Genomic DNA, 124,433 nt, shown 5'->3' with positions numbered 1-124,433 from the left:
AGTTTAGGATAAAAGCTGACCTAAACATAAAACTTAACCAAGAAAACTGATTTTCTAAGTCCAAAAGGGGCAATAAATCTTGCAAAAAGCAAGATGGAGTTATGTTTCTTGATGTACAGGGTCTGCTTATGATGGTGAACAAGTATTTTAAGTTTCAAAGCAATAGCTTTGATAGTTTAGGAGAAAAGTTGACCTAAACATAAAACTTAACCAAGAAATCTGATATTTTCTAAGTACAAAAGGGGCCATAAATCTTGCAAAAAGCAAGATGGAGTTATGTTTCTTGCTGTACAGGGTCAGCTTATGATGGTGAACAAGTATTCCAAGTTTCAAAGCAATAGCTTTGATAGTTTAGGAGAAAAGCTGACCTAAACATAAAACTTAACCAGGCAACGCCGACGCCGACGCCGACAACCGCTCAAGTGATGACAATAACTCATCATTTTTTTTCAAAAAATCAGATGAGCTAAAAAGGAAAATCTTTTAAAAAGCACTTCTCTACATAAAAGACTCTTATCACACCCTTATTCATGTGATACGCAGACCGTATTCAGCTCTTTCTTTAATTTGATATATGTTGGTATTTGAACAGGTTTTTATCATATTTATTAAACTTACTTATCATTTTGAGATATATCAATATTCTTGCTAAATATACTGAGCCAAAGTTAGCTTTAAAACTGTGAACAGCGTCGTTTAGGATAAACGCTTTGTCTACATTTCACTCAGCGTAGCACAATCAACAGAGTGAAAGAAATTGACACTCTCGTCCAATCAGGCAGAGTGTTGCATAAATCTTCCATTTCGATAAATTATCTATAATGCATTATCAAGTAGTTTGATTTGCAAACTGAAGTCACGTGGCATAGGTAACGAAAACAAATTTAGATGGCGTTCGCCGAAAAAGTCACATAAACAGAACGGAATGAATGACATCAAACAGAAAGTACCGTTATGCAGTCACTTAACCATCATTTCGCGGGCACGGAAAGACGGACGGACGGACAACGCCAAAACTATATCCCTCCGACTTTCGTCGGGGGATAATGAAACAATGTTAGTCTAGATTAAAGTGTTCTAAAAACAAACAAAATTAGGATTTTCAACATGCAGGCAATTACAAAAATAGTTTATCTTATTTCATTTATTTTTTTATTATTTCATTCAATATGAAAAGACACTGCTGTAATACTCTCTATGGAAAACACAGATATGCAAGACTTATCTTCTGACAAATTGTAAAAGAAAAACGCAATCGTTTTCCATATCAAGGCAACCGTAATTTCGAGTTAATAAATAAAACGCACCTGGCACTATTAAATGCTCTTCCATATAGAACGGACGGGTATAGCATTTTTATTGTATTTTCAAAATGTATTGTTTTAACTAAGGTTCCAAAATTCATGAAAATGGACTTGTAGCTACATGGCCATTCGATAATGTTTAAAATACGAGCAGGGAAATTTGGTGACAACATTGTTCTAGGCTTTGCTAGTTTGGAGTATTTAAGATGTAGGAAACAGTGCATGCCTGCTTTTTTAATTTCGTCTTTTGACAGTGTCTGTGATATGCAGGCTCCATAAACTCAGATCCCCTTTCTAAATTCCAGTTTGTTTAGTTCTGCTCATTGTTTACTCGTTTAAGGCAAAACCATTTTAATTGGGACCATACGCCACTTTTCATGGAATTGCACGCTGTGTATAATCGAAGGTTCCATGTGCACTGCAATATGAATACATCTGCGGATGTAAATGTTGAGTTCTGCTCAATCCGGGCTTGAAGGCATGGAAGGTAGCATGCATTTCCACTGCCGTCCATGGACAGGCTTAATCAAACAGGGTCTGCAACATTTTCGTTTATGTCGTGCTGGGCGACCTGTGGTTGTCAACTTTTTCTATTTTGTATACTAGTAGTCACAGTTGTCACAGACATAGCGTGCTGCCCAACAAGCGTCAGTTAGTGACTTTTGTCAGGGGAACCAAACAGTTGAACAGTATTTTACATCGGAGTGGACATGTAGGCCTTTTTTCACAATTCTTTAAATTTGTTTTCTTTTTTTTTTTCTGGTGACGCATGGAAAATTTTGCTTTTGATGTATTATATTTGATATGAGAACGTATGGCAAAATATAAGTGTTCTTTTTCCTACTTATTCGCAGCACCTCACACTTACCAGGGTTAAATTCCACGAAACACTTCCAATTCCACTGTTCAAGAGGGACCATGCAGATCATAGTTTACTAATTAATTTATTTTTAATCTATATCGGTCACAGCTAACCAAGATAAGCATACAGGGGAAAACTTTACAGACTTTGATTTCTAATGAATTTCGAGTAAATATGTGATTGTTAAGGTAATTTCTCAAAAGACGTAATTACGAAACACAATACTTCATGCCAAGCTTCAAAATCAATATCTAAACGACTTCAGTACTTAGGACCTTGAATATGATTCAGAGTTTCTGAAATATTTAGAAATACAATGTAGAATCAATCATATACATGTCGCGACAAATACTGGGTACAGTGAAACTAATATTTGATTTCTGAAAAAAACTAAGATGATGTCTGTCATGGTCAGAATAAGTGTCAATATGTGGATGAATAACAAGATATTCTACAGTGTAAGGAGGTTCTGTTCAAATAACGTACTTGCCCAATCTAGTTGTTAGGAGCTGAACAGATAAAGAAGTGTGATGAGAAAACATGGAGTTTCTACACGAGTTTGAAAGAATTACTTGAACAATTATCATTGCGTCTATGGCACGCCAATTGTCCAATAATTACGCGAACCCAGGTTCACGGTCGAAAAACTAGGATTAATGTTCGAAAAACTAAATGACCTGGTTTCTTATCGTTAATCCTAGTTTTTCGACCGTGAACCTGAGTTTATGTAATTATTGGACAATTTGCGTGCCATATGCGTCCAATTCCATGACACCTAGATTTATAATTTATGATACTTAAAATAGAAAATATATGAACACCGGGGTTTAAAAAGATTCTACCAGCTAATATATAGTATCATTTAAGACCATGAGAAACGTTGATTGATAATTTTTTATTCATCTAAATTCTACTAAGTTCTACACTTAGCAGATATTCTAATCAGTCACACTAAAAGTACGATTTCATGACAACCACAGTTCTGATTGGTCTAAAAGTTTATATTCTAGTTCCATTCTAGGCATCATGAGAAGTTAGTTTACTATTAGATTTTGCCCCAATGCAAGATTTTTGTAGCTCGCGTCAGGTGGAACGGTATAGTTATTTTGTCATAAGCATGTGCATCTCGTGTGACAGTTAAGTCATGAGTACAACTATTTACTTCAAATCAACAAAGGTAGTGAGTTATGAGGAAAATCATAAAAATAGCGAGAATGTTTGTTCAAGTGCGTGCACGTGGAGTTGGAGTTGTTGCAGCAAATACTCTTAAGACACAGGTAGTAGCAGAAGTAATAATAATAAAACATGAAGTTAATTTAAAGATCTTCTTTCAGATTTTATTTGTTCAATGATTATAATTTGGAAATCTAAAAACATTCTTTGCCAAAGCTGTATTAAACATCTCTACAGTTCCAATACGCTTCTCTTGAATACAAACAACTTTTCTGTTTTAGGGGGCATGTTGGGGTCATGCCAGTTGTGATGGCTTCACGGCAGGCACAACCTCAAATAAATTGAAACAAAGGCTGAGAAAGAGTGAACGCTGTGGTCCAGTGGTAACACTGTCTGACTACGAAATATAGATACTTTTTATGCCCCCGAAGGGAGGCATATAGTTTTTGAACCGTCTGTCTGTCTGTCGGTCTGTCCGCAATTTTCGTGTCCGGTCCATATCTTTGTCATCGATGGATGGATTTTCAAATAACTTGGCATGAATGTGTACCACAGTAAGACGATGTGCAGTGCGCAAGACCCAGGTCCGTAGCTCAAAGGTCAAGGTCACACTTAGACGTTAAAGGATAGTGCATTGATGGGCATGTCCGGTCCATATCTTTGTCATCGATGGATGGATTTTCAAATTACTTGGCATAAATGTGTACCACAGTGAGACGATGTGTCGCGTGCAAGACCCAGCTCCGTAGGTCAAAGGTCCTAAACTCTAACATCGGCCATAACTATTCATTCAAAGTGCCATCGGGGGCATGTGTCATCCTAAGGAGACAGCTCTTGTTTTGTTTATCTTTAAAAAAACATTTCTTATCAGTTCAAAACATTTTTTTTCTATTAAACAGCTCACACTTGCATCTTTATTTTCAGTTTCTTAATTAAAATTGTTTTAACTGCTTTTAACCATTGTACTAAGGAATGCAATGTAATCTCTTAAATTTAGCATATGTTGTAAATATGTATCACTTGTAAATTCTCCTGTATCATCTCCTGATATTTAGCAGCATCAGTTATGCATTGTGCTGTACAAAACATCTTTTAGTACGTTGAATCAGTCTTTTTCTGGCTCAACATCTTAGCTTTTAGTTATAAAATATGTGCTTTTCTCATGTTTCTTATCCAGTATAGATCGATTGTTTGAATTTTTACAGGATAAGTGATGTTTTGTTTGAAAGTAGCTTATATTAACTAATGTTTACATTGTTTGATAAAATCCACGTCATTAATATCTCTGTTTTTTGTTGTTTTTTTTTTTTTTTTTGCCGTCTTCAGCCTAAGTAGGGTGCGTAATCATAATTCTCACAGTGTACTATTTAAATAAAGTGCCGTAATCATGGCTGACCAGGGAAGGGAAAATGACAGAAATTCGACGAATAATAAAGAAATCGATGAAAACAAGTACAGAAGTGTTCATGCAGAGAATAACACAACAACTTCAACGTTATATTCACAATATCCATCCAACGTGTACGGTCAAGGACTTCAGCATAATGAATTACAGTACAGAAATGCTAGGGAATATGCACAGGTTTTGCATTGCTGGCTGTGGCAGTACAGAATGGCGGCTGCATTTAGTACAATTCAGTCGCAAATGCTTTCATCAGTAGCACAAAATGCATCAGCTACTCAGAACATTAGGGGACCACAAGTTAACCGAGTTGCAAATGGTCAGATACATCCTGGTATTCCGCAAGATACAGAACACACTGGTCCAGGTCAGTGATATTATGAGAATCACATTTTAATATGAATGTCTGAATGAAAAACTTGTCATGTGTAGTATTGAAACAAATTGTTCAGCCCTTTTAGTTTAGTCTAGATAATTAACAGGGCTTCAATTTAAAGGCACTTGTCGACGAGATATCCAGAACATTCAACAAAAAACATTGGAAGTGGCTAGGGATCGGGTGTGTATGCTTCAGGGCTCCAGATAAGATTTGTATTAGCGTAAATTACGCTTTGAAATACAAGATAAATAATCCAATACACTATACGTATGTCTCAAAATTTTTAAGCGTATAAAAACGTATATGAATTTAATTACAGAAATGCACGCAATGACTTTTTTCTAGCGTAAACAAAATCTGAATCATCTGGATGCTTTACGTAACAGAGCAAGGTTGGCATTAATTCTCCCACATTGAACGTAAACACTCATTGAATGGTACTCTACAAACCTAGGTTAAACTATATTATACACTCAATGCGTGCGTAAATCAAATAGTTGTGAATTAATATTGATGGTACGGTAGTGTATTTTAAAGCGGTGTCGATTTAAAATATCAACTTCTGGTGCGGAGTAAACAACAGAAATGTCTCTTTAAGAATGTAAAAAGTGAACAAACACTCTACTCCTTAAACCAACAAAAATGATCTCCAAAACATAGTTAAATGTATATTGAATATTCTGTTGGATTCGGTAGGGAGTGTAAAGCCATTTAGCAAGCCAAGGGAGAAAAAAGAAGCAAAAACTTGACTGAACTGCAAACAAATTCATGGGTGTTACACCCAATAAATTATTAATGTTATAAAACTGATTTCTGTCTTTTTTCACATTTACAAATTTTCAGGAGTAGAATTACGCGTAGTCAGTTTCAGATTTTACCGTTTTACTCATTCACAAAAATTATGATGAGTAAATACTCTTAGGCCAAAAAAATTATCTGGAGCCCTGATGCTTATTGAGTTCTGCTCATCCCGGGGCTAGAGGGTGTGGATGGTAGCTTGCATTTCCACTACCGTCCATGAACAGGCTGGATCAAACAGAGCCAGCAACATTTTCGTTTATGTTGTGTTGGGGCGACCTGTGGTTTTCCACTTTTTTATTTTGTACTCGACTGTTATATACCTTGTTAAAAGTGTGTACGATAATTGCTGGGGAAGAGCTATAATTTGTTGTCATAAAGTTAACTGTTGCCTTTATTCCTTTTTTTGTAATTTTGTAAATAGATCTTAATCTGGTTGGAGACTAGTCCAACTAATTGTACGTGAGTCGCGATATTGTGATAATTTTTGCACAGGTCAATATCTCTCCTCCATGTACAACATAGGAAGGACCTTTTTTGTGGTGAACTTTCCACGGCGATTTTTAAATCTCATTTTAACTATTAAAAAACAAAAATACTAGTGAAATTTTAGGATACCAATAATAGAAAGAATATCCATTTTTTCCTTCCATTCAATTGATGTTTTTGTGAATAAATGTCTAAAAGTGAGTTTGTCACTGTTTTAAACAATGCACCCTGAAGTTTATACTGCTCCTGTTCGTGTAACGTGATCGATAACCGCAGTCAGCATCAAGAGTGAAATGGCGGACATGTAAAAACAGCGAGGTAGCCAAATAAAACATATAGTGTTTATGCTTTATTAACATCTTTTACTATTAGTGTTTATTAAAAACATAAAATGATTCAGTTTTATTTTGTTTTACAATTTCATCGTTTAAGTATACAAATGTATTGCCTGATCTTGTTTTTACCTAAATGTTTTCACCACAGAAAAGGTCTTTACTGGTTTGAACGTAAAGAGAAGGATTCTGCTCTATTGTGAAAATATCTCAGAATCAGTTCTAACTTCAGATTATTTGGACTAGTTGGAGACATACCGAATATGAAATTTTATTGTCGAAACAAGCAATGCGTAAGCGACCGTAACACTTCCCCTATTCAAAGGAGTCATCATTAATGATGATGTATGCCATTTTGGCATAGAAAGTCCATTTCGCCAAAAAGTCCCCTGGCCCATCATACATGTACAACTCGAAGAGCGTATCAGAAATTGTAGAGGATAGAATTTTATGACGAAAAATCACAAGTTCCTGAGGTGGAATTCTAACCTGGGTTGCACAGGTGGAAGGGCAGTGCTGTAACCACTGACATAATGAGTCACTTCCCTGACTCAGTTGCCAGAGATTGTCACTGTTTCAAAAGAAAAAATAGAAGAAAAAAAACTGCTTGCTGATTAATTAGAAAAGATCAATTTAGATGCAGTTTTATTCCTTATAAACTGTATTAAGTATGAAAACATTAGTTTCTATGGAACATGTTTATATCTTGCTTGCAGGAACACAGTACAAGGTACCGATGTTATGGAGAAGGGTGACAGCAGAATTCCTTGACTTTATACTTCTCTTTTACACCAAGATACTTGTCACTGTAGCAGTTCTCAGGCAGATGGGATATATGTAAGAGCAAGTTCAGTTGTCTACATGTATGAAATTTTATTTAGAATGCGATGTAATAACTTGAATAAATTGAAGAAATAATTTGGAATGTATAAGTAATATATATGAGAATTGAGTAAATTGGTGGAATTTGAAAAGTCCACTCTTAAGATTGACAACAAACATAATTTAATGATATACAGTGAAGTTGTTCAAATAGCAATTATACATAATTACATTATTAGAAAAGCACTTCTTTAAATGTTGTACATATACAGTGTGAGCCATAAAGGGAGGTAATAAAAAACAGTGGATTCAGGACTACTTTCTACTATAATGCTGTACAAGGGTGGGAGGGGAGAACAACATGCCCAAACACCAGAAAAGTTTAAGACTGTTATTTGATTTAACTACCGGTTTCGGTATTTAGAATACCTTCATCAGGTTACTATAATGATCAAATATTTCTGCCTTTGACAAATATTTGACATCAGTTACAGAAAATATGTGATTAACTTGAATAATAAGTCTCTTAATGAACAAAATGCATTTAAAAAAAAATATATTTATATAAAATTAAGGCATTAGAAATATGATATTGTTTAATTGCTCACTAAACCTACACGTGCATGTATGTAACATTATGTCATAATTCATACTTGTGGGGACGGGGTTGAGAGAATCCATGAAATTAAATCTCACAGAACAAATAAAACTCCCTGGTCTTTCTGTATTCAAAATTTGAAATCCATGAATAAGTATTGCTATTAAATAGTCATTTTGGTCAAAACCACAGAATTTTCTGCCCAAGAAATTATATGATTTTACAGCAGACAGGCTTTATTCTGTTTCAGGAATGAGGACATTTTGGACATAGATGCCCAGTTTCCATTTATTTCTGACATCGGAGAGCTGGATTATGATAAAATGTTCAGTTTGACTTCAGAGTTGATAGCTCTTGAAATTGTAAACAGATTGTGTATAACCCTGGTGGAGGTAGGTTCATGTAAATAGTGAAAACACAGTAGTGAATATCAACATCTAAAGATGACTGTTACAGTTCATCATACCCTCTCCCCCACCCAACACACAGAAGTATGTAATCTGGATTATCTGAAGAATGCCACCAGTCGGGTGATTGTGTGCACAGCTGTGTTTAATTTTATGCCTTCTCAAAACTGATGGTGATGTAGACGTATACATGTTCATCAGCACTTCTTGTGTGTGAAAATCTTGTATGTCAAACTCCTTACTGGGGTCATTTGTTGAATATTTCACAGAAGATCACCCACTATGTGTAAATTTACCTGAAAAAAAAGTATTTTTAAGGGGCAGTAATGTTTTTGAGAGATAGTACTTAATCATCTCATTAAGATGTCAACCCCCTTGTACACCAGTGTTCATTTTAGGTGGCTAGTTTCTAGATTAATTTAACAATAACATTGGACTTGACTTGGCAAATTTTTAGTGATAGTTATTATTATAAAATTACCAGTTTTAAAACTTACTATATTAACTTAAAAAGGAGTTAAAACTATTACGGTTCAGTAGTTTTATGTTTTTCTACAAATTTAACTTGAAGTTCAAACTTACATGGAATCATTCTTTTCAGACAATGTGTTTGAGACAGGGCTATGCTGGGTCCATAGGTGGTGCCACCCCTGGCAAGAAGATCATGCAGTTACGTGTTGTTTCGTTTTCTGAAATTAGAAACATAAGAAATGGACATATTTTAGTTGTTGGTGCAACAGATCCAGGATTTTTCAAGTAAGCGCCACATGTTAAATTATTTTTAGAAAATAAAAAGAAAAAAAATTCAGCTTTGCTTTCAAGCTCTAAATTTTGCACACCTTTCCTTTTCAGTAGATTTGAAAATAGTGGACACTGATTAAAGTTTTATTGTGCGTTTTAATCGACCTGGTGGGGCGGGGTTTCGCGACGGTCCACTGCATTATTGTGCAGGATATGTAGTATATTCGGCAGCCTGATTTCTTATTCAGTGGCCATCTACTTAACATTGTAACCAATGTAACGTTGAATTTTAGTTATTGGTTACGGAATTAAACAATTATATTGCTCTACCTATTTTGCTCGTTTTATGAGATTACCATTATTTGCATAAGTCAGAGATTAACTCAGCCCCGCCAGGTCGAATAACACGCACAATAGTTCTCTTTAAAACTGTTGTACTGAGAATTCTGTGAGAACGGTTCTTAATAGTCAAGAATATATAGCTTTTAGCGCTAGGATTGTTGGATGTCCGTCTTCTGTTGTCTGTCTGTCATCCAGAATTTCTTTAAAAAACATGTCCTCCTAAACCACAATGCCAGTGACAACCAAATTTACAGAAACGTTTTCTTGGGTGGTCCCCTTTCAAATTTCTTTAAATCTAGGTCATCCATGCAGAATTTTGTTTGCCATGGCAACTGAAAGGCAAAACTTTAAAAATCATCTTCTCAGAAACTGATAGCTCAATTTTGAAATAATATTGCAAAAATGTTCCTTGGGCGACCCTCTACCAAGTTCTTTCAAATCATTCTGTCTCTTAAAAAAGAAGGGCATTGTTTTCCCAGTATAGCTATATGGAAAGCTTTAAAATCTTCTTCTCTATAACTGCTTGCCTAATTTCAAAATGATCTCAGTGATGTTCTTTAAGAGACCCTCTACCAAATTCCTTCAAACAATTCTTTTTGTTGAAGAAAATTGGCCACCGTGGGTGGTGCTAGTTTCCCCTGTATGGCTATATAGAAAACTCAGAAAAACCTCTTCTCTGAAAGTGCTGGCTTGATTTGAAAATGATCTTTGGGTGACCCTCTACTAAATTCCTCCAACTCTTTGTTTTGTGGAAAAAAATGGCCACCTGGGGCCAGAGCAAATTTTCCCTACATAACTATATACAAAACTTCTATCTTCTTCCCGCAAACCCCTGATTCCATTTCAAAATAATTTGACCTACTGCTAGTTCATTGGATGACTCTTTACCAAATTCTTTCAAGCCATTTTGGTAAGTTAAAAACTTGGCAGCCTAAGGGTGGGGCTAATTTCCTGTATATGGTTGTATGGAAAATTTAAAAATACATTCTTCTCTGAAGACTATATTTAGCTCAGGCATAAAAAAAAATTGTTTGTTTCCGGTATCCCGACCTACCCTAAATTTTTGGCCCGACCCTAAATGATTTTATGGCCTCGGAGAATATTTTTTTCATCTTTTTAACAAAAAGTTGCAAAACTTCACTTTTTATGCTTTAAACATGTTCGGTGATGTTAGAAATCATCTTACTGATGCTCTAAAAGCATAACCCCCTTATTTGTATTCATTTTTTGACATAAAAATAATTTCCGAAAAGTCTCACTTAATAAAAAAAAAATCCCCCAAAAAAATTTTTCCGACCTACCTACCCTATTTTTTTTAAGCATGTTACCGGAAACATAGAATTTTTTTTTAGGCCTCACCTGTCATATAGTGACAGGATGAGCTTTGTGATCACCCTTCGTCTGTCGTCTGTCCATTCACAATTTTCTTGTGAACACGATAGAGACCACATTTTGTATTTGATTTTAATCAAACTTGCACACAGCTTGTATGGGCATCTCGGTTCCTTTCAAAAACTGGCCAGATTCAATCATGGGTTCCAGAGTTATGGCCCCTTAAAGGGCCAAAATTTACCATTTTTGGCTTGTGAACATGAAAGAGACCACATTTTGCAATCAACTGTTATAAAACTTGCACATGACTTGTATTGGCATAATATCATGGTTCCTTTTGAAAACTGGCCAGATCCCGTCTTGGGTTCCAGAGTTATCGCCCCTTAAAGGACCAAAATTTGCTGTTTTTGGCTTGTGAACACGATAGATACAACATTTTGCAATCAACTTTAATCAAACTTGCACACAACTTGTATTGGCATAATATCTCGGTTCCCTTCGAATACTGGCCAGATCCCATCAAGGGTTCCAGAGTTATTGCCCCTTAAAGGGCCAAAATTTCCTATTTTTGGCTTGTGAACACGATAGAGACAACATTTTGCAATCAACTTTAATTAAACTTGCACACAACTTGTATTGGCATAATATCTCAGTTCCTTTCAAAAACTGGCCAGATCCCATCATGTGTTCCAGAGTTATGGCCCCTTAAAGGTCCAAAATTTGCTGTTTTGGCTTTTGCAGCCATATAGAGACTTCATTTATGGTTTGATTTGATACAAACTTGCAAAATATCTTCAACAACAATAAATCTTGGATTCCATGATGAATCTGTCAGAACCAACAAAGGTTCCGGAGTTATTTTATACCTAATTACCTCCTCTGATTTTAATCAAAATGGATTTATATCAGTAAGTACTTATAGGACTCATTTGAAATTCCATTATTGTCATTAGTTGGACTGAGACAATCAGGGTAGATAACTATGGACTGATTTTATGTCAAATTACCTCTCTTTATTTCAAATTAAAATGGGTATATCTCCGTAACTAATAAAGATACTGATCTGAAATTTCATTTATGCCATCAGATTGACTTGGACAATCAGTGAAGATACATACAAAAATGTATTGACTGAATTTGTGATAAATTACCTCCCTTTTCTTCTTATGAGGTTGGTTTGAAATGTTATTTATGTCTTCCATGGTAAGAAATAGTCATGTTAGATAACTCTTGATTGAACTTATATCGATATGAATACTTTTCTAATATATTGTTGTTACTCTGTATCTTCTACGTGCATATGCCAGTGCATGATTACCTCCCATGATTTTATTAAAAATGGATTTATCTCGGTAAGTATTTATAGGACTCATTTGAAATTCCATTATTGTCATTAGTTGGACTGAGAAAATCAGGGTAGATAACTATGGACTGATTTTATGTCAAATTACCTCCTTTGTTTCAAATTAAAATGGATGTATCTCACTAACCAGTGAAGATACTGATTTGAAATGTCATTTATGCTATCAGATGGACTTGGACAATCAGGGTAAATAACTTTTGATTGAATTTATGACAAATAACCTCCCTTTATTTTATGTAAATGAATATACCTCAGCAGCATCTAATGAGATTGGTTTAACCGTTTTAAATATTATTTAAGTCTTCCAGGGTAAGGAATAGTCATGCTAGTACAAAATGCAGCATTTGAGCCTAGGACCCTCAAACTTGGTATGGAGATTGGCCCTGACTAGTATGTGACCCATAGGTCAAAAGGGACTGTTACAAGAAAATATTTATCCTGGTGATATTTAATGTGTATGCCTATGTGATCTTTGTCAAACCTTGATCTTATCATTAAGAGCAATGGTACCCAGGTGAGCGATATAGGGCCATTGTGGCCCTCTTGTTTGATATTGCCTCTAAGTATTCTATGTCATCATTCCCTCACGCCAACACATTACCCACACGTATTTATGTAGCTAAAACTTTTAAAATCTTCATGTTAGAAAACACTGACCTTATTATGTCTTCCACACCACTGTGGTTGGAAACATATTGATTTACTCCTGTCTGTGTGTCAGTCAGTCTGTCACAAATCTTGTCCACACTCTTAAGTCAAACATTTCTCATCCGATCTTCACCAAACTTAAACAAAATGTGTTTGCCAATAAGTCCTCGGCCAGGTTTGATAACTAGCCAAATCGGCCCAAGCACTTCGGAATTATGGCCCTTGAATTACCAAAAACTGCTGCCAGTATCCACACTTTAAGTCATTGGTGCATGGTTGACTCAGATACATAACTATTCAGATGATTAGGCAGTTGTGGGAGAAATGCGCTTTTCTCAAAAGCAGCTCTAGTTTCAAAATAATTAAAGATATTTTTACTTGCATGATCCTCTACTAAAATGGCCAAGCAAGCTCAGAAACACAGATGAGCAATATAAGGCTGTCATGGCCCTCTTAGTTTAATGTCTGATAAAAAATGATAAATGTAAAATTATAAAAGAACAGGGTAGTACAATAGAATGTCACATAAAACCTTTACAAGAGTTGTTGCCCATTACTAACATGTCAGCTTCAGTATAAAGACAAATGTTTAGTTCATTTTCAATTTACTTTTTAAAAGCTTTCTCTTCTTACATTTATCTTATTTCTAAATGAATCTTATCCATAAATATTTAGTTTATCAAAATGTAAAGCAAAACAAAAGATGATGAAATGAAAAAAATGATATTAATTGGTGAATATCCTTTGTTTGAAATACTTTCTTGAAAATGAAGGCAGAAATTAGCTTTCAAAAGAAAATTTACACATACATACAATACTGTAATAATATTGTTTTATGTATTTCAGTGCACTAATAAGGTCCATAATAAAGAACTTCAGTATGGCTTTTTTCTTTCCTGCATGTCTCACTGTTTTCTTCTTTCGATACAACCGTGCAGCTTATGATGTGTTAGCACAAACTGTGGTGGTAGAGGTGGAAAACAGACGTCACGAGCAGGCTCACTGATGATCTGATATATTTATATAGATACTCTAGAGAAACTGGCAGATGTTGAATGAAAAAAGGCACATAGCTGATGTTTAAGTGGTGTGTTTTATGAAAGCATGGTTATGGTGTAGAAGAATGCAGTTGTGTAAATCTTGTGAAATATAAAATTGAAAATCAGATGATACCTTAGACATAAGACAGCTAGGTTACTTACTAATGTCTAATATTTCTACTCATTTCCAGTGATAATTACAGACTATTTGCTTTTTTTTTCATCATTTGCATGTAGAAATATGATTGTTGTGAGATTATTTTTAAGTAACAAAATTTGATTGTAAGATGATCAGTGTTTGATATCATTACTCTTGAGATTGGGTAATGGTATATCTATAAGAAGTACTAGACTTTTGCAGAGATGTTCAGTATAAATGAAATTTCAAAACTGTTCATTTTTTACAGTATGAAGGATAATTGTGTAAATATTGTTTCATAATAAACAATTCTGTTTGGAAAGGAACAGCTTTAATTTATTATCTATTTCTCATTACAGTATTTTATGGTGTTTTTTTTTAATCTTTTTTACTTGTTTATATCTGAACAATTATCATAATAGTGAGTGTTTTAATAGTTTTTACTTTCAGTGTGTCAGAAAAGTTTGTTAAGAATAAAGAAAAAACTTCTACCATACCATTAGTAAAATCAGAAGTAGACCCCTGTGTCACAGTTATGTGTAAAGAGATTGTTATTATCTGACAGGAGGTTTTAAAGAACTCTGTAAAAGATGTAAGGAAAGAATATTTGTGACGGAATATATTGATATTTGATTCTGTGTATGATGGGTAAATTGTTGTGAAGTTGTATTCCACTAAGCCTAATATACTTTTGATGTTAATTGTTTTCGTTGTAAAGCTATTATTGTGATCCCTCAATTTTTATTAATGAATTATCACATTTTTGCTCTAGTCAGAATGTAGTATTGTTGTTTTGTTAACATTTCAACAAATGCGGTGGAACAAGCAGATATTCGTGTATGTTTTACCAGTAACTATGTCTGGTCTTACGGAGTTACATTGAAAAAAATATTAGAATAAAATAACTAAAAATAGGCACATAACATTCCATAAAATTTTCACATTGGTTCTACTTATACAGCCACAAAATGATGAAAAATATACCAGTTCATGTTTAAGGTATTAGACCCCTAATAGTAATGTTTAAAAAATGACATTTGCTTGGTATATTCTTCAAGTTGACCGTTGCAATTTTTGAACAACTTTTACTGTGCCGTTTTTTCTAAATTTTGTATAATTTATGGTGTTTCCTCGAGCTCAAGTAGAGACAAATTTCAAAGTGGTGGCCGCTGTTCAAAACGTTTGCAGAGAATTCATTATACCATTAATTTTGATAAAAGAAACATTAAACTGTTGGTAAACAATTATAAAACACAATTATATTAAAATGCCGTTATCATTTTTTCTAGGGTGCCTCAAGTAAACGGATTTAATGAGACAGAATTCTAACTCCAACATTGAAAAATTAAGGTCGAGTCCTGTGGGACTGTTTTAAATTTTGCTCACTTCATTAAAAAATAATCCTAGGGCAGAAGTAAAACCTACCTATATTTCTTCAACAATATGTAATCTAAAGAGTAAAGGCAAAATAGAGAACTTTTACCGCATGTAACTCAGTATTTTTAGAGATGTCTAAGTCTGCCCCCTTCAGTTGCAGAGGTAAATTCACTTTGAACAGTAAGAAATCGCTTATCAAATGAAAAAAAAAATCCACTTTTGTATAATAAATCAATAATAGGTCCTGAAAAAAGTAAAAACTTGCTAGAAAAAAGGAAAATAAAAATGGTCCCAAGTAAGGCTTGAACCTACATCCCCCTGAAAAATTTCAGTCAAAGCCGGTTTATGGTAGGAATTGAATACTCTCAAAAGGAGGTACTCTGTTAGGGTTTAATACCTTAAAGAAAAATAATAATACATCGTAATTAACTGGATTCTTGTATCAATGTACAGAAATGTAAAATAGAAAACTGTTGTTTCAAGGTCCATCTTTTTAGACCAGTTCAAGAAGTAGTTAACTTTTAGCCTGCTAGCGGCGAGTGATTCTGCTCTTGCGACCAGTGCACATCAAGATCATGGTCCAAATTGAATGATGGACCAGTTCATTTTAGAAATTTAGCAGGATAAAGGTTAAGAATGCTACTTCTATTACAGTTCAGAAAGAGGATAGTAACTGTTTAATTTAGTCCTACCTTGATTAGTAAAACATTGATTTATAATGACTTGTTACAATTCGCAACATAGATGTTACTTTGCTTTTGAATATTGAAATATATATGTGATAAAATTGAACACACAACCACAAATAATTTTTGATGTAAAGTAAATGTACAATGGAAATTGTATTTGTGTATATATATATATATATATATATCTACAGATAGAGGAAACCCATTGGATGTTTTTCTTTTTTATTTATTATATACTTGTCCAGGAGTAACTTTTAATATTTTCTATTATTGAGTCTGCTAAACGATGAAATCGTTTTGACGAGTCCTTGCTATCCAACGATTCTCTAAGTCTAAACGGACCAAATAACACAGTGAAGGGATGTAGTTCCATTAGATTTCTCAAACTTCAAACAGTTCACTGCATGAATGAAGTTAAGTTGTGTGAATTCCCTTTGTTATGACCAATATACGATGTAATCTGTCATATTTATGACTTGTAATTGTGCAATACTCGAATGTAACTCATTAAGCATAAATGTGCATTTTATGAATTGCGCAGGCTTACAAAGCTTGCGTAACATCCAGCGAAAGACAAAAAATAGTTCCACAGGGTTCCAGATAAGATGTGTATTAGCGTAAATTACGTACAGAAATAATGCAAATACGCATGTCTAATAATTTCTAAGCATATAAAAACGTATATAAAATTACAGAAATGCACACAATGCTTTTTTAAAAACAAAATCTGAATCGTCTGGATGCGTTAGGTAACATAGCCGATCCCGATCAGCCTTAATTCTCACACATTGAACGTATACACGCATCGTATGATTTTTTATAAACTTTGCGTGGGTTTCTACACACACACATGAATTTTGCAGTCAGTAAACGGATAAATTTTCGGAAGAAGAAGCTCTTACTGGTTTGTTTAGTTACTACAGATATTAAAAATGATTTTAATTCTTATTTTTCGAGAAATAAACAAATCGGCGAAACATTAAATTGTATTTCTTGTAGTTTTTGAAATCGAAAGTAGATCGTCTATGTTTGGCTGCGAAACGAAATAACTTTTTATGAAAAGATTTAAATAAGAGGTAATTTAATCGTAAACTTCAATGTCAGATACTGCCAATTGCTGCTAAATGTCTTCGTATCATCACAATTTGTAAAATATATTGTTCAAACTGGAGAAAAGTGTAATCGTATCCGGATATAATATTTTGGGTAAATATCGAGCTGTGTTATGAAATTTTGAGAAAAAAACTAAAAACAAACTGAAACTGGTAGACTATACTGTCAATACATCAATCATTAGCCGATATATATATATTGCATTGTTAATACAACAAATCTACTGTTTACTAAAATGTTAATTAATATTATTGTATAAAAAGTATTGTTGATTATTTTTATGTGAAAATTTGTTAATATTTATCTGAAAATACTTAATTCTTAGTAATATTTTATTGTCAGTGTTTTGTTAAACTGTTTATTGATTAAATTAACTGTCTTGCTTTCTGTCACTAAATATCTTGGTAACTGACTTGATATCCTAGATCAACAAGCAACATGATCGTGTGAAAATATCCTGGAGTTTCAGTTATATCTTAAAAAGAATTTGACCCAGTATCATTAAACCTCACAGGATATTCACTCAGTGTGTGAAGTTTTATCTGGGACTTCAGACAGCCACACAAGAGTTATGGCCCTTAGCTTAGTCAAGAATATGCATAAAAAGGGCCTAAAAGTTTGTTTAAAAAAGTGTCAGACCTAGGATTATGAAATAGTGTAGGAATATTATTTAACATAAGTTGTACACCTGGGATTCTATTTGAGAACCCTAGTTCTTGGCACTTGACTTTGCCAGATCTATGCATAAAAGGGCAAATAAATTTGTGTCACATGCATCTCAAAAAATATTTGACTTAAAAGTTGTAAATGGTAAGAGAATTGTTATACAGCATGTAAAATCCATTCTCATCCATCAGAGGTTCATAAAACTAGGGAAACATAGTAGTCCTCTGGCATACATGCCAGAATAGTCAAGTTGTGCACCTGGGGTTCTGTTTGGGCTTTCACTCAACCAGCCCAGAGTTATGGTTCTTAACTTAGTGAAAAATACACATAAATGTCTTAAAAGTTTGTGTTGGATATACCTTAAAAATATTTGACCAAGTCCTAGATCCTATTCATGAAACCATGCAGGAATATTATTCAGCAAGTAAATTTGTTTTGGAGACCAGAGTTATAAACCTTGACTTAGTCAAAAATATGCATTTAGGGCATAAAAATTTGTATTTAATGTATATACAAAAGAGTTTGAAGGTATAACTGTCTGGAATACATGTGTTATCCCTACAATGGAACTAGCCAGTAAGTTAAGACACAGTATAACAAGGTAATGGTTGAGGACTTCATATTTTGCTCCAGCATTTCAAATATATAAAGTGCTGTTTTTTTCCCCTCATTATTGTCATATAAAAAGAAGTCCCAGAACCATTGTAGAATGATTTTCCAAAAGAATTTTACACAAAAGTTTATTTTGATATTAAAGACAACCTTTTGCACTTGGTATTGAAGTTCTGTTGTTCGGCAAAGTATCTGATATAACAACTAGTAAATTTATTTTGTATACTGAATTTTGTTGTTTTTTTTTTCTCTGTGATTTATTATGCAAAATAGTGAATCAAACATACAAAGTTAATATATCTACAGCAGAAAGTATAGACTAGCGAAAATATTGCTTACTACTGCCTGTCAATGATATTTAGTCTGGTATTAAGTGACTAAATTTTTTGCAAATTAAAAGAAGGTTCAAAGTCATAAAGCTATCATAAGATTGCTTGATATTGAGCTTTGGCAAGGTTGTATTCTAAAACTTTTAGGAGATGTCACCCACATACAACAAGACTGAAGTGGTTCTTTTCTGTGCTTTAGAATGTTGGAAAAAAATATATTTACAATATATGTCTTGTGTCCTAGCCATTAGTAAAATCGTGATGATGTGATGCTACTGCTTGGAGAGAAAAAAGATCTGTTTGCATACGACTAATAAGACAGAAATCATCATGAAACCCACCACGCTTATCTGACAAATCCGTTAAGGCTTATCCAAAACCATTTCTTTGTGTTACCGACATCATTAAGCCTGATTTTTCTTGATTTTGATCATACTTGCACTAAGTTTAAAATCTTTAAGATCTCGAGCTCTTTCAGCGATATCAGACCATTGGCCCCAGAGTTACGGCCCTGAACTGGCAAGAACTGCAAATTTTAGTAGCGTGTGCAATGTATCCCTTTGTTTAGTTTTCAATGTTCACGGTATAGGGTCAAATGTTAGACTGATGAAGGATCAGATTGTTGACGCATGGCTGGAGAGGGCTAAGACGCTTTTCTCTGGAGGTGAAAGCCCCAGGGTTCTATTGCTGGCTACTCCCAATGAAGAGTGTCCTTGGGCAAGGCACTACATCTAACATAAACATAATAACTTTTTACTGAAGCTGTAAAGGACTGGTCTACTCCAAGCAACGCAAAAGACCAAGTTATTTCTCGGTCTGGCCACATAATGTATGAGATTTGTATCAGATTTATGTACAACAAGATCGCTAAGCCTTTGTTTAGACTGTGCATTAGTATTCCAAGTTCATGTTCATATAACGAAGGAAATGAGGCTATTCAAACTTTAAACATTGACAAGCTCAACAACTCTTGTGTCCTACCAGTGGTCTACCATTGCATCTGGACAGTGTCAAGTACAAAACATTGAAGACATTTTGTTTACATGAGCAAGACTTTATCTCCAGCTGTTCAAAGTTAAGTACTGTGTAACCCACATAGAACTGCTTGCTGTTGTAACTGCCCTCAAACATTTCCATCATATGTGTATGGAGAAGAAGTGTTACCACGGACAATTCTGCAGTCTCCTTGGTACGTCGACTTTAAAGACCCTTGCAAACCAATGGCCCAATGTCTCCAGTACATTGACACTACAGTCTGAAAAGCACACATCGCCCAGGACTTTTCCACTAATGTCGACATACCCACTCTAATGCTGACACAACATCCAGGCCGTCTCCTTTCTTAATGTCGATGCCCTTTGCCGAAATCCATGTCGGGTTTGTGCCAGTCACAACAATCTCAGCAAACAGAGTGAAACTACTACTGGCAGTGTACAGCCTTCTACTGAAACTGATAAACAAAATAACTCTTACACTGACAAAGATTGTTCCCTTCCTACTGAAAAAGTTTGTGTCACTTCTCGCTATTTATTACTTTCATGACATCCCAACTGTTGTGATATTTGTTCTGTCTTTAATTGTACATACTATAATAAATCCAAGGTATACATATTTACAGTTTATTTACAGAATATATACAAGACTTATGAATACATGTTGTATTAAACTATCCACAAGCGTGGTCACTCTGGAACTGGCGGGAGGATCTGCTAGTTAAAATTATAAGGAGTCTCTGCTATAGTCTGTTTCACAAATATACTACATCTTCCTTGTTTTGTAATAAACGAAAATGTCCATACAAGGTTAAAGTTCACCAGTAAATCAATATACATAAGTACAAGATTATTTCTTAATGCATTCAATTTCCATGAAATAAACATTAATAAATGCACATAAAATACAACAGCAAATTATAGGAAGTATATACATTAATTCTTGTTTGTTTGTTGAAAACTAATTGACTACACAGTCATTCATGATTATCATTAAACTAAAGTCTCATTTTACCCACTGGCTGTCATAATAGCGCTCATTTTTCTTTACCACTCTACCAGACCGTGTAATGTAAGGACCTTGAGAAGTCTGAGATAGTGTGAGGTCATTACCTGTGCTAGCAGAGTAATTTTCCTGCGGGCCGTTGTAATTGTTTCCAGGATCGGCTAGAATGTTAAGCTGCATGGGGTCAATGTGGGGGAAATTCTCATTTGTTTTTAATAGGTGCTGGCGATTTCGGCGGTAAATAGCACCATCTTCTGTTACAACAGAATATGACCTTGCATCATGTTTCTTTGTAATTTTTCCAGGCTCCCAAGTTTTTCCCATTTGTATCCGTACATAATCATCAACATTTAGGGGGCACAAGGGTTTGCTGTTTTTATCAAAGTTTCTTTTTTGTACTTCCTTTGCCTGAAGCATTTTTTGAACAACTAGGGAAGGCGGGACAGTTTTGGGTTCTAGGAGTTTTTCCGTAACTGGGACAACTGACTTTGTTCTACGACCCATTAATAATTGGGCAGGGGTGTAGCCACATTCAAGGGGTGTGTTACGATACTCCATTAGGGATATGTATGGATCCTGGTTACTTTCTTTTGCCTTCAAAAGCAGCTTTTTGGCTATTGAGACGCCCTTTTCAGCTAATCCGTTTGACCTTGGGTGATATGGGGAAGAGGTTCTATGTTCGAAATTCCACTTTCGGGAAAATTCTGCAAATTCTTGTGATGCAAACTGGGGCCCATTATCGCTGATGCAAACGTCGCATATGCCGTAGCGCGACATTTGCACTTTCAGTTTTGTGATAACTGTTGCAGCGCGCATATCGCGTAACCAATCTATCTCTAGGAAACGGCTATAATAGTCAGCCGTGACTAAATAACTTTTGCCATCAAATTGAAAAATATCCGTTCCGATTTTCTGAAACGGCCTGCTTGGGACTTCATGTGGCATTAGGGGCTCTTTCGGGTTTGAATCCCTGTGTTTGAGGCATATTTCGCATTGCAACACATATTCGGATATTTGTTTCGTCATGCCTGGCCAAAACATATTATCTTTGGCTCTTTCAGTCGTCTTTGTTACGCCCATATGACCTGTATATACCTGACTCAGCATGTCAGATCTGAGTTCACTGGGTATGACCAGCTTTTGACCTCTAAATATCAGGGAATCTTCCACTGACATTTCGTCGCGGTGATTCCAGAAATCGAGTATTTCTGCTTTACATAATGACCTCTCTGCTGGCCATCCTTCGACTATGGTTTGTTTCAAGATTTGCATAGATCTGTCTTGCGCTATAGCTTGCCTTATACTATCTAACCGCCTGTCAGTAACAAACAGTTGTTTTCTGACTGAATGTACATGTAAATCTAAGCCTTCTATCAGCGTCGGCATTGTGTCCGGTAATGACTGCCGTGATAGAAAATCACTGGTATGTCTTTACCGCTTATATGCACTACAGTAAGCTTGTATTTCTGCAGTTGCAGTAACATTCTCTGCAGTCTGGGAGGGGCTGCAGAGAGGGGCTTTTTCATGATTGAAATGATAGGTTTATGGTCGCTATGTACCACTATGTCTCTACCATTATGTATATTGATGGAAACGCTTACAGCCAAATACGATAGCCAGGAGCTCTTTCTCTATCTGCGCGTACATTTTTTCACTTTTTGTGAAACTTTTTGAAGCATACGCGATAGGTCTACCTTCTTGCATAAGACAACAGCCAGTTCCATGTTGGCTCGAATCGCACTCAAGGACAAGCTGCGTGTTTGGGTCAAAGTAACCAAGAACTGGGGCATTGGTAATTATTCTCTTGACCTCTTGAAAAGCGCGTGTCTGGGGATCGTCCCATACAAACTCCACATCTTTCTGAAGGAGGTTCCGTAGAGGGGCAGTAATTTCAGCTAAGTTTGGCGCGAATTTAGCCATGTAATTGACCATACCGAAAAACGTTTCTAGTTTCCCGCGCGTGTCTGGCATTTCTAACCTCGTAATTGCCTCTATTTTGCTTGGATCAGGTTTTAAGCCCTGTGCAGAGATTATGTGCCCGAAAAACGGCACTTCAGACACACCTATTACGCATTTATCAGGATTAAACCTGATGCCCGCTTCTCGTGGGCGTTGCAGCGTTTTACGCAAGTTTTCGTCGTGTTCTGCCTTAGAACGGCCACTGATTAGAATGTCATCGACAATGGCATGTATACCAGGAATATTTTGAAATATCTCATGAACTTTCCGTTGAAATATATCACCGGATGAGGAAATACCAAACGGTAATCTGAGGTACTGCCATCTTCCGAACGGCGTAGAGAAAGTTGTCAACATTGACGACTCTTTCTCTAATTCTATGCTCCAATAAGCATGCGGAATGTCTAGAATACTAAAATGGGACGCACCCTTGAGATCTGCTGTCACATCTTCTAGTGTAGGCATAGGGTAATGTGGCCTGCATATTGAGTCATTTAGGGCTTTGGGGTCTAGACATATTCGGAGTTGACCTGTTTTGGGCTTTTCCACGACAACTATAGAGTTCACCCAGTCTGTAGGCTCCGTAACCCTCATTATGATTTTATCTTTCTCCATTCGTAGGAGTTCCTGTTCAAGCCTTAATTTAAGAGCTTCCGGTACCTTTCAAGGGGCGTTAACCACAGGGACAGCACCTTCTTTCACATACAATTTACATTTACCTGGGATTTTACCAATACCTTTAAAAAGGTCACCATACCCGGACATAACAGACTGTTTTGTCATGGCTTCTTGATTTTCGGTAGACGGGGATTTTTCTATGGCGTATGTCAATTGTAAGAGACCAAGGTCAAGGCAGGATCTCAACCCTAACAGAGGCGGGGCTACAGTATCCACTATATAGAAGGTTGTGACAATGCAGGAAGTGTTATGTACACATTCCAGGCGTACTTTTCCGATGACCTGTATCATATCACCAGAATATGAGGTCAGTTTACTATCTGGGGGTTCCAAGGGGTTTCTCAGGCCAAGTGTTTCATACATTTGGCGGGAAATAATGTTAACAGCGCTGCCTGTATCAATCTTGAATTTGAGGCTTTGCTTTGTTGGGCCAACGAGAAGGGAAACAAAGGCACGGTCTGGGCTTTGAGATGGAAAAGATGAAGCGCTTACCGTATCAATGAAGTATTCAACGCTGTTTTCATAGCTAAATCCGCATGCGCTGCTGTTTTCATTTTTATGTTCGTAGCTAGATCCATGAGCACTACAGTTCACATAGTCCTTGTCAATATCATGTACATCCCTTGTTTTGGAGCGGCACATTTTAATGAAATGATTTTGTTTTCTGCATTTTAAACACGTTTTCCCAAATGCAGGACAGGAAGCACGAGAAGTAGAGTTATGTTTCATTCCACAGTTTCCACACTGTTTGAATCCATAATTTTCGGGTCTTTGAGAGTATGTTGGCGGAGGATGTCTTCTTGTTCTCTGTTCGGTATCCACATTATTCGGTTTTTCTCCAAGGGCCATGGATGCCATTTGCTGTTGACAGTATTCAGCGTTTTGTGAAATTTGTAAAGCCCGGGGTAATGTTAATTTTTCCCCTTCATTGATCAATTTCTCACGAATCTTGGCGCTATTCGTGCCAAACACAATCCTATCACAAATCATTTCGTCTTCTTTATCCCCATATCGGCAATTCGTAGCACATATTCTTAACCTGGTAACGAATTGATCAATTGACTCCATTCCTTGCGTTTCATTGTTAAACTTATATCGAGCAAACACAGGGTTTAAGGTAGGCTGCACGTGTTTTTTGAACTTGTCAAAATGTGTTTGTAACGATTTCTTTTCGTCTCCCGTCAATTTCCATGATTGCTGGATATCTCTGCCCTTATCGTCAACCCAAATGAGAAGATATGCCAGTCGTTCTTCTTCCTTTTTTGCTTTTAGCGGTCCCTCAAAAATCAGTTCAACATGTCTTTGGAACCCGTTCCATGCCTCTGGCAAGTTAGAACTTTCCCAGTCCATTCTGGGCGGAGTTATTCCTGACATATCCATGTTGATTTTAATCACAAAGTAATTTAATATGCACTGATTTTAATCCGTTCAAAACTCCACAAATTAATAGTCCATTTATTCTGACACCATGTTGTGATATTTGTTCTGTCTTTAATTGTACATACTATAATTAATCCAAGGTATACATATTTACAGTTTATTTACAGAATATATACAAGACTTATGAATACATGTTGTATTAACTATATAAATACATGTTGTATTAAACTATCCACAAGCGTGGTCACTCTGGAACTGGCGGGAGGATCTGCTAGTTAAAATTATAAGGAGTCTCTGCTATAGTCTGTTTCACAAATATACTACACCAACAACTGATCATCTAGGAACTGACCGAAGCTAGATAAATTACGACGTATCTTTTACTGGCAGCAATAACAAGAGACATAAAGAACTATTATGAAAAATGTATGATTTGCGCTTCACATAAACCTGCAAAACTCCCACATGCACCTCAAGGTGAATACTCTGTTGGGACGATGATGGAGAACGTGTCAATTGCTATTCTGGAACCTTTGACATTAATAGAAAAGAGAAATCTATATACATGTGTGTATATTGGTTATTGCTGATGTATTTACAAAGTACGCCGAAGCAGTGGCACACCAAGAAGCAGACAGTCGCCACTGTTCATATCTAGAATGGTTACGCCCATAACACTTCTATCTAATCAGGGTACCAACTTCCAGTCCTTGTTCAAAGCAAATAATCTGCATGTATGGTGTCATATGAGCGCAGTGGAGAGGGGCCGGGCCGTGGGCATGCTTGTAGGCCGGATGTCCATTCGGTGGGTTCGTATATACTCCTTGAAACAAATCATTTTTTTAAAATTTACTAGTATTGTTCGAAATCACAAGCTTACTTGTTTCGTTTTTTATTCATTTCCACTATTTAGCTCTATTCACTTCCTGTTGCATATTTCAATGCCGGTCTAAGATACTATTATTTATAGCTCTGGTTTCGTGCAGTAAAATGTATTTTGAATATTGGGTGTTACAATTCGTTCGTAAAGTAGTTTGACGGCAAACATAAATGAAATATAAAATATGGTTCAATGAAACTGCGAGGATTCTAACATACTCAAATATCTTATCAAACAGCTCCTGTTTGCCTATAAAACGCTCTCTGATAACACACATGAATGCATTTGCTTATTAGATAAAACGTCTACTCAACGCTATACAATGTATGATGTTTTAGACTAATAAATAACACAAGCCGTTTGAATATATACGAGTCTAATCAACATTTCAGGTTGTGAATATCTTTAACAGACACCACAAGACTATTCAGCAACTATGAATGAAAAACAATTCAACCAGAAGTGTAGCCGGACATTCCCGACGTGACAACACCACATTCAAGTCACTCATCCGCGAGATCATATTAGGTTAGAGACCACCAATTGTTTTCCCATAGACTTAGATTGTAACATTATGGCGTGTACGGCCTTCCATACATCGAAACATGTATATCTAATTACAAGTTTTTCAAGAACTATCTTAGTTCTACCAAAATATCGGACGAAAAACATATGAATAGTGATACTTTATTTAAGTAATTTTAGTGTGAATGAGATGACCCCCTGTTTACATCATTGACATGGCGGGAGAAATTCGTTTGATAAAACTTTTTTTAAATACACATAAAATATAGCAAATTTTGTCAAAATGTATAATAAAATACTGTAAATGCAGTGAAAAAATATCAATTTTAAAAAAATGATCACTTCCTGGTTTTGTTTACATGACTGACCAATCAGAACGCACAGACGTTACCTTATTCCCAGGTATACACTTACCTCATTCCCAGTAAGTTCCCTGTACTTTTTTGAACTGGTGGTCTCTGACCATTAAAACTGCAACCGACACTGCAAGCAGGATGCTAAGAACACACAACCGTCCCATTCCTTCCCAACTGTCCTGAAACGGTTGAGAAGTGGCGGCTCACGTGCGGCTCAACGACCGTCAGTCGGTACTGGCCTATTGCCTAGGCACCGCCAGCAACGACTACATTGGGTGAGACAGCATCTTAGATTGACCAGGGCAGATTGAGCCATTGTTCTGTTCAGTGATGAGTCATGCATTAATTTTTTACGGCGGGCCGACGGTCAGGTTCGTGTTTTCTGGCGGCGCGACGAACGATACCGTGATTGCTGTATTACAGAGAAGCCCCTGTACGGCGGTGGATCACGGTCTGGAGCGGAATCTCCCTTCACATGAAGACTCATGCTGTCGGTATCGCTGGAAGTCTCAACGCAGCCCGATACCAAAATGAAGTCCCTCCACTGGCGGCTGTACCACACATTCAAGCGAGTAGGGGTATGATCCTCATGCAGGATAACGCACGCCCATATATCGGGAGAGCTACAGCTTCTTGTGATTTGCCGCAATGTAGCCCCGATCTGAATGCAGCAGAACACGTTTAGGACGACATCGACGCAGACGGCAGCTTAAAGCTGCAGGTGGACATATCCGCTACTAAAGTTCTTCTGACTTCCTTTTTATGACTTCGTTTATGATATATCTTACACTGGTTTCCGTTAAGTTTATGAAATGAAATTCAAATTAATTATTTCTGAGCCTTCCGTTGATATTTATACCAAATTTCAAACAGATCCAATTAAAGATCTTTGAGAAATCCATAAAGGTGGCGGTTTAGCAGTTTATTATGTTATTTATGGAGAACAATTCTGAATTAATGTGCTGTTAACTATTACTAGTACCTGTTTTCGTACAACTACTGTCGATCATCTCTGAACATCTCTGTCGAACTTTTCTATGAAACACTTCTGTATAACAAAAGATGAACGTGTTATATATATTAATCTAACAAGATATAGAAAGGTATACTAGTATATAACTGCAGAACCTTGACAAAGATCACTTTAATGGAAATTATAGCAAAAACTGTTAAAATATTGAGAATCATTTTTTACGGTCATGGCGCTTCTCAAAGTTGGTTATGCGGAGACTTATCAGCCACCAGCACGACCAGGACAGAGTTGAAACCACTTAATGGGCGGCCCCATCATATTTCAAAGTTTTTCCCTTCTGTTGTTCGATCTACAAGATACCTGACCTGAAAAAAAAAACAACAAAAACATGTGGACAAATACCAGTCTGAATTAACGACAACAGGGGAAGTTTACTGAAGCAGCATGGTTCTATATTTCGGTGTCACCCTACCTCCATGCATGGAGACACCAACAGCTATATGTGGCAGTGCTAGCATAAATCTCTGTGTTAAATAAAAGTTTTCAATATCTATTTAAAGCAAATGTAAAATTAGAAATGACAATGAAATTAAAGGAATAGTCCACTTTTGCAATACTTTCCAATTTAATGGGAGTAGATACAAATTCCGTAAAAATAACATAAAATGTTACATTTCTAACAGGGATCTAACTTAATGAAATCGGTCATTTTGTTCCTTAAATGAATCTCTAACAGAATAGAAAAAATAATCCTGGTGGCACTGTGAATTCCTGTTACAAGTTAGGCGTAATTTTTTCCCGGTATCCCGACCTACCCTAACTATGATTTTTGGCCTGACCCTAAATGTTTTATGGCCTTGGAGAATATTTTTTCAACGTTTAAACGGAAAGTTGCAAACGGTATTTTTTATGCTTAAAACATGGTCAGTGATGTTAGAAATCAACTTACTGATGCACTAAAGACATACTAGCCCCCTTATTTGTATTCATTTATGACACAAAAATAATTTCCGAAAAGTCTCACCTAATAAAAAAAATAATAAACAAGAGCTGTCTCCATAGGATGACACATGCCCCCGATGGCACTTTGAATGAATAGTTATGGCTGATGTTAGAGTTTAGGACCTTTCACCTACGGAGCTGGGTCTTGCACGCGACACGTCATCTTACTGTGTCACACATTCATGCGTAGTTATTTTAAAATCCATGCATGAATGACAAAGATATGGACAGGACACGCCCATCAATGCACTATCATGAAAAATGACCTGTAACGTCTAAGTGTGACCTTGACCTTTGAGCTATGGACCTGGGTCTTGCACTCGACACGTCATCTTACTGTGGTACACATTCATGCCAAGTTATTTGAAAATCCATCCATGGACACGAAAATTGCGGACAGACTGACAGACCGACAGACGGTTCAAAAACTATATGCCTCCCTTCGGGGGCATAAAAAATCCGACCTACCAACCGGAAACAAACAGTTTTTAAAGCCTTGTAGATTTACTTAGGCTACCATATGACGTTGCCAAACTTGTGTGAATTTATTATCTAGAGGTGAACATAAAATACATAAAAACTACAATAACATTTTGAAATACTTATCTTTTTGACAGAAATTTGTAAATCTTCTCAGATTTCATAGTTACCAAAAGTTAAAAAAAACAAGAGCTGTCTCCATAGGATGACACATGCCCCCGATGGCACTTTGAATGAATAGTTATGGCCGATGTTAGAGTTTAGGACCTTTGAGCTACGGACCTTGGTCTTACGCGCAACACGTCGTCTTACTGTGGTACACATTCATGCCAAGTTATTTGAAAATCCATCCATGGATGACAAAGATATGGACCGGACACGCCCATCAATGCATTATCCTTTAACGTCTAAGTGTGACCTTGACCTTTGAGCTACGGACCTGGGTCTTGCGCGCGACACGTCGTCTTACTGTGGTACACATTCATGCCAAGTTATTTGAAAATCCATCCATGGATGACAAAGATATGGACCGGACACGCCCATCAATGCACTATCCTTTAACGCCTAAGTGTGACCTTGACCTTTGAACTATGGACCTTGGTCTTGTGCGCGACATGTCGTCTTACTGTGGTACACATTCATGCCAAGTTATTTGAAAATCCATCCATCGATGACAAAGATATGGACCGGACACGCCCATCAATGCACTATCCTTTAACGTCTAAGTGTGACCTTGACCTTTGAGCTACGGACCTGGGTCTTACGCGCGACACGTCGTCTTACTGTGGTACACATTCATGCCAAGGTATTTGAAAATCCATCCATCGATGACAAAGATATGGACCGGACACGCCCATCAATGCACTATCTTTTAACGTCTAAGTGTGACCTTGACCTTTGAGCTATGGACCTGGGTCTTACGCGCGACACATCGTCTTACTGTGGTACACATTCATGCCAAGTTATTTGAAAATCCATCCATGGATGACAAAGATATGGACCGGACACGCCCATCAATGCACTATCCTTTAACGTCTAAGTGTGACCTTGACCTTTGAGCTACGGACCTGGGTCTTGCGCGCGACACGTCGTCTTACTGTGGTACACATTCATGCCAAGTTATTTGAAAATCCATCCATTGATGACAAAGATATGGACCGGACACGAAAATTGCGGACAGACTGACAGACCGGCAGACGGACAGACCGACAGACGGACAGACGGTTCAAAAACTATATGCCTCCCTTTGGGGGCATAAAAAGTTTGAAATCATAGAGTACGTTATAAAAATATGTATTTTATACTTCTTTGTTGAAATCCACCCACTTCAAAATTTTATATATTTTCATTTATAATCACTGTTTCTACCTAAGAACAATTAATGATATGTATTTTTGTAACACTACAAGTCCATCAACTATTATTATTAAAATGCACTTTAAATTGTCATTCATTTTCTTATTATGCCCCCGAAGGGAGGCATATAGTTTTTGAACCGTCTGTCGGTCTGTCAGCAATTTTCGTGTCCGGTCCATATCTTTGTCATCAATGGATGGATTTTCAAATAACTTGGCATGAATGTGTACCACAGTAAGACGACGTGTCCAAGCAAGACCCAGGTCAGTAGCTCAAAGGTCAAGGTCACACTTAGACATTAAAGGATAGTGCATTGATGGGCGTGTCGGGTCCATATCTTTGTCATCCATGGATGGATTTTCAAATAACTTGGCATGAATGTGAACCACAGTAAGACGACGTGTCGTGCGCAAGACCCAGGTCCGTAGCTCAAAGGTCAAGGTCACACTTAGACATTAAAGGATAGTGCATTGATGGGCGTGTCCGGTCCATATCTTTGTCATCGATGGATGGATTTTCAAATAACTTGGCATGAATGTGTACCACAGTAAGACGACGTGTCGCGCGCAAGACCCAGTCCGTAGCTCAAAGGTCAAGGTCACACTTAGACATTAAAGGATAGTGCATTGATGGGCGTGTCCGGCCCATATCTTTGTCAACCATGGATGGATTTTCAAATAACTTGGCATGAATGTGTACCACAGTAAGACGACGTGTCGCGCGCAAGACCCAGGTCCGTAGCTCAAAGGTCAAGGTCACACTTAGACGTTAAAGGATAGTGCATTGATGGGCATGTCAGGTTCATATCTTTGTCATCCATGGATGGAATTTCAAATAACTTGGCATGAATGTGTACCACAGTAAGACGACGTGTCGTGCGCAAGACCCAGTCCGTAGCTCAAAGGTCAAGGTCACACTTAGACGTTAAAGGTCATTTTTCATGATAGTGCACTGATGGGCGTGTCCGGTCCATATCTTTGTCATTCATGCATGGATTTTAAAATAACTACGCATGAATGTGTGACACAGTAAGACGACGTGTCGCGCGCAAGACCCAGCTCCGTAGGTCAAAGGTCCTAAACTTTAACATCGGCCATAACTACTCATTCAAAGTGCCATTGGGGTCATATGTCATCCTATGGAGACAGCTCTTGTTATTTCTATTTCTGCTAGATTTCAATATGGCGACTGCTAAAATTCTGGATTTCGTTTCTCTGAAATATTTCTGTTATTTCATTGCTGAATCTTGATGGATTTTGCTGTTTTGATTGGTGGATTTCAGATCTCAAGGTTTTTAAAACCTGGTATTTACATCGGTCTTTCATAGTGTCAAAACAACCGCTAACTTTCAGTTTTACTTTTAAAAATTCAATCAACTATAGGCCTAAGTACTGCATGTATGTATTAAAAAGCATTTGCAATATAACTATTTTTGAGCAGCACTGTTGTTATTATATGGAATACCCTAGAGTAAAAATACTTTAAACATAAAAGAAATCTTCAATACTGATACATGTTTAATTTTTTCTTCCTGTTCCGCACTAATTTTACCACAGAGTCACCGACCTTCTTCAAAGAAGTATAAAATACTTATTTTTATCGCTCTTTGCCTTAATCGATGCGTCTTAAATGTACTTGGAATTATGCTTTGATGTGTTTGATGTCTGCAATGTGATAAAAAAGCAATAGCCTATTTAAAAGTGGCTGAAAATTTGTCCAGACTCGTCTAATCTATTGCTGAATAATTCATTTGAGGAACTGAGAAAGAAAATTAAGCCGCACTGTAGGTTAAAGTTTCAAAGCACGCGGGATGGGTAGTACGCATGCGTACATACCTCGTTACGAATATATACAAAGATGTCTGCCGTCAGCACGTCAAGACCGAAAAAATCGGATGTAAATAGAAAATTCTACATAAATAGTGTGTTTAAATCAATAAAACTTCTCTTGAATTTTTAATATTGATATATTTAATGGTTACAGGTTTCTATTTTGTACTGCTTCTGTTAATTTTTCAGCCATTAAGCAAGAAAACCCCGGAAAACCCGAAGTACAAGAATGTCAAATCGACACTGGATACTGGTAAGTTTCATCATTGAATTTACAGTTTTTCAGCTAGATGCAGGAAATTGTTGTGTTTCATATGTTGAGGAAAATATGCAGTCAGACTGACCACAGGCGTTTGTTGTTTTTAAATTATATGAATTAGGCACCGCCTAGCATGGGGATTTATCTTTTATACATGTGTATATCCACTTAAAAAGAAGTATTCAACACTCAAAAGAAAGTGAAACTTCGCACTAAACAGTTTACATTTAGTGTCATCATACCTATTACAACAAATATCATACTTTGCAAAATTTATGAGAAGCCGGTCACGGGTGTGACGGTGAAATCATTCACCACGTTCTCGCACTGGCTTTAGGATTTTTGTTTGTTTGCACTCCACACAGAAACTTGACAGCCTTTACACTTCCTTACTGTTTTAAAAGTGTTTTTCAGTTGCATATCCAGTTTTCATTACAAAAAATGAGTAAAAGAATCATTTTGGCGCCTCGACCTTAGTGGGGACCGTTAGACTGACGCAACCAAAATATCGGCAGGTCCACTACCAATCAGAAGTTAGGTAGACCCACGCACGCGGGATGCAAATGAAATAAAACCCTTAAAAGTGCAAAAAAGAAGAAAAAATCGTATCCAAATCAGCAAATTCACAAAACGAAAGTTGATTTTTCCTTAAAGTCAGAACGAATGGACTTCGCTGTATACTCGACCGATCGGGTGAGTGGATTTTACGTCGTAACTTTACCAGATTCAGAAATTACATCAGGCAAAATTACCTGGATTGACTGGAATTTACCCGCGAATTGTAAAGATATCAAAACGTCATGCTAGTAATTTTCCATTCTATGAGCATGTGCGCCCTATCGTAATATCTAATTTACATCGCCGTTACTTTTGTTTGACACATACACAAAAAGCGCGCGTAGTGCATATATTTTTAGCTCGACTATTCGAAGAATAAGGGAGCTATCCTACTCGCCCCTGCGTTGGCGTGAGCGTCAAACAAATGTTAAAGTTTGCGTACCACCCCAAATATTTTCAAAGTCCATTGAGATATTGCTTTCATATTTTGCATACTTGTTTACCATCATGACCATAGTCTGTAAAAAGGAGGAGGCAACTCTCTCAAGCATTTTGACTGAATTATGGCCCTTTTTTGACTTAGAATAAATGTTAAAGTTTGCGTACCACCCCAAATATTTTCAAAGTCCATTGAGAAATTGCTTTCATATTTTGCATACTTGTTTACCATCTTGACCCCAGTCTGTAAAAAGGAGGAGGCAACTCTGTTAAACATTTTGACTGAATTATGGCCCCTTTTCGACTTATAATATGCTTATTGTAATGTTAAAGTTTTACTCTTAGCTTATATTATACTATCAAGCACTGAGAATAGTTGAGCGCGCTGTCCACTGACAGCTCTTGTTTAATATATTAATCCTTTCAAATTTTCAACACCGCTTGAGAACTAATACAGTTTGAATTCTATAACAATTTTATATTGACAGAAATGTAGGCAAAATTCTTTAACAACGATCAAATTTTCATATAACGATTTGTAAAATTTCAAACAGCGTGATCTTGATTATTTATTTATTTCTTAAAGTAAATAAACCATACATACTGTGGTAATAAAATTCAGATTTTTGACCAGAAAGTACAAAAAACACAATTTAAAAATGTTTTATAACGAAAAGGCAGCAGCAATTTAAATACATGCAGTAAAATGATTTTTTGGCAAACAGACTTGTTAGTGTGGCAGAATAGGTTACGTGACCTCGTGAACGTAAATAGAAATGTGGTTTAAAAATAAAGCAGTATGGTGTTGTTGCGGTATTTAATAAGTTTTAAATGAATCTTTGTACATGTATTTTTTGACACGACACTTTGTTAGATATTCTTCTCAAACAGTAATGTAAATTCCTTGAGGGCAAATAGGTCACAGAGATAGGATATCCACTATCATCGTTTGACACATTTACATGTCAGTTTATTCGGGATATTGCCAGGGTCTCCACTGGCCCCAATTTTTTTTCTGCCACAAAATATCGAAGTCAACGACACATAGGGGAGGTGGCGTTCAGTGGATGTATTCGCCAACACACTGTGCATGTTGCAACAATTTGTCATTTTAACAGTTTTTTTCATTATTTGATATTTGATTGTAAGACTCTTATTGGGGGAGGGGTAGGGGGCTCTCCCCTTGAAAATTTTTGAAATACAGGCATGAATGGTGGCCTTTGGTCAATTTTATGTTCAAAATTTTGAGATAATGGAGAGGTTAGTACCCTTTTGATGAGTGGGGGGGGGGGGGGGGGGTCAGGGAGCTTTCCCCCTGGGAAATTTTGAAATACAGGCCTGAAATGGTGGCCTCTGGTGCATTTTAAGGTCCAAAATTTTGAGGTAAAGGAGGGGTTAGTACCCTCTTTATGAGTGGGGGTTTGCTCCTTAAAACATTGCCGCGAAATTTATAACTAATGCACGTTTTTCATTTAACACCTGTCAATGGGTCACACATTAAACTGGAATCCACCTAAAAACCGGAATACACCGGAATACACTTCCTATAACCGGAATACACCTGTATTTTTTTAATTAAATGTATTATGAAGGTTTTTTGATATAATTCAATCATATATATCATAAATAATCAACATACTAAGGGAAAATACAATATGTTCACACAAAACGATTTTATTAGAGATTGAAATTCGGCGACCGCGCGGGAAATTACCATAACCGAAATACACCCGTATTTCTTCAACAAATGCTATTTTTGAAGTGGTTTATGACTGAATTCAAAAATATATATCATAAATAATTAATTTTCAAAATGAAATTAAAATACTTTTGCGCATTACGTTTTGTACATGATTGAAAAACGGCGAAGGCACTGGAAATTTGCGTATTCGTAAATGAATTTCCATGCCCTAAAATTCTCTAATGTACACCCGTATTTCTTAAATAAACCGTATTTTAGGGTTTATGATAGAAATCAATCACAAATTATCTAAAATAAATAATTAATTTACAAAAATATACATGTACAAAGATGCATTTAAATCCGCAACGGCATCATATTGCTTTATTTAAAACCACATTTCTATTTACATTCACGAGGTCACGTACACTAACAGAAATCTGTTTGCCAAAAATCGTTTTAATCCATTTATTTAGATTGCTGTCGCTTTTTCATTATTTAAGATTTTTCTATTCTGTTCTTTGTATTTTCTGGTCAAAAGTCTGAATTTTATGGCCATAGTATGTATCATTTATTTACTTTCAGAAAGAAATAAGTAATTAAGATCGCGCTGTTTGAAGTTTTACAAATAATTATGTGAAAATTCGACCGTTTTTATAGAATTTTCCCTACATTACTGTCGATATCTTATTAAAAACGTTATAGAATTCAAACTGTATTACTTCTTAAGCGGTGTTGAAAACTTGAAGAAATAATATTAAAAAATGAATACACTACGCGCATTTTTTTTTTTTTATGCCCCCGAAGGGAGGCATATAGTTTTTGAACCGTCTGTCAGTCTGTCCGCAATTTTCATGTCCGGTCCATATCTTTGTCATTGATGGATGAATTTTCAAATAACTTGGCATGAATGTGTACCACAGTAAGACGACGTGTCGCGCGCAAGACCCAGGTCCGTAGCTCAAAGGTCAAGGTCACACTTAGACATTAAAGGATAGTGCATTGATGGGCGTGTCCGGTCCATATCTTTGTCATCGATGGATGGATTTTCAAATAACTCGGCATGAATGTGTACCACAGTAAGACGACGTGTAGCGCGCAAGACCCAGGTCCGTAGCTCAAAGGTCAAGGTCACACTTAGACTTTAAAGGATAGTGCATTGATGGGCGTGTCCGGTCCATATCTTTGTCATTTATGGATGGATTTTCAAATAACTTGGCGTAAATGTGTACCGCAGTAAGACGACGTGTTGCGCGCAAGACCCAGGTCTGTAGCTCAAAGGTCAAGGTCACACTTAGACGTTAAAGGGTAGTGCATTGATGGGCGTGTCCGGTCCATATCTTTGTCATCCATGGATGGATTTTCAAATAACTTGGCATGAATGTGTACCACAGTAAGACGACGTGTCACGCGCAAGACCCAGGTCCGTAGCTCAAAGGTCAAGGTCACACTTAGACGTTAAAGGTCATTTTTCATGATAGTGCACTGATGGGCGTGTCCGGTCCATATCTTTGTCATTCATGCATGGATTTTAAAATAACTACGCATGAATGTGTGACACAGTAAGACGACGTGTCGCGCACAAGACCCAGCTCCGTAGGTCAAAGGTCCTAAACTCTAACATCGGCCATAACTATTCATTCAAAGTGCCATCGGGGGCATGTGTCATCCTGTGGAGACAGCTCTTGTTTTTGTACGTGTTGATTAACAAAAGTAACGTTGAGCGATGTAAATTAGATAATTATTACGATAGGTCGCACGTGCTCGTGGAATGGAAAATTACCGGCATGATGTTTTGTATCTTTACGATTCCCGGGTAAATTCCAGTCAAGCCAAATGATAAGTTTGTTGATGTTTTTCACGATGTAATTTCTGAATTTTGGTAAAGTTACGACGTAAAAACACTTTTCCTAAATTTCCAGAGTGGACTGGAATTAATAAAACTGATTTTAACAAAGTAAGGAATTCTGTAAATGAAACACTGAAAAAGTATTTAAAGGAAGACTATGTTGATACAGGAAAACGACTACGATACTCGAGACATTATGATCGAGACTTAGTGCATCCTGGAGAGAAGGAAGGAGGAATCAAAATGTTTAAATCTACAATATATCACTGTTTTAGCAAAACATTGAATTAGTATTGATACGTTAAAGTACATGAAAAATAAAAAATTACACTGAATGTACCTGTTTTTCTTCAATTTTTCAATTTGCAATTATAACGACCAGTATGAAATTAAACAAAAGCTTATCATATTTAACTGCACTTACCTTGTCAGACATTATTTGTCACATGTCGCATATGTGTGCTTACAAATATACTGATTAATTGATATAATCGATAGGTGTGATAATCCAATCAAACTCTATCAGGACTAATCAGAGGCACGTGTTTGTTACACTGCATATATTCAAAGGATCTCAATTGTGCTTTGCAAGTAAGCGCAGTAAACGTTTTTATATTTATATATTAAACATAATATAATTCTTTTGAAAACTGATTTTTAGTAATTTATTTTCTTCTGAAATTATCAAATTAAACATGAAGAAATAATTCAGTTAGTTCTAATAATAAACATACGGCCGGTTCTTTCCGATCAGCGCGGTTTATGCACTGACATGTGTTTTGTGTATAATTCATTTAAAAATTGAATATTGATATTTTTTTCTCAATTAATTTTCTTTTTTATTAAAATTTGTTAAACGAAATGCGAAATATGAAGAAATAATTAAATAATTTCCAATTATAAACATGTGACATGCCCTTTCCGATCATGTTAAAAATAAAATATTGAAACATTGTCATGTCCTTTCCGATTAGCGCGGTTTATGCCACTCGTATTTTGTCTATAATTCATTTAAAAATCAAAAATTGCTATTTTATCATTCATAGTTTATTTTCTTTTTTATTTGTTAAATGAAATATGAAGAAACAATTAAATAAGTTTCAATAATAAGCATGTGACATGCCCTTTCCGATCATGTTAAGCCCTTTCCGATCCGCGCGGTTTATGTCGGGACCCGTATTTTGTTTATGATTCATTTAAAATCGAATATTGATATTTTTTGTCTTAAATTATTTTCTTATTATTTGAAGAAACAATTAAATAAATTTTAATAATCAACATTCCGGTATCTAGTCATAGCGACGTAAGCGTAAAACATTTCCGTAAGATTGTAAAGTTATAATCTCGTATACAGAATTAACTTTTAATAAACTTCTCTCAAATATTTATTCATATTTAATCTGATTGAACATGGTTCTACAACTTACAAAAAATGATAAAAAGTGTTTATTTAAGCGAATACTATTTAGTTTTTAAAAAAGGACGAGTGCATTTATGTTATGGAAACTTCCCGTGCGCTCGCCAAACCCAAATCTCGTATAAAATCGTTTTGCGTTAAAGTATTTTATTTTCCTTTTGTAAACTTATTATTTATATTATACACGAATGATTTCTGCAATAAACCCTACAAAAATACCATTTATTAATAAAATACGGGTGTATTTCGGTTATGGAAATTTCCCGCGCGATCGCCGAACTTCATTCTCGTATGAAATCATTTTGCGTAAACGTATTTTATTTTCCTTTCGTATGTTAATTATTTATGATATATATGATTGAATTATATCAAAAACCCTTCAAAAATACCTTTAACTTAAAAAATACAGGTGTAATCCGGTTATGGAAAGTGTATTCCGGTTTTTAGGTGGATTCCGGTTTAATGTGTGACCGCTGTCAATTGCCTTTTACGTCAGTCCGTGAAACATGATTTTCATTTATTTGACGATATTAGTAATTACATCAGTCAATGATGACATGTAGAGGCGGAGCTAAATAATTTTGCCGATAAAAAACATCATGCGTTCTACATCCAAAGCTGTCATTGGTTTATCCCATGTTTAAATTAAAAGTCAGAGATCGAGAGACATGTGGCAGCCTTATGTAATGGATGTTGAATCGATAATCCCTCAGTTGGTGACATGCTGTGTATTGTGTATTATGAATGGAAACGGCTGCAGGTAATGTTGATTTTTAGGCTAGATAGAGAGTACTTTAGACAAAAAAATACAGATTTAAAAAAAAAAACATTTATGGCAAAATATTTTTCAGCCACTTTTTTATTAGCCCACCATCATCAGATGGTGGGCTATTCAAATCACTCTGCGTCCGTGGTCCGACGTCCGTCCTTCCGTCCTTCCGTTAACAATTTCTCGTTATCGCATCTCCTCAGAAACTACCAGGGGGATTTTGACCAAACTTTGTCAGAATGATGTATTGGTACCCTAGTTGTGTCCCCCTGAAAATCAGACTGGTTCAACAATTCTTTAGTGGGTTATGGCCCTTTGTTTATTTCTATAATTTACATAGATTTATATAGGGAAAAACTTGAAAATCTTCTTGTCCAAAACCACAGAGCCTAGAGCTTTGATATTTGGTATGAAACATCATCTAGTGGTCCTCTACCAAAATGATTCAAATTATTTCCCTGGGGTCTAATATTTTCCCCGCCCCGGGGGTCACATGGTTTATATAGACTTATATAGGGAAAAACTTTGAAAAACCTCTTATTCAAAAACACAGGGCCTAGGGCTTTGATATTTTGTATGCGACATTATCTAGTTGTCTTCTACTAAGATTGTTCAAATTATTCCCCTAGGGTCAAATATGGCCCCGCCCCGGGGGTCACATTGTTTACATAGACTTACATAGGGAAAAACTTTGAAAATCTTCTTGTCCAAACCACAAAGCCTAGGGCTTTGGCATTTGTAATGTAGCATCATCTAGTGGTTCTCTACCAAGTTTGTTCAAATCATCCCCTAGGGTCAATTATGGCCCCGCCCTGGGGGTCACATGGTTCATATAGACATATATAGGGAAAAGCTCTTAAAATCTTCTTGTCAGTAACCTACAATATTCAAGTTTGGACCACCTGTATGGTTTTGAGTGGCAAGATGAACCTTGACACGAGTTGACCTTGATTTTGACCTAGTGACCTACTTTCACATTTCTGTAGCTACAGCCTTCAAATTTGGACCACATGCATAGTTTTGTGCACTGAAAAAAACTTTAACCTTGATATTGACCTAGTGACCTACTTTCACATTTTTGAAGGTACAGGCTTCAAATTTGGACCACATGCATAGTTCTGTGTTCCGAAATAAAATTTGACCTTGATTTTGACCTAGTGACCTTCTTTCACATTTCTCGAGCTACAGCCTTCAAATTTGGACCACATGCATAATTTTGTGTACCGAAACAAACTTTGACCTTTACATTGACCTAGTGACCTACTTTCACATTATTGTAGATACAGGCCTCAAATTTGGACCACATGCATAGTTCTGTGTTCCAAACTAAAATTTGACCTTGATTTTGACCTAGTTACCTACTTTCACATTTCTCGAGCTACAGCCATCACATTTGGACCTCTTGCATAGTTTTGTGTACCGAAATGAACTTTGACCTTAAGATTGACCTAGTGACCTACTTTCACATTTCTGTAGGTACAGGCTTCAAATTTAGACGTACATGCATAGGATTGTGCACCGAAGCAAACTTTGACCTTGACATTGACCTAGTTACCTACTTTCACATTTTTGAATATACAGGCTTTAAATTTGGACCACATGTATAGATTTGTATTCTGAAGTGTAATTTGACCTTGGTTTTGACCTAGTGACCTACTTTCACATTTCTAAAGCTACAGCCTTCAAATTTGGACCACTTGCATAGTTTTGTGTACCAAAATAAACTTTGACCTTAAGATTGACCTAGTGACCTACTTTCAAATTTATCAAATTACAGCCTTCAAACTTGATGCACATGCATAGTTTTGTGTACAAAGAACTTTGTCCTTGAAATTGATATAGTGACCTACTTTCACATTTCTCAAGCTACAGGTTTCGAATTTTGACCACATGCACAGTGTTTTGTACGGAAATGAAATTTGACCTTGAGCTAGTCAATAAGTCTTAAAATTTTGGAATTCTCAAAAATGGCACATTGGTGGGCGCCAAGATCACTCTGTGATCTCTTGTTTTTTTTTTTTGCCATTGGCGTATTTGGCAAATTGCAGCGGAAACCCTGTATTGCACATTCGCTTTTAAAAAATTAAAGAAAAAACTTTTTTATTGATTTCCTCTCAACAATTTAAGGAACCGAGAACGATCAGATAGTGATGTGTCACATGGCGCGAAAACATGACGTAATGCCATGACAATCTCTGCTTCAGACGCTATAATACACCGACACACTTCTTTTAGCTCTTTGAGGGGGTATTAATTGATGATGAAAACAAGGCCAATTACTTAGTTTATCAACAGAATAATTACAGATAATTGTTAATGGTTTTTTTTTTGCTTTCAACACGTGTCGGGTTTCTTTGAGTCATATGAAGTTATGACGTCTACAACGTCACAATTTATCTGCTAGAATTCGAGGTCCACTAAAGTCTGAGCAGGATTGCTAGATTTTAGCAGTTGGTGGACCTGCTGGCAACTGCTGAATAAAGTTAAGGTCGAGGCCTGTGCAGTCGGTGAATCTTTATGTCAACTTCCTCAGACAAAAAAGTACCAACCTCTTTGGAAGTTACAATGTACAGACTAAAGGTTAGGTTTAGTTAGAACACAGGTTTAATAGCTTCAAAGTCGTAGGATACTCTCCTAGTCCAAATAATAGGACGTTTCGGGACAGCTTGATAACTTTTGACTGTCGCTGTCTCCGTCACGTCCAAACTTATTCTACATATTTTTGTTAGGAAATCCCCAATTAAAATCCGTTGGGAACGCTTTCTGGTATATGTTCGATGATGTACAAAGTATTTGTAATGATTACATCTCTGATGAATTTATGTTGACATTAAAGCATAAACTTGCCTTGCTGACATTTTATGAATGTATGTTTTGTGTTTTATCAGCTCACCTGCCACATAGTGACAAGGTGAGCTTTTGTGATCACCCTTCGTCTGTCGTCAGTCTGTGCGTCAACAATTTCTTGTCTGCATGATAGTGGTTTCATTTATGATTTTATTTTAACCAAACTTGCACATAACTTGTATCACCATAAGATCTCGATTCCTTTCTTGAACCGGCGAGATACCTTAATAGGTTCCAGAGTTATGGCCCCTGAAAGGGCCAAAATTAGTTATTTTGACCTTGTCTGCACAATAGCAGCTTCATTTATGATTTGATTTTAATCAAACTTGCACACAACTTGTATCACCATAAGATCTCGATTGTTTTTTATATACGCCCGAAGGCACATATTATGTTATCACCTCGGTGTCTGTCTGTCTGTTGGTTAGCAATTTTCCTTCCGCTCTGTAACTCTTGAACCCCTTGAAGGATTTCAGAGAAACCTGACACAAATGTTCACCTCATCGAAACGACATGCAGAGCGCATGTTTTGGATGGCTCACTTCAAGGTCAAGGTCACACTTAGGGGTCAGTGGTCATATGACTTTGTTTTGTGTGTATATTGCTCTGCATTTGCGTTGTTGCATTGCAGTGCTCTTGTTTTTATTTGGCAGATCCTTCTTTTGTTCACTAACAATAATTTTTTTTTAATTTCTTCCTTTTTATGTTACTATAAATAGCTTATTTAGTAACTGTTTTGTTATTGGCCATAGGAAAAACCGAGACCACTTTTCTAAGGTACAACATGGATGATACCTCCAATTTTTAGGTGTATTTTGACAAATATCTGTACCTTGTAAGAATTTTTTTTTCTTTTTGGTTAAACTTCTTCAATTTCTTGTCCTTAAGTGCAATGATAACAGGTGAGCGGTAGAGGGCCATTATGGCCCTTTTGTTTCTGAAATTTAGTGTCATATCAGCAGCGTGCTGTTGAAACTGGTGTCAGGGTAGATATCTCCTCGCACCTGTCACATTATATTTTGAAGATTTAAGTCTCTGGTCTTATTTAAAATTATGGATTAAATTCAACCCATACGAAGTTTCTACATGAATATTAATGTTACATTTATTAAAGCAAGTAAGTCTGACCAGTAAATTATGACTTTTTATTTTTTAAAATCTTCGTTTTCCTAACAGTAAAATGCAGATACAGGTAAGGCTTAGAGGGATGGCAACTATAAAATATCAGATCACAAAATAAGTCATCCCTATAAGCCAGATGAGTAAAGCTAGGTACTCTCCCAACCCCCTCCCGCAAAAAAAAACTGAAAAAAGCCCACTTATTGTAACGTTTGCTATGTCCAAGAGAATGGTATATCTATAATTTAACAGATAATCTGCTCAGCAGACACAAGAACATTGAAACAATGTCGGAATTCTACATTGGAACATTGTTGAAATATAGTAGATAATATAATTATAGTAAAATAATAATTATAGTATATACAGTACACAACTTGACAAGTAAACAAACATAAACAGTAGATATTAAAATATATTTCTTTGTTTCTTGACGATTCAAATTGGTCTTAAATTGCAAATTTGTTTTGAGCATGCTCAGACGACCAGAGCGTGCGCAAACATCCTGTGCAGCATCAAATGATACATGTACATTTTGTAGGGTAAATTAATGTAGATTTCTGACATATTGCAGCAGTAACCTTTCTTAGAGGCACTATAATATGACCACTTGAAAGAGAGTTCATTTTTAGCTCGACTATTCGAAGAATAAGTAGAGCTATCCTACTCACTAGGTGTTGGCGTCACACCCTGGTTAAGTTTTTCGTACCAGTCCACATTTTGACAAAGTCTTTTGAGATAAAGCTTTGAAACTTTCAACACTATAGGCAAGAGTACATAACTCTGTCAAGCATTTTGACTGAATTATGGCCCCTTTTGACTTAGAAATCTTGGTTAAGTTTTTCGTACCAGTTCATATTTTGACAAAGTCTTTTGAGATAAAGCTTTGAAACTTTCAACACTTGTTTCCCATCACCATGTCCACTTGTAGGCAAGAGTACATAACTCCATCAAGCATTTTGGTTGAATTATGGCCCCTTTTTGACTTAGAAATCTTGGTTATGTTTTTCGTACCAGTCCACATTTTGACAAAGTATTTTGAGATAAAGCTTTGAAACTTTCAACACTTGTTTATCATCACAATGTCCAGTTGTAGGCAAGAGTACATAACTCCATCAAGCATTTTGACTGAATTATGGCCTGTTTTGACTTAGAAATCTTGGTTAAGTTTTTCGTACCAGTTTATATTTTGTGTAAAGTGTTTGACATATCGCTTTGAAACTTTTATATCTTGTTCAGTATAATAGTCTCTATCAATAGGCAAGAGTACGTAACTCTCTCGTCTTTTTTGGCTGAATTATGGCCCTTTTTGAACTTGGAAATTGGTTCTGTTTTGTATATGTCCATGTTTTGTCAAGACTATTTGACATATGCCTTTTAAACTTTAAACACTTGTTTATCATTATGATTTCCATCTGTAGGCAAAAGAACATAACTCTGACAACTATTTTGACTGAATTAGGGCCCTTTTTGGACTTTGAAATTTGTTCAGTTTTTCTTACAAGTCAGCGTTTTGTCAAAACTATTTGAACTGTGGCTTTGAAACTTTTAACACTAGTTTATCAACATAATTTGCATCTGTAGGCAAGAGTACATAACTCTGTCAACTATTTTGACTGAATTATGGCCCTTTTTGGACTTGGAAATTAGTTAAATTTTTCATGTAAGTCCATGTTTTGCCTAACATATAACTTAACATATTTGCCATCATGGTCACACATTGCCATTTAGTGCAAGACTTATCGAAATCCACAAATACAGGAACATTTTTTGTTTAATCCATTTTTTTGTTTAGTCTGAAAGTCTATGGAAATATTTTGACCCCATTCTTCAATCAATTCTTCGAATTGTCGAGCGCACTGTCATCCGACAGCTCTTGTTATTTGTTTGAATTTTCTTTTGAGAAAGGGGAAAAATCATACTATTTTATTAGGGGAATGAGGCCCATATTCGGCCAAAAAAACGGTCATATGAGTCTGTGTAGCTTCTTGTCCGTGTTGTAGTCTTCCATTGAAAGGATTTTACAATAACTTGGCATAAATGTTCACCATAGTGAGACTACGTGTCATGCGCAAGACCCAGACCCCTAGCTCCAAGGTCAAGGCCCCCTTTAGAGGTCAGAGGTTAACAGGGTCTGTTTTGTGTCCTGTCCATAACTCTGCCATCCATGAAGGGATTTTGAAATTACTTGGCATAAATGTTTACAATAATGAGACGATATGTCATGCACAAGACCCAGACCCCTAGCTCCAAGGTCAAGGTCACACTTAGAAGTCAATAGTTAACAGGGTCTGTTTTGTGTCTTGTTCATAACTCTGCCATCCATGAAGGGATTTGAAATAACTTGGCATAAATGTTCCCCATAATGAGACTACGTGTCATGCGCAGGATCCAGACCCCTAGCTCTAAGGTCAAGGTCACACAAGGGGTTAAAGGTTAAGATGTTCTGTTTCTTGTCCGGTCCATAACTGCCATCGATGAAGTGATTTTAAAATTACTAGGCATGAATGTTCCCTATAATGAGATGACGTGTCAGAAATGTCAACAGCTCATTTCCTTATCACCACTTCTTGGTGGTGCTGCTAGGGTTTAGTAACAGTGTCAGAAAACAAGTGTATTTTCAGAAGTTTTCATATACACAATCTGTAAATTTATAGACTGAATTTTCAAATAATCTGTAAATACACCTCTTTCTTAGACCAGACTAATGTTTAGATGTAAAAAAAAAAAATAGAAAAATTCTGTAGATGTATACTAAGGCGTCAGACTGGAGCTAAAAATAGAAAATAGTTTTAAATAACTTCCTATGATCTACTTGGAGGATCTTCATAAAATTTGGCCCGCCCGCTTAGCTCAGTAGGTAAGAGCGTTGGTCTACGGATCGCGGGGTCGCGAGTTCGATCCTCGGGCAGGGCTGATGTTCTCCGTGGCTATTTGATAAACGACATTGTGTCTGAAATCATAAGTCCTCCACCTCTGATCATTCATGTGGGGAAGTTAACAGTTACTTGCGGAGAATAGGTTTGTACTGGTACAGAATCCAGGAACACTGGTTAGGTTAACTGCCCGCCGTTACATGACTGAAATACTGTTGAAAAATGGCGTTAAACCCAAAACAAACAAACAAAATCTTAAAATTTGTTCTTTGGCATCTTTGTAAGATCTTTTTCCAAGTTTGCCATAATGCTGGCACTTGCCCTACAATATACAGTTGTTATCATTTATGACTCAGTATGTCATACATATATATTTATTTAAGGTGAAATGGTCACGATCAGTTGAGAGACTTAGGGCCACAATGGTCCTCTTGTTATTCATTTGATATTTATATGATTACACATTTTTTATTACAGAGCAATTTTTCATTTTCAGGTGCAAGTTTTACAAAATATATGGAAAAGAGAGAAGAAATAAAAAGAGGTATGTATTGCTTTTATTTTTAACAGATACTGCTAGTACATGAATAAGAGATTACAGTGAAACACCGCTCGCTCGAGGTCGCAAGGGGATGAGTAAAATGCTCGAGTTATCCATGGTTTCGAGCGACCCAAACATTGACCAACATACGAAGAAAATTGAAGTTTGTTTTACCAATTGTCATCGAGACCATTTGCAGAGGAAACGGTGATGCGTAGTAATAACACACTCGTGACATTTTCACAAAAACATATTGCAAACGTTATTTATGATAGATCGTAAATGGCACATGTGAAGAAACAGCTAAGACATTTTATTTTCATGTTTTTTTTTTATTTCGAATACTGTAATCGAATTCGCAATTTTCTTCTCCAAATTAAGATCTCATAATTATTATCTCAATTTTATGAAAAGGCTGTTTTTTTTTCCTTTATTTGCATGCAAACAACTGTTGATTAAAATATTAAGACCTCATAATTATCTCCTCGATCCCGCAGAAAAAAAGTAATAATTAATAACAATTTTGATCAGTAAAATTTTTCTTCCACCTTTCATCAATAATTAATCTCATTATCAGGTCAAATATACCGACAAACATACATTTAAGATAGTTGGGGAATAGACCATGCAATTCTCACGGCGTGCGAAAATTTTAAATTAACCGATACATTCTGACCGCCGAAGGTGTGAAAAATTTTGACACCTCTGCTCGAGTTTGCCATAAGCAACAAAGAGTAAATTAATACACAGGGACCAGGTGTCATGCTCGAGCGATCGAGTTATCGATGCTCGACCCAGCCATGGTAATTTCACATAGAAAATAGAAGGAAATCAGCCGGGACCACATGAATTGCTCGAGCGAGCCCGGGTGCTCGAGTCATCGATGCTCGAGCGAGCGGTGTTTCACTGTACTTGATATTTAGTGGATACTACTTGTAGGTGAATTTATAAGAGATTAATTGATTTGTAGATACGACTAGTATATGAGTAAGAGAGTGTATTTCATAGGAACAGAAGTTAGTGAACCAAATTTCCAGGCATGCAATTTTTTAAAAATATACAGTTTAAAATTGGTATCTCGGATTCCAAGAAATCGGGTGTTTTACTTTGAGATGATAAAAATTCAACTTAAAATGATACTTTGTGCACATTATTTATGGCACGAGACTTGACCATGTCTATCAGTCTGAATTTGGGGTAAATGTGTCCGAGATAGTGAGGGCCCAACCCTTTTGCTTTTTACTGTATCATAAAAGGTTTTGTTTTTTGTATATACATATATATATATATATATTTATAAGCAATTAAATATGCTTAAACTTGATAGTTTCGATGGTAGTTTTTATGCCCCCGAAAGTGGGGATAAAATCGCACTGTCCATGCGTCCGTCCTTCCATGCGTCCGTGTAAATTCTTGTCCAGTCAATAACTCTGCCATCCACGAAGGGATTTTAAAATAACTTGGCATAAATGTTTACCATAATGAGACATCGTGTCGTTCACAAGACCCAGACCCCAAGCTCCAAGGTCGAGGTCACAGAGGTCACTAAGTTAACAGGATCTGTTTCATTTCTAGTTCATAACTGTCATTCATCAAGGGATTTTGAAATTACTCGGCATAAATGTCCCCCATAATGAGACGATGTGTCATGCGCAAGACCCAGACCCCTAGCTCTAAGGTCAAGGTCACACTGAGAGATTAAATGTTAACATGGTCTGTTTTTTGTCCGGTCTATAACTCTGCCATTGATTTTAAAATTACTTGGCATAAATACTGGGGGGCATTTGTCACTAATAGTGACAGCTCTTGTTTCTCTATGAATGATATTGTGAATGCATGCTATGGAAAATTAGCATATATATTGGAAACAGTGACTTTACTGTCACAAGCTTATACTTTTGTATATCCTCTGTCAACAGTTAACTATCTAAATACAGTTTTCAGATATTTACAACTTGTTTTATATCATCTTATCTTCAGCAGCTGGCCTTTAACCTGTATACTTTATAAAAAATTGTATTCTACTGAGTTTAAGTTCTTAACACTTTGTAATTGCATGTGTAAATATTCTTGACAATAAACATTTTACAATATACATTTATGATATGTTTAAGTCTGTTGGTTGTATACATACCATAATTATATGAAATTCAAAGAAATATAAACACTGTTCTTGTTAGTGGGTTTTCAGCTTTGAAGAGCACTGTCTTTGTTTGTTTGTGATGCTAATTTTCTGAAGAGAGAAACAAAGTGATTTGAAATTTTAATGAACAGAACGATTCCAAACATTAATGATTAATGAAAGCGTAACATGAACTGGTACTGAGGAGGGTTTTATTCATGTGTTTTCAAGTAGCAGTTATATGTATGTAATTCCATCCTTGGTGAACTGATTGATTTAATGTTCTAGTGAACTTGGATGTTGATCCATGATTTTTATTGCTAATAAAATTTAATGTACTAGCTAAAACCTGTTACCACAGGTACATATTCTGTTCAACAAAATGCTTACAGAGCAAGTTGAAATAGGTTAATTGATACTCCACCAACTGAGCTTTACATGTATATTGTGGTTTATATACTCCCCTTTCTGGTTTCCTTGGCCCTTTTATGGAAAATGGCATAAAAAATGACATCAAAAGTTTGTACGGTAAATAACCATGTATAATGCGCATACTCTTGTATAACATGCACCCCCCGCACTTGCGTTTGGCAGAAGATTTAAATGTCCAGTCGAGATAACTGATGTCAAAATAGAGTAAATTTTGAAATCGGGATTGAAAATTTAGTTGAGATATTGAAAAAATGGAAATATCCAAATCAAGATATCCGTAAGTTGAGATATTAATAAGAAGGAAAAAAATTGGGTCCGGGAAAATCCACTCCAAATATCGAAATAACCAAAGTCGAGATAACAGTTGGACTGTATATTTATATTTATTTATATAGAAATGATTTGGTTTAAAGAAAAATAAACCACTCTTATTAGCTCATCTGATTTTTAGCTCATCTGATTTTTTGAAAAAAAATGATGAGTTATTGTCATCACTTGAGCGGTTGTCGGCGTCGGCGTCTGCGTCGGCGTTGCCTGGTTAAGTTTTATGTTTAGGTCAGCTTTTCTCCTAAACTATCAAAGCTATTGCTTTGAAACTTGGAATACTTGTTCACCATCATAAGCTGACCCTGTATAGCAAGAAACATAACTCCATCCTTGCTTTTTGCAAGATTTATGGCCCCTTTTGTACTTAGAAAATATCAGATTTCTTGGTTAAGTTTTATGTTTAGGTCAACTTTTCTCCTAAACTATCAAAGCTATTGCTTTGAAACTTGGAATACTTGTTTACCATCATAAGCAGACCCTGTACATCAAGAAACATAACTCCATCTTGCTTTTTGCAAGAATTATTGCCCCTTTTGGACTTAGAAAATCAGTTTTCTTGGTTAAGTTTTATGTTTAGGTCAGCTTTAATCCTAAACTATCAAAGCTATTGCTTTAAAACTTGCAACAGTTTTTCACCATCATAAGTGGACACTGTACATCAAGAAACATAACTCTATCCTGCTTTTTGCAAGAATGATGGCCCTTTTTATACTTAGAAAATCATGGGTAGTACAATAGTTCTATTATACAAAAAAAATCAGATGAGCGTCAGCACCCGCACGGCGGTGCTCTTGTTTGAAAAAAGAATGGTGAGTTATTGTCATCACTTGATTGTCGTCTGTGTTGGACTTGCCTGGTTAAGTTTTATGTTTAGGTCAGCTTTTCTCCTAAACTGTCAAAGCTATTGCTTTAAAACTTGCAACACTTGTTCACCATCAATAGCTGACTCTGTACAGCAAGAAACATAACTACATCATGCTTTTTGCTAGAATTATGGCCCCTTTTTGGATTTACAAAATATCAGATTTTTTGGTTAAGTTTTGCGTTTAGGTCAACTTTTCCCCTTGGTATGGTCAAAGCTATTGCTTTAAAACTTGGAGCAGTTATTGGCCATTAAAAGCTGACTGCACAGTTAATACTGTAACTCTACTTTGCTTTTTGCAAGAATTATGGCCCCTTTTGGACTAAGAAAATATCAGATTTCTTGGTTAAGTTTTGCATTTGCACATAAAAAGCTGACTCTGTACAGCAAGAAACAGAACTCCATCCTGCTTTTTGCAAGAATTATGGCCCTTTTGGACTTAGAAAATATCAGATTTCTTGGTTAAGTTTTGCATTTAGGTCAACTTTTCTCCTTAACTGTCAAAGCTATTGCTTTAAAACTTAAAAAATAGTCTATAGCATTCAACTACCATAAAGGTAACACTCCTGTACGCTGGCCCTATAGCTCGAAACCTTGTTGAAATTCTGCAACTCTTCTTTAGTCTATGAACTTCCAAAGTCTTCTTTTTTAGCTCACCTGTCACATAGTGACAAGGTGAGCTTTTGTGATCACCCTTCGTCTGTCGTCAGTCCGTGCGTGCGTGTGTGCGTCCGGGTTCCAGAGTTATGGCCCCTGAAGGGGTCAGAATTAGCTATTTTGACCTTGTCTGCACAATAGCAGCTTCATTTATGATTTGATTTTAACCAAACTTGCACACAACTTGTGTCACCATAAGATCTTGGTTCCCTTCTTGAACCAGCCAGATCCCTTAATGGCTTCCAGAGTTATGGCCCCTGATAGGGCCGGATTTAGCTATTTTGACCTTGTCTGCACAATAGCAGCTTCATTTATGATTTGAATTCAATCAAACCTGCACAAAACTTGTGTCACCAAAAGATCTTGGTTCTGTTCTTGAACCGGCCAGATCCCTTAATGGGTTCCAGAGTTATGGTCCCTGAAAGGGCCAAAATTGGCTATTTTGACCTTGTCTGCACAATAGCAGCTTCATTTATGATTTGATTTTAACCAAACTTGCCCACAACTTGTATCACCATAATGTCTCGATTCTTTTTTATATGCCCGCAGGGACGTGTTATGTTATCGCCTCGGTGTTCGTCTGTCTGTCTGTGTGTTGGTTAGCAATTTCCCTTCCGCTCTGTAACTCTTGAACCCCTTGACAGATTTCAGAGAAACTTGACACAAATGTTCACTCATTAAAAGGATGTGCAGAGCGCATGTTTCGGATGGCTAAATTCAATGTCAGGATCTCACTTAGGGGTCAAAGGTCATATGACTTTGGTTTATGTGAATATTGCTTTGCATTTGCGTTGCATTGCAGTGCTCTTGTTTTTATTTGGCAGATCCTTCTTTTGTTTGCTTACAATATTTTTTTTATTTCTGCCATTTTATGTTACTATAAGTAGCTTATTTAGTAACTTTTTTATTATTAAAACTGAGACCACTTTTCTGTGGTACAACATGGATGGTACCTCCAGTTTTTAGGTGTATTTTGACATATCTGTACCTTGTAAGAATTTTTTCTTTTTGTTTTTGGTTAAAGCAATGGTACTCAGGTGAGTGATATAGGGCCATCATGGCCCTCTTGTAATAATTTATCCGCCCTGACAGGGTAAGTGGAATAGTCTCCTTCAAGGTACTGGGATGAATTATTAGTTGAATCCTCGATGTGTCTTCTTCAACCGCTGGATACCGAATGCCTTCTCCGTCATCCATCTACCTATTTATACCCAGCAGACGTGCTATTTTTAGAATTTGTTTCTGATTGGTCCAAATTTAAACATAACATTTTACAACGAATAATTGCTCTATCAAATATCTGGTTCCCTTTAACTTTTGTATATGACATAATGTGTGATGCTGGGATCCAGCTATTCACATAATGAACCCAAATAAGCCACAAATGACCCTAATTCTATTATTTACAGAAATTCAACAATAATAATAGCAATGATTACATGAAAAGGGAGTCAAGCACTATCTGTGCCAGGGCTCCGGAAATTTTGGTAACTCAGTCGGTCTGAAACGAAAATCCTGATACGGGCGCTACCCCACCCACTGCATTACCAATATACCATATTTGTAATACGTGATAGAGTAAAGAAATAAGCATGTCATGCATTAAAAATGAGTTACCGGTCACCGTGATTTACCATACAATGAAGACAGTTATTCAGTGTTATGTGTGATCGTTACTTTGTATAAATTTCGATGTTTTTCCGAGAAAATACTTGCAAGGATAAAATTGCCAAGGCATTGACACCGTGTACCTAACTGATCTAAAAGCCAACGCACGTGGCACGTGACTTCGGTACTGTATACACGGCAGATGCTTTGTGATGTTTCCTTATTCTTTGAAGGAATTTTATAAAATACAAAGCGTCAAAGTGAATTTGTCAGCACATATTCTCTGCTAAACATCCTCAGTATTTTCAGATTACTTTGCCGCGGACCAAATTTATATGTTATGTGAACGCTGAAATCGAATTTCCCGCATGTAAAGTATCAAAAGGTCACACGGGTTGGCCACGGATATTTCACTGACGTACTTCAATAAGCAATTACATTTTATAAAGTAATATGTTCTCTTCTGATGTAAACAAAATTTCATTTTGAAACTTTTTTTAAAAGACTGATTTGATAAACAGCGCCACTCCGGTTTTCTTTATCATTTGTGTTTGCTAGTCCATTTTTTCTTCTGTTTTTAGCTCACCTGAGCAATGCTCAGGTGAGTTTTTCTGATCGCTCGATGTCCGGCGTCTGTCTGTCTGTCTATCATCTGTCGTCCGTCAACATTTAGCTTGTGTATGGGATAGAGGTATTTTTCAACTGATCTTCATGAAACTTGGTCAGAATGATAACCTTGATGAAATCTAGGCCGATTTTGAAAATGGGTCATCTGGGGTCAAAAACTAGGTCACTAGGTCAAATCAAGGAAAAACCTTGTGTTATGTGATAGGGCTTTATTTTTCAATTGATCTTCATGAAATTTGGTCAGAATTATTACCTTGATGAAATTTAGGCCGAGTTCGAAAATGGGTCATCAAGGTTTAAAAACTAGGTCACTAGGTCAAATCAAGGAAAAACCTTGTGTATGTGATAGGGGCTGTATTTTTCAATTGATCTTCATGAATATTGGTCAGAATAATTACCTTGATAAAATCTAGGACATGTTTGAAAATGGGTCATCTGGGATCAAAAACTAGGTCACTAGGTCAAATCAAGGAAAAACCTTGTGTATGCAATAGAGGCTGTATTTTTCAGTTGATCTTCATGAATTTTGGTCAGAATGATTACCTTGATGAAATCTAGGCCGAGTTTGAAAATGGGATCAAAAACTAGGTCACTAGGTCAAATCAAGGAAAAACCTTGTGTATGCGATAGAGGCGGAATTTTTCAGTTGATCTTCATGAAATTTGGTCAGAATGATTACCTTGATGAAATTTAGGCCAAGTTTGAAAATGGGTCATCTTGGGTCAAAAACTAGGTCACTAGGTCAAATTAAAGAAAAACCTTGTGTATGCAATAGAGGCTGTATTTTTCAATAGATCTTCATGAATATTGGTCAGAATAATTACCTTGATGAAATCTAGGTTGAGTTTGAAAATGGGTCATCTGGGGTCAAAAACTAGGTCACTAGGTCAAATCGAAGAAAAACATTTTGTATGCAGTAGAGGCTGTATTTTTCAGTTGATCTTCATGAAATTCGGTCAGAGTGATTGCCTTGATGAAATCTAGGTGGAATTTGAATATGGGTTATCTAAGGTCAAAAACTAGGTCACTAGGTCAAATTAAAGAAAAATCTTGTGTTTGTGATAGAGACTGTATTTTTCAATTGATTTTTATGAAATTTGGTCAGGATGATTGCCTTGATGAAATCTAGGTCGAGTTTGAATATAGGTCATCTGAGGTCAAAAACTAGGTCACTTGGTCAAATTAAAGAAAAAACTTGTGTATGTGATAGAGGCTGTATTTTTCAATTGATCTTCATGAATTTTGGTCAGAATGATTGCCTTGATAATGGGTCATCTAGGATAAAAAACTAGGTCACTAGGTCGTATATAAGAAAATGCTTGTTTAATCGCAAGAGACCAATTTTTTGGTCCAATCTTGATGAAAATTGGTCAGAATATTTGTTTCCATGAAATCACTAGGTCAAACATGTTTTACACAGTTATGATGTATTTCTTAGGTGAGTGACCTAGGGCCATCTTGGCCCTCTTGTTGTTTTTTCTTCTTTTTTTTTGTACAGTGTACAGTGGGTTGCAAAGACGATTTTCTGCACTTGTTTCAACTGGAGCCCCAACAAATGAATCATGTAATTTTTACAAATCAAGTAATTATGTCTCCCACCACACAGTGGTGTGGGAGACATATTGATTTACTCCAGTCTGTGTGTGTCTGTGTCTGTGTGTCTGTCACAAAGCTTGTCGAACATTTCTCATCCGATTTTCACCAAACTTGAACAAAATGTGTTTGACCATAAGACCTCGGCCAACTTCGATAACTAGCCAAATCGGTCCAGGAGTCTTGGAGTTATGGCCCTTGAATTACCAAATATCGGTCTTTTTACTCTTGTTTACTCTTGTCCGCACTCTAATTCGAATATTTCTCGTCCAATCTTCACCAAACTTAAACAAAATGTGTTTGACCATGAGACCTCAGCCAAGTTTGATAACTAGCCAAATCAGTCCAGGCATTTTGGAGTTACAGCCCTTGAATGATCGAAAAATTGGCCTTTTTACTCATGTCCGCACTCTTAATCTTACATTTCTCATCCGATCTTCACCAAACTTGAACAAAATGCGTTTGACCATGAGACCTCGGCCAAGTTTGATAACTAGCCAAATTGGTCCAGGCATTTTAGAGTTACGGCCCTTGAATTACCGAAAAAATCCGTCTGTTTACTCTTGTCCGCTCGGTAAGTCGAACATTTCTCATCCGATCTTCACCAAACTTGAACAGATTTGATTTATGGCCCTTGAATTACTGATTGGATCCACTCATCCAGACCATCTTATTGGATCCACTCGTCTAAAACATCTAGAGAAACTAACATTTTTCATAGGGGCAGTTGTGGGAGACATGCGCTTTTCTCAAAAGCATCTCTAGTAATAAAAATGTTTATATCTGTTTCCCGTGTTATGTCTCATTAAATGCAGTTACCATTTGTTTTTTACCCGTGATCAAACCTATAGCCTTTTGAAATAAACCATCTGCCAGACATGTAATGTTTGCAGACACGTTTATTGATTATCCGAGGGTGAGACCAACAATTTCCTGCTTGGCAGGTGATCGTGTATTGAGATTTCAGACTGAAATTTATACTTATCTCCATTTTTACGGGACCAATTTTTTTCGTTTTTTCACCACGAATCGGTCTGAAAAGTCAAAAATTGGTCCCAAACCTGCAAATTTCCGGAGCCCTGATCTGTGCTTATGTGTCACGTTATCAGTATATCATATATACAAATGATAAGGTAGTTGTCTATAATTATTACATTGTCAATATAATGTGAATAGCATAATAGATACACAACAGAAAGTATAAAAAACACCATGCTAGTTTGTATATTATTTAGTTTTGTTTGAGTTTATATTATAAAAGAAAACTTTGAGCTTTGAAGCTGCAGGTCACATTCTTCAGCAAGGCAAAATGATTCTTTTTTTTTTATGATTTAAACAGAGAGATATAATTCATCTATCTCAATCTTTGTCTTATCTTGTGAAGGCAGCTGCTACAGTTGTATATTGATACAAGGGAGGTTATGTCTTGTAAAGCTCATTGTAGGTTATATAAGGTTGTTTCCCTTGAAATAATGTTGCTTTAGCTGGACATTAAGGATAATGTTTTTTGAGGTGCCTCTGTTGTCCATCCCCTGAATGATGCTCCTAGTGGAACAATGTACTTGATGTACAAAAATTTAAAATTACACATTTGATTGAAATCCTTTTGATTCTCTATCATTCTTGGAAAATTTGATACTTTTTTTTACTTAACTTTCTGGTCATGATATGCTGTTAGTGTAGGTGGATGGTCAGGCATTCATCCTTGCTTGTCCGTCATTCATTGTCTGTTGTCCTGGGGGGTGTCAACTGAAAATTTACTTACTGAATAGCAAACAGTGCAGACAGAGATGAGACTGCACGGATGTGTAGGCTCATCTTGGTCTGCACTGATTGCAAAGGCAGAATCACTTGCTGCTAGCAGGCTAAAGGTTAAAGGTTATGACTTCATTGAACTTACAGTGTAGCAGTTCCTTGGATAAATTTCTCAGTGAATATACTTGACTGTACTTAATGTCTGCCAGGTCTAAAAAAAAAAAAAAACTTAAAAAGCCCTCTCCTAATAGACCTTGCCTCATGGACTGCTGGGGGATGTACTCTTCTCTTGGCCAGAAGTATCCTTTTATGGACATGTTTCATGTTTGTCCAAATGGTTCAACTAGATTGACGAATTACCTGCTGGATGATTCTTTACATAGACACCTATAAAGAAGGAAATCAAAAGATCAAGGTCAGGTTAGTATCTAAGGACCTCATTGTCAGAATAATTTGAATATTTAATATATTACTGATATAACAAATAAACACAGATAGTACTTTACCCCTTTTTAGCTCATCTGATTTTTTGAAAAATAATGATAAGTTATTGTCATCACTTGAGTGGTTGTCGGCGTCGGCGTTGCCTGGTTAAGTTTTATGTTTAGGTCAGCTTTTCTCCTAAACTATCAAAGCTATTGCTTTGAAACTTGGGATACTTGTTCACCATCATAAGCTGACCCTGTATAGCAAGAAACATAACTCCATCTTGCTTTTTGCAAGATTTATGGCCCCTTTTGTACTTAGAAAATATCAGATTTCTTGGTTAAGTTTTATGTTTAGGTCAACTTTTCTCCTAAACTATCCAAGCTTTTGCTTTGAAACTTGGAATACTTGTTCACCATCATAAGCAGACCCTGTACATCAAGAAACATAACTCCATCTTGCTTTTTGCAAGAATTATTGCCCCTTTTGGACTTAGAAAATCAGTTTTCTTGGTTAAGTTTTATGTTTAGGTCAACTTTTATCCTAAACTATCAAAGCTATTCCTTTAAAACTTGCAACACTTGTTCACCATCATAAGGTGACCCTGTACAGCAAGAAACATAACTCCATCCTGCTTTTTGCAAGATTTATGGCCCCTTTTGGACTTAGAAAATATCAGATTTCTTGGTTAAGTTTTATGTTTAGGTCAACTTTTTAGCTCACCTGAGCACAAAGTGCTCAGGGTGAGGTATTGTGATCGCTCACCGTCCGGCGTCCGTCCGTCCGTCCGTCCGTCCGTCCGTCGTCCGTCCACACTTTCCTTTAAACAACATCTCCTCCTAAACCAACAGGCCAATTTTGATGAAACTTCACAGGATGTTCCTTGGATGGCCCCCTTTCAAAATTGTTCAAAGAATTGAATTCTATGCAGAACACTGGTTGCCATGGCAACCGAAAGGAAAAACTTTAAAAATCTTCTTCTCAAAAACCAGAAGACCTAGAGCTTAGATATTTGGTGTGAAGCATTGCCTAGTGGACCTCTACCAAGTTTGTTCAAATCATGACCCCGGGGTCAAAATTGACCCCGCCCCAGGGGTCACTTGATTTTACATAAGAAAATCTTAAAAAATCTTCTTCTCAAAAACCAGAAGCCTTAGAGCTTAGATATTTGACATGTAGCATTGCCTAGTGGACCTCTACTAAAATTGTTCAAATCATGACCCCGGGGTCAAAATTGACTCTGCCCCAGGGGGCACTTGATTTTACATAGGAAAATCTTCAAAAAATTTCTAAAAATAAACCAGAAGGCCTAAAGCTTAGATATTTCACATGTAGCATTGCCTAGTGGACCTCTACAAAATTTGTTCAAATCATGGCCCCCGGGGTCAAAATTGACCCCGCCCCAGGGGTCACTTGATTTTACATAAGAAAAATATTTAAAAAATCTTCTTCTCAAAAACCAGAAGCCCTAGAGCTTAGATATTTGACATGTAGCATTGCCTAGTTGACCTCTACTAAAGTTGTTCAAATTATGACCCGGGGTCAAAATTGACCCCGCCCTAGGGGTCACTTGACTTTACAACGGAAAATCTTCAAAAGTTTTCTAAAAACAAACCAGAAGGCCTAGAGCTTAGATATTTCACATGTAGCATTACCTAGTGGACCTCTACAAAATTTGTTCATATCATGACCCCCTGGGTCAAAATTGACCCCGCCCCAGAGGTCACTTGATTTTACATAGGAAAATCTTCAAAAATTTTCTAAAAATAAACTAGAAGGCGTAGAGACTAGATATTTGACATGTAGCATTGCCTAGTGGACCTCTACAAAATTTGTTCAAACCTTGTCCCCCGGGGTCAAAATTGACTCCGCCCTAGGGGTCACTTGATTTTACATAGGAAAATCTTAAAAAAAAATTCTAAAAATAAACCAGAAGGCCTAGATCTTAGATATTTGACATGTAGCATTGCCTATTAGACTTTTACAAAGTTTATTCAAATCATGACCCCTGGGGTCAAATTGACCCTGCCCCATGGGGTTACTTGATTGTACATAGAAAAATCTTCAAAATTTTCTAAAAATAAACCAGAAGAGCTTAGATATTTGACATGTAGCATTGCCTAGTGGACCTCTACAAAAAGTTTTCAAATCTTGTTTTTAAAGTTACTTAAAGAAAATTTCAACTATATTTTCTCATAATTCTTTTGATTGATTTCTATTATGATCTTTTGACCTTGAAGACTTGTCCTTAAGTGCAATGATAACAGGTGAGCGATATAGGGCCATCATGGCCCTCTTGTTCTCTTAAACTATCAAAGCTATTGCTTTGAAACTTGCAACACTTGTTCACCATCATAAGCTGACCCTGTACAGCAAGCAACATAACTCCATCATGCTTTTTGCAATAATTATTGCCCCTTTTGGACTTAGAAAAATCATTTTCTTGGTTGAATATTATGTTTAAGTCAACTTTTCTCATAAACTATCAAAGCTATTGCTTTAAAACTTGCAACAGTTTTTCACCATCATAAGTGGACACTGTACATCAAGAAACATAACTCTATCCTGCTTTTTGCAAGAGTATTGGCCCTTTTTAGACTTAGAAAATCATGGGTAGGACAATATTTCTATTATACAAAAAAAAATCAGATGAGCGTCAGCACCCGCAAGGCGTTGCTCTTGTTTCAGTGTATCATCACTATAATTATTGAATTGCTGTACATAATAAGATTTGGGTCATTTATGGACGATTTTGGGTTAATTACAGTGTTATCTGGATCTGGATCCCAGCATCACACATTATATTATATACAATAGTTAAAGAGAACCAACGTTTGTTAAAGCAAGTACCCATTGTAAAATACTAATGCTAATTTGGAGCAATCAGAAACAAGTTCTATAAATAGCACCAATCAAAGCTCACTTCTGATAAGGTATAGATAGGTAGATGGATGACAGAGAAGTGATTCTGTATCCAGTGATTGATGTAGACACATCGAGGTTTCCAGTACCTTGATGAGAAAGTTATTGCAACTACGCTGTCAGGGCGAATAAATTATTAAAATGAAGATATTTTGCCTTCATAGACTAAAGAAGAGTTGCAGAACTGTAACTAAGTTTTGAGCTATAGTGCCAGCGCATAGGAGTTTTACCTTAACAGTAATTGAATGCTATAGTTGATAGCAAAATTTTAATATAGGCGGTAATCTACTGATCGAGACAGTAGGAGAGTTCCAGCATATAGACAAGGTTCAGCGTTATAGTCGAAGTACAGCCAAGACATCAGAGTTTTACTTATATGATAGTTATGTAATAGTATATAGCATCCAGGTCAGGAGTCAGGGCAAACATATTGAGTTGCAGCTTTAATTAAGAGGACATAGGCTGAGCATCTATGCTATAGGACTCGTATGTTGTTGATTCAAAGACATTGTCTGACGGGAACTTCAACAAAAAGACCAGTCAAGTCTAGTGTCTCCAGCCTATAGCCTAGGAGTTTGAGCTGATTATTATTAGATGAAGATTGTTAGTTTGAAACATTCAGTGATTTGCCTGATCCCAGAAATTATCTAGCTCATTACTGAAATCATTACAAATCATTGGTATACAAATCATTTGGGCAAGGTAGCAAGAGAAAAATTTATATATGAGATATATGGTCTCACCAGCTATATGTTGAACAAAGAACATTCTACATCGTTTGTCAGCTAGTCTAAGACATTGTCACCTTAGCGATTGGATCCATTACATTGTTCAAGAAACTAAAGGCGTAGGCGCACACCTAGGTCATATAACTCATATCCTGACACTCATTATCCAAGTTGTTGTTGTGTTTGCTTTTGATTGCCTCAGAATATTTACGTTCTAAACCAAGCATTTAGATGAAAGGATTTGAAACTTCTTATATATTTAAAGTAAAGGTTACAAGTAGGGTCATGCAAACAGCCAGAAAATGTGCGAGTTTGCAGTGAATTAGCTGTAATGACACCAGCAATTTAAAATGGTAAAACTCAATCACATCTATTTTCATACATTTCCTATCATTAAACAGGGAGCCATTTCACATTTCTTATGCAGTAAATCAATTTACATTTGTATATTGTGGCACAATCCTTTTCGATAGTGTAAAAAATAAAATTGGTGTCCATTTTAGCTAAAACAGCAATGATCAGCTGCGCATTATTCAGAACAGTTGCTTCTTTCTTTATGTAAGTTTTGTCATCTTTTGGCCATAATCAAAACTTTTTACTTAATTGAAAAGCAGTTGCCTTTGAAGTCTGCAAATAACCCGACTGATTCTGACGTTTCAAAGAATTTGAAAACAAAGTATATGGAGATGTGTAATATACTCAGCCTTGCTAAAAGTGAGGAAAGGTGCTTGCAAAGGTGGATTGGTAAATAATGAAGTTGGTATCATTTAAAGGTAAATCTGTTGTTTCATACCCCTTCACTGAAGCTCTTGGCTACAAATATTTAAAGCAGGTAAAAAATAATGAATCTGATAATTTTGATGTAGATAATTTTCTGTCTTTTTTAGCTCGTCTGATTTTTTTTTTTTTTTTTTAAATCTACGAGGTATTATCCTCACTGGATTGTCAGTGTTGGTTAAAATTTTTGTTTAGGTCCACCTGTGCTCAAAAGCTATAAGAGCTAGAGTTTTGAAACTTTGCACACTTGTTTATCATCATAAGCTGACTTAGTAGGCCAGGAACCATAACTCTAACCTGCATTTTGTCAGAATTATGGCCCTTTTCGTACTTGGAAAATCTGAACTCTTAACCCTTTCCTTACTTATTGTCCAGCACTAGCAGTAGAGCGATGGCGCCCACAGCCAGTGCTCTTCTTTTACCATTGTAGGTGGGTCAGTGTGTAGGTTCAGAATTTAGAATAAGAATGGCTTAAATATAACCACCATTATTAAAAGACAATGCAATGCAAGCTTGAGGGTCAAGGTCGTGCTTGGCTGTGAACTTACTGTTACAGTAATAGTGTTCAAGTTCATGGCGGAATTTCAGAACACTTGTTATGCAAAAGGTGATGATGAGTGGGCATGAATAATGTCAACAGCTATTCATAGTGCATGACTGAATGAAATATTGGTGCATGATGGAAGATAGATTACTGCTTGTTTAATAGTATCTATTTATAGAACTTGGTGGTTTAGGTGAGAAATGTGCAGTTGAAATGGATTGGTATATATTCCCATTCATGACCGTGTTTAGTTCTTATAGTACACCTTTGGGTAGGATATAACATGTACAATGGATTTTTAGCTCCACTATTTGGAGAATAATGGGGCTATAATAATAATAAATCTACTCGCCCCGGCATCGGTGTCGGCATGACCTTTCTTGGTTAAAGTTTTTCGGCAACCTAGGTTTTTCTATCATATCTTTGTTACTGTTGCTTGTATCTTACTGTAATTTCACATTGTCGAGCATACAAAGTATGTGCAGGGGCTGGGCCCATTATACCCAAGGTCTATGTCACCAAGCTGTTATACTTAGGTTAGTTTTAAGGTTAAAGTTTTTCGGCAACCTTTGTTTTTCTGTCATATCTTTGTAATTACTGCTTATACAGCCGGCGAACGATAATAAAAATGGCGCGAAAATGTTAGGCGAGTCTAAGACAGATAAGTTAGGTTGGTCAGATGTCATGGTAAATTAGATAGGAATTTGTATGATACTTGTTAAATGGAAATCAACATTTACTTGATTGGCGAAATAACCCAGGTGGCTAAGCTGTCGGTTTTCAAATGCAGTTCGAAATATAGCACGAGTTCGAAACTCGCAAGAGGTTTATTTTCTAAAGAAAAGTTTTATGTAGCACTGCTTTATGTTTGTTTTATTTCAGTTTGGTTCTCAGTTTGTTGTCTCTTTTTTACTTTTTATCTTATTACGTTTATTTCTTTTTTTTCTCTTTTTTTCTATTTTGTTTTAACTTGTTTTAATATCTATGGAATTTTAATCAGTAAACTTCATTTCATTTCCGGCTTGTCCGCTGTATCTGTTGCAGAATTGTCAGTTGTGTCCGTTTCAGAGTTTCAGAATAATGAAATCGCTTATCAGAAGCTTTTTTCAATGTTCGCCATTTCGAGCTATGGAATGGTATGTTAGTGTATAATGTGGGGGTAATGTACTTACATTCAATCGGTAAAAATTGGACTTTCACAAAGTACCCATGTATGCTGCATTACCGTATTATTTTTAAAGCCAGTTGAAAACCCGGTATTGTATCTATGCTGAAAAAAGGTAAAAAGTATACTTCAACCGAGTATCGGACCTCGGATGTCATACCTAGCGGCCTAAACTATTGCGCTAATACAGTACTTCGTTCAACGAGTCTCAGTTTGAGATACTAATCCATATCGTCTATGCGTGATTTACCTAAACTGGTACATAATAAGATCGTCTGCGTTTGTTTACAAATATCAAATTATCGTTCGATTACTGTATCTTACTTTAAGTTCGAATAAACCTTGTCCAGCATACAAATAAAGCATGTGCAGGGGCATGGCCCATTATACCTAAGGTCAAGGTCACCAAGGTGTTATACTTAAGTTATTTTTAAGGTTAAAGTTTTTCGGCAACCTTTGTTTTTCTGTCATATCTTTATTACTATTGCTTATATCTTACTGTAACTTCACATAAACATTGTCCAGCATACAAACAAAGTATTTGCAGGGGCTGGGCCTATTATATCGAAGGTCAAGGTCACCGAGGTGTTATACTTGGAATTATTTTCATATTAATTTTTCGAAAACTTCGTTTATAGACATATCTTTGGTACTTTAAAAGATAATGACTTGAAATAAAAAACATTTCTTGATAATCATCATGTGCATGTGTGGTTACAATTCCCATAACTCTAATTGTATTTTTGACAGAATTATGCCCCTTTCATACTTAAAGTTTTTTGGCAATCTGCTTTCTCGATATAACTTTAGTACAATATAAGATAATGACTTGAAACTTAAAATGTATCTTTATCATCATCATCTGCATACGTGGTAACAATGCCCATAACTCTGATTTGTATTTTTGACCAAATTATGCCCCTTTCATACTTAAATGTTTTGACAGAACTTTGTTTTCTGGACATAACTTTGGTATTATATAAGATAATGACTTGAAACTCAAAGTATATCTTTACCATCATCATCACCCCTTCAATACTTGACCTTTAACGCCTCTGAAAAGTAGTGTCCTGTGATATCTTGGTGTATCTTCTTTTTAAAGTAGAGGTCTCATATTTAGACATAAATTCATTTTACTATCAAATCGCCAAATAGTGGAGCACACTGTCTAACTAACAGCTCTTGTTCTTTTTGGTCTGGTGCCAGTGTTGACTCAACCATTTGCGCTCAGTATACATGTACATTATACTAGTTGAATAAATTAAAGTGAAACTCATTTTAACAATATAAATTCTGACATGCCCTCTTATAATCAATAGTTAAGCAACCTTTTTCTGTAAGACTTACTTTGAGCTAATATTAATCTAATGTCTCTAGTTTACAGTATTGATCACTTAGACCTGTTAAATGCTTGCCGCTGACAACAATTGTACCTGTCGATCAGTATACAGAATGACCTATGACCTTCTTAAAATATGAACCATTTAATGTAAGCTTAATGCCAGACTTAAGTAGATAATCCAGATAAAATTGTGTAAAATATTTGATCCTGTGATTTCTGTAAAATTGACAAACTTCGTTAGAAAATTAATTTTAGAATATATTTAGGATAAATTGTTAAAGTTAAATCTTTCCTATTAGAGTTATATCTAAAATGAATTACATTTAAGTTTCATATTTTCGATCAATACAATATTACTAACCAAAAATCAATTGTGTTTATTAAATAATGATGTGATTAAAATCAGAATAACAAAATTGCAGTGTTATACATCTGTAATAGTAACTTACAAATGCCCACCTTATGTCGACTAAACCTTGAAGTAACCGTTCCATGTTCTAGTACTTTACACATGGCTTACATACACTGCCATAGATACAGCAATTGGAGACAGTCGGTTTAATTGAATGAGAAACCAGTTTAAATTTGAAGAATAAACAGCACTGTTCGATAAAAGTGTTGATACAATTTCATAGCTATTTACTTGGAATGATTGTTTGAAGGTGTAAGTGGAACCAGGCACAGGGTGTGCTTCCTTAAAAACAATTACCTGCATTGGATTTTATTTATTTACATACTTTATCGAAAAAAACAGAGATTCAATCAACTGATTACTGCATTTTATTGTGCGATTTATGTGTTTACTGTTATATTGAAAGTGGTAATTTATTAGATGTCTTGTTGATAGGGGTAATAGAAAATAGGAGATTGTCTCATATTGAATATGTTAAAGATTTGACAGGAGTTTGAATGGAGAAGGCGTGTAGAAGATAGAGTTACAATATATTGAAAAGATAATTAACTATTTTTGTAACAGGAGAAACCAAATAAATTAAAAGAATAATTGATAAACACTTGGATTTCGGTGTGTTCTTGTCCAAAATATGGAAATTTGAAGCTGCTGCATTACACTTGCTGCTGTAATTAACTGTTTAATGCATTGAGTATACAATCTGTGATTTGATTGAGGCTAAATTGGCAGACATTCTGTGAGACATGCCAAAGAAAGGAAATCCTACGCATAGTGATAGCAACTTTAAAAAACCTAAACCGTCTCCTAGGATTAAGTTATTCAAGGAAGACAGACATAACTTGTTTGATATACTGAAGGATGCTGATAAACCTGTTGCTAGGGGTAAGGCTTTTCCTTGTCATTGTTCAATGGAATAAGCTGCAACAATGTATTTATTGTAATATATATGTGATTACTTTTAGACAGTCTGGGTGGGAAGTAAGCACTAAATGAAACATTTAATTAGTACTGGTACAGTGTAAGCTTAGCTAATCTCTGTTATATATAAACTGCCTTAGTAAAAAATTTTTTATTATTTTTTTTTTTGGTTGGATTTAACGTCGCACCGACACATGATAGGTCATATGGCGACTTTCCCGCTTTAATGGTGGAGGAAGACCCCAGGTGCCCCTCCGTGCATTATTTCATCACGAGCGGGCACCTGGATAGAACCACCGACCTTCCGTAAGCCAGCTGGATGGCTTCCTAACATGAAGAATTCAATTTTTAGTTTGACTACGAAGTATATAGAGAGCTATCCTACTCAACCCAGTGTCAGTGTAGGCATTGGCGTCCGTCCTGCATCCACCTTGGTTAAAGTTTTGATGCACTTTCTCTTTTAATATCTCTGTAATTCCTTGATGGATTTGTTTGACACTTAAAATAGATATTCCTCATCATCACCCACATTATGTGGCACAAGAGCCATAACTCTAACACCAATTTTTCTTGAATTATTCCCCCTTTTTTACTTGGAATTTCAGTTTAAAGTTCTGATGCACTTTCACTCTATCACAGTTATTAGTGAATGGATTTGATTCAAACTTATTTTCATATGACACATGGTCCATAACTCTGGCAATAAATTTTTCATGAATTATGCACGATTTTTACTTAGAATTATGTCTTCTACCATACAGTGGTATGGGAGATACAATGATCTACTCCTGTCTCTGTGTGTGTGTTTGTCTGTCACAAATTTTGTCCACACTTTTAAGTCGAACTTCACCAGACTTGAACAAAATGTGTTTGCCAATAAGTCCTCGGCCAAGTTTGATAACTAGCCAAATTGGCCCAGGCACGTCGGAATTATGGCCCTTGAAACTTGTTTGTGATAATCAAAGCACTGAAAGTCTGATAAGGCAGTTGTTGGAGACATGGGCTTTCTCAAAAGCAGCTCTAGTTTTAGGTTAATTTTGAGGCATTTCTCTGTTATTACTGAAGGGATTTGATTCAAACTTAAAAGAGGTGTTCCCAATCATCAGATACATCATATGACACAAAGATTGTAAGTCATGTACCAATATTTTATGAATTTCGCCCCTTTTTATAGTTAGATTTTCAGGTTAATTTTGATCACTATACCTTTGTTATTATTTAATGAATTTGATTCAGACTTAAAATACTTATTCCATATCTGATTGTCCCCATCATATAACACAAGGTCAGTAACTGTGTTGTAAATATTTGATGAATTGTGACCCCTTTTTGCTTAGAATTTCAGTTTGATTTTGGTGCCATTTCTCTGTTGTAAATAAATGAATTTGATTTAGACTTAAAATGTATTTTTTTTTCCACATCATCATCCACATCATATAATAAAATGGTCCATAATGGATGGCTCCAATAAGTTACGAATTATACCCCCTTGTTTAGTTAGAATTTCAGGTTCAAAGTGATGAGGCACTTGAGCTGAATCTCAGTTATTACTTAATAGATTTGATTTAAACTGAAATAGTTGTTCCAAGTCACAAGTCAAAAGATATGACACATAGAGCATTACTCTTGCAGAAATTTTCCATGCAGTATGTCTGGTTTTTAGCTCGACTATTCGAAGAATAGTCTAGCTATTCTACTAACCCTGGCGTCGGCGTCGGCGTCACACCTTGGTTAAGTTTTTGCATGCAAGTACATACAGCCATCAATTAAAGGCATATAGCTTTGAAACTTATTTTATCTTTTTCTAGGTCAATTACCAACTTCTCTGGGTCAAGTCCCATAACTCTGACATGTATTTTGAGCAAATTATGCCCCATTTTGGACTTAGAAAATTTTGGTTAAAGTTTTACATGCAAGTTACTATCTCCAAAACTAATGCAGACATTGATTTGAAACTTCACATGTGTCTTCGGGGTTATAAAACTAGTTGATAGCAGCAAGTCCCATAACTCTGACCTTCATTTTGGCCAAATTATGCCCCCTTTTGGACTTAGCAAATTCTGGTTAAAGTTTTGCGTGCAAGTACATACAGCTATTTCTAAAAGGCATATAGATTTTAAACTTATTTTTTCTTTTTCTAGATCAATTACCAACCTCACTGGGTCAAGTCCCATAACTCTGACATGTATTTTGGGAAAATTATGCCCCCTTTTAGACTTAGAAAATTTTGGTTAAAGTTTTACATGCAAGTTACTATCTCCAAAACTAATGCAGATATTGATTTGAAACTTCACATGTGTCTTTGTGGTTATAAAACTAGTTGATAGCAGCAATGCCAAAACTCTGACCTTCATTTTGGCCAAATTATGCCTCCTTTTGGACTTAGCAAATTCTGATTAAAGTTTTGCGTGCAAGTACATATAGCAATACTAAAAGGCATATAGATTTGAAACTTTTTTTTTCTTTTTCTAGATCAATTACCAACCTCACTGGGTCAAGTCCCATAACTCTGGCATGTATTTTGGGCAAATTATGCCCCCTTTTGGACTTTGAAAATTCTGGTTAAAGTTTTACATGCGAGTTTCTATCTCCAAAACTAATGCAGATATTGAATTAAAACTTCACATGTGCCTTCGGGGTTATAAAACTAGTTGATAGCAGCAAGTCCCATAACTGATATGCATTTTGGTCAAATTATGCCCCCTTTTGAACTTAAAACTCTTTAAATATTTAACCTTTTTGGGTAATATTTTCCTGCTTCTGGGACAATATTTTGAATAGTCGAGCTTGGCTGTCTTACGGACAGCTCTTGTTATACCCCCACCAAACATGTTTGGAGTGGGGTATATAGGAGTCAGTTTTGTCGCATCACGTCCTGTCCCGTCCCGTCCCGTGTTCCACCTCATCACCCACATCATGTGACACAAGGTGCATAACTCTGACACCAATTTTTCTTGAATTATGTCCCCTTTTACTTAGAATTTAAGGTTAATTTTGATGTATTTTCACTATATCTCATTCTGATTGGCTTAGAGCCAAAGGGAAGTAACCTTTTTAAACTTTTGTACTGAGTTTCTTCCCCTTAAATTCCAGGAATTAGTCTATTTTTAGAAATCCTATTTTTAGATTTTCAGTATTTTTGGTATTTTTCTAACTTTGTTATTATCAGTCCTATGTAAAAAATAAATACATTTTTCTGTGGTAACATGGGTCGGTAAGACATTTTTTTGTATTCACTTTTAGTGTATCTCTATTAGAAATTTTTTATATTTACCTCATTCTCTCATCCAGGGCACATAATTATACTAGTATTACTTATAGATGAAGTACTCCATAGACAAGTAAACTTCTTTTTAAGTATTAAGCTTTTTTGACATTTTTATATTATTCTAAGTATTTTTAAGATTACTTATGGTTGCCATTCTTCTGTGACAAGACCGTATGGTGGAAGTATGAGTCACTCCTGTGACAGTTCTAGTTATTCCTTTTCTAATGCTGGGGTTGTGCTTACTGGCTTGTTTTTATTGTAAGTAACAAGTAATTGTGATGTTACTGAACCAGCTCTGCTATTCTGTTTGTAACATCCAACAAGCATGGATATTGTTCTTCAGTGTTAGTGCAAACATCTAGATGATTATGGTTACATAGTAAGTGAAGGGAAAACACAAAACACTACCAATTCATACATTTCCATGATATATGAACTTCTCAATAATTAATCTTTTTTGTATTTTTTTGTGTTTTTCTTTTTTGCAAGTATTGCGCTTTACTGCACTGAAAGCTCTGCTATAATTTTAGAAAATATGGATCATACAGTTCTGACAACTTGTTCTAGAACAATTATGTAATCTTCTTGTACATGTGCCTGAGAACCAATTGCCACATTTGCCATTTTCCTTTTGTAAATTTTAAACCTGTGTAATGAAAGTGAAATGTAGCAATATTTGTTCAGCTTAAAAAGGTTTTTAATCTGTATTAAGCCAGATAAAGAATCAATTCTTTTAGCATATTATAAGCCTGTTCTTTATGATCGATAAATTTCTGTATCGCCACTTAGAAATTCTAAATTCGTTCAGATCTTTCTACTTTTTTGCGGTATCAAGCTTTTTGTTCTGGTTATTGAAATTAAATTTGTCTTAATGATTATAAGCCTAATATTTACTTAATGTAGGAAAGTAAAATGGATACTGAATATTAAAAAAACAAGGACAGAAGTCCAACAGGAGAAGTCAAGTCTTAAACAGATTAATAAAGTCTTTTTGAAGTAGGACAAAAACGAAGTAGGACAAAAACGAAGTAGGACAAAAACTGATGGTATTGGTATTGCTGCTCTGTTGCCTTTTCTACTTATATAATGAGGGTTAATGCTTTACATTTTAATGGTAAAACAAATATTTAGTTTAGACTGGTTGTAAGTAATCTTGTAAGCTAATTTCATTTGAATATTTAAATAGGTAAACATACAAGGCAAATATGGTAGTTCTATAATATGTAAATCATTTTTCCATGCCTGCTTATTGCCAGCAATGGTTCAGAATTAAAAATAACTGAAATTAGAATTGAAATATGCACAGAATGTTACATTTTGTTTGCTGTTTATAAATTAATGTATATTTATAGGTAATACTTTCATTAAGACCAGATCAAACAAACAGAATAAATAATGCCACCTGTTAAACAAATATTTTTGTAGCTAGGGTCTACCTGTCTTCAAATGAAATATCTAAATCACTTTCAGACAGGTTTTTAAATGGTGGCTGTTAAAGCTTAACCCTCCATTTAAATGTACTTATTACAACATTAGATGTTTTCAAGCTGCAAATAATGACCAGGATATGACGGTTTGTATACAATGATTACAGGAGTTATATAAATGTTTATCAGTGGCACAAAAATTTGAGGGAAGCCTTTTGAAGTTAAACCTACGCAGAAGCTAACATTTGTTTAAACTTTCCATTTGTAATGCTTGTGTCAATGTTTGATATTGTTACGTACAGTAAATCTTTAAATGGAAAGAAATGCACTTTCTAAGTTATATATTTTGCAACCTTTTTGTCATTAACGTGTTTATGATATTTGCATAAGTTGCAAAGGTTATCTCATTACTTTCAAGTACTTAGATTGCACAATCATGAATTATGATACTTTATAGCCCAAAGTATTTTAGGTATATCTGTGAAACATGAAGAAAGAAAGCAAATTACAAGAATATCATGACAACCAAATTGCTGTTGAGGCTTCATTATATTGCATCTGTTCTTAATGAAAACGAATATATTCTTGCCAGCTTATCAAGATCTTAGGTTTTATGTGCAAACAAAATCCATTGTGAAAGATACAGCAGCAAAGTTCTGTTCTTCATGGTTCTAGAAGTCTTAACAACAAGCAAAATCACTGGTTCAGAGAAACAGAATGAAAGTGGCATCATTCTGTCCTTGATGCAGAGAGGAATGAAATCACCATATATCTTTGGTAACAGAAAACTTCAAAAGTGGCAAATTCTTCATGTATATTTTAAACCCGACTTTGGGGCCATTACTTTAAAATGCAATTACAGCTACATTGCGAATTGTTCAGTTACCGTATAACCCCGTTTAATCACCCCCGGGGGCGATGCATTTTACGAAAAATTTGATCCAAACAATGTCAGTAACTCGTATAAACACTAGTGATGGGCAAATCGGCTAGATTTGCCAACCGATTAATCGACATAATCGGACAAGCCAACCGATTCGATTATTCGGATATAATCGAATAATCAGTTACTCTAGTTGCATATCTATAAGTTCACCTCACAATGTATGTTTTATGTCATTACTTAAGAAAAGAACCTTACAGACATCAAATATCCTATTCCTATTGTATCCCATCATAAATACGAGTAAGTTAACAGCATAGAAGTAAAATATCCGTGAAGATAGTAAACTTCAAATCAGGTACTCGTCTTAATTTTACCAGGGACTTATCCAATGATATTGTGTTATTGAATTAAAATTTGGAGCAAAAAAGTACTAACGATCAATTAATTCTTACTGAACGACTGGAATGATTTCAATCCCACAAAATCAAAAATTGAAAATACATTTGCTAATATGCTTGCGTAAGCCTTACGTCATGCTATGCATACTGCAATACTAATATCAAGAGTTTAGGTTGATGGTTTTCCCTGCTTAATTTTGTAAAAGCCATATATCTTCCAAAATCTGGGTTATCACAGATGACATCGATTTCTTTCGACACTTTGGAGGCCGCCATTTGTACGTAGAGTAGTTTCTCTTGGCATAATTGCCTCAAAGAACCGTAAATACCAGAAAGAAAAATGTCAGAAACAACTAAATTATCCGTTTAGGGTGCCAAGTAATTAATCAGTCAGGGAAAAGTGAAGTCAGCGATCACGCTCATGAATGCAACGCCGACGAATATTCGATTGTCGCCGCATCACTAATAAACACCCCCCACTTTTCATCCCAATTCATGCACTGACATAACCCGATACGTCATCGTGCTAAGAATCTGTGTAAAGTCGCGTGCTGAGTGAAGTGATCCGAGTTAAATTCGATCAATACTTGCACACAGTAGATTTATTTGTGCGATGCCTGTTAACTTGTTTAAAAGTTTGTGTTAATAAAGTGTGTTTTTTTTGAGATTCATTTGTATTGTTATGGAATTGTTATTATCTGGATATTATTGTGTTGGATCTAGGACCAATTTTTGAAGGTAAGATTTTTTTATTTTCCCCAAAAAACGTGGGGGGCGTTAATTAGAGGGGGGCGTTAATACGGGGTTATACGGTAAATTACAATTACATCAATTTTGGAAATGTATTTTACTAAATTACAGTTACTTTGCAAAGTAATCAATTATATTCATGTACAATATTTTTTACCAAATACGAAAACAGCAAGCTTTCTACATTTATGCTGATCATAATATTTTTTCATACAGACTTATTCATTTCAGTTATTTCTAAACTGCATTTTTGCACTTAAAAACACTGACGTCTTAAAAATGTTGTCCTTGAGAGAACAATTCACGCAGTCCTTTTGCATCAGAACTGGTCAGTAGTCTGTAAATGTGTTTGACCCCTTTAAGGGGCTGCCAGAGCTAAAAAAGAAAAACCTTTAAATGACTTCGCGTGACATCAGACTTACTGTAGCATCATTGTGAGGTTTGGCTCCTTTTAGGGACCGCAAGAGCTAAAAACAAATTCTTAGAATTGAACAACTTGAATCTTCATCAAATTTGGTCTGTAGCATCATTATAAGATTTTTTCTCAAATTAAGTTATTAGACCCTTTTAGGTGTCGCAAGAGATAAAGAACAAAATACCTTTAATTGTCTTCTCATGAACCGCTTGATAGAAGTTCATCAAACTTGGGCTGTAGCATCATTGTTCTCTCCCAGTTTTGTTCAAAATCTGAATTCCATAGCATATTTCTTACATTGAAATTTATCACTAAAGTCTTCCACAGTATCGATAGTATTGCAATAAGGAGAATATTTCTGAACCCCGTCACCTGCACCTTTAATTTCCCAGTCTGCTCATCATTCAGAATTGCATCTCACATTCACAAAGATAGGCTTTCTATTGGATTTAAGTCTTACATATATAAACATGAGCAGTCATAGTAAAGACAAATTTGAATCGCTGGTAAGGGAAAAGTGGCAGATTTATTTTATGCCAAATTTTTGGCAAAGTCAAAGGATTAAAGTATCAGATCATCTCTGGTGTAGGAAATGTGAGTACTAATATTATTGTATTATAGAGGGAATGTTTGTTAAAGCCATTCATTTGTGGATAATTAAAGAAATAATACGTTACAAACAGTGATTTGCACGCTCTTAAAAATTTATTCATAGCATCTGAGTGACAGTGAGTTTACACAAGCCTGCCCGCCTAGCTCAAATAGGGAGAGTGCAGATCTATGGATCATGGGGGCGTGAGTAAGATCCCCAGATAAAGTGTATGTTCTCAGTGAAGATTTAATTAAAGACATTGTATATGAAATCATTTGTCCTTTGCCTCTGATGTATTTTGGGAAGTTTGCAGTTACTTGCGAAGGACAGGTTTGTACAAAATACGGGAACACTGGTTAAGTTAATTGCCTACCGTTACATATCTGAAACACTGTTGGAAAACACAAAAACAAATTCAGTCAAGAAAAAATTCCTATTAGAGATATATTATTTTGATTGTAACGAGATATGAAGAATTATTATCTACATCCTAGTCACAATCTGCCAAATATTTGCCTGTTTTTTTGTTGTTTTCTGTTCCAATGTGCTGCTGTGGCGCTATGACATACATACTCTGATTTTGTGTTATTTAGTTACACACGTCAGTTTAAGAATCAGTCTTCACTACTTTCATGTATTAATGAATGGCATTGTTTGTGCGACTGTCAACTTTTTCTGTTTATGCATGCCAAGTCAAAAAGTTTGAAGCTTATAGCTTTCAAGCTTTAAAGACTAAGTAATGCTTGAGGATGCTCCGTATTGTTTTTGGGATCAAAGTGACAGTGGTCCTGAGACTGAAAATGGTTTCCTGAATAAATCATAAGTATAACATGACTTAAACTCCACAAAATGACGAAGTAACAGTCTAGAGGAAGATTGCAACAGATTTTTTAGTCAAAGGCTCAAAGGTCAATGTCACAGGGACCTGATAATTTCTGGATTGTTTTTGTTTTCGGTTTCTAAATTACAGAGTAAAACAGGTACAGCTTTAATCAGAAATTCGCATCAGTACAATGTGACTGTTGACATTTCTGTACTGGATACATTATATTCCCTACTGGACAATACAACAAATTTGATTTGAATCTCCATGCTAAGTAAAAAGTCTTTGACCAATATCTGCATGAATATCAACATCAGTAAATGCTTAACACCATGTTTTATATATGTTTAAAAGAATGAATTGTGTCCGCAGGATTGTTTTTCTATTTTACCGAGAAAAATAAACAAAGAATATTTAACATTTTCAGCTCGTCCAATATGTTTCTTCAAATGGCCACTTGTCATATAATATTGCCGTAATGTACAATTTTTAATAACTTAATACTAATAGTCAGATATATATCGAGGGCTCAGCGCGAAACTATTGTAACTTACATTCTTGAAATTGTTCAGGAGAAGGAAAAAACTGTTTCTTTTTTTAAAAAATTCATAATATTAGATAAGATTTAAGTATACTGTGTAAAAATGTTATTCATTTAGCTATTGAGAGCTGAAACCATGATAATATTGTTAATTTTTGATAAATTTGGAATAATGTCACTTACAATACTTTCACGCTGAAAATCCAATATGAATGCCTACAAAATTTAGCGTGAAACTATGGTAACTGACTTTTTTTCTAACAAATACAAAATGTGATATTGTTATCCATCTCAGTGTCTGAAGTTAAAAACCAGAATGCTTTTAATGAGTAAAAACAAATTTCAAGGCAAGTCACTTACAATAGTTTTGCCCTGAAAATCCAACAATGAGAACCATAAATCTCAGCGCGAAACTATTGTATCTGAACTTTTTTGTCTGACAATTTCACCCTAGTTTTGAACCTTCAATTACTTTCATACTGTTTTAGTTAAAAAAAAATGTAATGATTTTGAAGGGGTCAAAACCAAATATCTTTTCTTCAGTAGTATGCTAAATTAATCTATTTCCATTCTACTATTTTATGTAGAATTTATACGTTTGCTTCACACATTATGAACAGACAATCAAACTAAAAGTAGGTATCTCGCATGTTTGTTGTGATACAACATTTGTATACAAATGGTATTTCAATATTGTGATAGAATATATATACATGAAAATAAAAATAAAATATTTTGTTGACCATGATGATAATACACAATCTTATCCAGTATGGCTTTGAATAACACTGTAAAAGCAAGAATAAGAGCTATCAAATACACCAAAGTGGGGAATTTTCCAACAAATTCTAATAACAGCTAGCTAGCAGGAAATTCAAGGGTGTAAACTTAAATGACAAAAGATGCATACTAAGCACAGAGTTCTGTCTCATTTTGTTATTCACTGCTAAGCATTACAAAACCTGTGAAGTAACATTATTTGAATCAGCAAAGAACAAAGCTCAACTACAATAGTTTAATAATAGTTTAGCTTCCAGTTTACTTAATTAAAAAAAAGAATTAATATACAATGTACCTCACCTAAGCTATTTTTCTCTCAAGTCTTAAAAATAATTCCCAGAAGATCACGGGAAAGTATAAAATAAAATTCCTTTGCTGCGACAGTTTTTTAAGAGACACAAGAGCTGTCACAGGAGTGACAAATAATACCCCCACAATACGGCCTTGTCACAGAAGTATGGCAAATTTTAAGTTGGAAAGGGACCATAACTGCGTCAAAAAATAGGTGGTTTGTAGTCGAAGTCAAACCTGTATTTCGTGAGGTAAAACTTGTGTACCAAGATTTATTTATATATAATAAATCGATCAAGCCTTTCATGAGTTATTGCCCAGAAACCATGAAAACAGACAGACCGATAAGTTTATTCCTATAATACCTCCCACTTTGTGTCAATTCGCCGTAAAACCCAACTCACTCACTCACTATATACCATCCCCCACCTAACTTTGTTTGTGGGGGTATAAAAATGTGTATAAGCAAACATCATGATTTTGAGTATTCCTTATAAAATTTGAAATAAATTGCAGAGCATTAGATTTTAATGCCCCCCTTCGAAGAAGAAGGGGTATATTGTTTTGCAGATGTTGGTCGGTCTGTCTGTGTCATTTCTCAACTGGTTAAGCACTGGGTACATCTGAAGTACATGGAGAACGGCTTAGCAAACTGACATTGTGGACAGACCCTTTAAACTTATGGTCTTTATTATTTGATGAAATTTCAACAAATGAAGTCCATTCCAATGGACCTTTTGTTCACTTGTGTCAAATTCAAAATTGTTCAGTTTATCTGCCAAAAAAGTCATTTAAGAGACTAACCATTTGAACTTTTGTGGGGTGGGGGCTGAGATTTTACTCTGAGTCAAAATTTTATTTTCTTCGCTTTCTATTAAAGTCAGAATTTTTTTTCCACAACTTGAAGGTCAAAATATTTTTTTCTAGAGTAATTAAACCAGAGGTTTTTTGTTCAAAATAGTTTTTGTTATTAAAAAACAAAAAAACAAAAAAACAACAACACACACACGATAAAGAAATACATTCTGTTCTGTATTGAGTAATTTGCTTTAGAAGGTACACATGAAATATCTTAAAATACAAATCCCTTTGATTTTTATAATTATTTAATTCTTATACTTCTATACGCAAAATGGTTAAACAAGGTGATCGGTAACACTGACAGATGTTCCATGAAATTACAGTAACAAAAGGGGCTTTACAGACACGGAGGTTGTGTTAAGGAAAAATGTGGTCGAGTTGTGGTACTTTAATACTACACTCCAAAGCCTGGGAAGCCGTTGATAATATTTTGTTTGTCAGAATAAATCATACCTAATATCTATGCATTAAATATCCCGATTAATTTGCGCTAATCGGTGTTAATTGGCATTCATCGTGTTTCTGATATTATCAATGCCTGGGGAAATCTGAAGGAGTTTCCATGTCACTACTGATTATCCATTTTCTGTAAATAACCTAATTAACAATTGATCATATTTGTGCTTGTTTGAAATGAAAACGAGGCAATGCTGCCAAAAATTAGGCAATTTTCATAGATAATTAGGTCTGCATTAACATAACATCTTTCAATTTGATAGCTATAATGACGCACATTTAAGTTTATTCTGACATATTTAATAGTCATTACAACTTGCTGGAAAAACTGTGGTAGGTACAAACTGGTGTATGTCTATGACCTGGAAATGTTCCGAAACCTTCGTAAGTACATGATTCCGATCTGTCTCTTCCGTGAGAATTCTGTTTCTATTTTTGGATTATTGCTTTCAGAAGTTATCGTTCTTTATCATACACCAGCATATCTCGAGTGTAATATAGGTGGTGCTGCGGTCAAAAAACAGGCTTCCCCAGGCTGTCAATTTGCAGGTAGAAACAAGGAGCTGTGTTCAATAAACGCTTGATGCCCCCGGTGGCATCCTTGTCGATAGATTTTGCACCAAATTGAGGTCAGGGTCAAGGTCAAACTGAGGTCAGGTGATGTTTGAAGATGAGGAATGGTCACAGTTTACATCTGTATTAGTATCAACTCATTCTTGTAAGCAGTATTGATGTTAGATGAAACGGTCCCACTTGGTTAACCAAGAGATAGCCCTTAAAAAGCAACCTAAGTCCAAAATGAGGTCAAGGTCAAACTGAGGTCAGGTGATGTCTGAAGATGAGGAATGGTCACAAGTTACATCTCCATAACTATCAAGTCATTCTAGATAAGGGTATTGATGCTAGACGAAACGGTCCCATTTGGTTAACCTCGTACGGATTAACGGACGGACAGGACAATCACTATATGCCTCCCGCATCAGTAGATGCCGGGGGGGCATAAAAAATTGTTAAAAATTGTCAGACTGGATTCCCAGGCTATGCACTCACCTCCCTCTCTCGGATCTCTATTAATATGGAAAGTATGAGGGGAAATATTTGAACTGTACAAGTAGCTCTGGAGCACTGTGATATATATTTGGAGAAATTAATAATATTCTAGTTTGGAATTATCACGCCCAGGCCTTTGTACTTAATAGGTCATTCTGCTAATAGCTACCTGTACCTGTTTTAGCCTATATTTTTTAATGATTGCTTTTAGGTTAAACAAAGGTCAAAATTATTTTAGAATTTATTCAAGGTACAAGCAGTCATGTTGGTAGTGTAAAACAAGGGCTGTCCGTAAGACAGCCAATACTCGACTATTTAAATTATTGTCCCAGAAGCAGGAAAATGTTACCCTTAATGTTAAAATATCTATAGAATTTCAATCCCGTATCTGCATTAGTTTTGGAGATAGTAACTTGCATGCAAAACTTTAACCAGAAGTTTTATATTCAAAAGGGGACATAATTTGACCAAAATGCATGTCAGACTTATGGAACTTGATGCAATCAACTAGTTTTATAACCCCAAAGGCACATGACTGTGAAGTTTCAATTTGATATCTGCATTTGTTCTGCAGATAGGAACATGCATGCAAAACTTTAACCAGAATTTTCTAAGGTCTTAAAGGAGGCATAATTTGCCCAAATTACATGTCAGAGTTATGGGACTTGACCCAGTGAAGTTGGTAATTGATCTAGAAAAATTAAAAATAAGTTTCAAATATATATGCCTTTAAGTAATAGCTGTATGTACTTGCACGCAAAACTTTAACTAGGATTTTCTAAGTCAAAAAGGGGGCATAATTTGCCCAAAATACATGTCAGATTTATGGGACTTGACCCAGTGAAGTTGGTAATTGATCTAGATAAATTAAAAATAAGTTTCTAATAAGTATACTAGTGTGTATCATTTTTATCGAAGTTGGGGTAGGGGTGCCAGGGTGGGGAGATCGTGGAAGGAGGCCCCAGCCTGCAAAACTTTGGTATTTAAACCCAAAGTCCTGCAGTTTTAACAGAAAATTATTTCTGTCATCAATAGTTTTGCACTTTTTTACCAGAAGACTAGTTCTATTTCAATTGATTTTTTCTATCATAAAGAGTTAAAAAATCATAAGTATTTTTATTTCAGTTTTTTAGTTTGTCTGACTTTAAAAAAAAATCTACAAGATACTGTCGTCACTTGATCGTCGGTGTCTGTGTCGGCGTCAGCGTTGGTTTAAATTTTGTTTAGGTTCACATTTTCTAAAACATTGTAAAAGCTACAGCTTTGAAACTTTGCACACTTTTATACCATCATTAGATGACTATGCAGGCAAAGAAATAAATCTGGTATGCATTTTTTTGTCGGAATTATGGTCTTTTTTGTACTAAGAAAATTTTAGTTTCTTGGATAAAATTTTGGTTATGTCCACCTTTTCTCAGAAACTATAAAAGCTACATCTTTGATACTTTGCATACTTGTTTATCATCATTAGGAGACTATGTAGGCCAAGACCAATAACTCTGATACATGTATGCATTTTGATAGAAATATTGTCTTTTCTGTGCTTATAAAATTTGAGTTTATTGGTTAAAGCTTTGAAACTTTACACAACTGTTTATCATCATTAGGGGACTATGTAGGCCAAGACCCATAACTGTGATATGCATTTTGTTAGAATTATGGCCCTTTTTGTACTTAGAAAATTTGAGTTTATTGGTTTAGCTTTTTTGTTTAGGTCAACTTTTCTAAAAACTATAAGCGGTACAGCTTTGAAACTTAAGAGGACAATGTAGGTATTCAAGAACCATAACTCTAACTTAGATTTTATCAGAATTATGGCCCTTTTTGTACTTAGAAAATTTGAACAAAACTCTTTTCTTAAATATTGTCCAGCACTTGCATACAAGTGTTGCAACCTTTATATGTATGATGGTTGTATTGGATTCTCCCCCAGACAGAAAATTTTGAAATTTGTGCATGCCAAATCCTGAATTCTAATTATGGCAGTATGTTACTTTAGGTGAATTATGTCCAATTGTCCAATTATCCTTGAAAAAAAAAATATACTTTTGTGTAGTATCATTGGTGTTTGTTTCAAAAGTTAAATGCAGAATTCTAGTGAGCTTTTAAGATAAAATTATCTGTATATTCTTAAATAAGAAGGAAAGGTAGGTATAATAGTACTAAATAGGTAATCAAACAGCACTTCCAGACTATTGACGTATAATGGCAAAAAGAAAAAAAAATCCTCATTTTATTCCTAGTTAAATTGGCATTTTCATGTTTTATGTAGCCAACTCCAGTGGACCTATCCTTGACATTCTTGTAGCATTTTCAAGGATATTTTTTGCATTTATAGAAACCTAAACAAACCTTATAACTTATGTGTTCATACCCACATTTTGTATCATAGCTCAGTGTTTTTTCTTAACAAATTTGGTGCAGGTAAATAGTATACACTGACTACAGGGTGCGGTAACTAAAAGTGTGCAGGTATTTAATACCCGCACGCTAGTTACCGCACTGTTGGATAGGAAAGTATGCCAACGTGTCTGGAACAGTAGACAGCGAAGGGTATTTTATTGATTTTCTGCTCTCACATTGGTTTATTTTACCTGGGCTTTACACATTTGTAAAGATTTTACCTGGGCTTTACACATTTGTAAAGCAAGGATTTTAAGTACTCACTGAACTGCTGTATATGGCAATGAGGAACGCCTACAACTACCATATATGGAAGGCTATGATACAAAACAGAAAGAACATTAAAACTCTCGGGTAAACGATTTATACTCGGGGGGCTACGCCCCCTCGTACAAATCGTTTACCCTTGAGTTTCAATGCTCTTTCTATTACTTAGCTGTCAGTTTAGAAGAGATAGTGTTGACCTGTAAGACAAAAAATCTCCCCTGGAAGATCTATACCTGGCGCCTTCTTCTCTTGGTGTTTCTGTGATTTATAGGTCAGCTTGTAATTCTTTTTTAAAAAGGGCCTGTCTATGTGCTACAGTTCTCAGAAGATTGCTAATTGTATAAAGAATATTATAGCAAATAAATAAATAAATAAATAAAAAAGTTCAGCTCCTTTGAAGTCAGTTTTTTTTTCTTCATGCTGAAGCCAGAATTTTTTTTTTTTCCAGCAAATCCAAAACCAATTTTTTTTCTCTCTAAAAAATTCCAACCCCCTAACAGTCAGTCCCGACACACAATATGCAATCTTCAAACCAAAAATACCAACAATGATACAAAAAAAAAAAAAAAATGGAACCTCTAAAAACATGACATTTTAAAGCAAAATGAATTTTGCTAGGTATTGTAACTGACTCAACTAGATTTTTTTCCAGCGCGAAACTATTGTAACTACACTTTTTCCTTTTTTCTCTCTTGTCAGATGAAGAAGCTATTTCTATACCAGTGTACTATATAACAGACCTTGAAATGAATGACAAAAGTACATTAATTATTATATGGATACAGTTACAATACCTTTGTACCAATGTAAAATTTAAAAATCTTTGTGCGAAACTATTGTAAGTGCACTAGTACACTTACAATAGTTTCGCACTGAAAATATAAACAAATTGCACATACAATAAAATGACAAATATCATTTTTCTCCTTTTTTTGTTGGAACTGAACTCCAATATTTTTTCACATATTGGGGGATATAAAAAGATCTATAAATCTGCAAAAAGATCATTTTAGGCCAGAATGTCACTTACAATAGTTTCGAGCTGAGCCCACGATATGCATGTTATATTTTAATACCCTCCATGTTTTGGGGTCTAATTTTTTCTTGGAACTATTTTGACCTGCCAGTCTTTCCATCCACCACAATTAACTTGACTTGAACACCACTTATGGAAATTTAAAGTTACTTGACACAGTGATAGAAAGGACTTTGAGCATAAGATCCACTCTCTTGATAATTATTCAAGAATTTTCTCTCTTTTTGTACATACTCTTCGATTGCACTGATTGGAATTTAATATAATTGTGCATTTTAAGCAGTTCTTTATGAGATGGTGTGAATCACCTTGAGTGATAACTCTAGCTTTTTTTGTACTGAGAAATATTACTATTCATTGGGGATTAAGATTCATTGACTTTGTGCTTGTGTGTACTATACACTTCAGTCCCAGTGAACAATACAGATGACAAGTGCATGATAATTCTGTCTTTCTGCAATTTACAGATACATAATTAGTTTTCATGTTGCAATTTACAAATATGTATTATTTTAGTTTAAAGGTATTTGGCTTGTTTTGAAATTGCAGATTACAGATGTAATAATACATACTTTGTACTGCAGTTTACAGGTACATGACTGTTTTCAGACTGTAGATTACAGATGTTTGTTACAGGTTCATGACTTGTTTTCAGACTGTAGATTACAGATGTTTGCTTACTTTGTACTGCAGTTTACAGGTACATGACTGTTTTCAGACTGTAGATTACAGATGTTTGCTTACTTTGTACTGCAGTTTACAGGTTCATGACTTGTTTTCAGACTGTAGATTACAGATGTTTGCTTACTTTGTACTGCAGTTTACAGGTACATGACTGTTTTCAGACTGTAGATTACAGATGTTTGCATACTTTGTACTGCAGTTTACAGGTTCATGACTTGTTTTCAGACTGTAGATTACAGATGTTTGCTTACTTTGTACTGCAGTTTACAGGTACATGACTGTTTTCAGACTGTAGATTACAGATGTTTGCTTACTTTGTACTGCAGTTTACAGGTTCATGACTTGTTTTCAGACTGTAGATTACAGATGTTTGCTTACTTTGTACTGCAGTTTACAGGTACATGCCTGTTTTCAGACTGTAGATTACAGATGTTTGCTTACTTTGTACTGCAGTTTACAGGTACATGACTGTTTTCAGACTGTAGATTACAGATGTTTGCTTACTTTGTACTGCAGTTTACAGGTTCATGACTTGTTTTCAGACTGTAGATTACAGATGTTTACTTACTTTGTACTGCAGTTTACAGGTACATGACTGTTTTCAGACTGTAGATTACAGATGTTTGCTTACTTTGTACTGCAGTTTACAGGTTCATGACTTGTTTTCAGACTGTAGATTACAGATGTTTGCTTACTTTGTACTGCAGTTTACAGGTTCATGACTTGTTTTCAGACTGTAGATTACAGATGTTTGCTTACTTTGTACTGCAGTTTATAGGTTCATGACTTGTTTTTTTGAGACTGTAGATTACAGATGTTTGCTTACTTTGTACTGCAGTTTACAGGTTCATGACTTGTTTTCAGACTGTAGATTACAGATGTTTGCATACTTTGTACTGCAGTTTACAGGTTCATGGCTGTTTTCAGACTGTAGATAACAAATGTTTGCTTACTTTGTACTGCAGTTTATAGGTTCATGACTTGTTTTAAGACTGTAGATTACAGATGTTTGCTTACTTTGTACTGCAGTTTACAGGTTCATGACTTGTTTTCAGACTGTAGATTACAGATGTGTTTGCTTACTTTGTACTGCAGTTCACAGGTTCATGACCTTTTTTTCAGACTGTAGATTACAGATGTTTGCTTACTTTGTACTGCAGTTTACAGGTTCATGACTGTTTTCAGACTGTAGCTTATAGATGTTTGCTTACTTCGTACTGCAGTTTACAGGTTCATGACTTGTTTTCAGACTGTAGATTACAGATGTTTGCTTACTTTGTACTGCAGTTTACAGGTTCATGACTTGTTTTCAGACTGTAGATTACAGATGTTTGCTTACTTTGTACTGCAGTTTACAGGTTCATGACTTGTTTTCAGACTGTAGATTACAGATGTTTGCTTACTTTGTACTGCAGTTTACAGGTTCATGACTTGTTTTCAGACTGTAGATTACAGATGCTTGCTTACTTTGTACTGCAGTTTACAGGTACATGACTTGTTTTCAAAATGTAAGTCACAGATGCATACATACTTTGTACTGCAGTTTATAGGTTTATGACTTGTTTTCAAACTGTAGATTACAGATGCTTGCTTACTTTGTACTGCAGTTTACAGGTACATGACTTGTTTTCAAAATGTAAGTCACAGATGCATACATACTTTGTACTGCAGTTTATAGGTTTATGACTTGTTTTCAAACTGTAGATTACAGATGCTTGCTTACTTTGTACTGCAGTTTACAGGTACATGACTTGTTTTCAAAATGTAAGTCACAGATGCATGCATACTTTGTACTGCAGTTCACAGGTTCATGACTTGTTTTCAGACTGTAGATTACAGATGATTGCTTACTTTGTACTGCAGTTTACAGGTTCATTTTTTATACGCCCGTTTGAAAAACGGGACGTATTATGGGAACGCCCCTGGCGGGCGGATGGGCGGGCGGGCGGGCAGCGTCCAGAGACCTTGTCCGGAGCATATCTTCTACATGCATGGAGGGATTTTGATGAAACTTGGCACAGTTGTTCACCATCATGAGACGGAGTGTCATGCGCAAGAACCAGGTCCCTAGGTCTAAGGTCAAGGTCACACTTAGAGGTCAAAGGTCAAATTCAAGAATGACTTTGTCCGGAGCATATCTTCTTCATGTATGGAGGGATTTTGATGAAAGTTGGCACAATTGTTCATCATCATGAGACGGAGTGTCATGCGCAAAAACCAGGTCCCTAGGTCTAAGGTCAAGGTCACACTTAGAGGTCAAAGGATACAAGAATGAAAAATTCAAGAATGACTTTGTCCGGAGCATATCTTCTTCATGCATGGAAGGATTTTGATGTAGCTTGGCACAGTTGTTCACCATAATGAGAGGGAGTGTCATGCGCAAGAACCAGGTTCCTAGGTCTAAGGTCAAGGTCACACTTAGAGGTCAAAGGATACAAGAATGAAAACTTTGTCCGGAGCATATCTTCTTCATGCATGAAAGGACTTTGATGTAGCTTGGCAAAATTGTTCACCATCATGAGACGGAGTGTCATGCGCAAGAACCAGGTCCCTAGGGGTAAGGTCAAGGTCACACTTAGAGGTCAAAGGATACAAGAATGAAAACTTTGTCCGGAGCATTTCTTCTTCATGCATTGAGGGATTTTGATACAACTTGGCACAAATGTTCACAAGCATGAGACGGAGTGTCATGCGCAAGAACCAGGTCCCTCGGTCTAAGGTCAAGGTCACACTTAAAGGTCAAAGGTCAGATACAAGAATGACTTTGTCTGGAGCATTTCTTCTTCATGCATGGAGGGATTTTGATGTAACTTGGCACAATTGTACACCATCATGAGACGGAGTGTCATGCACTGGTCCCTTCTTTTGAATTACTTCCCTTTGCTGTTACTATAAATAGCTTATATTGTAACTTTTTCATTACAAGTCGTAGGGAAAAATCGAGACCACTTTTCTGTAGTACAACATGCATGTTACATCCAATTCTGAGGTGTATTTTGAGCTATCTCTACCTGGTAAGGATTTTTGTGTGGACTTGTAATTTTTTTTTTTTTTCGATTTTTTTTTTTTTTTTTTTTTTTTTTCTCTTTAAAGATTAACTTCCCTTAGTTGTTACTATAAATAACTTACATTGTAACTTTTTTATAATTGACCGTAGGGAAAAACCAAGACCACTTTTCTGTGGTACAACATTGATGTTACTTTCAAATTTTGGGTGTATTTTAAGGTATCTCTACCTGGTAAGGATTTTTTTTGTGGACTTAGAAAAATAAAAGAATTACAATAATTTCTAAAAAAAAACAACATTGTAAACAACTAGAAAATTAAAATTCCATTTGCAAATACAGGTGCTAGTGTAAACAAATTTGCTGTGACGGGCGTATATTGTGACATTCTGCACCCTTGTTTTAACTGCAGATTATAGATGCTTGCTTACTTTGCACTTCAGTTTACAGGTACATGATTTGTTTTCAAAATGTAAGTCACAGATGCATACATACTTTGTACTGCAGTTTATAGGTTCATGACTTGTTTTCAAACTGTAGATTACAGATCTTGCTTACTTTGTACTGCAGTTTACAGGTTCATGACTTGTTTTCAAATTGCAGATTTCAGATGCATACTTACCTTGTACTGCAGTTTACAGGTTCATGATTTGTTTTCAAATTGCAGACTACAGATACAGGCAAGATGAAATTTTCAAACGGATGAAAGTCACCACATTTGTTCAATTGGTAAGTTGTTTAACTTGATTGGCTGAGGAGTAATAAAGACCGTAGTGTTTTTCCTGGCTTTGCTATTTCCATCATCTTTGCTCTCAGGTGAAAGTTTCTCAAATTGTCACCGTATTTTCTCAAGAATTTGTCTTGGTATCATTGAAGGCCACTAACAGACCCAATAATTAATAATGACTCACTCCTTTACACTACATCTCTTACTACTGCCCCTAAATGTCACAACTTAATTTTACTTTTGGCGAAGGTCAAGTACCCAAAAAATAAAGGTCACTGAGGTCATTATAAAATATTGTAAAAGTGTATGACTTGGTTCTCAACTTTGCTGCCGTTGTTTAAGTACTGTCCTTACTATCATACAACCCCAAATGAGAACTGGTCTTTGAGGGAAGGCTTTTTGTAATTGCAGCATCTGTCTTTCGTCTATCCGTTCATTTGTCCCAAATTTGTGTCCAGTCAGTAACTGTCATCTATGAAGGGATTTTCGTTTTACTTGGCACAAATTTTTCTTACGAGACATGCTTCGTGTACAAGACCCAGGTCAAGGTCACACTTAGGCCAAAGGTCAAAGGTGGTTTTTTCCTGTCTGGTCTGTAACTGGACCTTCCATCAAGGGATTTTAGAATTGCTTAACATAAATGTTCCCCATAATCAGACACTGTGTCCTGCTTAATACCCAGAACAATGGCTCAAAGGTCAAGTCATGCTTGGAAGTCAAAGGTCAAAAGTGTGTGTTTTTTCCTGTCCAGTCCATAATACTTTCATCTTTGAACGGATTTTAATAGTTCCTGGCAGAAATGTATCCCATAATCAAACCTCTTGCCATGCGTAACATCAAGTCATTTAGCCAAAAGGTCAAGTCATGATAAGAGGTCAACAGTTTTTTTTCCTGTCCGGCCCTAACCTTGTCAATTCCATTTAATATTACTTGAGGCAAATGTTCCACATAATGAGCCAATGTGTCGTGCACAACATCTAAATCCTAACTCAAAGGTCAAGGTGACACTTGGAGGTCTAATCTCTGTAGGGTTTTTCCCTATTTGGTCCATAACTCTGCCACCTACACAAATATTTGTACTGCATCCAGTTTTCTTTTATTTTCTTTTTTTTTTTGTTGGCAGACATTGGTGCTTTTCTGACAAAAGTTCAGTTCATTTCATTTGCAAATGTTCTGTATTACAGTTCAATAGATTTATTTGTGCCACAACTATATTTAAATATTTTATAGAAGTTCATCAGGTATTACAGGGCAAAATTTTGCAAGCAGAATATGGAACAACACAGTAGGAAGTGCTATTGGCTGAATTGTAATGAAAAGTTGTTATAAATGGTACAGAATGAAATGATACTGTAATTGCAATCCAAATTCAGTTTATGGGTTCATGTTATGAAATTCACCTAAGAATGTAACAGATATATTTGGAAATTCTGCCGTAAAGCTTTCTCATTAAATGTATTTCTGGAGAAAGTTTGTCTATATTTTTAATCCTCGGAAATATGTTTCTATTTACAGGTTGTTCAAGTAGCATCGTATGACGAGTCTAACGGCTCATTATATGGTAAGTGTTCACGTCTGTTTTTTAGCTCATCTGATTTTTTGAAGAAAAAAAAATGATGAGTTATTGTCATCACTTGATTGGCGCCGGCGTCTGGGTTGGCATTGTCTGGTTAAGTTTTATGTTTAGGTCAGCTTTTCTCCTAAACTATCAAAGCTATTGCTTTAAAACTTGGAGCAGTTATTTGCCATTAAAAGCTGACTCTGCACAGCAAGTGCCATAACTCTACATTGCCTTTTGCAAGAATTATGGCCCCTTTTGGACTAAGAAAATCATGGGTAGGACAATATTTCTATTATACAGAGACAAAAAAATCAGATGAGCATCTGCACCTGCAAGGCGGTGCTCTTGTTATTGTCTGTGGTTAGCATAGTATTGTAAAAAGTACCTTGACATTTATATAACCTTAGTTTATATATAGCTAGCATGGTTAGCAGACATTAATTGTAACACAAGGCTATGAAACTGGATTTTGGTATCCTCAAGATGGTTTTTTAGCTCGTCTGATTTTTGAAAAAAATCTACGAGGTATTGTGGTCACTTGATCGTCGGCGTTGGTTAAAATTTTTGTCCACTTTTTCTCAAAACACTATAAGAGCTCTGAAACGTTGCACACTTGTTTACCATCATTAGGTGACTGTGTAGGCCAAGAACTATAACTCTTGATGTGCATTTTGTCAGAATTAAATTTTCCTTTTTGTTCTTAAAAAATTGGAGTTTCTTAGTTAAAATTTTTGTTTAGGTCCACCTTTTTTCAAAACTATAAGAGCTACAGCTTTGAACCTTTTCATACATATTTATCATTTGTTGACTACTTAGGCCAAGAACCAAAACTCTTAACCTTTAATTTGTCAGAATTATGGCCCTTTTTGTGCTTAGAAATTCTGAACTGTAACTTATTTCTTACATACTGTCCAGCACTTGCAGACAAGGAGGTGTTCTTGTTTTTAGCTCACCAGAGCACAAAGTGCTCAAGGTGAGCTATTGTGACCGGTCATTGTCCCGCGTCCGTCGTGCGTCAACATTTGCCTTGTGAACACTCTATAGAGGCCACATTTGTAGCCTAATCTTTATGAAACTTGGTCAGAATTTTAGTCTTGAGGATCTCTAGGTCAAGTTTGAAACCGGGTCATGTTCGATCAAAAACTAGGTCAGTAGGCCAGATCAAAGGAAAAGCTTGTGAACAATCTAGAGGCCACATTTGTGACCCAATCTTAATGAAACTTGGTCAGAATGTTTGTCTTGATGATCTTTAGGTCAAGTTCGAAACTGGGTCATGTGGGGTCAAAAACTAGGTCAGTAGGCCAGATGAAAGGAAAAGCTTGTGAACAATCTAGAGGCCGCATTTGTGACCCAATCTTAATGAAACTTGATCAGAATGTTTGTCTTGTTGATCTCTAGGTCAAGTTTTAATCTGGGTCATTTAGGGTCAAAAACAAGGTCACATGGTCAAATCAAAGGAAAAGTTTGTGAACACTCTAAAGGCTACAGTTGTGACTCAATCTTTATGAAACTTAGTCAGAATGTTTGTCTAGATGATCTCTAGGTTGAATTTGAAACTGGCTTATGTGGGGTAAAAAACTAGGTCAGTAGGCCAGATCAACTCTGGTGAGCAATATATAGGGCCATCATGGCCCCCTTGTTTATTTGCAATTACTTACAGAAGAAAATACTTTATGATGGAGACTGTGTGTGTGTGTAGATGTTCAAGGATACATGTACTGGAGCCAAGGTTAAAAAATTGTGTTTTGGGAGCAGTCTAAAAGCTCCAGCATCTGATTGGTTATTCCTGACCACACATTCAAAAATGACCAATGGCAAACCTGCACTCTGAGACTGGTCTTCAGATTCTTTTTTTATGCCCCCGAAGGGAGGCATATAGTTTTTGAACCGTCTGTCAGTCTGTCGGTCTGTCCGCAATTTTCGTGTCCGGTCCATATCTTTGTCATCAATGGATGGATATTCAAATAACTTGGCATGAATGTGTACCACAGTAAGACGACGTGTCGCGCGAAAGACCCAGGTCCGTAGCTCAAAGGTCAAGGTCACATTTAGATGTTAAAGGTCATTTTTCATGATGTGCATTCGTGTCCGGTCCATATCTTTGTCATCGATGGATGGATTTTCAAATAACTTGGCATGAATGTGTACCACAGTAAGACGACGTGTAGCGCGAAAGACCCAGGTCCGTAGCTCAAAGGTCAAGGTCACACTTAGACGTTAAAGGTCATTTTTCATGATGTGCATTCGTGTCCGGTCCATATCTTTGTCATCGATGGATGGATTTTCAAATAACTTGGCATGATTGTGTACCACAGTAAGACGACGTGTAGCGCGAAAGACCCAGGTCCGTAGCTCAAAGGTCAAGGTCACACTTAGACGTTAAAGGTCATTTTTCATGATGTGCATTTGTGTCCGGTCCATATCTTTGTCATCCATTGATGGATTTTCAAATAACTTGGCATGAATGTGTACCACAGTAAGACGACGTGTCGCACTCAAGACCCAGGTCCGTAGCTCAAAGGTCAAGGTCACACTTAGACGTTAAAGGTCATATTTCATGATAGTGCATTGATGGGCATTCCGGTCCATATCTTTGTCATTCATGCATGGAAATTATTGGGCATGAATGTGTACCACAGTAAGACGACGTGTCGCGCGCAAGACCCAGGTCCGTAGGTCAAAGGTCCTAAACTCTAACATCGGCCATAACTGTTCATTCAAAGTGCCATCGGGGGCATGTGTCATCCTATGGATACAGCTCTCGTTATAAGCTTTTTTGATAACCAGACTTCAAGGAAGTCTTCAGAATTTTTACAGTATGTATAGATACAGCTAATCAGTGTACAAAAGCCTGCTAAAAACCCACTTCTTTGTACAACATTTCGTTAACTGACCAATACATTTTTTTCTGTTCATAAAAAGCGAAAAACTGTATTTTATCCAAGGGTAACTTAAATACTTTTAAATATGTATGTACATGTATGTTTGTCTAGTTTTATCTATATGTTTTACCTTCATGATTTTTGTTAATGTGGAATGCATATTTGTTTGTATTGTTTACAGTTTATTTTGCAAAGCATTTTAGAACATGTACATGTGCATGAAAAGAGTGCTATATAAATGTGGTATAATGATAATAATAAAATGATATAAATGTTTCTTGCAGATATTGGATCTGAGAGGGCAGACTCAGCTGATGAAGAAGTGTACAGAATACAGCGGTTAGGTGCTGGTGACCCATCTCCAGAACCTTCACTTGATGGAACAGAAGGTGGTAGCAGGGCACCAGCTGGGGGAAATACTGGTAGATCTACTTTACAAGGGTAGGATTTTTATGCCCCCGAAGGGAGGCATATAGTTTTTCTGTCCGCCTGTCGGTCCGTCGGTCTGTCCGCAATTTTCGTGTCCGGTCCATATCTTTGTCATCGATGGATGGATTTTCAAATAACTTGGCATGAATGTGTACCACAGTAAGACGACGTGTCGCGCGCAAGACCCAGGTCCGTAGCTCAAAGGTCAAGGTCACACTTAGACGTTAAAGGATAGTGCATTGATGGGCGTGTCCGGTCCATATCTTTGTCATCCATGGATGGATTTTCAAATAACTTGGTATGAATGTGTACCACAGTAAGACGACGTGTCGTGCGCAAGACCCAGGTCTGTAGCTCAAAGGTCAAGGTCACACTTAGACGTTAAAGGTCATTTTTCATGATAGTGCATTGATGGGCGTGTCCGGTCCATATCTTTGTCATTCATGCATGGATTTTAAAATAACTACGCATGAATGTGTGACACAGTAAGACGACGTGTCGCGTGCAAGACCCAGCTCCGTAGGTCAAAGGTCCTAAACTCTAACATCGGCCATAACTATTCATTCAAAGTGCCATCGGGGGCATGTGTCATCCTATGGAGACAGCTCTTGTTATTTATTTTTTATGGATACATTTTGAGTTATTTTTGTCTCCTTTTCAAGAAATTATGTTATGTGTATTTTTACACAATTGAGGAAATTAAAAAAACAACATAGTTTGATATCAAAGATGTATCTTACATTAAAAATATTGAAAGAATGAGTAAGTTGTGCAGGAGGTAACTATGAATAAGTTTATTTCTTGAATTTATTAGTTATTGTCACATGCCAGAATATGCATTTTAACTCGTTTTAGAAGGCTGTATTATGTCTCCCACCCCCCCCCCAACTCCAATTTGGGGAGATTTATTGTTTTTGCCTTTATCAGTCCATCGCACTTCATTTCCGATCAATTTCACCTAGAACCTTCAAATTTCAAAGGGTGATTGGGCTTATAGTGTTGATGACCCCTATTGTTTTTTTTGGGTTACTTCGTCAGAGGTCAAGGTCACAGGGGTCTGAACATTGAAAACTGTTTCCCATCAATAACTTGAGAACCACTTGACCCAGAATGTTGAAACTTCACAGGATGATTGGACATGCAGAGTAGGTGACCCGTATTGATGTTGAGGTCACTTGATCAAAAGTCAAGATCATGGACCAGAACACGGAAAACTGTTTCCAATCAGTAACTGAAATCATTTGATCTAGAACCTTCAAACTTCATAGAATGATAGGGCTGTAATGGAGTAGATGACCCTTGTTGTTTTTGGGATCACTCCTTTAAAGGTCAAGGTCATTTGGGTCAGAACATTGAAAACTGTTTCAGATCAATAACTTGAGAACCACATGAGCAAAAATGTTGAAACTTCATTGGATTATTGGACATGCAGAGTAGTTGACCCATATTGAATTTTGGGTCACTCCATTAAAGATCAAGGTCACATGGGCAAGAACATTGAAAACCATTTCTGATCAATAACATGAGAACCACTTGACCCAGAATGTTGAACCTTCATAAGATGGTCGGACATCTAGAGTAGTTGATTCATATTGATTTTTGGGTCACTCCATTAAAGATCAAGGTCAAAGGGGCCAGAACATTGAAAACCATTTCCGATCAATAACTTGAGAACCACTTGACTGAGAATGTTGAAACTTCATAGGATAACCAGACATGCAAGAGTAGTTGCCCCTATTGATTTTGGGTTCACTTGAACAAAGGTCAAGGTCACAGGGGCCTGACCATGGAAAACTGTTTCTGATCAAGAACTTGAGAACCACTTGACCCAGAACGTTGAAACTTAACAGGATTATTGGACATGCCTAGTAGATGAACCCTGTTGATCTTGGGGCCATTCTTTCTGAGGTCAAGGTCACAGGGACTGAAACATGGAAAGCTGTTTCCAATCCATGACTTGGGAATCTAACTCAGAACATTGAAACTTCATACAATGATTGGACATGCTGAGTAGATGATCCCTATTGCATTTCAGTCACTTAGCCTACCATCAGTGTCTCTTTGACTTTTGCTCCTGTACCCTATTGACTTCTTGCCTATACTACTATGCTTTTACACCTATTCCTCCCAACCCTCAAAGAAAAAATAAGTAATATTTAGGAACAAGAGACATATAATGATGCGTATTGCAATCTGACCAGAAATATTACATGCCAGACAAAATGCCCATCCTTGTGCAGTTCAGTTTGAGCTGTTCTGGTTGGGCAGCACTGGCTTACCCATCTAGCTCAGTACGTAAAGTAACAAATAGAGAGGTCATTAGTTCGATAGATTTGTCTTTGTAATGTGATGACAGACGACAATGTTTTTACAGTAATTTGTTTGTGATCTATGATTCAAGTGAGGATTTGAGGAAAAATAATCTGGGAGCACTTGGCTTGGTTACCTTGTCACCTTGGTATAACTGAAGTATTTTTAGCTCACCTGAGCACGAAGTGCTCAAAGGTGAGCTTTAGTGATCACCCTGTGTCCGGCGTCCGTCGTCGTCCGTCCGTCCGTCATCAACAATTTGACTGTTAACACTCTAGAGGTCATATTTTTGACCCAATCTTAATGAAACTTGGTCAGAATGTTACCCTCAATAAAATCTTGGACGAGTTCGATATTGGGTCATCTGGGGTCAAAAACTAGGTCATCAGGTCAAATCAAAGGAAAAGCTTGTTAACACTCTAGAGGTCACATTTTTGGCCCAATCTTAATGAAACTTGGTCAGAATGTTACCCTCAATAAAATCTTGGACGAGTTCGATATTAAGTCATCTGGGGTCAAAAACTAGGTCATCAGGTCAAATCAAAGGAAAAGCTTGTTAACACTCTAGAGGTCACAATTTTGGCCCAATCTTAATGAAACTTGGTCAGGATGTTACCCTCAATAAAATCTTGGACGAGTTCGATATTGGTCATCTGGGGTCAAAAACTAGGTCACCAGGTCAAATCAAAGAAAAAGCTTGTTAACACTCTAGAGGTCACATTTTTGGCCCAATCTTAATGAAACTTGGTCAGAATGTTACCCTTAATAAAATCTTGGACGAGTTCGATATTGGTTATCTGGGATCATAAACTAGGTCACCAGGTCAAATCAAAGGAAAAGCTTGTTAACACTGTTGAAGCCGCATTTATGACTGTATCTTCATGAAACTTGGTCAGATTGTTAATATTGATGATCTTAAGGTCCAGTTTGAATCTGGGTCATGTAGGATAAAAAACTAGGTCACCAAGCCAAATCAAATGAAAAGCTAGTTTACACTAGAGGCCACATTTATGACCATACCTTAATGAAACTTGGTCAAATCTTGATGATCTATAGCTCAAGTTCAAATCTGGGTTAGGTGGGGTCAAAAACTAGGTCACTAGGTCATATCAAAGGAAAAGCTTGTTAACACTCTAGAGGCCACATTTATGACTATATCTTCATGAAACTTAGTCAGAATGTTAAACTTGATGATCTTTAGGGCAATTTTGAATCTGGGTCATGTCGGGTCAAAAACTAGGTCACCGGGTCAAATCAAAGGAAAAGCTAATTAACACTGTAGAGGCCACGTTTATGACCGTATCTTAATGAAACTTGGTCAGAATGTTAATCTTGATAATCTTTAGGTCAAGTTCAAATCTGGGTCAGATGGAGTCAAAAACTAGGTCACTAGGTCATATCAAAGGAAAAGCTTGTTAACACTCTAGAGGCCACATTTTTGACTATATCTTCATGAAACTTAGTCAGAATGTTAAACTTGATGGTCTTTAGGTCAAGTTCGAATCTGGGTCATGTCGGGTCAAAAACTAGGTCACGGGGGTCAAATAAAAGGAATAGTTAGTTAACACTTTAGAGGCCACATTTATGACCATATCTTAATGAATCTTGGTCAGAATGTTAATCTTGATGATCTATAGGTCAAGTTTAAATCTGGGTCAGGTGTGTTAAAAAACTAGGTCACTAGGTCAAATCAAAGGAAAAGCTTGTTAAGACTCTAGAGGCCAGATTTATGACTCTATCTTCATGAAACTTAATCAGAATGTTAATCTTGATGATCTTTAGGTCAAGTTCGAATCTGGGTCATGTGGGGGCAAAAACTAGGTCACCGGGTCAAATCAAAGGAAAAGCTAGTTAACACTTTAGAGGCTACATTTATGACCATATCTTAATGAAACTTGGTCAGAATGTTGATCTTGATGATCTTTAGGTCAATAGGTCAGGTGAGCGATACAGGGCCTTCATGGCCCTCTTGTTTAAAAGCAGCATCTTACTTAGACCTAAGGGGCCTCTGTGGCTGAGTGGTAAAGGTCGCTGACTTAGATCACTTGCCCCTCGCCAGTGTGGATTCGAGCCTCACTCTTGACGTTGAACCCAACAAAACAAAATAATATAGACCTAAGTCCTGGGAATAGGTAGGTCTCCTGTATGATAAGAGAGGTTTGCTGCTTATAGATCATACATCTTACTTGTATGTTTTCCAGCAGTATTATATATTTCTAGTGCTTTATTTTATTTTCAGGGTTATAAAGGGTGAAGGAGAATTAGATCGGAACAAACATTCCTCAAATAATCTTGAAAAGAAGGTATTAGATGGTTGTCCATACTTATTGTTAGATGTTAGAGAAAATGACAGTTTTGATCAATGTCATATCATCACTGGTAAGTAGATAATTTCATGAATTTTACCATGTGTATCAATTTAGATTGAAATTAATGTCAGTACTTGTATTTTATATTGTAGAAACAATATTGTCATATAATTTAAAGTGTGTTAATTAAACTTCCTATTATTACATAGGAGTAAAATTATTATTCCTTGTCATTCTTATGTTCAGATAACATTTTGTTTCACAATAAAAAGAATGAAGGCAAAATAAGGAACTTTTACCGCATGTAACTCAGTATTTTTAAAGATTTCTAACCCTACCCTTCTGTTTTAGAGTTAAATTCACTCTGAACAGCAAGAAATCGCATATCAAATGATTTTCCCCCTGTTTTTGTACAATAAATCAATAAAAAGTCTTGAAAGAAGTAAAAACTTACTAGAAAAAATGGAAAACAAGGAAAAAAATTTGGTCCCAGTAGGGCTTGAACCTACGCCCCCTGAAAATTGCGGTCAAAGTAGGTTTATTGTAGGAATTCAATACTCTTCAAAAAGGATGTACTCTATTATGGGCCTAATACCTTAAGTTCCACACTTTTAGACAAATACTTAAGTTCCGCAAAGAACTTGAAAGAGAGGCCTATAAAATGACAGTGCTCATTATTGAAAGCATATAATACATTGTCTTTATTTTCATCACCTATATGCTTACTCACTTTTTGTTTCAGCAAAAAATTATCCAAAGGCAATGCTGTCACGTGCGTGCAACTATGAAACAAAAGATATGTTGGCTTTTGTATCCTTTTTATCGTAGTTTTGTTTTTACACAACTGAACAATAACTCTATTTAATAGTGTATTCACTTTTTGCTAAGGTGTGAATTTGAAGTGTGGCTGCCCTATAAACAGTGGTTATCCTTTTCTATGTATTGTATTGTATTGTACAGGATTTTCCGCCTCTTGGATAGGCGCACCCTATGGAGAGGAATTTTTCTTCATATGAACTGCTCTCACTAAGTGCTTTTTATTTACAAGTGCACATTGCGTGTATATCTACAAGTGTCTGACAGGTGCAGACTAGTAGAGGAGACAGATACTTCAGATACAAGGGAATCCGAGTCCCAGACCCTAGCTCTTTTTGAATAGGCCCCTTGGTTCTTTAACGTGCCCGGTATATAGCACCAATACAAGCAAGGATTGCTTTGGTTTCTGACCAGTACACCTCTAGTTGGGTGAGAAAGACTGGAAAGGGTTTCTGAAAATTTCCCAGGCATCTGTCTGGGATCAAACCCCAGACCTCTGGATTGGAAAGCCAGCATGCAAACCACTGAGCTAACATGCCTTTTAGCCTGTTAAACAGTGAAGCAGACAGATATAGCTTCAAGCTATTTTCATCAGTTAGAAATTTATTTTCAGAGCCACTTTATTTGTTACAAATGACTCAGGTGATAATCACCAGCATGAACCTTGCTGTGGTATGTCATATTACATTGACTGTGATACACATTTATAACATACTGTTTTAATGTCATTGCAGTGACATAACTTTTCATACTTGATTTGTCTTCCTTAACACAAACACAGAAAAATCAGAAAGGAAAAATCATTATAGCTTATGATGAGACTGAAGAACTTGCCCCAAGTTGTGTCACAACTCTAGCCCAGCGTGGATATGATAACATATTCCTGTTGTCAGGAGGTAAGTCACAGCTCTAGTCCAGCATAGATCTGGTAATATATTCCTGTTGCCAGGAAGTAAGTCACAACTCTCATCCAGCCTGGATGTAATGATATCTTTTTGTTGTCAGACAGCAAGTCACAACTCTAGTCCAGTTTGGATATGTTAATATCTTCTTCTTGTCAGAAAGAAAGTTACTGCTCTGGTCCAGTATAAATATGGTAATATTTTCCTGTTGTCAGGAGGATAAGTCACACTCTTCTCCAGCCTGGATATGATAATTAGTCCCCTACTGGTTGAAAACCAGTTTTGGGGACTATAGGAATGCTCTTTTCCGTCATTCCGTCTTTCCGTCATTCCGTCATTCTGTCATTCCGTCATTCCGTCCGTCCGCAATTTCGTGTCCGGTCCATAACTCTGTCATCCATGAAGGGATTTTAATATTACTTGGCACAAATGTTCCCCATGATGAGACGACGTGTCATGCGCAAAACCCAGACCCCTAGCTCAAAGGTCAAGGCCACAATAGGAGGTCAAAGGTCAACAGGGCTTTTTTCCTGTCCGGTCCACAACTCTCCCATCCTTGAAGGGATTTTAGTATTACTTGGCACAAATGTTCCCCATGATGAATGATGTGTCGTGCGCAAATCCCGGACCCCTAGCTCAAAGGTCAAGGTCACAATTGGAGGTCAAAGGTCAACAGGGCTTTCTTCCTGTCCGGTCCATAACTCTCCCATCCATGAAGAGATTTTAATATTACTTGGCACAAATGTTCCCCATGAGGAGACGACGTGTCATGCGCAAAACCTGGACCCCTAGCTTAAAGGTCAAGGTCACAATTGGAGGTCAAAGGTCAACAAGGTTTTTTTCCTGTCCGGTCCATAACTCTCCCATCTATGAAGGGATTTTAATATTACTTGGCACAAATGTACCTCATAATAAGACGATATGTCATGCACAACTTTCAGACCCCTAGCTCAAAGGTCAAGGTCACACTTAGCAGTCAAATGTTAACATAGCATGAACAGGGTCTGTTTCGTGTCCGGTCCATAACTCTGACATTCATTAAGGGATTTTAATATTACTTAGCACAAGTGTTCCCCATGATGAGACGACGTGTCATGCGCAAATCCCGGACCCCTAGCTCAAAGGACAAGGTCACAATTGGGGGTCAAAGGTCAACAGAGTTTTTTTCCTGTCCCGTCCATAAATCTGCCATCCATGAAGGGATTTTAATATTACTTGGCATAAATGTTTCCCATGATGAGACGACATGTCATGCGCAACACCCAGTACCCTAGCTTAAAGGTCAAGGTCACACTTTGAGATCAAAGGTCAAGAGGATTTTTTTCCTTTCCGGTCTATAACTTTGTCATGCAAAGCAGGATTTAGATATCAGTTGGCACAAATATTCCCCTGGATGAGACAACATGTCATGCGCAAGAACCAGGTCCCTAGGTCTAAGGTCAAGGTCATATTTAGAAGTCAAAGGTCAAATTCAAGAATGACTTTGTATGGAACATTTCTTCTTCATGCATGGAGGGATTTTGATGTAACTTGGACCAAATGTTCACCACCATGAGGCACCCTTGTTTTTAGAATTACATCCCTTTGTTGTTACTATAAATAGATTTTATTGTAACTTTTTTATTACTGGCAGTAGAGAAAAATCGAGACCACTTTTCTGTGGTACAGCATGCATGTTACATCCAATTTTTATACGCCCGTTTGAAAAACGGGACGTATTATGGGAACGCCCCTGGCGGGCGGATGGGCGGTTGGGCGGGCGGGCGGGCGGCGTCCACAGACCTTGTCCGGAGCATATCTTCTACATGCATGGAGGGATTTTGATGAAACTTGGCACAGTTGTTCACCATCATGAGACGGAGTGTCATGCGCAAGAACCAGGTCCCTAGGTCTAAGGTCAAGGTCACACTTAGAGGTCAAAGGTCAAATTCAAGAATGACTTTGTCCGGAGCATATCTTCTTCATGTATGGAGGGATTTTGATGAAAGTTGGCACAATTGTTCATCATCATGAGACGGAGTGTCATGCGCAAAAACCAGGTCCCTAGGTCTAAGGTCAAGGTCACACTTAGAGGTCAAAGGATACAAGAATGAAAAATTCAAGAATGACTTTGTCCGGAGCATATCTTCTTCATGCATGGAATGATTTTGATGTAGCTTGGCACAGTTGTTCACCATAATGAGAGGGAGTGTCGTGCGCAAGAACCAGGTTCCTAGGTCTAAGGTCAAGGTCACACTTAGAGGTCAAAGGATACAAGAATGAAAACTTTGTCCGGAGCATATCTTCTTCATGCATGAAAGGACTTTGATGTAGCTTGGCAAAATTGTTCACCATCATGAGACGGAGTGTCATGCGCAAGAACCAGGTCCCTAGGGGTAAGGTCAAGGTCACACTTAGAGGTCAAAGGATACAAGAATGAAAACTTTGTCCGGAGCATTTCTTCTTCATGCATTGAGGGATTTTGATACAACTTGGCACAAATGTTCACAGCATGAGACGGAGTGTCATGCGCAAGAACCAGGTCCCTCGGTCTAAGGTCAAGGTCACACTTAAAGGTCAAAGGTCAGATACAAGAATGACTTTGTCTGGAGCATTTCTTCTTCATGCATGTAGGGATTTTGATGCAACTTGGCACAATTGTACACCCATCATGAGACGGAGTGTCATGCACTGGTCCCTTCTTTAAAATTACTTCCCTTTGCTGTTACTATAAATAGCTTATATTGTAACTTTTTCATTACAAGTCGTAGGGAAAAATCGAGACCACTTTTCTGTAGTACAACATGCATGTTACATCCAATTCTGAGGTGTATTTTGAGCTATCTCTACCTGGTAAGGATTTTTGTGTGGACTTGTAATTTTTTTTTTTCGATTTTTTTTTTTTTTTTTTTTTTCTCTCTTTAAAGATTAACTTCCCTTAGTTGTTACTATAAATAACTTACGTTGTAACTTTTTTATAATTGACCGTAGGGAAAAACCAAGACCACTTTTCTGTGGTACAACATTGATATTACTTTCAAATTTTGGGTGTATTTTAAGGTATCTCTACCTGGTAAGGATTTTTTTTGTGGACTTAGAAAAATAAAAGAATTACAATAATTTCTAAAAAAAACAACATTGTAAACAACTAGAAAATTAAAATTCCATTTGCAAATACAGGTGCTAGTGTAAACAAATTTGCTGTGACGGGCGTATATTGTGACATTCTGCACCCTTGTTAGGTGTATTTTGACCTATCTCTACCTGGTAAAGAGTTTCTTGTGGACTTATATTATTAATTTTTTTTTTTTTTTTTTTTTTTTTTTAAAGATTAATTTCCCTTTGTTGTTACTATAAATAACTTACATGATAACATTTTTATAATCAGCCAAAAAAATTCAATATGAAAACAACTGTGGGTTTTTATATATGCACATTTTAATCCAAGTGTGTTGTTATAATGTTATAACATATTGTATATGTAGTACAATATTGTTTATACATCATTGACAGATATCAGTTCATTATGTTATACTGCAGTAGAAAAAATTAGGTGCCTTCCAGTAGGGGACTTTGTATTGCATGGCAATACTTCATTCACTTGTTTATTATATACCTATATAAATTTTGTAAAAAAAATTAGCTTGTATTTCACAATTTATATGAACAGGCAGAAAAGAATTACGCATTATACCTTTTAAATTCCATATTGTACCTTCCGTATTGTATGCTGCCAGACTACTTTCACTAATATGCATGTCCTGACACAGTTCTGTAAACAGCGCACATAAAAACTTCACTTACTTCCATTTTAATATTGATAAACATTGAAGATTTCGTTCAATGACAAAACAACAAACAAAAAGGTAGAGGTATATAATAAAAGGGATATTCTAACAGTAGCTAGATCTGGGATCTTATATTCAGCTTTCGTGGATTTTTGAAGGTCAGATCACACTAGGTGCTTGTGCGCCTCGTGAGATCCAATCTGGCAAAAAATCCACTCGAGTCAAATACAGCATCCCAGATCGCGCTACTGTTATAATAACCCTATTATCTCCTGTTGTCAGAAAAGTAAATAACAACTCTCATTCAGTCTGGATATGATATATTCCAATTATTATTATTATTATACCAGATTTATATAGCGCCCTTTTCATGATAAACACGTTCAAAGGCGCTTTACATATAGCAAACGCAGCCACACAGGGAGTGAAATTCATCCTCTACTAGTACAGACACAGAGCGATCTGACCAGAGGGACAGAGTGAGATAAAACCCCCAGAACAGATAGAGAGAAATCCTTTTTAGCTCCACTATTCGGAGAATAGGGGGGCTATTCTACTTGCCCCGGCGTTGGCATCGGCGTTACCCTTCTTGGTTAAAGTTTTTCGGCAACCTTTGTTTTTCTGTCATATCTTTGTTACTATTGCTTATATCTTACTGTAACTTCACATAAACATTGTCAAGTGTACAAACAATGAATGTGTAGGGGCTGAGCCTATTATACCCAAGGTCAAGGTCACCAAGGTGTTATACTTAGGTTATTTTTAAGGTTAAAGTTTTTCGGCAACCTTTGTTTTTCTGTCATATCTTTGTTACTATTGCTTATATCTTACTGTAGCATTACATAAACATTGTCCAGCATACAGACAAAGTATGTACAGGGGCTGGGCCCATTTTATTCAAGGTCAAGGTCACCAAGGTGTTATACTTAGGTTATTTTTAAGGTTAAAGTTTTTCGGCAACCTTTGTTTTTCTGTCGTATCTTTGTTACTATTGCTTATGTCTTACTGTAAGTTCACATCAATATTCTCCAGCATACAAACAAAGTATGTGCAGGGGCTGGGCCCATTATACCCAAGGTCAAGGTCACAAAGTTGTTATACTTGGAATTATTTTCATGTTAAATTTTTTCGAAACCTTCATTTATAGACATATCTTTGGTACTTTAAAAGATAATGACTTGAAATTAAAAACATTTCTTTATAATCATCATCTGCATATGTGGTTACAAACCCCATAACTCTAATTGTATTTTTGACAGAATAATGCCGCTTTTGTACTTAAACTTTTTTTGCAATCTTTGCTTTCTGGATATTACTGTAATGCAATATAAGATAATCCTTGAAACTTAAAATATTTCTTTACCATCATCATCTGCATGTGTGGTAACAATCCCAATAACTCTAATTTGTGTTCTTGACAGAATTATGCCCCTTGGTGTATCTTCCTTTTAAAGTAGAGGTCTCTTATTGAGACATATATTCATTTTACTGTCAAATCCCCGAATAGTGGAGCGCGCTGTCTTACGGACAGCTCTTGTTAGATACATCTTGTCCGGCTAACTTAGCCTAGCTCTTTGCGAAAAGACAGTCTGGTACTTTTATGTGCCCGGTGTATAGCACCGATACACGTGAAGCCGTCTTTCCTGGGAAGAACCAGTACAGGCCTCTAAGTTAGGTGGGAGACACTAAAGAGCATCTCAGAAATTTCCAGTGCCTGGACCGGGATTCGAACCCCGGACCTCTGGATTGACAGTGAAGCGTGTTACCACTAGACAACTGGCCCACAATTGTCAGGAGATAAGTTATAACTATTGTCCAGCCTGGATATGATGATATATTCCAATTGTCAGGAGGTAAGTCATAACTCTAGTCCAGCCTGGATATGATGATATATTCCAATTGTCAGGAGGTAAGTCATAACTCAAGTCTAGCTTGGATATGATGATATATTCCAATTGTCAGGAGGTAAGTCATAACTCTAGTCCAGCCTGGATATGATGATATATTCCAATTGTCAGGAGGTAAACTACATTATTTGCTGTTTCTTTACAGTCACTAAATTCAGTTATAGTCATTCACAGAAGTCTGTAGGGACTACATTAATTTGGTATAAATCATCAGTTATGAAAAAAATTATGGGGCCTCCATGACTGAGTGGTTCAGGTTGCTGACTTTAAATCATGTACATCCATGTTTTCATATTCCCAACCAAAAGCAGTAACTGTTTTAACGTAAACCAGGAAATTTTGTGCACATGAAATTAAATGATTTTACAGTACCTAAATACATATTTTGGTAAAAACCAAAAGTGACATGGTGCTAGGTCTGGAGAGGATGGGGGATGTGGTATAGTTTTAATATCTAGCCTAGCTAGTGTTGTCTTGGTAACCACAGACGTATGGGGTGTTGCATTGTCATGGTGGAGATAGACTTTGCTGGCAAGCTCCACCATCAAGAACGAATTGAGAGGCTTGCGTTTCGACAACAAAGACCTGCCATTGGTTTTTCGGGAGTGTATCAGGAAAATACCAACAGAAAACTTCAACAGCTGCTTTAAATCTTGGGTTCACAGACACCAGAAGTGTGTGAACTACTCTGGGGGATTATTTTGAGAAAATTTGTATTTTGTCCGACATTACAACATAGATTTTCTGCAATTATTTATGCATTTAGTTGCCCTGCTCACATTTAACTAATGTTGCTATGTTATTTCTAATTTTGTAAATTTGCTTCTGAGAATGAGTAAAAGGTATGTTTAAAGAATTGGGTAAAAATATTAAAAAGTAAGAATGTTACGGCACTTGTCCCGAAACTTTCCGAACACCCCGCGTATCAAGACATTTATTATGAAAGTTACACATGGTTTTTAAATATTTATCCATTAATATTCTAAATTTTATTGTTCACAGGGATGAAGGTAGCATATAAAATATTCCCTGAGGGTTTATTGACGGGTACACCTCCATTAGCAGTAACAGAGACTCCAAGAAGTAAGCAGAAACCAGAAATGGCTGACAGGGAAAAGTTTACCAGTGAAGATTTGGCGAAAATTGAAATATATATGGATAATGCTCTCTGTGATAAAAGTTCTGGAAGTATGTTGATTGGTATTGTGTGCAAAATTGTCTGCCTAATTAATGTTTCAAGGAAAATTGATTTGATAATTGTGAACCTGAAGTTGATTGATAATTGTGTACCTGAAGTTAATTGATAATTGTGTACCTGAAGTTGATTGATTATTGTTTACCTGAATTTAATTGATAATTGTTTACCTGAATTTAATTGATAATTGTTTACCTGAAGTTGATTGATAATTGTGTATTTGAAGTGAACATCATCCAAAGAAACAAGATAAATCTAGCAGAGTTCAGTAGCTGACTTGCTGTTTAAGACGAGAAGCTGTTTAATATAGGCGACCACTGAGGCAGATTTGATTGTATATTCTTCTGTAGCTATTCTCTACCTAAGTAAAATTAAAGATAATCCTTAGTTATGATAATCATATGTTCCTTATCTTTGTTTCAAGGTCGTTTGTCGAAGCTTAGCACAGCATCAAGTCGTATGAGTAGTAATTATTCAACATCAAAGGGCTATAAAACACCATCTTCTGTTGCCTCTGGTAGGGCCTCACACCAAACACCATTCAAACCTTGATACACACTGGTAAGTCAGTTTTTTTCAGAGAGAGACAGTATTGAGATCTGTTCAAAAAAAATGTAGGACTTGTTCCTTTCTTCTGTTTTTTTTTTATGCCCATCACATTAAATTGTATGAAAACTTATCATTGGAAAAGTTGACAGTCTTCTTAGTTCACCAGAACACAAAGCATACAAGCTGAGCTGTTGTTATCACTCGCTGCTGATTGTATATAGGTCTGTCCATCTGCCTGTCATCCATCCATCAACATTTTCTTCAGAAGAAGAAACCATTAGTAAGAAACTGACCTGGATGTTCCTGAGGTGTTTCTGTTCCAAAAGAAAATAAAAGGTTCTGCTTTTTTTGCAAATGGGCACATCTCTTAAACAACTGCTCTGGTTTCAAAGTAACTTCATTGAAATGTTTTTCACTGTGCCCTATACCAGTCTTGTTTAAATAATTACAATTTGACAAAAACATGGCTGCAAGGGGCAGGGTTCGCACAGACTTGAAAACTCCTTGAATTTCAAGCTGCTAGATGAAAAGTGCTTGAATTTGCAAAAACCTCCTTAAAACTCCTTGAATTCGTTTCTTGCCTTGAAAACTGCTTGAAAAGTGCTTGATTTTATGATAAAAGTCCTTGAATTTCCTTTTCCAGAAATTTTGGTCAGCTTAATAAAAATAGATCGTAAAAGACGCTTTGTTATATGTACGCATCGCCATGTTTTATGTCTACATAACCTATGTGTACCATACGATACGGGTTTTAAACAGACTGGGACTAGGAAAATTACGACGTGTAAAAATTACGGACACCATTTCCGTTACCGATATTGAGGAAAATGTCGTGTATTTTCAACAAAAAGTGGCTTGTATCCTATCCATGGCTGGTCGAGCACGAAAACAAACGGAAAGCCATGTGCAAATATTGTAACAAAGTTATTGACATAGTTCAATGTTGAATCGGCGCTGAAATCGCACGTCATCTGAGAAGCACAAGAAATGTACCTGTTCTTGAGTCACCCATGGCACTCTTGATGTGTTTACTATTCCACCTATCGCCCCAGCAGCAGAGGCACTAAAACTTGATCTATATGACATGATAAGTCGCTGTTGATGTAAGAAAAGTGTTGATCATTGTTTGCAGTCATTGTGTGTGATAAAGGTTGATCAATTGCAATTGGAACTTTTTAGAAAAACTTAATCACGTTATAATAATTTTGGATGTAAGAAGTGTTCACCAATTGTAAGCCAGTCATTTCTGTGTATTAAGTGCTTGTTCAATTTTTGCTTATTCTTGAAAACGTAATAAAAGTCCTTGAAAACCCCTTGAATTTTTTGTCAGTCTGGCTGTATGAACCCTGAGGGGGCATGTTAGCTTTTCCCTATGTATAGAAGGAACTAAAAATCTTTATTATGAGAAATGGCTAGCCCTCTTTAAAAATAATTTGACACAAGTGATTTTTTTAAGACCCTCTAACAAGACTTCAGATGCTTCTGATTCAATGAATTACATAAACACAAGAGGGCATGATCATTTTTCCATATATGTGAACAGTACAATCGTGGTTCTACAAAAAGCCAAGGGACTGACTGTTTTTTTCTTGTAACATTGCATTTTCGTTCAAACGCAGCAAAGGAACTTTAGTTATACGACACCATAATATCTATAATCTACACGTCATAACAACTACCAAAATGTATATGTCTGGGTTTACTACAAAAAAAGACACTACTAATGGAATATGAACTCGGAGGGAATCTGGAATGTGTTTTTTTTTTACACTTTTTATTCACTATACAGTAAACCTCATAAGGAACTCTGATATAAGGAACACTTTGTTATAAGGAACAGTTTTCAGTTCCCCGATGTAATTCCTTCTTTATTCAATGTAAAAATCCTCGGTTATAGGGAACTCGGTTATAAGGAACACTCGGGTTATAAGGAACACTTTTTCCAGTCCCAAAGTACGAAATTCATTGGAAAACCCTTCGGTTATAGTGAATAGACATAAAGAATAAAAACTATTGAAAACCAGAAATAAACAGGAGAATCGCTGATGACATCAGGTTAACGTCGGCACTTTCACATGTTTTCATGCGCATGAATAAACACAAATTACTAGTATTTCATTTCTAAGATCTTTAGTTTGTTAATTCACAGATACGATAAAAAAATATATATCATCATGAACATTTACCAGATACTAGACGATAGTAGACTTATATCTACTCAAGATTATGTTCAAGAGCTACATGAATTGGGTATTTCATGTTAAAAATAGTGAACGAAAATCAGTCTTGGTCACCAAACCTTGTGATTTTAATATTGGTCATTACTAGTCTAGTTTCTCAATGGAAATATCCTAAATAAATGTGCTAATTACGTGTGATAAACGATGGCAAACAGTCCAGTTTTACCAAATTTCCAACTGTAAAAATTATAGCAGGTGCTAAAATGGACAATAGCAAAACTATAGGTATAACTTACACTTTAATCCTTAGGTATGGCGCCGTTGTAAAGTGTGTGCAAAATGAAAATCTCAACATTTTTTTATATAAGTATTGATGCCTATCCACATAACATGTAGTCGAGCAAGGTAAGGGGAGTAACTGCAACATATCTTATAGTCATATGTAGCACTCTCTAAAAAAGAGATAGAAATAACCTACAAAAATATACACAAATTACAGTTATTCTTACATTTGTACATTTTGGCTTAGTTTAGGTTTAACGCTGTGTTTCAACACTTTTTCAGTCATATACATGCAGGCAGTTTACCTTATCATCTCTCCAGGAAAGGACCGGTACTAGACTCGCAACTTTCTCACATAAAGATTCATTGTCGGCCCGGAGTGTGAACACATAGCCCTTTTCAAACGTCAGTCAAATAGTGTTTGCTATACAAATTGTGTTCTTTATACAAACCTCAGTTACAAGGAACTAGTTCGCTATATGGATATAAGGAACCTCGGTTATAAGAAACAATTTTAAGAGGTCCCAAGCTATTCCTTATAAGCGAGGTTTACTGTACATAAAACATAAATGCATACATAAAACATATACAGGAAGGCATAAATTGCCTTTTCCGATTCAGCTATCTTTCCAGATGACCTGGACCCTTCACTGAATTGCTCGGAATAACAAAACAAAAATTTACAGACGATAGGACTTTAATGTTTATTCTTATCTTCTATATGCAGTGATTGTATGAGACGTATAGATATCAAAGCACGTGTGACTGGTGTGCCATCCGATCTGATATTTATATGAGAAAGGATTAATCACTCTAATCTCAAGTAACTTGTGTCAAAGTGTACAGCTTATGTGTTTCGCATTTAATTTGTAAGTTTTCACACTTTAATTACTGTTTACACCCAGCTAATGGACAGATGACACCGTGACGACCGTTCAACATAGCGCCGGACTGGACTAATAATGGAAGGTGTGAAAACTTAGCTGGTACAGTTAATCGTAAAATTGCAACTCAGACAAGTTGAAAACAGGCTGTAAGGGCATAACAATATATTCGTAGGAGCGCATGTTTCATAAAATTGCATTTTCGTAAAACTGCGACTTTGTAACATAGAAATAAGAAGGGAAGCAGCAGGGACCACAACACCTTTTCGTAGTATGCCGATATTTTGTTAAATTGTGATTCGTAGCACGGCGAATGCACTGTATTGTTAAAATTTTAACGTTCAGCCTCCTAACAGCAAGTGATTTTGCCTTTGCGAGTAGTGCAGACCAAGATCAGCCTGCACATTCCTGCAGGCTGATCATAGTCTGCACTATTTGCTGTTCAGTCAGTAATTTTTCAGTGAACATGCCTTTGAATGATAAGTGGTACTGCCAAAATTGAATGATACAGTCCATTTTAGAAATTTAGCAGGGTAAAGGTTAAAGATCTTGTTGGTGACCGCTGGCCAGACTTTAAAATAATTTCACACAAATGATCCTTAGGTGATTGTAATAAGATTTTTCAAGTAATTTGGAGCCTTAAGAAATTATGGTCGCCAGAGGACGTGGTCACTTTCCGTACTTGTGTGTAGAAGAAACTTTAAAAATCTTGACAGATACCTGTGGCTCAATGTTAGAAGACTGGTTAAATTATTCTGATTTGTATAAAAAAAAAACTTGGCCACCAGAGCTGAAAATAGAAAAGTCTTTAAAAACACTCCTAAACTGTTGGTTCAGTTTAAGAATAATTTACATGATGTTCCGTGGATGAGCCTTTTCCATGAATATTCAGATTTTTTTCTGATTTGTCAAAAATAGCTGGTGGGGGGGAGGGGTGAAGTTTGCCTTTATTTTTATAGAGGAAAATTTGAAAATGGATGATCCTTCCAGCTAGCTTAAAGAAAGTAGGTGGTTATTATACCCATGTGTCCATCCATGGTTGAAACAATTGTTTTTGGTTGTTTTTTGGGGATTTATTTTTTAACACAATTATAGGTCATATGGCCACTTTCCAGCTTTGATGGTGGAGGAAGTCCCTAAGTGCTCCTATGTGCATTATAATTTATTTCATCAGAAATTGAGGGGCAAGTGATTTGAAGTCCGTGACCTCAACTACTTGGCCACGTAGGTCCCCGGTTTAAACAGTGGTCAGAGGGGCACCTGGAGTCGGCTTCCACTATCAGTAGGTGGAAAAAATCGCAATATTACCTAAATTGTTTTGTTGTAAAACTAAAAGGCATCAAAAAATGATAGTGGTTTCCTCAAGTTATAGATCTTATGCATATACTTTTAAATACTATTCACAAAAATCTTTAAAGATATTTTCTAGCTGTATGAAAGATGTAAGTAAATAGTTGTCTAAAATTACATGTTTGAGTGTTGTGTTTTGACAGAAGCTATTCATTTACGAAATTGAATTTCTCTTTCTAATCCAGGTTTTCTTCTTAATTTTTTTTCAGAAACACAAGAAAGCCTCAAGAGAAGCAACTTTGGTCCTGCTTGTGTTGATCTTAGTGTGAATTACCTCCCTTTTAAAAATACCTATTTTGGATCTCAACAGATCCAAGATGCATGTCATACATATGCTACAGTGACATTATAAATCTAGCTCATCTGCCTCGTACATATTTGTTCAACTTTTTAAACACATTTAATTCAGCCACTTTTCCAAATTTCTGGCTATTGAGCCAGCAGGAATTCGTTTTTATTGTTTGTAATGGTTGAAAAGTGACCTATCAATAGTCATGTCAGATATTGGTCAGTGTTTAATGATCTTAATTCAAATATTTCAAGCCTTAGTATTCTACACCACATTGATACGGAAATTTAAAAAAAATTAAAAAGACCAACTTGGCAATAAACACATTGATATCATTTAACCGTCGGAAGTTCCATACTGACTTGCTAGGGAAACAAAAGCTGTCAGAGGACTGCAGTACTAGATTATTCAACAGTCTTGTCAATTGAATGAATATGTAAATAAAAAAGGGGGCATAATTTTGTCCAAATGCATGTCAGAGTAATGGAACATGTGCAGTGCATGTCAGGCCCTCACAGTGGACAAGCGTTTGAAGTTCAATCCATTCCCATTTGTTGGTAGTGAGATACCAGCTTACAAACAAAAAATAAGTCGAAAAATGTGCATAATTTTGTACAAAAGCAAAATGGAATTATGGAACATGTGCAGAGTAAGTCAGTTTATAACAGTGAATAGGTGTGGGAAGTTTCAATCAATTTCCACAAATGGTTACCGAGATACTAGCTTGCATACAAAAACTTAACCAAATCGAGACACCAACGCACAGTCAAGTCCAATAACTCTACCAGTCCTTCAAATACGGTAGTCAAGCTAAAAAAACTTGTGAAATCAGTAATATTTGTGCAAGACTAATTTTTGTTTGTTGCATCAGTCCGAAAAGTTAAATTGCAAGGAATATATAACATCTTCAAACATTGAAATCCATTTATTAATAACCCTAAGAAATAAGCCTTTGGGCTAAAACAATGAAATTTCATTCCTGCAAAACTGCAACTGCACTTTAGGATTGCCTATACTTCTATGCAATGTTCTCACCCCAGTTTTATCTTCTCATAAATCTTGCCTTATATGACAGTGGGTAAAATAGCAGTTGAATGAATGACTTTATATAACATTGATTAAATATGTTGAACAGCTTGTCTCTAATCTGAATGTTGCACATCATTGAAAACCTTTACATTCTGAAAAGATGATAAAAACTAAATGCTTGTTGCTGAAACTGCATCCTTGAGGCATCTGTTGTATGGGTAAATGTGTTGAACCAGTGAGTTAGCATTCTTTTAGGATTATTCATATCATATTACAGTTGGTATTGTGTTGAAAGGCAGTATTTCACATAATTTAGAATATTTTTGTACTATTTATGCCCCAAGAAACAAAGTATGTTGGGGCTATATTGGAGTCACACATGCCAGCCCGCTCTTGGTGCCCTCTCCTTATCTAATAAAGGGAAGGTTTTCATAAAACAAGCATCAGATGTTAACCCCATCATGAGGTCCAAGGTCAAGGACACATTTGAAGGTCAAAGATCAGATAGCTTAACTATGTTTGCCCTACATATCTTAACCACTGGAAAGATTTCATAAAAATTGCACCAATTCTTTGTCATCCAGAGGACATGTAAAGGTCATGGTGACAACATTTTACATTCCCTGTATCAAAGCGGCATCTTGGGGTATTAATTGCCTTTATTATGCTCCCAGAGGGGAAACATAGTCTCAGCTTCACCGCCCATCCCGCAATTCTTGTCAGGAGTATTTCTAAGCAACCACTGGTTGGAATTTAGCATTTATATGCTTCATTGTTAAACCTAGCTCAGGCATGGTAATGGTCATAGAAACAGAAAGGAACTCCCAACTTTGCAATATATTGTATATCATATAAGAAATCAGTTGATGTGTCTGGCACAGAACTGTAGTTTTTTTTTTGCACACCAGCATGCACATTTGGTTTTCATATGTTGATGGTTGTGGAAACGTTGAATATCTATTTTATATTCCATTCATATTTTTACATCTATCACTCTTTCTTACATAATTGCTTTTACTCTTAATTCAAACTTCATTAATGAGAAAATACAAGAAATATTATTATTATTATTATACCAGATTTATATAGCGCCCTTTTCATGATCAATTTCACGTTCAGAGGCGCTTTACATAGTTCAGATGCAGCCAGACAGGGCGCATAATTCATCCTCTACTAGTACAGACACAGAGCGATCTGACCAGAGGGACAGAGTGAGACAAAGCCCCACAACATAGCGATCAGAAATCAGATACAGGCATGTCTGGCTAACTTGGCCTAGCTCGTTGCGAATAGACAGCCTGGTTCTTTAACGTGCCCAGTGTATAGCACTGATACACGCAAGGATTGCCTGGTTCCTGACCAGTACACCTCTGGTGGGAAACACTGAAAAGCGTTTCTGAAAATTTCCGAGTAGCTGCCGGGTATCAAACCCCCGACCTCAGGATTGGAAGGCCAGTGTGCAAACCACTGAGCTATCCGTCCACCTAAAAAGTCCTCCGATAAATTGACATAGATCTCTATAGCCTTAGGTGTTGTGTATTTAATTTGTCACAAAAATTTTTGATGTTCAGATTAATCAATAATATAAATTTTGGGGGATCAGAAGCTCTTAGATACTTATGTAAAGTTGTGTTAGGCACCAGATATCTCAAGAATAGATGTGTACATTTAAAAAAAAGTTAGGCTGTGTAAACTTAATGCCATTAAACTATATTAAGCAGCAAGCCAGTGGAGCTACACAATTTGGGTGCTTATGGCAGTTTGGGAAGTTAGATGCCTGGCTGCTAAAGGAAGGAGGTTGTTTTAATACAGGTGGCTGCTAAGGCAGGGGCAGCTTTATACTGTTATTCACATACAGCTTTAAATTTGAAGAGAGGAGACACTCTGTATATACCTTTAATTCTGGATAAGTTTTAATTACAGGAACGTAATCGAAATCAGTAATGTTTAAATAAAATATTGCATATTCCTTTCAGTATTGATACATTAAAATTTGTCTTGCTTTTTCAAAATAAAGATTCAGATGTGTATTATATAAATATATTTAACTTGCATATTTGTGGCTGTGCATGTTTTGTGTTACTTGATTGTGTTGTTATACTCATCGGCAACTGTTAATCTTTGCATCTTTGTAATGAAAGGAGTTTATTTTTGTGTATATGAATAGATGGAATTGTTGTATTATATTGTGTAATGTATTTATTATGTGTGAGATATTTTATATACATGCTGAAATCTGCTAATGTTCTGTCATGGGTGTCACTGTCAAATGTGCTTTGAAACATGCATCTAAATGTATTTGTATGTTTACCTACAAAAAGCATTACCGTATTCATGTTTATCACTATATGAGGTACAAGTAGGATTCAAAGTTTGTGAGAAATAATTCATGACTTCAGTATTAGATATATATTGTGTTATAGATAATAGTAATAAATTTTGTCAACTCAGCATGAAATTATTTGAACTATAGATAATGAAGCAGATTTAACAGTGTTTTGTGGAGTTGACAGTTTTTCAATAAAATTCTGCACACTTAAACAGATAAATGAAATGTGTACTAGATAAAAGACTTAAAAGAAACAAGAAAAATCATATAGACTGTATATGATAAAGTATATTTACTGTTGCCTTTTGCAAATGGACATTGTAATCATGACCAGTCTTTTAGTTTGTAGAAATGATGTGTAAAAATTTGACTGTCTTATTGTTTGCTTGAATCTGTCGTTCTTTCAAGATAATTTGGCACATAATTTAGACAAAAATGTATTTAATCTGCTGTTTTGGTGAGTAAAATGAGCTTTTTCTTAGAATGGTATCAGTTGACAATTTTCTCTGTCAGAATGTAAATGACCATTCACATTAATCACCCAATGAAATCAGTCCACATTTCCTTTGCAGAGTGAAAGTTCTGGCTCCTAGTCCATTTTGAAGCCATATGTTACGATTGATTTTGACGTTTGCTGTAGGGGATTATAATTAAGCTCTTGTTTAATGTGTAAAGATTTGCATACTTGAGCACATTAGTGACTTATAAGTAAACAGAATTATAAGGTAACAGCTTGAAGAACTATAAAAGATATTTGTCACAGTCTTCTCATGCTGAAAGTCAGGCCTCGGCTTAATTGTATGTATTGTTTCCGTTAAATGCAAGTATTAAGAACTTGCATTACTCATTTTTCTTAACACTCAGCTGTTGCATTGCTTGTTTCCAAGCATTGTTTTCCTAGAAGTGGGTTCTCAGCAGTTTGGTAAAATAATGTTTTGGTAGAAAGAATGTGTGATGAAAATAAACCATTCGGTATGTAGTAGTAAACTTCCCTTGTAGATGAGTATATAATAATGATAATAATTTAGATCATAGTTGCCATAAGGCTTATGTAGAAAGTGTCCAGAACTAGAATAGCATTTGAGCCGTGCCATGGGAAAATCAACATAGTGGCTTTGCGACCAGCATGGACCCAGACCAGCCTGTGCATCAGCGCAGTCTGGTCAGGATCCATGCTGTTCGCTAACAGTTTCACCAATTCCAATAGGCTTTAAAAGCGAACAGCATGGAGCCTGACCAGACTGCGTGGATGCGCAGGCTGGACTGGATCCATGCTGGTCGCAAACCCACTATGTTGGTTTTCCCATGGCACGGCTCATTTATTTACTTAAATTTGTTCTAGTGTTCATTAGCTTAAACATTCTCAAATAACAATAAGTATATATTCAAAGTATCTTTTTAAAAACAACATAAGACTCAAAAAAGGATGATACCTTAATGAACAAACACTTCATCTTTGTACAATGTATATCCAACTTTACCTGGAAGAATTTGAATATCTTTGATGAATAATATGTAACTGACATTAAGATATAAAAGAGGAAAACAGCATCATGAATGATAAACATACACTGTGCATCCATGTAGAGTTATTGTCTTGTAAAATTGTAGAAGGGATATTTGTTGATGGTATCAGCCTGATGTGATCATTCTGGAGATCTGTAGACATTGTATTGAAGTGTTCGCATATACATGATTACCTGTAAACCATTGTTTCACATGTTTAATTTCAAACACAGTTTGAGGCAACATGATTTCAGGTTATACTTACATACAACCAACTTTAGATTAAGTTTGTCTTGAAAACAGTTTAGATTTTTTCCCTCGTTATTTGTTACAATTCACATACACGTAACTGCCCTAAATGTCAGTATTACTGTTGTTACATAGCATTGTCCTAACACTTTTAAAACTGTATGTTCTATTTTTTTATTCTGATCCTGTAAAACATTTTTAACAATATGAAGTTTGACTGTATATTTGTAATAGTTTTATTGTTGAAACAATTTTGTTACGATCACCGATGAAATGGAAATTGTCTTATTCTTGTCTACTTGAATTCTGAAAACTTGTTTGTGAGATTCTAGACTAAATTATAATATCTTTGTGCATTTTTTAAAATTTATTTGATATCAGTGATATTTATTCTAGATATGTAATTTGTTTTTTACCATTAAAATACAGTAAATTAAGAGGGTCATTTAGTTATTTTAATGTTAAATAAACTCAAAAGTAATTTTCTCAACGGATGACGTTTTCTTCATGTTTGCTTTGCCTTGAGTCAGTTTGCTCATTAACTCTGTGTTCAGTTCTCATGATCTATGTGTTTTTCTAATGCATCATTTTAAAAAAATAATAATGTGTTACCATGGAATTTGTGTCTTGAATGTGCCTGTGATGATAAACTTTAATAAAAAATGCACATTTCTTGTCTGTTAATTTATCTGTTATCTGTTCCTTTGAAATACAGTATTTTCAACAGTATTGCAGTATTTGACCACCCAGTTACAAAGAGCATAAAACTTCCAGTTGATGTTCTACAGAATGGTTTTACAAAACCTTGTATCAGAACTTGTACATCCTCTGCTCATATGGGTAGGCTATTACATGTAGTACACCACTACCAAACTTAGGGGTTTATGCTATGTAGGAATCACTATCTCGTGCCAGCCATGCATATATCATGTTAAACTTATATATGTTTTAAGGATCATAAGACAAGTTCATATACCAGGTCCCATAACTCTGACTGGTTTTGACAAAATTATTTTCACTTTAGAAAATGTCCAAGGACTGGCATTCAGTGTTTCTGAAACTTATCCATGCAATTGACACAAACATTTGAGATCATAGTGCAAGTTTACACACCAGGTCCTGTAACCCTGCCTTTCATTTTGACAGAATTATTCCACTTTTTTAGCACGCCTAAAATTTGTTCAGGGTGAGGTATTAGTATAGATGGCTTCAATTGTCTCATTCTGCATCCATCATCAGTGTCAGCATTTTTACTAAAACATCTGCTTTCAAACTACTGGTCAGAATTATACCATCCTGGTATTGTCCTCTCATATTTGTGGAAACGGTGCCGCTTGGTGGAACTAAAAACAGAAAAAACACAGATGTCCTCATGAACCAAAACAGTGATATTCATCCGAAACTTGGTCTGTTGCATCCTCATATAGACTTGTCTCAAGTTTGTTCAAATGATTTGCATTAGCCCAAAATAGGGGCTGCCAGAGCTAAAAATAGAAGGAAAAACACCCGTGAACCATTTGGTGGACCTTCACTAAACTTTGGCTGTAGCACCCCTTATATGGTCCTCTCTCAGATATGTTCACCAAACATGGACAGAAACAAGGTAAAAAAGGTCAAGGTCCTCCTCAGATGATCACCTAAGACCACTTTGACCTCTTGTTACTTAGAAAATGTGGCATTTATTTTCTTTGCACATCTCTGAACACAATGAAGATACGGCATTAGAATTAAAAAACGGGTCTTAAGGATCATATGTCAAGTTAGCATAAAAGGTCCAATAACTCTGACTTAATTATTTCCCTTCTTGCACTTGGAAAATGTCCTGAAAATGCAATTTCTCTCAATAATCCTTATATCCATGCATGCACTGGGTTGAAACTACATAAATCTGAGGTCATAATAAAAACTGAAACTGAAACTGGTTTATTTGCTTAAACACCTATTTCTACATTTAAAACATATTCAATGGCGTTGTACAATACAAGTTGAAATAAAATATTAAATATAAAATATTTTAAATAAGATTAATTAAAACGAATTAAAATAGCAATTATTAATTTAAAGTTAATGATAATACTATATTTTAAAATATTACTAACATATAATTATCACAGACAAACATTAAATTTCTATCACTGTCACTAGCATCACTGTTTTAAAACTCTATCAAAACTTAGAATAATGCAAAGTAGTCTCTGAAGAAATGCGTTTTCAACTTTTTCTTAAAGCAGTCAATTGAAGAACTTTGTCTGATGTTCAGCGGTAAATTGTTCCACAACTTTGGCCCTATAGTACTAAAGCTTCTATCACTAAAAGTTTTTCGCTTGTTGAAAGGGACGGTGTAACAGTCAACTGATGACTCCGAGGATCTGAGAGAGCGCTGGGGGATTTTCGGTGTTAAGAGTTCAATCAAATATGCAGGTGCATTTCCAACATGGCAATTGAACATGTACGTCAAGATCTTAAAGTTTATTCTGGCTTTGATCGGCAGCCAGTGCAAATCGTAGAGTGCCTGCTTAGAACTGTCTCTTCTTCTACGATTCAGAACTAACTTCGCACACATATTTTGAACGCGTTGCAGTTTTGCGATGTCACTATCAGAAATACCGTATAAAATAACATTACAGTAGTCTAAATGCGAAATAACCAGCGATAGCACTAAGGTTTCAGTTGCATCCTGAGTCAAATATTTACGAATGTTTTTGATTCGGAAAAAGTTCAACATTGCCGTTCTACACTTTATTTTTATATGCTCTTTGAAAGTTAAAGTTTCGTCCAAATAGGCCCCCAAATATCTGATGTTACTCTGTCTCTTGATTTTATCACCAAAAATATCTATCTCATGAATATTTAACTTATTCAACTGAGGGGCACTTCCAAAGGCAATATGTTCAGTTTTTGAGGAATTCATTTTTAGTTTGTTACTGTTCATCCACCCATTTGAATCTGTTGCAAACTCCTCTAGTTCACCAATGGATTTAGCCTCAATGGATGGTTCGGGCTTAAAACGTGTGCTTGCGGTGTGGTCGTCGGCAAAACCATAGACGGAAATGGACGGGGGAACAATGTCAAAAATCGTTCCTGCGTAAGTGAGATAGAGCCACGGCCCTAAACAGGTTCCCTGGGGGACACTACACGTAAGCTAGCGTGCTGATGACACTGTTTGATTCACACTCACGCGGCAGCTCCGTGGCCTCAGATATGAGTTCAACCAGTCCAATGCAACACCAGAGACACCATACTGACATTTCAAAACGTCCAAAAGAAGATCGTGATCTTCCGTATCAAAAGCTGCACTAAGGTCTAATACTATCAATGCAGTCACTTCTTGATGTTCCATAGCGTCCAAGATGTCATTAATAAGTCTCAATAAAGCCGATTCGCACGAATGATTTTGCCTGTATGCGGACTGATTTTTCGGAAGGAGATTATGTTCATTTACGTGTTTATTAAGTAAATACAGTGCTGCTTTCTCTATCAATTTGGACAAGAATGATACATTGCTCACTGGCCTATAGTTTGAGAATATAAGTTCGAGACAAGCTTTCTTTAACAGAGGTCTAACTATTGCCTGTTTCCACTGCACTGGGAAGACTCCTTGAGTCAATGAAAGATTCACTAGTCGAGTTATAATTGGGAGGAGCTCGTTTAAATATGACTTCAACACTTTTGTTGGAATAACATCAATTTCACACGACTTTGTTTGTAACTGGTTAATGAGTTTTCTAACTTCATCCTCACTAAGTTCATCATAAGGGTCATAATATAATTATATACAGCATGTGAAGTTGAATATCTTATTTTGACCTTCGGAAATGTGGCTATTGGACTTAGAAAATGTACATAACAACATAATGTTTTCACTTGAACTTTGTATAAAGAGCAGGAAAAAACGGTAACTCTGTCATGAATGTTATTTAAAAAATTAACTCACTTTTTGTACTTATTTCTCTCAATTTTTAACATTTTATAATTTAAGACAATAACTTTAAAATCAATGAAGGTAATTCGAAGTATATCAATATAATGGTAGGTGAAAACGATTAAGACGCGGACCATAACTCTTTCTTGAACAAATGTAAAATTGTCTCCCAAACTGAACATTACAGATATAGGGAGTAGTGTTAGTATTATTATCATTATAATATTTCCAAACAATATATTAATCACATTTAGTGGTAGATCAAGTTTGAAGACAACAGTCCTGGTACTGTCGGGGGAATCAAGGACACTATATCAGCTGAGTGCTAAATGATCTAATTCTGATCATGGTCTGCACTGGTCGCTATTCAGTCAGTAAATTTTCAGTGAACACCCCTTCAAATAATAAATTGTATAACCCAGATTGAATGATGGAACATACAGAAATGTAGAAATTTAGCAGGCTAAATGTTAAACAACAGGTAACAGGTCAAAACATACACTGATGGTATAATATCTCGAGGATCAGTACCACTGGCATTTCCCTTTTGATTTGTTTACTTGCGAAGTTATGGTCCTTAGAAAACCTTGCTATAAAGAAATGTCTCGTCAGGAGTCGAGAGAGCATTTTCGGTAGTGAAGAAACTTTGAAAATAACGGGTACGTGGGGCGGTCGAAAACCTAAAAAAAAATGTCTCGGATTAGTGAAAAAGATCTGTTGACATCAATTTGCTTTTAGTGAAAACTTAATATTACTATAACTCGTCATTGCGATGTCTGATTAATAATATTCTTGCCTGTAAGCTCTCTATGACGTGTTTTAATTACTTATACGTAATTTCTAGCCGTCAATCGACCAACATTATCAATTGAATCCGTATCATATATCACCATCTACTAGCTGCGTCCCGGGAGATATACAATTTCTTTCTTTTTTCTCAAAGTGTTGGATGTATTGATACGGGTGTCATAGATTTTCTCTGAAGCTGAACAGCTTGATGTTAAACCTGATCCCGGTCAATGAGAAAAAACGAAATAGTGATCGGATTAAGCCAACAGATGTTGCTGTAAATGTTAATTTATGCAAATCGGCTATATAAATATTGAATATTATTAATATACAGTGGTTTTCAAAAAGAATCCTAAGAGCTTTTTTATCGTGCACTTAATACATTTATGGGTTAAAACATGTTTATTTACACTGAATGCTCAGATTCGTTAGCATTCATATATACCAATATTAATGAAACATACATATATTAAAACCTAAAATAATGATACCTCAGTCTGTTGAAATTTTATTCCCAATTTTATATCTTTTGTTTGTAATGTTCAATATATCTATATAGACATTTTTTAATCAATACACTTTCTACATTTTTTACGTTTTCAGTTTTGTTACATTCAACATATTTTTGTGCGTTAAGACAGGTATAAATCAAACCTTTAGCCTGCTGGTGGCCAGCGATTCTGTCTTTGCGCCCAGTGCAGACCAAGATCAGCCTGCACGTCGGCTGATCATGATATTGATATTAATTGATAAAATACTCTGGCAGAGCCTCACCTTTCATTGTTATATTCAACTCGTTATATGAAAAGACACTTATGTAATATCCTCTATTGAAGTTACACAGGGATTTCTTTTAAATCAATGAATTGCGATTTTCCAGCAGTCTCAATGTGGTTATATCTGTACAAACGCGCGAAAATAACTCAGTCCTTATATATACAGCTACAAAAATAATTTGGTTTTATTTCCAGAAGTATAAAAGTATAAATGTCAGGATATTTCAAAATCTAAATACAAATGCTGATAAAAATATAGTTCTTTATTTTTTATCTTAAATATACTTAAATGCAGTGAGTTAAGTAATATAATTGTGTCGATAAAACTTTAATCTTTACAGTCAGAAAAAAATATAGTTCAATTAAAATCTTTTAGAATATTTTTCGCACTAGATAGACCTGAGCCATTTTTCATGTTTTTCTACGAATGACGTCGGAGTGGAAAGGGCCAACCTTGGTATTATACAACCAATATTAAACGTTTTTTTTTTTGTTCTTTCTATTCAAAACATATCGTGGATATATTAGTATTTCTATGTAACTGTGGTCATAGATTTCTAAACCATTCCATTTCACTTTTTGACAGATGCGGTGGAAAGCAGTTAAATCCGCACCAAATCGTTATATAGAATGTTTGCCTTGCCTCCTGAATCAACTTCTAAAAATACAACGGGAGTTTCTCGAGTTTAATACTGTGTTGTACCTAAAAAGCTAAAAATATTTTTAGATTCTTCCAGCAAAGCAGTATTTACAGGGTCCACACGTCACATGACCCACTTGCAGCCTACTATGAATCTATATCCACTATAAAACAATCATTTACATATTTTGAATTTGATCAAACTCATGTGTCTGCAATTTTTTACAAAACAGCTGAAATAAGAAAAAAATCAGAGTGAGAAAACTACTTCGTATTACTTTGGTGTTTGACACAAATTCAGAGCCTGAAATTAAAATATCACATTCATTGTATACCACGTAAAATATGTTTTATTTACAAATTACTTTAAAACGTCTCAGTGGGCAAACACTACACTAGGCAATGCTTTAATGTTGACTGCAGCGCTGTTGTGTATCAGCATGATAAGAATGTGTATTTTGGTTGGAACACTGAAGCGTGAAACTTCATCTATCTGAACAGTATCCTGTTTCTCTAGCACAGTTTGAGAAGAAAGATAAGAGATGACCTGGTTAAAATAGTGAAATAAAACATTTCGGTCATTTTGATAATTAGTTTTTATTTATTTATTAAAATTTGATTGTACTGGAAGTTTGAAGCTTGTTTGAATCACTCTCCATTTCCAGAGAAACCAAACACTGGTGTCAGATGAGGAGAATACTAAGTTGTGACTCCAGTGTGGTTCAGACTTTCGACCGTCTTCACAACTGCGGAAACATACTGGCCTACATTAGTATCTGAAAATTCATTTTTAAATCAAATTACATTGATAAATATCAGCTAACAGTTTCGACATGAACATTTAATTTAACATCACACCGATCATCAGTCTCAGGCTGGATGAATGCGAAAGAAATCTAAGTAAGCACTTAGACTTCTATCAAATTCACCGCTCGAAACGCACTATTTGATATTACGGAAAGTATTGTCAAAATATCGTGTGAGCGTGGTGGCTGGCCGTTAGAAATTTCTTTAATTGTACATGTATTTCGGTAAACTACAAACCTTTCTATAACAGTGTAACATATAAAGTATGGCGGGTATTATAATGACACAGTTCCTAACTCATTTTTGTTAAGTTTTGAACAAAATTAAATTCAATGTTGCAGAGAGCGGCTATGTGAATGTGTTTTGAAGCATAACTCTGCATTTCAACTTTCCCATCCTGATTGAAGTTAGCCATGCCTATCATTCGGAACACGTTTATAATTTAAATTCATTTCATTCACACTATTATTTTCATTTGCTTTGGTGTATGATGGAAAATGTATAAATCTCCATTGAGAGTGATTTCTTCACGCCATCTCCGGCACAGTATGGGAGCTTATAGTTTGAAAAAAAGCTTTGGCTACCATATAGCAACGAAATTGGTTCGTTGAACGGTAATACAATCTCCAATTTTACAACCATGATTTTATATTTAAAATTATGACTTTAAAAGTTACATTTTTAGCATACTTTGGAATTCTTGATCGGTGACAGATTATTATAATTATCACAAAAGAGATATTCATGTAAGTACATTTTTTTACATTTCATTGTAATAAAATTTGTTGTTAAAGGCAGCAGATTTCTTAAGAAATGCTCACTTCTTGTAAAACTCGTTGATCATTCGAATGTCACGAAGAAGTACTCTAAAAGGTGGCCACAGGCGCACTTAATAAGATTCAAGTTTGTTAGTGTCTTAACTATAAATTACAAACCGGCACGTAGTCAACATAACCACTTATTTGCACATTTTGTCTTTTCGTTTTATTTCTCCTAATACCCTATCATAATATCTCTGCGAAGTAAGTTAATGAGTTAGATACTGGGTTCTATCTATCGATGATGTATCAATCATTCAGTTAGATTGTGACCCAAATTAAAAGTCGTGATTTCACCACGAAGCCTTGCAATATTCAGCTCAATCACCTATCAATATCTAGCCGCCAATTTCTATGATCTGTTTTTAATTCTCTACTCAGTAGCAGGAACTTATTAAAGCGTAACTAAAGTTTTCCATATATGGAATTAATTAGGATATTGCAATACAGAAAGCGATGTTACACAGCAATATGAACTGAAACGACCCCAAGAATGTTATTGTTACTGAACAGCAGGCGCAGTTAGGCATGAACAGTATTGTCCACACGAGCGAGGCCGAGTTAGGGGAAGGCGTCTTTTCTAGAAACTAAATTTTGTTTATGTCCTGTAAAAATAACAATTATTGCTCCATGTATGCCTCTAGTGTGCTGTGCTCAGTGCTTCAAGGATTCTATTGTTAATCAAAAAAGTAAAGTGAACACTTACAGTTTTCTTTTTGTGTTATTATTGTGCAGTTAAAATAAACAATTTATAGCAATGATTTAATAGTTTTGTCGTGCATTTGCGTGAAGACACATGTTTTTTTTAAAAAAAGGAAATGCATTTTTCTATATTGCCCTATGTTCACGACAGTTTTAACTTACTGCTCCTTTCACGAAGATTTATAATATTTCAAAGTTTTAGTTTCCATGGAAACGACACTTTTGCCGAATTTAGTAAAGTGGTAGAAAAATATGTAGAAAAATAGTTCGCTATGCTTCCAAGATATGAACAATGAAAAATAGCGTATTAAACGATTTTAGGAACAAAAATACTCATTGAACTTAGTCTTTGAAGGCATTTAACATTTCCATTCTGAAAGAGGTGTAATATACACAGATATATTGTTGTTATAGTCTGTTTCAAGGGTGGTTTATCTACATAGATACATGGTGTGATCTCACAAAGGAATGTATTTTATTTTAGCAACATACGTTACAATTTCTTACAAAAGATACGTAATAATACGCGCTACGGCTAATGAAAATGTCCAGAAAATTATGTACAAACAATATTTAGACATCCACATATTGTAGCATGTTAGCATGTTATTTGTTGGCAGTATAGTTCATAGATTTTAAGCGGCGATGAC

The 124,433-nt window shown here is 35.9% G+C and overlaps 3 protein-coding genes across 5 annotated transcripts; 2 read left to right on the top strand and 1 right to left on the bottom strand.

The window, feature by feature from the left end:
* The first annotated feature begins 4,688 nt into the window (after positions 1 to 4,688).
* LOC123529147 (protein FAM8A1-like) lies at positions 4,689 to 18,858 on the top strand. Its single transcript, XM_045309366.2, has 5 exons — positions 4,689 to 5,108; positions 7,456 to 7,576; positions 8,410 to 8,551; positions 9,168 to 9,322; positions 13,839 to 18,858. Exons 1-5 carry the CDS (start codon positions 4,727 to 4,729, stop codon positions 13,996 to 13,998), a joined length of 960 nt encoding a protein of 319 aa, XP_045165301.1. The 5' UTR covers positions 4,689 to 4,726; the 3' UTR covers positions 13,999 to 18,858.
* A 2,097-nt stretch (positions 18,859 to 20,955) lies between these two features.
* On the bottom strand, positions 20,956 to 22,341 carry LOC123530463 (uncharacterized protein K02A2.6-like). Its single transcript, XM_045311239.2, has one exon. The coding sequence runs from the start codon at positions 22,339 to 22,341 to the stop codon at positions 20,956 to 20,958; it is 1,386 nt and encodes a 461-aa protein (XP_045167174.2).
* Positions 22,342 to 32,365: 10,024 nt separating this feature from the next.
* Positions 32,366 to 116,001, top strand: LOC123529149 (centrosomal protein of 41 kDa-like). Of its 3 annotated transcripts, none has more exons than XM_045309367.2 (12): positions 32,366 to 32,440; positions 32,563 to 32,626; positions 46,683 to 46,730; positions 86,545 to 86,606; positions 88,120 to 88,165; positions 91,332 to 91,488; positions 96,026 to 96,165; positions 96,838 to 96,905; positions 97,693 to 97,807; positions 104,490 to 104,675; positions 105,107 to 105,243; positions 110,137 to 116,001. In XM_045309367.2, the coding sequence occupies exons 1-11, from the start codon at positions 32,402 to 32,404 to the stop codon at positions 105,232 to 105,234; spliced, it is 1,053 nt and encodes a 350-aa protein (XP_045165302.2). In that variant the 5' UTR covers positions 32,366 to 32,401; the 3' UTR covers positions 105,235 to 105,243; positions 110,137 to 116,001. The 3 variants fall into 3 exon arrangements, with proteins under 3 accessions (XP_045165302.2, XP_045165303.2, XP_045165304.2); XM_045309368.2 differs by lacking the exon at positions 110,137 to 116,001 and adding an exon at positions 108,421 to 110,096; XM_045309369.2 differs by lacking the exons at positions 32,366 to 32,440; positions 32,563 to 32,626; positions 46,683 to 46,730 and adding an exon at positions 65,143 to 65,908.
* The last annotated feature ends 8,432 nt before the right edge of the window (positions 116,002 to 124,433 follow it).

This window comes from Mercenaria mercenaria, chromosome 13 (assembly GCF_021730395.1).
Source record: "Mercenaria mercenaria strain notata chromosome 13, MADL_Memer_1, whole genome shotgun sequence".
In the NCBI taxonomy this organism is placed as follows: Eukaryota; Metazoa; Mollusca; class Bivalvia; order Venerida; family Veneridae; genus Mercenaria; species Mercenaria mercenaria.
Note: the sequence above shows the minus strand (reverse complement) of the source record. Positions and strands in the feature narration are given on the sequence as shown.

Bases quoted from the DNA above. Each gene is read 5' to 3' on its own strand.
- LOC123529147 (XM_045309366.2), top strand. From the start codon at position 4,727: ATGGCTGACCAGGGAAGGGAAAATGACAGAAATTCGACGAATAATAAA. The intron at 5,109-7,455 runs GTCAGTGATATT...TCTTGCTTGCAG, and splicing joins TACAGAACACACTGGTCCAG to GAACACAGTACAAGGTACCG. The intron at 8,552-9,167 runs GTAGGTTCATGT...CATTCTTTTCAG, and splicing joins TGTGTATAACCCTGGTGGAG to ACAATGTGTTTGAGACAGGG.
- LOC123530463 (XM_045311239.2), bottom strand. From the start codon at position 22,341: ATGCCGACGCTGATAGAAGGCTTAGATTTACATGTACATTCAGTCAGA.
- LOC123529149 (XM_045309367.2), top strand. From the start codon at position 32,402: ATGTCTGCCGTCAGCACGTCAAGACCGAAAAAATCGGAT. The intron at 88,166-91,331 runs GTAAGTGTTCAC...TGTTTCTTGCAG, and splicing joins GTCTAACGGCTCATTATATG to ATATTGGATCTGAGAGGGCA. The intron at 104,676-105,106 runs GTATGTTGATTG...CTTTGTTTCAAG, and splicing joins CTGTGATAAAAGTTCTGGAA to GTCGTTTGTCGAAGCTTAGC.